Genomic DNA, 140,950 nt, shown 5'->3' on the forward strand with positions numbered 1-140,950 from the left:
TCATTGTCTTAAACTGTGCACCGTATTCCACTGCTGGCACGGCTGTCCCTCATCTACTGAACTAACCCTCTCTCAGTGGACAGCGAGGTTTCCAATTGTTTGCCGTCGTAAGCAGAGCTGTGATAAATATTCCTGTACATGTATCTTTGCATACTTGAAGGAGAAATTTCTGGAAATGGAATTGTTGAATCAAATGATGCTCTCTCTAAAGGCTTTTGATGCAGGAACTAAAGAGCTCTTTTGTCAGCCAGGTAGGGGAGGGAGCATTTCCCACTCCCCTAGATAATGTTGGGTAATAATTTTTCTTCATATTTGCTCATCGGATTGGTGAAAAATACCTTATTATTTCTATTTTTATTTCTTTGGTCATAAGTAAGGCTGTGCTTTTGTCATATGTCAGATGGCTATTTGTGTTTCTTGCTTAATAAGTTGTCTACTTAGCCATTTTTTATTTAAGGTGATCATGTTTTTGCTTCTATAAGCTCTTTATATATTATAAATGGTTTATTTTATTTTTGCTATTATTTTTAAATCAATTTTGGCATGTCATTTATATGGTAAATAATTTTCCAAGTTTATTGTTTATGGTGTATCCTATTATGCAATTTAAAAATATTGATTTGAGGGGAGAGAGAGAGAGAGAGAGAAGAGAGAAACATTAATAATTTGCCTCTGGTACGTGCCCTGACCAGGGATCAAACTGGAAACCTAGGTATATACCCTGACTGGAATCAAACCCGCAACCTTTGGGTGTATGAGACAGTGTTCCAACCAACTGAGCCCCCCACCAGGGCTATTATACAATGCTTAAACACATTATGTTGCCATGTTTCCATTCTATTCTCTTAGATCTCTGACTTGTGCAGGGGTGGGAGGGGGGTCATATTTATGGTGCATAAGTGGCTTCCACAAGTAAATGTTTTGGTAGCTGTTATCTGTGAGTGTTGACTCAGAAATCTGTAAACCTCTTCCTCAGCTCCTGACTTGTATGTTCAACTGCCAATTCAATATTCTTACTTGGAAGCTGGATCTATATTTCATACTTACTATGTTCCCTCAAAACCTTGATTTCTGTTTCCCCCTCCAGATCCCCATCTCCCTCAATAGTCCTGACTCGGGAAGTGACCCATCTTCATTCAGTTGCTCAGACCAAAAGCTTGAGTCATCCTTTTTTGTCCTGTTTTTCACACTTTATAACTAACCTATCAACAATTGTGGCGATTCTGCCTTCAAAATATGTCATGAATCTGACCACTTCTCACCACCTTCACCCCCACCCCCACTGCCCTTCAGGTACCTCCATGGCTGCTGGCCTGGACTTCTGCAGGGGCTTGGTCTCTCTGCTCTTCTTGACCCTCTGCAGTCTGTTCCCTGTACAGCAGCCACAGTGAGCTTTTAACAACAAATCGGATCATGTTACTCCCTATTCAAGACCCTCCAGGAGCTTCCATCACACTCAGGATAGAATTTAAACTCCTTACAATGGGCCATGAGCCCTCCGTGATCTGGCCCCTTTCTCTCCCTCCAGCCTCTCTCCTCCACTAGCTCCCGCCTTCTCTCTGCTCCAGTCCCGCCCGCCCCCCCCCCCCGCCCCCGTTTTCTTGCTGTTCCACACTCATACCTAGCTGTTCATGCAAGCCCTTTCCTGACCATATATCCTAAAATAATCTTTTCTTTTTCTTTTTAATCCTCACTTGAGGATATGTTTATTAATTTTAGAGAGAGGAAGGGAGAGAGAGAGGGAAACATCAATGTGAGAGAGAAATATCGATTGGCTGCCTCTCTCACACACCCTGACTGGGTACCAATCCCGCAACCTAGGTATGTGCCCTGACCGGGAATAGAACGCACAGCCATTTTGGTGTATGGGGACGATGCACCAACCCACTGAGCCACCTGCCTGGGGCTTGCCTTTTCTTTTTGTTATTCTCCTCCTCTGCCTTATTTTTCTTCACAGCACTATTCCAGGCTGACATTACCACACATATTTATTTGTTTTTATATAGCCCCCCCTCCCTTGGAATGTAAATTCCACAAAGGCAGGGGCTTTGGTACTTATTAGATGGCTGCTTAATAACTATTTGTTGAAGGAACATGTGTAATATGTGAATGTGTGTACGTGTGTGATGTTTGTGCGTAGATATATCTGCTGCACGGATAGATGTCTCTGAGAATGTCTGTGTGCGGCACTGTGGGAATAATGACATTGAATGTGTGACTTGCTGAGTTTGTGTGTGAATGTTTCTGTGACTGCCTTTCGAAGAATATCTGTGTATGTGTGTTTGCCCATGAAACGTGTGTGTGCTTGTCTGTGTGTGTTTGTGCATGCATGCTGCAGATGCTTGGTTCTGGATAGCCTGTGTCTATTTCAGTGAGGGTGGGGAGCTGGGACACCTGGCTTCATTCTTCCTCTTATCAAATGGACCTTCCATTGCCTCAACCTTTCCTTCTTCCACCACGCGCTCCAGAAACAGGAAGCATCTTTGTGCCTTTGGGAGTCTACAAACATTGGGCCCTATTCCAAAGATGACATTTTACTATTAGACCAATGCAGGGTGGGTGCTCAGATGAGGACTGTGAGGGTCTGGAGGAGACCAGGGCTGATGGGACCTTGGCAGCCTCATGTTGATCTGAACCATCTCGGTAGGAGGCATGTGTTCTCTGATGAACTGGCCACTAAAGAATGAGGTTGAAGCAATGGGGGTGGGGCAGGCCCCGAATTGACTGTGTGATCTTGACGTGTCACTGCTCATTCTTTAAGCCTCTGTAGATTCATCTGTAAATGGGGTTCATTGTTCTTGGTTTGCTTGCTTCTTGGGACTATGGTGAGAACGGAGGGAGGTAATGGTAGTGAATGTATAATATATAACAGTCATAACAATAGTGTTCTTATGTAACACATTAGGGTTACATCAGAGCAAATGCCTTAGGGTCCCCAATTCAGCTCTGGACTTGGCCCCATGTAGGCCTCAGTGAATGTTTGTTGAATGAATCGATGAATGTTCAAATGAGTAAGTGTCTAGATGGGTAAGGGGGGAAGTGACTGCATAAAACAGCAAATGGGTTGACAAATCACAATGAGTCCCATTTCTGAGCACATCCTGCATGCCAGGCCCTATTGTAAAAGCTTCTCTTAACCTTTGTAACAACCCCATGAGATAAATATGTTATTAGCCCCATTTTGCAGATGGAGGAACTGAGGGTCAGAGAAGTTAAGTGACTTAAATGAGATTCCAGGCCATGGAGTCTGACTCCAGAGCCTAGAGCATTAAACCCAGCACAAGCCCTGCTGAGTAAATCAATGAATGAATGGGCCAGTGAAGAAATAAGTACAGGAACTCTCACACTCTTAGTGGTGGGCAAGATGGGCTACTTCCTGATGGGTGGCAGAACCTCTTGGGGGCGATGTGGGCGTCCAAGGTCTGGGCTGGGGGTTGTGTCTCTCCCAGAGAAGTATGTGACACCCTGCCTCATGTCACCTCTCCCTCTTCCCTGTCTGCAGGCATATGCCGCGATGCAGCACTACGGGGTGAATGGCTACTCACTGCATGCCATGAACTCACTCAGTGCCATGTACAACCTGCACCAGCAGGCGGCCCAGCAGGCCCAGCACGCCCCGGACTACCGGCCATCAGTGCATGCACTTACACTGGCTGAACGCCTGGCTGGTAAGAGCTGTGGGGATGGGACTAGGAAGGTTGGGAGTGGAGGAGACTCTGGAAGGCAGAGATAGGAGGGAGGGCGCACTGGGAAAGTTTCCTCTGGGAAGTTGAGAAGATCCAGGTCACTTAGCAACAGAGAGGGATGTCAATTCAAAATCTAGGTGAGGCTGCCCAGAGCACCCCTCGGTGTGGTTGCCAGCACTGTGCTGGGCGCTGGAGCGGCCCTATGCCTTCAAATTCCCTTAACAACCCTGAGAGGGATTCATTAGCCTATCTCACAGATGAAGAGACTTAGACAGGAGGGTAAGGGACTAGCCCAGAATTTTACAGCCAGGAAGTAGCTCGAGTGCCCAGGGGAGGGAGGAGATTTCAGGCGCACGAAGTCATATTCATGTTTCATATACCCATGTGCCAGGCACTGTGTGAGGCCTCCCCCCCTCCCCCGCCCCCTGCATCAAACTACCCAGTCCTAATAAGGAGAGGTTATTATATCCATTTTATGGACAAGGAAACTGTGGCTCATACAGGTTACATTTAGGCAGAGGTGGGGCAGAGGGTTGGAACATAGCATATGTTTAAAATTATGGGCTTTGAAGTCATAGGCTTGCAGTCATTGCAAGGTCTGCCCACTCACCTGTCTTTTCTGAGCCTCAGTTTCCCCTTTGTAAACAGGGGGCAATGGTAGTGATCACCCGTAGGATGTTTGGGAAGTTATTTGCGATAACTTATGCAAAATATTCAGTAAGTGCTCAGAGGTCATTATTACCCAAGTCCCAAGGTGAGTGCCCATGAAGGGCTACGGGTTGGCCCCCCAACCCCAGCCCCTGGTTAAATTGATCATTGCCCTGTCCTGACAGCCTCTCAGGGGGCATGGAAGGATTTGATGGCACAGGCAAGGAGTGTGATTTTCCAGGAGGTGATGTGACCCCCTTCCTGTCCTAGGTCAAACCTTAAGGAGCTGTTGACCACACATGGGCCCAACCCTGTGCCAGGCAATGCTCAGAGGGTTTATGGGCACCCCTAAGGAGACCAGGTGCCTATTGACCCGTGAGATGGCATGGCAGGCGGATGTGGCCAGGATCAAATGGTAGGGCTGCTCAGAGCAGGAAGACCAGCTGTGGTAGTCAGGGAAGGCTTCCTAGAGGTCATGGAGCAGGAGCCAGGCCTTAAAAGGTCAAGGAGCGGGGACTGGCCTGAGCATAGGCACAGAAGAGGGACGGGATATGAGGACCCTGCCTGCATAGAGGTGCGATCTTGGACCCTGTTAGGACCCAGAAAGGAGGAGTCAGGGATAGAGGCCCACCTCTTCTGGGGAAGAGGGCACCGAGGAACTGGAGGATTCAGCGCTCCCCCAATTCTTGAGCAAGAGGGACAAGAACTCCAGAGGGGCCTCTGTATGGAGGCCTGGGCTTCCAGCAGGAGGTTGCCTGGCCTCAAAGGCTGTGACCACCAGCCCCTTGTAGTCCCTGGAGCCAGAAACACGATACTGGGCTGTTGTTTCTCAAACAGGGCTTGGCTGACTGAGAGATCCCCACACAGTCCCTGCCCCTGTGACCAGCATGAGCTCAGGGCTCAGTCCAGGCTGGTATTAGTGTTGGTTTGGGGAGTTTCAGGGCTTCTTCTTTAAACTGAAGAAGGAGCAGCCCAAAGTCCGAGGCTTCCTGGACGCCCGGTTGCCTCCTTCTTCCCCGTCGAGAGTGTTGTGGGTGACTCCAGTTCCTGGAGCTCAGGGCTGGCAACTCGGGTTTCCTTTAGCGCAGGCAGGTAATGGGAGGCTGGGGAGAGAGGCTCCTGCCCATCCTCCCACGATGAGTCAAGCAGAAGGGCTGGAGACTGGACATCAGCCCCAGGCGGACATCTATCCTGGGTGGTTTCCTTAAATCAATAGTGCACCCTCCCCCGTCTCCCCTCCAAGCCTGCAGTGGTTAGAACCTGGTCTCTGTCCTTTCCTCCCCGGGGAAACAGCCAAAAGGGTCAACACTGTGCCCTCAGGGCCCTGCCAGGGGCCAGGCTTTCTCTGGCTGAGACATCAGACCCCACCTTCAGAGACTCATAGGCCAGCTGGAATGATGAGGTTCATACCAGCAGAGATGGAGTCCAGGGCCAGCGAATACTGTCTACCCAGCAGACCGCTCCCATTCAGACCTCACAGAAAAGGCCCAGCTCACAGCCTGACTTCTCCTGGTCAGGGGCCAGGGTTCTGTTGGTATTCAGACTCTAAGGGTCATAGGATACCATAGGACATTAGAAACTTGGTGACATGGACTCACAGATCATTAGCATCATGTAAATTCAGGATATTATACCCAAAGTATCCTGGGACTTAATGGATCTTAGGGCAATGCCCACCCACCACCTCAATCACATTCCTGAAGGCTATTCATGGAGATGAGTTAGACCTCGGTGGACCTGAATGATGGGTGGTACAACCTTGAAAACCCAGCCCTATGGAGAGGGGAGGGGTGATTTCCACGAGGAAAGGGCCAGGGTTCAGCTCTGGCAGGAGCCCGGGTGTCTGCAGTGGGTCAGAGCAGGGTAGGACTTAAACCTATTTCCCATAATTAAATGGGCCCCCTCTCCTTGTCCTCCAACGGCTGTACATTTCAAGACATCATCTTAGAGGCCCGTTATGGCTCCCAGCACCGCAAACAGCGTCGCAGTCGCACGGCATTCACTGCTCAGCAGCTCGAGGCCCTGGAGAAGACCTTCCAGAAGACTCACTACCCGGATGTGGTGATGCGTGAGAGGCTGGCCATGTGCACCAACCTGCCTGAGGCCCGGGTGCAGGTAGGGCCCCGCTCCTTTGACCAGACCTTGCAGACAAGCACCAGCCCATCAGCCTGGCTTCCCATTGCCTAGGAGCCAGCAGTTCAGCCCTCAGTGCCAAAGAGTACCTGCTGTCTCTGTGAACACCTTCGGTGACAGCGGGGAGTTTTAGAAGGGATCGAGGGTGTGTGTTTCCTAGTGGGGCAGGGGCAATATTGTCATGTACATCTCTGCCCAGGGCACCCACTCCACAACTCCCCTTCTTTCCTCCCCCTCCTCTGGCTCCTCTCCCTGTCCCCAGGTGTGGTTCAAGAACCGCAGGGCCAAGTTCCGGAAGAAGCAGCGCAGCTTGCAGAAAGAGCAGCTCCAGAAGCAGAAAGAGGCCGAGGGCTCCCATGGGGAAGGCAAGGCTGAGGCCCCAACCCCAGACAGCCAGCTGGAGACTGAGCAGCCCCCCAGCCTGCCCACCGGTGACCCCCCTACTGAGCTGCACCTGAGCCTGTCTGAGCAGTCGGCCAGTGAGTCAGCCCCTGAGGACCAGCCAGACCGGGAGGAGGACCCCCGGGCAGGGGTCGAGGATCCCAAAACTGAGAAGAGCTCTGGGGCTGACAGCAAGGCACTGGCCTGCAAGAGGGGCAGCCCCAAGGCAGGTGAGGCTGGAAGTGCTGTGCATGGGCAGGGCCCCCCAGGGAGAACTGCCTGGCCCAGCCAGACAGGGGCCTGGGTGTATGAGGTGGGTCGGAGCAGGGGGTAGGCAGCCTTTATCACAATGCACTTGGGCCTATGCCAGGGGTTACTCTTTAGTTGCTGAACCCTGGGAAGGTCTTGGAGATTCAGGGGAGGGGCTGGGTGGCAAGGGAGGGGTACTTGGGGGAACTCAGGGCAAAAGCTATTTGTCAACCATTCTGGAGACATTCCTGTATTTTAACAACCAGTATAGATGTACCTGTGCATATTGGGTGAGTGCCATATTGGTACCTGAGATTCCCACAGGCAGCAGAGAATCAGAGCCGTGGTTTTGAAGGAACAGAGCTCTGGCAGGAGGCGTATCTCAGGCACAGGCAGGGAGGGATGGGGCTGTGAGCTGAGAGCTAGAGGGAGCCACTGACAGGCGAGGGGAAGCGGATGATGAACCTTGAAAAGAAAAGGACTCTCCCCAAGAAACCACATGTGGGAGCCCTGGCAGGGTCCCTGGGGCTCCCTCAGGAAGCCTGGGCTCCCCCCTCTCAGGATTCTGTTTTGCCATCAGTGCCAAGGGGCTGGGAAAGCTAGGGAGCCCCTCCTGGAAGACCAGCACCCTTGTCCTGAGTCCTTGGTTCTCTACTTGCAGATTCCCCAGGCGGCCTGGCCCTGGCTCCGGCAGCTCCGGGGGGCAGCCTCCTGGGCCCCTCCCACTCTTACTCCTCATCCCCCCTGAGCCTCTTCCGTCTGCAGGAGCAATTCCGTCAGCACATGGCGGCCACCAACAACCTGGTACACTACTCATCCTTCGAAGTAGGGGGCCCGGCCCCTGCTGCTGCCGCAGCTGCTGCGGCCGCCGTGCCCTACCTGGGCGTCAACATGGCCCCCCTGGGCTCACTGCACTGCCAGTCATACTACCAGTCCCTGTCAGCAGCCGCTGCTGCCCATCAGGGCGTGTGGGGGTCCCCGCTGCTGCCCGCACCCCCAGCAGGCCTGGCACCTGCCTCAGCTGCCCTGAACAGTAAAACCACGAGCATCGAGAACCTGCGTCTTCGGGCCAAGCAGCATGCAGCCTCCCTGGGACTCGATACCCTGCCCAACTGACTGCTGGCCTCCAGCCCAGCCAGGGGTCTTGGGTCCCCCGCTCCCAGCCCCAGGGTTATCCCCAGATGGCTCTCAAGGAGTTAGTTCAATGAGCCCAGGGGTCCTGGCTCGGGAATCCTGCTCCCTGCTCCCCTCCCCCAGAGTCCTAGCCCCAGGTGAAGCCGCACCCACACACCCTCTGCATGGCCCTGCTTGGATCCCACCGAGGCTCCGTGGGAGGAGGTGAGAAGCTGGGGTGCCCCAGCTTTGCTGGGGGAGTGAGAGGCTCTCACTGGCTAGAGCCCCACCTTAGTGTTGCCTCCTCCCTTCCCTCCTTCCCATGCCTTCTGCCCCCTAGTAAGTTGATGTGTGGAATGTTGAGATATAAATATAAATATATAAAACTATATTTTCAGGCTCTTGCCTGCCCCAGGCCCCCCGCCCGCTCTTCTCAGCCGCCTTTGCCTCCACCTACAGCTCCTGTTCTCACTCCGGCTTTCCCTTCTCTCTGTCTCCTTCCCTGACCTCCTCTCCCTGCCTGTCCTGTTCCTGCGGCCTCTCCTCCCACCTCAGTCCTCCCCACTCTGCACCTTTCCCCCATGGCTCTTAGCCCCACCCCCTCTTTCTTTCCTTGGTGCTGGCTGTGCTGGTATCCTCAATTCCCAGGCTGTTTTGTTGGGGGTTGTGGCTTTTTAGTTGCAGTGATATTGCTTCTCCTCTGCTCCTTCCCTGCCTGCCTGTCTCCTCCCCCAGGGCACCCTCTCAAGGCAGCTGGAGGTGATCAGGCCCCAGCTAGAGACCCTGTAGCCACTCCCCTTCCCCCCAACACCCTGCCTGGCATCTAGAAGGGGTGGGGCGCCATGTTCTCCTTCCCCTCTTGTCTCAGCTTTGAGGCCCATTCCTAAGATTGAGGAAGAGGAGAGCAGAGGCAGGAATCAGGCTGGGGTGGGCAATCAAGCCCCCCCGGACAGGCCTGCTGCCCCTGCTCATCCAGGACTGCCCACGAGGCTCTAGACCTCTCTGGTGAGACTTCCCTGGTTGGAAGGAGGTGAGAGGGAAGGGATGCTCTCAGAGAGAGGAGGTGCCCCTCTGCACAGCCTCGCCTCCAGGCTCAGCAGTTAGTATCCATTGCAGGGGTGCGTCTGAGCCAGGAGGGGAGGTTGGACTCTAGCTCCTGATCACAGTGCGTGCAGACCACGCAGCATCAGGTCTCTGGCTTCTATGGCGTCCTGTCCCAGCGTGGATCGCTGAAGTAAGGGCTTCTTTCAGCTCGTCCTTGATGTGTTCCCAGTTATGACCGGGAACCCTGCTCAGCAAGCTCCCTTTCAAAGCAACATGACCTTGGGCCAGCCCATAGCCTCTCAGGCCCATGTCCTCATCTGGCTTCGATGGGCTGTGCTGTCTTGTCCAGCTCCACTAGTCTGCACATCTGTGTTCAGAAGTTTTTAGTGACACTCACAACCACCACAACACGGCTCTCAAAAGCACAATGTATGAATTCGAGAATTACAGTTGCCTTGCTGTGGAGCAATGGGTTTTGTACGCACAAGCCTCTCCAGTGGGCACAGCCACGGTCTCTGGGCCTCAGTTTCCCAATATGTATAATGGGTTCCTTCAAGTGGAGACAATCTGGATTTGATTCTGCTTTTCTTGAGTTCCAGTGCCGGCCTCTGTGGTCACCCCATCTCCATGCCAGGGTCTGGGGCTCAGGGCAGGGGGAGGGGCTGGCTTGCACAGATTCTCGGTCATGAAAGCAGCCAAAGAGCAAGAGGAGAGAGTGCCAAGGGTCTCCTATGGGATCGGAGGGTATGGGGTTGGGGTGGCCCACCGCCACTGGGGACTGAACCCCAACCCTCTACCCACTGAACCCTCCACCCCCTGCTTAGAAAAGTTGCATCTGAAATTCCTAAGGCTTGTCTCCTCTCCCAGTGGAAGAAGGCGGGGGTCTATTGGTGTTTTGGTAGGATTGGTCTGCAGAACAGTTGATGTCCATCATCCTTGGGGGTCTGGTTGAGGCAGATGGAAAAGTCTTTAAATGGAGCGAGGTAGGAGGGGAGTCAGGGGGATGGTAGCCTGGGCCAGGAAAGCTGTTTGAACAAAACAATGGAGTGAGACCAAGTAGACAACAGGGAAGGCGTGGCTGGCTTTAGTAGAGGTGGGGCTCAGGCCCTTGGATCCAGACTAGAGTCCTCACCTCCAAAGCAGGTGAGGATTTCTGAACAGGGATCAGATGAAGCAGGATCTGGGATCTGGAATTTGGAAGGTGAATCCAACAGGAGCACCAGAGCAGGAGACGGGGTCAGGAGGGTGGCAGAGACTCCAGGAGACAGGAGGAATTTTTGGTCCGTCCTCTGGAATCAGCTCCAGTAAGATCTGTTTCTGGACAGAACAAAATCTTATCTGGACCAGGCCTGGGGACTGAAGCTTTTTGCCTGTCCCTGGATGCAAATGACTGTCTGTCACTGGGCCTTGGAATCCAACAGCTCTAAGTATCACCTCCTCCAGGCAGCCTCCCCTGACCTCCAAGGGACAAGTCCACCGCAGAGTCATGTTCTGTCCTGGATGGAGCCAGGCCCACCTAAGGCTCAGCTCAGCTTCCCTCAGATTGTTGTCAACACTCCCTCATTCAACTGACCCAATTCTATCAGCCCAGAGAAGGCAGGGAAGTGTATGTGGTACCTGAGCCTGGGCAGATCGCTACCTAGTTTGGGGGCCAGCCTCAGTTACTGAAAGCAGCTGGAGAGCAAGAGGGGAGAGCACCAAGGGTCTCCTCCGGGATCAGAGGGTATGGGCTTGGCGTGGCCCACCACCACTGGGGCCTGACGCTGAATCGGCTGGGTCACCCTGATGCTGGAGCTCTGACCGTCCCTTCCAGGAAAGCCTCATTCCTCACCTCTCCCTTCTATTCGAGGTCTCCATTCCTCTGCTTCCTCACTTCCCCAGAGCATGGTCCAGAGGGGCCTGGACCCCCTCCCCCGACTCCACAGCCGGCAGGCTATACAGACTGCTTTCTAAACCAGCTGTTTTGTGACCATTTGTGCTTAGAGGTTGTGCCAGCCTGTGGCAAAAACACTGTGTACCGTATTTATTTATTCTGTTAGTTGACAAAACAAGACTCAGACCCCCCCCCCCTCCCGGCCCTGCCCCCTGCGTAGTGCAGCATGACACTCTACCCCGTGTATCGGTCTGTCTGTCTGACTTCCTGTGACGTTGTGACCTATTCTTTGTCCTACTTGGCTAATAAAAGAGAATCTGGCAGCACAGCCTTTGGTCCAGGTTCATTCCCAGAGGCGCCTGCAGTGGGCTACGCAGTTGCTGTCTCGAGGTCTGTCACTGCCTGTCCAGCGCTGTGGCCATGGGGGAGGGAGGCAGGCCTGCCTCACGGATTGGCCACTCCCGCATGGGCCTCAGAGCTCTCTCTTGGCCCTTCCCAACTGGCAGCTGCTGTGTCACTCTGGAGTGGTCACGGGAGCAGAGGGACAGGGTGGGAAGGGTTCCATCTGCTCTGGGCTGCATGGATCTCACTCACCCAAGCACACGTGGCAGGGTGGCCAGGGGCACGGGCACCTGGGGGCTTCAGGGCAGCCTGGGGTGGGTCTATAGCAGGGGTCCTCAAACTTTTTAAACAGGGGGCCAGTTCATTGTCCCTCAGACCGTTGGAGGGCCGGACTATAGTTTAAAAAAAAACTATGAACAAATCCCTATGCACACTGCACATATCTTATTTTGAAGTAAAAAAACAAAATGGGAACAAATACAATATTTGTATTTGCATGTGGCCCGCGGGCTGTAGTTTGAGGACCCCTGGTCTATAGGATGGAGAGGGCGGGGGGTTCTGTGGGAAACACAAGTAAGCCAGGGCCAAAAGGGCATGACAGGAAGGCACAACTGGATCTAAGGCAGAGCTGTTCTCCAGTGGGATGGGCGGCCCCTGGAGGGAGCGTTTTGACCTCAAGGAAGAGCAAGCAGAGGATGAAGGGGTTTCTGCTATGGGAGGCAGCATGGACTCCAGATTCATGAAGGACCCTCCAGGGCAGGGTGAGGGTCTGTTTGTGTGTGATTACAGCTTATACATCTATATGTACACGTGAGAGCCCGTGTCTGCTTGCATTTGTGTGTGTATGTGCTTATGCACGAGCAAGAGAGAGGGGGAGAGTGCGAGACTGTACAGATAGGCAGTAACTGCAGGAAAAGGTACAACCAAGAAATCCTTTTTGTGAAATCTCAGTCCCTTCTCATTTCAAGGAAGAGATGACAGGCGATCACTTCTGCTCGCCAGGTTCCAGCGTGTGCACAGGTCCTCTGTGCCAGCTCCAGGCTGGGGTTTGGGAGGGGTGGCTGTCACCTCTGGGGGTTTCCTGGTAGGAGAACCCGGCGGTCTGAATAGTGTGCAGGGCGCTTCCCAGGGGCGGTGGCAGACCCCAGGAGATGCATTCCTCTCTCCCCAGTGGGGTTGAAGATTAGGGCAGGGAGCAGCCCCCTTCACCTTGCCGCCCCACCTCCCTGTCAAGGGCTGGCAGATCAAATGTCTGCCAAGTCTCTCACCACTCCCACTCCCCCGCAGGGACCTGTGCCACTGCGTGCCTCCTACATTCCTCAGCACCACGGCACACACCTTTCCTGGCATAGAGGGAGCCAGGTAACCCTGCAGTTCCAATTACTTATACGTACTCAGCACTTGTGAGCACCTGCTGTATGCCTGGCCCTGTGCTGAGTACATGGAAACAAGTAGGAAGAAACATGGTCCCTGCTCTCCAGACAGTTACAACAACAGGGCAATTTGGGGTTCAAAAACAGAGAACTCTGGGATACAGAAGAGGGATCCCTAGCTCAGCCTGGGGAGGCCAGGAAGGCCCTTAAGGAGGGAGACTTTTGAGCTGAGTCCCACAGGTCCAGTGCTTGCCAGGAGGCAAGAGAGAAGGGTGTCCTGGGAGAGGCAATGCACATACAGCACTACCGCACCTGTGGGCTGAGTGAGTTCTGAACCCTGCAGGGGCCTGTCTGGGTGGCCTCCAGGACGGTGGGGGGTCGTGTCAGGCCGAGGATGGAAAGGGAAGCTGGGAGCTTGGACTTAGGCGTGAGGGCCTGGGGGAGCACATTGGAAGCTATTCCCAGGGGGGAATGGGGTGGTCAGACTTGCATCTTGGTAAAGCCCACCCCCGTCCCATACCTTTGGGGCGTGGTGGTTCATGAAGAGGCAGAGACCAGGGAGGAGGCCCCCGTCATGTCCTGGTGAGAGGAAGGTGGAGGAAGAGGGGTGAGGAGAAGGGCTCACACTGATGAGAGATTTAGGAAGTAGAAGGACTGTGGGGACTGTAGGCGACTGTAGGCGTGGGAGGGGTTGAGGGTGTCCCTGAGTCTCTGGCTTGGCAGCAGTGGACGGGACCGTGGGCTGGGGTGAGTGTGGGGGATGAGCCTGAGCGTAGGCTGGGCTTGTTTGTTGCATTTGAGGAGCCTTCAGTTTCTTGAAGGGAAGCTGTTGGGATGTCCTGGGTCAGCGCTGCTGACTTAGACTTGAACTTGCTTAACAAGTACTGACAGAACACTTCCTCTGTGCTTTGCACTTGACAGATATTGTCACTCTGTCCCCACACAACTATGTGGTAGGTCCTACTATTAACCCCATTTTATAGATGACGAAACTGAGGTACAGAGAAGTTTAATAATATGCCCAACACCACACAGCTAGCGGTGGGGGACCCACCGTATGAACTCAGCTCACCTAGAATCCATGCTCTTCACCTTGAGGGTGGTGAGCAGAGACGTGGCGAGGGAGCGCATCTGAATGAGATCACCGGGAAATGCTGAGGGCGGGACCGCAGGGAAAGAAGATTCTGTTGTGGAGTTGGGACACGTGACTTCGGGCAAATAACGGCCCCTCTCTGGCCCTCGGTTTCCTCTTCTGTTGAATGGGAATCACTAACCGCGTCCAGCCTTCCTGGGAGGCGCGGTGAGGCAGGGAGCAGGCCCTGGAGGCAGTGGAGGGGAGTGGCTGTGTGTCTGGCTTGCTGTGTGTGCTCAGACAGATGAGAAAGGCAGGGGGCTCTCTGGAACTTCTCCCCGAATCCTCCTGTTCTCGATGTGGGCCTCCGTGTTCTGCAGTCCAGGGCTCTGGCTCCTCAGGTGCCGAGGGGAAGGGGCACCTGTGAGAGGGTCCTTCAGGGCAGGGAGAGCTGGGCCCATCCCTCCCCCTTCTTTCCCACAGAGCGGCCAGGGCTGGAAGTCTCATTCTCATTCTGCTCTCCCTTCTGGGAAAGCCGATTAGGAGGCAGCTCCCAGCCCGCCCCCCTGACAAGTTTGTCTGAACTTCCAACAAAGGCCCTCAGAGGGCTGCAGAGGGCGGCCAGCCCTCGAGGGGAACCTGACACCGCTGGCCCAGGATCACCCCAACCGCCTAGGCCTGGGCAGCAGCTCTCAGGTCTGACCACCCTACATAGGCAGGAGTGTCTCTGAGGGGGACCTGACCCCACGAAGGCCTGGGCTGGGCCAGGGAGGGCTAGGGGACAGCGTCACCTGGGAGCACCTCACAACAGGGAAGGCAGCATAGGCCAGCACCCGTGTGTGTGTGTGTGTGTGTGTGTGTGAGTGTGTGCGTGTGTAGATATGCTTACAACCTCCCACATACTTCCACATACTCCCAATTACACACATATCCTTCCCCCCCTCACAACCACACACGCTCACACCCATATCTTCTCTCTCAGACACATGGGACATGCTGACTTCTGCATTGGACCACACAATCTCAGGATGTCTGTCTGTCTGTCTCTCCTACTCATATGTTACTCCCTCCCCCCGCCCCCCACATACAAGCCCTCACACACACAGACCGTGGTCTGACACCTGGATGCTCCACATACATTCGCCGCATCCCCAAGATGTGCATGTTCCCCGGCTTACACTCCAGACAGCACCACCCAACACTTAGTGGCCCCAACTCCCCTCCACATGGGCCTCTCCAGCCACACTGCCAGCTTGGTGCCCAGAGATGCCCGTGATTGCTCCCCTGTGCCTGCTGAACATACTCCCCAAATACCCACATGCGAATCAGACCCGGTCCCAGCTGCTACTGTAACAGCCATGTTCCTTGATCCACACATCCATCCCCACGCACATCCCCTCTGGGGCCACCTTCATGGGCATGTGACCTGTGCAGTTACATAGGACCCTCCTTGAAATCCTGAATTTCTTAACAAGCAGTCCTGCATTCTCACATTGCACTGGACTCCACAAATTGTGCAGCTGGTCTCATTTCTTCATCGCAATCTCCCTCAACTTGCCTGGCCCTTCTGTTGCTTCAGAGACTCGGAGTCTCCAGAAAACCCTCAGCTTCTCCCACCTGTCCAAATGCTTCCTTTTGCTCGTATAGTTGAGACTTCCCTGTCCGTACCCGTCCCTCACTAGGCAGCTGAGTGTGATGGGTGGAGGGAACTACATACCTCCTCCTAGTGTGACCTTGGGGCTCAGTATTCCCATCTGTAAAATGGGCACATAACAACATGTACTTCAGGGCTTTTTGTGAGGATTAAATGAGATAACATCTGGACAATACTGAGCACAAAGCCTGGCATTTAGTAAATGCTCAATAAATGCTTGTTATTAATGCTATAATTACACTATTATTAGTGTGGTAAATAACAATAGATTCAGGCCCTGGCCCTATAGAGAGAGATTATTGGAATAATCGCACATGCATAAATGTAAAGTAGCAGGGGTGAATGAGAAGTACAGGTCTCTGACCTCATGGGGCTTAAAGCTAACAGTGGAGGCAATCTGAGGCTAGGATCAGGGGTCAGTCTAGGGTAGCTTTGTTAGAGGTTCAGAATGGGGCCAGGATCAAAGGTTTGTATGTGACTGAGATCAGGGATCAGTTGGGGCCAGGGGTAGGGCAAGTTGTGGCTCAATCAGGGTCAGAGTTGGGGCTCAGGATGAGGCCAGGGCTGAGCTAAGTTTGTGACTGGTGCCAAGTCAGTTTCATTCCTAGCATTAACTCACTGTGGGGCTGTTCGATAAGCTGCGAGGCTTCTGTGAACCTGTTTATCGTCTGTGAAATGGGGAGATCTTTGTCTACCCCCAGGCTGTGGGAATTGAGTGAGTGATGATGAAAGTTTAGGATTAAACTGCTGCCACTGCTGCTAATGCTCCAAGCCTGGCCCCCTGGGGCTCCTCCCCCCTGCCAGGCCAAGGAGGCTGTGCCATCCTCTCCCACATCTCCAGCTGTGGGAACCACTACCTCAGACCGAGATCCTTTCCAAGAGGAGTCCTGGGATTTCGAAAGCCCTTCGAACAACAAAGGCCACAGGAGCGATATTTCCCCTGGGGGCTGACCGCCCAGTGGCTCCTTTATCTTGGCAGCCAGGCTTGAAGAGCCATTCTTGGAAAGAACTTCTGTGGGGCGTGTGCGGTGCGTGTGAGTGTGAGCATGTGCACACAAAGCCGCTCTTTGTTGCCATCTCCACCTGAGCAGCTGGCAGACCTGGAAGCCTGGCTCCTCATAGGTCACCCCACCCTCCTCTCACCTCCACACAGACATGCTGGGCGCCAGAGGGGAGGGGCCACTTTCCTCTCACACTGTTCTGGGGTGTCCAACCAAACCGGACCCCCACTGTGCCCTTCCCATCTGCCTTTGCTCTTGCTGATCCCTCCTTCTGAGAAAAGCCTAGTCATTCTTTGAGCCCACCCACCTGACACCCTCTCCAGGAAGCCTTGTTAGATTATCTAGGGGAGGGCAAGCCCCTCCCTCCCTCTCAAGCCCTCTAGGCACCACGTGGAGGTCTTATCCACACCCAGATGGAGCTCCCTGAGCAGGGCCTGGCATGGCCCAGAGCCTGGCTCAGAGTTGGTGTTGAATCGATACCACACTTGCTAAGTTGAACTGGAGGGGCAGTGTGAGGGCCAAGCTCTTGTCTAGAACCTCAGGAACTGGCTCCTGTCTGGCCCTGCTGTGAGGCCCTGGCTGCTGCTGGGCTGCTAACTGCTGTGCAGAGGTTGGAGTGTAGCCTATACCGGCCATCAGCCTGCCTTGATCCCTGGATTTCTGAATGTCCTCCTAGGGTTTTGATTCTCTGTGATATTTGCTCCCCAGTTTCATCAATTGTTCCATCTGAGACCCCTCCCCATGGTGGGTACATGCAGCTGTGGGTGCAGATGTGGCTTAGAGTCACTCGTGTGGCAAAGGCTCAGCAGGGGCCCAAGGAAGTGGGATGGAAGGGCCTCCAGGGATGGCACCCAAGGATGAGTGTGCACTGTCGTGGCCATGAAGGGCTTCTCCCTTTTCTGGTCTGTCACATTCCTGGCATCCTTTAGAGATGAGGTTGGATCTGAGGCATAGGCTGGGTCTGAGGCAGGGACCTCAGGACACGGCTCTGTCCTGGCATTAGCTCCCTCCTCTCAGTCTTGAGCACCAATGTCCAGAGTTTAAGGACAACACCCAGTCTTTGCGAGATGGGTGGGAGGGGGCCTCATCCACTAATGTTTATTGAGCACCAACTATCTGCCAGACACAGCCCGGACAATGGGGATGCAGTGCCTGTGCCCAAGGCACTTAGCAGAGACAGACAACGGATAGGTAAGCAAACACATTTGGGGTGCTGATTAAATGTTATAAAAAAAAAACAAAACTAAAGTAGGGACTGGAGTCAAGGGTCAGCCAAGGAGACAGATGGAATGACCAGACCAAGAGTTAGGACAGAGATGACCAGCTAGATCAACTGACAGGTGGACAGAAGGTGAGGAAGAGATTGGTTCAGGCCTGGAGGCAGGACTGAAGGCTCCCAAGGGAGAGGGGCTGGGAGGGGAGGCAGCTATTAAGCTGATGACTCCAGGCCCTAATCCTGTGCCAGGATGAGGCGAGGCGGGCAGTGTGTGTGGGGGGAGGAGAGCACCCCTGCTGGGGTGTAATTTCACGCTGAAGGGCCTGATGGGGCGTCCCAGGGACTGATCCTTTCTGGATCAGAAAACCCACTTCCCTTTGTCGCATGCAGGGCGATTAACGCCTTAACCCTTTGTGGGCTGGCCTAGGACCAGCCCCGCCCCATCGCACCTCTAGCTCCATGGGACCTGCCCAGAGCCCTTTGCCTCCAGCCCAGCCAACAAACGCTGGGACCATGTCTGCGGGGAGGCAGAAGCTGTAACTGAGGAAAGTGTGGGGATGGATTCTAAGACAACTTGTCCATGTCCCTGTTTCCAGCTCCCCCGAGCCTGTGCCCCCGGAGAATTGAGCTCCCCACTCCACCTGCAGGTTCTCTTATAGCTCAGTTCAAATCCAGTCTCCTTCGGGGAGCCCGGGGTAGAGTCTAATCCACCACCATAGCCCCATACATGTCCTGTGATGGGGTGCTCACTGCCTCCCGGGGGAGCCCCTTTGACTGACAGTAAGCAATTCTCCATGAGGAATGAACGTTGGCTGCCCCAGGAGGCCAGGTCCCCTACACACTCACAGCCATGCCTCCAGCAACACCCCAGAGACAGCCCTGGCCGTTTTGCTGGTGGCGGCATTGCAGGCCTGGGCAGCTCATCACAGTCAGCCCTGCCTCCATGTCCTCTCCCTCAGGTCCTCTGTCTTCTCCGTGTCTGTTCAAAGACACCCCAGGAAGTTGTCTTTTCTCTGGTCCCGCCCTCACTGCTCCCAGACTAACTTCAATGCATCCAGCATTGGCTCTCCCTGCCTCTTTCCTCCCCAGCTGCCCTGGGATGGGGGAGAGGGGCAGGGACTGGGCTGGACCTCCTCTAAGCTCCCTGGGTCCCTAAAACCCCAGCCCCATTAAACGAAATCCCCTAAATGTTATTTACACTTCGGAGTCTTAAAAACCATTAACAAAAGCCACTTAATTCAATTATCTTCCTGGCTGGCTCAGTTCTCAGCACTGAGCCCGGCCTCCCCCAGTTGCCCCCTCCCTCTACCTCCCAACCCCCGTCATTGTGTCGGGCTAATGAGGTAAACTGAAGCGAGCCCTGTCCCCCCTGACAGGTTTATGAGAATTTAATAAAGCGTGGCCGGGACCAAATGAGTTGCCTCAGCCTTGGAGAGCTCATTGTCTCTGGCGTCAGCGTTTTTTGACTCGAGCTGCCCCCTCCCCCGCCTGGCTCCTGCCTGGCTCAGTCCTCACCGCCACCCTGGGTATCTCCCAAGGTGAGCCCGAGGCCGGTGGGCCTGGCAGAGGCCAGCTTGGTCCTGCAGGCCCAAGGCACCCAGGCTGCACCCTGGGGAGGACAGAAACGGAACTGGTCGGTGAGCCCAGGGAGGGGCTGCACGGCCCCTTTTGTACCTCCCTCCTCGCACCTCTAGGACTTCTGCCTCCTTACCCACTCTGTGCTCCTGTCTCAAAGGACACAGCCAACCTGAGGCTGGAGCCCGCGGGGCCACCTTGTGCATGATTCATCTTTTCTTGCCTCTTTTGAGTGATGGCCAATAAATTCCCAGAGCAAGGGAATGTCTCCTTCCTGATGGGGCACTGGGCGGGGATGTGGACCAGTGATGGCTTGGTCCCACTCTCTTCACAGAAGTTCACCTCTTCCTCACATTTCCCCCAGAAGGCAACAAGGGGTGTAGCACAGCCCAGAGGGAAGGGGCTTGCCCAGGTTCCGCAGGAGCCAGAAGTGCAGATGGAAGAGGCTCCCAGCCTGGAGGCCCCCAGGCACCCTGGCAGCAGGAAGGCCCAGCGCAGAGCCCAGGGGCTCCTGGAGAAGACCCAGCCGTCCTCTCCCTCATATCCTGGACAGCCTACAACCAGCCTTTCCCTGCCTGGCTAATGTCCAGGAGTTTCTGGACCATTCAAAGACCCAGGACTCCTTCTCTCCCCCTCAAAAGTGGCTGCAGGAGTTACTTCCTTTGGGGGCTGAAGCCTGGCCTGACATGGAGACTCATCTGAAAGGCCCTTAAGTCAATGGGGTGTCGGGGAGCACGTCTTAGGTATCAAGGCTCAATCTGTGACCTTGATTAAAGCTCGGTCCTTGTCCAGGCTCAGGGATCGATGTATGGATCAGGGTTAAAGTTCAGGTTAGGACCAGGTTCAGGGCTCTTTGACTAGGGTCAGGCTCAGTCTGCTATCAGAATCAAGGTTCAGTGTATGGCTCAGGGTTAGAGTTCAGTTTGTGACCAGAATAAGGGCTAAATATGTGTCCAGGATAAAGGCTCAGTCTGTGTCCAGGTCAGGGTTCAATCTTGGATAAAGGTCGGGGTTCAGTCTGTGAACTGAGTCAGAACTCAGTCTAAGATCAGGATCAAGGTTCAATGTAGGGACCAGGCAGGGTCAGGGCTCAGAGTGTGACCAGGATCAAGCTCAGGCCAGGACTCACTATGGACTTGGGAGAGGGTTCAGTCTATGAATCCACTCAGGACTTACCTGTGACCTTGACAAAGGCTAAGTCTGTTTTGGGTCAGGGCTCCCTCTGTGATAAGGTCAGGTCCCAGGGTTGGAGGTGTCATTTAGTCAATAGGTTGGCTTAACCTCTCCGATCCCCTCAGCAAGTGCACCCAACTGTCCACTCCTCCCATTCCACAGGGCCTTGACCCTCAGAAGTGGAAAAGGCCAATGTGTGCAGGCTGCCTGGGCTGTAGTCTCTATCCCGTCATGTGCCCAGGCTGCCCTCTAGTGGCACTCTCCAGCAGTTTCTATTTCCTCAGGCTTGGCCCATCTCTATGGCCATTGCCTACTTTTGGGATCCTAGCCCTCAGGCATGTCTATCAATGTCCATCTAGCCATCTCTACATTCCCACGTCCTCCAACCTCTTCACAAAGAAGTAGAAAGCAGGAATTGGCCAGGAGAAGTCCCCCACAGAAAGGGAGCTTTTCACCTTTCCTGCCCAGACTTGGGCACCTTGATAATTTTCTCTAGAGTCTCAGCTGTGAGATAAGATTCACATATTTTACTAACTCAACAAATATTTGCTGAGCACCCACCTTGTGCCAGGTAGGCACTGAGTGCACAGCAGTGAACAAGACAGTAGTCCCAGCCTCTTAGAATTCACAGTCCACTCACTTCTCCCTAATCCCTGACTCCCCATCCATGGACCTTATCATCGAGGCACAGGCACCAGCAGAAGCGTAGGTGAGATTCAGAACTGGGCAATGTAAGGTACCTTCTCTCCCCAAGACTCAGAGTTTAGACTGGTTTAGATCCTGGTTCCGTCTTCATCTCTCCCCATGTGCCTCATCTGGACTCATGGCTTAGCCACCAGCCAAGGCCAATGGCTTCTAAATCTGCATCCTCTCTGCTCTCTTTCCAGAATTCAGGGTGTGGCTCCAGCTCCAGGGGAAGTCCCACTGAGCTAACAGACCTTTTATCTTACCAAAGCCCTTGCTTTTCCTCCAGATACGGCCAGCTGCTCCAAGCAAAATTCTAGAATTTTATTCCAGATTCTTCACTTTCACTCTCCTTACACTCCCGCAACAGGGAGACCTCAAAAAGATGTCAAATCTGTCCACTTCACAGCCACCGCTCCAGTCCCAGCCCCCAGCATGTCTCACCACAATAACCTCTTAACCCCATCTTCCTCTTGTCCCCAGCACTGTTTTCCCGACAGCAGGCAGGGCCCTCTTCATAAATCAGATCATGCTTAACACCCTCCAGTGGCTCCCATCTCGCCAAGAATAAATCCCAACTCTTCATCCTGACTTACTCAGCTTTCTATGAGCCGGGCAATAGTTCCTTCCCCACCCTCACCAAGTTCATCTCCCACCCCACAGCCCTTTTTTTCCTGGCCTGACACTGGAGGCCACATTCATTCTCACCTTAGGGCTTTTGCATGGGCTGAAATGCCCTAGAGAGGCCTAAAGAAGTGTGTGGGGAGGAGTCCCCTGGTAGGGCAGGCCTTGGGGGGGTGGGGGGATGTTGCTAGGGTGGCTGATTGGAAACTGGGCCCTGGGGTATAGAGAGTATCTTCTGTGTGCCTATGGAGAGGGAGCGACCACAGATGGGACAAATGACCTTCAGCTGGGCGTAGCAGTGGAAGAGACTCCAGGGAGACAATGTCCCCCCTGCTCCCGCCTCACTTCCATTCTATTCATTCACACCCTCTCTCTGTGGCCCACTGCCTTGAGCTCTTATCACCTGTTTCTTCTTCCTCCTCAGCAGCCAGGCTCCTAGATATGGAAGTCTTCTTGTGGGGGGAGAAGAGGAAGATAATGTGCACTTCCAGCAGGTGAAGAGGGGTTTGGGCTAAGCCTAGTATCCTAGGGCTAGAATCTGGGTGTCTCCTCCTAAGAAGGTGTAGGAGAAGGGTGAGCCAGATCACACCCCAAGGCAGCCTCATCAGTGGCCCCTCTCACCTCCTACTCTACCAGCAGCAGGTGGCGTCCGAGGCTGCAGACCAGTGAACCAGAAGAGGCAGGAATGGAGCCTGGGGTGGGGGCCTAACACACACACACACACACACACACACACACACACACACACACACACACAGTGGGGGTGGGGAAGCGCTCTGAGAAGAGGTCATCAGCTCCAGGGGCTGGATGCTTCAAAGGTTGGGGCCCATCGACCCATGTGAATTAATAGAGATGACCCGCTCAGCACCTATGGAAATAGATTCCCTCTTCTCCAGGTCAATGGGAGGGCAGACAGCAGGAGAGGCAGGGCAGAGAGGGGGCTCAGAGGAAGGAAGACAGAGCCACAGGGCTTGTGGGAAGAGCCTGGGCCCAAGCAGAAGAGCAGCAAAGACCACTCTGGAAAGAAAAAGGGCGGCTGAAGAAGCCAAGGGCGATGGGCAGGGAGTCACGGTCAGCAAGGGGTTGTGGTCCAGTGTGTGCCACCATCCCAGCCACTGCTGGCCTGGGTCCCCGCAATCTGAGGAGGGCCTGGCCCAGGGTTGCAGTATCTCCCCCCAGACTCCACGTGCTTTGTTTCTTCTTGCAAAGCAGCCTCTATCCCTCTAACAGATGCCCTCACCCACCCAAACAGAACACATGCTAAGCCCAGACTCTGCCAATCCCGCCAGACCAGCAGAAAGGACTAGGATTTGCATAGCCCTGGGGAGCCCTTCTTTCCTCACATCTCTGCTGGGTGACACCCTCAACCACCCCCACATGGGTGTGGTGTTAGCGTCGCCCACTCCCTATCTCATGCACACAGCCAGGCGATCTCACCCACAGGCACGGTCATATATGTTCATTCAGTCCCCCAGCCTTACACACCTGTTCCCCAGTTCACAGGCACCCCCGGTCTGTCTTTTGCTCACAGTCACACACTCCTTTCCCCTAGGTCTCCAAGGGGGTGAGAGGACCCCAGCCTAGAGCCCTGTAACCAGGCCCTCCCTCAGGGCTGCACAGCCACATCGGACTTGACTCCAAAGGTGCTTTATTGAGAAACGAGGTACAGAGGATGCGCAGGAGGACCCTCATCGGTTCACCCCTGTGGGGCCCTAGCCTCCGCTCCCCCTGCAGCCAAGTTGAGGGTGGGGTGTGTGCAATCCAGTTCTACCTTAGGGACTATCCTGGCTCAAATCAGAACCTCCACCCTCCCCAACTATTCCCAAAAGGTCATGGAGTGGAGATGAGGAGGGCGGGGAGGAGCAGAAGGGGGAGCTGGTGACCTTTCAGTGTGCAGGGGCAGGAGACAGCCCAGCCGGGCTGATTCTTCTCCCCCTCCCCCCTTCCTCCCACCCCTGGGGGGTATGGGCCTTGCTGGTAGTTAGTCCCTTTCAGAGTGTCTTTGCTCCCAGTGCCCAAATGCCCTGGGTAGTGGTGTTAGGGACTCAAGGTTTCATCAAGTCTGGGAGTGAAGTCATGTAGGGCCCAGCAGACTCCACCTAAAGGGCCAAGGAGCTGCCCCCTCCTGGGGTGAGGGGCCTCGACCCATTCTCCCCCTAACAGTCCCAGAGATGGGACACATGAGGCCACCTGTGCTCAGCACCCGACCCTTATGTAAATGTCCTTTTTCTTGTCTCCTGTTTTTTCTTACTTGGCACTGAACGGAGGGACCTGGGCCAGGAGAGTCCGAGAGGGCCCCTGTCGCTAGGGGGCGGCGCGCTCCCGGGGCAGGTCGAGCCGGTCCTCGTTGGTGCGCGGCGTGTAGGCGGCTGCAGGCGCGGAGGCGTCCAGGGCGAAGGGGCCGGGGCTGGGGCCTGGGCTGGAGCGGCCGGAGGACGCGGACGAGGCGGCGGGGCTGAGCTGAACGGCCGTGGTGTCCTGCGCCGTGCGCTCGCTGCTCTCCATCTCCAGCGCCACCGGCCCGGCGCCGCTGCCGCCCCGGCCCGGGCCCTTGGCGGCCGCCGAGTGCAGGCGGGACACGGGGCCCCGGCGGCTCCACGCGCAGCAGGCCGCGAAGAGGCCCAGCGCCAGCACCAGCAGTGCCGGCCCCACCACCAGCGGCGCGTAGTGCCTGGGCGGGAAGGAGGCGAAGGCGCCCACCAGGGTCACGTTCACGCCCACCAGCAGCACGCACAGCCCGCAGGCGCAGCACAGCGCGGGGGACCGCAGCTCCGGCAGCCAGCCCCGCGCGCCGGCGGGCGCCCCTGCCGCGGGCCCTCCACTCTTCTCTTTGGGCGGCATATGTCTGGGGATGCCGAGCACTCATCAGGCTCCTTCTCGCCGCCGGCCCGGACCAGCCCCCATGTCAGCGGCCAAGCGCCCTGTCATCCTGTGGGACAGAGCAAGAAGGAGGGGTCAGCAGCGTATCTCAGTTTCCAACCCCACGGTCAGTTCTGGGGCTACATCCAGTGACTGGGAGTGCAGAGGTCATCTCGGCCAGCCTCTGCCTCTGGGAAGCAAAAGCCCACCTGGAAAGAGCCTCCCTTTGCTTTCCTACCCAGTCCCTGGAGCCCTCTGGCTAATCTGCCATCCTCCTACCCTCTCTCCTCCAGACAGACACAGCCTCTCCACCTCCCCTCCTCCAGGAAGCCTTCTTGGGCTAATTAAATGGAGTGAATGGCTTCAAAGTGCTGGAATGAGAATCATTATCAATAGTCCCAGTTAGAGGGTAAGTGGCCACTCTTGGGATTTAGATACCCTCCCCCCACCCCCCCAGCGCCTTACAAATAATCGTATAGCCCCTCCTTGCCCAGAAGAGGTCTAGCAAGTTACCTCAGATCCAGGAGCAGGACCTAATGCCCTGCCTCCTGGCCTGCATGTCCCCACCTTAGGCTCTGGTAGGCATGGCAGTGACATCCTGAGCATCAGGTGAGGCCCTGGAGTGAGTGACTGCATGAGAGTGAGGAGCTTCTAACGTCTCAGATGGGCAGTGAGAAGGGACAGTCCCTACATAGGTTGGGTTTGGCTGGAGCAGACCCAAGGCCCCAGGTTCTTTCTAGACCAGGAATTCCATGAGATTCCAATCCTACCTCCATCCCACCTTCCCCAGCCCCCTCCCCCAGGATTCTACTGTTGAACCTGGACTCACAAGCATGATCACTGGATACTAGAATTCCTTTCTAGGATTCTCTAGTGGTATCTGGGATCTATCAGCGGATTCTAGAGTTCGGGGCATGTACAAGCAAGCGTAAGGTAATTGGAGTCTAAGGATTTAAGACCTCTATTGAGAATTCTGTTCTATAACGTGAAGTCACAGGTATGAAGGCCCTCAAAGGATGAGATCATAACTATGGAGTTGTGTTAAAATTGTGCAAAAAAATTCACAAAAGGGCTCTGAGTGGGGATGAGAGGCACATAATCAGATGGTCCCACACCTGGGAGCAGAGCATGCAGGATAAGTAAGGGAGCCTGACCTGGACAAGTGGCTTGTCCAGGCTTCATGTTAACACCCGTCATGTAGGGCTAATAAGAGAACCTACCTCATAGGGTGTAGTAATAATTAAGTGCTTAAAGCTAAATCAAATGCTTAGAACAGAGCCTGGAACATAGTGAGAATTCAATGAATATTGGCCATTTGTCAGCGCGGTAGTTGATAGACAAGGGGGCAATAAGCTCTCAGATCTGGGAGGCCGGCCTTGTTTAGTTTGCAGAGAGAACAGTGGTCTGTCCCTCTGGTGGAAGCGCCCAAGCAACAGGCTCTGCGTTGTCCTGTGGGTGTCCAAAGCCTGCACACGGTGGGACTGAGAGAGTTTGGTTACTTGTGAATGAAAATGAGGGCAGGTGCCAGACGGTAGCTCAGGGTGGACACAGGTTTGAAGCAGCCTGGCCCAGGCAGTCAGAGAGCCTGGCAGTCGCAGGGGGCACCTCCATTTCTGCCCAGATCTGATGACTCCAGGGCATCCTTCTCTGGCTCCATCGTGAGAGGTAGAGTTCTATTGGGACGCCAGCCAGAAGCACTTGGCTGACACACTAAGCTGGCAGGAATTCAGAAATTCCCAAATCCTGGCAAAAAAGGAAGACAAAACAAAACCAAAAAAAACAACACACCCCATGTTGACCCTGGAGGGCATTTACAGACCACAGGTTCCTCAAGAAGTTCCACGTTTGCCCTAACCCGTTTGGCTCAGTGGATAGAGTGTCGGCCTGCGGACTGAAGGGTCCCAGGTTTGATTCCAGCCAAAGGCATGTACCTTGGTTGCAGGCACATACACAGTAGGGAGTGTGCAGGAGGCAGCTGATCAATGTTTCTCTCCCATCGATGTTTCTAACTCTCTATCCCTCTCCCTTTCTCTCTGTAAAAAAATCAATAAAATATATTTTTTTAAAAAGAAGTTTCACGTTTGCATGAACCATTTGCTCTCTTTAACCTGCAGCTGTTGTCTTGCCGGCAGAATAGTAACCACTAACGGGTACAGCAATTTCCAGTTTGCAAAGCACTTCACATTCATGACATCACTGAACGGTACAACTGATTGATACTTATTAACAGCCACATTTCACAACCGAGGAAATGGAGGCTCAGAGCGGGAGGTGGAGCTGGCTCCCACGACTGCACTAGAAGATGATGCTCTGAGACCAGAGTCGGGGAACACATGACCTGGTGCAGTTGTGTGCAGCCTTGCTTCATCTTAAAGAGCAGAGTTTGATCCCCTGGGGGCTGATGTGGAGGCAAATCCTAACTTGCCTGCTGCCCTCAGGAGGGGCTGTGAGATTCCCTACTATAGCCCCCGTTTCTCAAGTTTTAATATTCAATGTGGGATATTCATGAGGTGGGCAGGAGCTTGAAAAGAGGGGCTATATGAATGTCCAGCATCATCTGACAAGGCAGGTCTTCCCTCCTACGGGGAGGCTCAGTCTGAGGCTGATGGAGGGAGCCCCTGGTGGAGGGGGTGGAGTCTGGCTCTTCACCTCAGCACACAACCACCTCCTGAAAGCTGACACTGGCCGCAGGTGGCTGGAGGGTCCAAGTTTCTTTTCCCTTGTGGGGAAGTCTCTTTGTCTTTGAGGTTCAGCAGTTTTACTAAGATGTGCCCAGGTGAGATGTCTTCATATTTATCCTTCTTGGGCTTCCTGGGGCTTCATACCATCTGTGGCTTGATTCCCCACTGCCACCCCAGTTTTGAAATATTTTCAGCCATTATCTTTTCCCCATTCTTTCCCCTCCTCTCCTTCTGAGACCCTAGTTGTGCTCATGTTCAACCATTTGACATTATCTTATGTCTCTTATACTCTATTCTGTATTTTCTAGCCTGTTTATCCTCTCTCTGTTTCCGTCTGGTTATTTTTCTTCTGATCTAGCATATGGTTTACCAACCCTCTCTTCATCTGTGTCTTCTTCATCTATTCAGTTCTTCATTCCAGTTCTAGAATTTTCAGTTCTAAAATTGCCACTTGATTATTTTCCAAAGATTCCAGGTGTGTTTTTTTGTTGTTGTTGATTCTCTCTTATCTGTTTTCTTGAACATATTAAACCCTTTAATGTCCATGTCTGAAAACTCCAACATCTGGATCTCTTGTTTCTATTATTTGTTTTATCGCTCTTGGTTTTTGGTCATTTAAGTCTTACCTCTTGGAATGCCAGTTAAGTTTTTATTAAGTGTTCAGCATTGTAGAGATAGCCTGAGGCTCTGAATGATGTCAACTTCCTCAAGAGATGTGCTTTTGCTTCTGACAGGCAGCTAAAGAAGGAACCAACCACTTTAACCTGCGCGGGGAAGGCAGGGACTGGGAGCTGTGCTTCAGTCTTTCTGAGCCTGGGTTATATGTGGTTAACGGTACTCTCACAGGATAGCCCTTTGAGCTCCCCAACTAGAAGCTGAAGTTTTGTTGTTGTTGTTTTTTTTTAAACAGGGTCTCTCTTCCTTTTAAGCCCTGAATTTCTATTTTGACTTGCCAACTCCGTGGCCACGGCACCCTACAAACTGCAAAATGCCTTAAGGGAAAAAGTGAAACCAAATATTCTTTTCTCTCCAAGATCATGGCCCCTCAAGTCCTTACAGCCTTGGTAGCTCTTCCATGTCCTTAAACAGAGTTCTTAACGGTCTACTGCAGCATTCTTAGTTATCCTCAGTGAGTGGGTTGGTCTGATGCAAGCTAGTCTATCTTCACCAGAAGCAAGTGTAGGTGAGAATCTGAAATTAGCACCTTCAGATTGCTAAATTAATTGTGCTAGGCTGAGCACTTTCAATAAACTATTACTGTGATAGCCCCATTTTATAGATGAGGTTATTAAGGCAAGAAAGATTAAACTCACAGGCGACCACTGAGTAGCGGTGGTGGTGCCAGGACACACAAACCTGGTGTCCTGATCTGGAAGCCTGAGGTCTCAGTTTAGCACAGCGCTAGGCTTGCTAAATGCTGTAGATAAGCTTCTGTAATTAGCACTTACACTGCTCAGCTGTCAACAGCACAGGAGAGGCCGGGTGTGTTTTGAGAGTCTCTCCAGAAGGTAGACTTGCTGCTCCTTGGCTTAGCTCAATAATCCCAACAAAAGAATGCCTGCCCAGGGGCTGAGCTTCCAAGTGCTAATTGTCAATGAATGATCTTATCTGCTCCTGGTTGGCAGAGCTGACTCTGGAAGACAAAACTACTTCCAGAGTTTCCGCCCAGGCAGAGAAAGGACCGAGGGCTCTTTCTGCCTTGACCCTGGTTAACTGGGATTTGGGGGTACACAGACGTGAGGTGTTGAGGTCTCTCAGCTGTTGCAATTCGATTCCACCTGTGGACTGTGGCCCTCCAGTTGGAGCTGTTGCACTCCTGGGCACTCTTTCGTTGAGGGAGCTCTGCCTAGCTCCGTAGTGTCGCAGGGGTTGTTCACTAAACCTTTCTGGTTCTTCCCACTTCTGAACACATATTAAGCTTGCACTTGCCGGCCAATGTGGGGTTAGGTGGGGCTGTGACTTGTTCTGGTTAATGAATTATGACTTGTGCCACTTTCAGGCTGGAGTATTTAATTTGGAAGCAGAATGCTCCCACTTGATGCTATTGTGATCCCAACGCCTTCAGCAAATCATCAATACATCCTCAGTAGGTGGAGGCAAGAACTCCTGAGGAGGGGTCTCTGTCTGAGCCCCTTGAGATCAGCCTGCCCCACGCCCTGGCCCAGTCCATGGGTCTGGATGTCTGTGTTGCACAAGAGCAGCTGCTTGACCAGGGCAGCTGCCAGGCCTCCTGGCCCCAGGTTCCTGCTCCAAGGGCCCAAGAGCCTCTGGGCAATATCAACCATCAGACATCAGACATGAGCCACTGGTCCCAGCCCCCGTACTCCAAGCGTGATTGAGGGACTCATTTGCTCAGTCTGAACTTTTTGTCCCTTACTGTGAACCCCTCTGTTTCCCTTGGTCTTAGTCCATTTGTCCCTCCCCCCTCTGAAAAGTCTGGGCCAGCCCCTTCCCCTGACCACTCCCAGCCCCAGTGCTCTCTCTATCCCAAGCCCCTCCTGTCCCCACTGCACCCCATCCTCAGGGAACCCCATCCTCATTGCTGGCTTATTCACCACCCTGGAAAGCTCCCAGCTTCTCCAGCTGAACTCTGCCTCCCAAAAGCCCCAAGAGCGGCCACCACCTCCACTCCAGCCAAATCCACAGGCCCCTCCCCACCCCAAGTGGCAGACACAGGGGTGTGCATGTGTGTGCATGCACACACACAAACACACACACACAACACCCATGGGCACTCAGTGACCAGACATGCCCAGAAATACGAACACAGATGCATTATACACTGAGAAATGCAGACACAGGCCAACAGGTAGACAGACACTCTCAGCTGCCTGCCTATTTGGTGGCAGTGAGTGCTGCCCAGCAGAGGTGCCTCTGGAGACTTCTGACTTCTCTTTTCCTGGGAGTGTGTGTGGGGGGGGGTAGGGGAGCTACCGGGTAATGAGGGGCGCAGGAGCCCTGGGAGAGGGGATGAGGGGCAGAGGCCATTCCAGCTGCCCTGAGGGGGCCTCCCCATTTGCTCGCAGTTTCTCTTACCCGGGCTCAGTTCTTGCTGAGTTTGGTCTAGATCAGTGATGGCGAACCTTTTGAGCTCGGCGTGTCAGCATTTTGAAAAACCCTAACTTAACTCTGGTGACGTGTCACATATAGAAATTTTTTGATATTTGCAACCATAGTAAAACAAATATTTATATCTTTGATATTTATTTTATATATTTACATGCCATTTAACAAAGAAAAATCAACCAAAAGAATGAGTTCACGTGTCACCTCTGACACGCGTGTCATAGGTTTGCCATCACTGGTCTAGATGGTCTCTGCTGGCCCTGCTTTGATCCAGCTGAGAGGCCCAGTGACACAGGACTCTCTCAGGCCTCTCAGCCCCCTCTCCTCAATCCAGAGTACCAGAGCATTTCCAGTCCATTCCCCAGCCCAATCTGCCACCAGCCCTGCAGATTCTCCCCTCCAGGTCTCTCTAGAATCCAGCCCTTCCTCTCTGGTCTCACTGCCACCCCCACTCTTCCTGTGGGTTAAAATCCCAGCCCTGGCTCCCTCCAGGTAGCCCTCGTGACTGTGCTGGAGTAGAGCTGAACTCACCAGGTGTGGTCCAGCGAGCATGCTGCTCCCTGGGCCTGCACCACACGCTGACTTGACCTTCACCTGGCTAACTCCAGCTCAGCCCCCAGAGTGCAGCTGGGATGCAACTCCCCTCAGGAAGCCTCCCTTAACTCCCCAAATCGGCAGGCAACCGGTGAGTCCTGGGTCCAGGTCTGCATCCCCCAGTGGCTCTCCCTGAGGACCAGGATTATATCCGCCTCGCAGCCACGCCCCGGAGCAGTGCCCGAGTCTCCGGAGGCCCAGGGAATATGGGTAAATAAATGGTGAAGGGAGGAGTTGGTCAGAGGGGCCTCTAACGTGTCTCCTGTCTTCCCGGCTCCATCTGCCTCTTGGCTTTGAAGGCACTCTGTGCCCACTTCTCTCTGACTTCCTCCTTCGCTTTGGGAGGTGTGGTGGGCAGCGGGGTGGGGCTGGAGGTGGATTCTAGTGCAGGTTCTCAATGAGTTAAAGGGGGAGATCAAAGACTAGCAGAGGGCCCAAAGCAGCCACTCTGTGCTGTCTCCCCTCGGTATCCCTCTCTGTTTTTCTCATCTCTTTTGGAAGAACCCTGTCGCAAGGCTACAGGTCCCTGACCTGTCTAGGCACAACCCAGTCCCCCTGGGGTTCAGGGTTGGATGGAGCATCTCCTCCATTCCTTACCGCAGCCCCTCCTCATGCCCTCTCCTTCCCCCACTCCTCTCATCTCCTGTCCTCCCTCCAGCTTCCTCCAGCTCCTCACTTGCCTGAGCCAGTCGGTGGCCCCCTGAGCACGCAGGGCCAGCAGGAGGAAGGGATTCCAAGAGATTCCTGAAGCAGGAGTGGGGTGGTGTGGTGTGGGGTGGGGTGGGGTGGAAGGGCGGGCTGGTCTCCCTGACTCACCGGCCTGGCTGCGGAGATCGGGACTCCGTGGCGGGTGGGCAGGGGCGCTGTGGGCCGGGAGCAGCCCCTGGGAGCGAGCGAGCGCGTGTGATGGGCGGCGGCCAGGCGCGCAGATTCCAGCGTGGTCGCGGCCCCTCGTTCCCTCTGACCCCAGGAAGAGCGATGATCTCACGAAGTGTCCTGCTCCCCGCTCCTCCTCGCCACGCGTCTCCCCTCCCCCTTCGGCGTCGCTGTGGGTCTCAAGCCCCCGGCCGAGACCTCAGCCGCCCACAGGCTCCGGTCTGGACTTTCTGAGTCCGCGGTGGACACAGCGCCGCTCACCCTCCAGCGAGGGGTGCGGGTCCCCCTGGGTCTGTCTGCAGCCTCAGACGGATTTCCTCGGAGGGGGTGGGGACGGAGCTGTGGGAGCGGGGAGATTCTTCCAGGGGTGGGATTGTTCTCAATCACCCTTCCCCAGCCACCCTCCACCAATCCTGCCCCTAGAAAGGGGTGTGGCCACAGCCTCTTTGGGGACTGTGTCTCCCCAGAACGATTGGGAAGGGCTCTTGGGGCGAAAGAATGAGGAGGGAGTGTGGGCTCAGGGCCACCAGCCTGGGCTGTGTTAGAGAGACCGGGTGGCATCTGAGGGGCGACTTTCTAGACTCGGGGTTCAGCCGGAAGAGCCCCTCTGCCTCCCCTTCATCCATCCTCCCATCCCTGCACAGCCCCCCCTATGTGAGCTGGTGCCAGACTCCCTCCACCCTGACAGTGGTCCTGTAAGGGTGCTGCTGTCCTGACCCTCCACCTGCAGATGAGGAAGCTGAGGCACGGGCCAGAACAAGGATGTGAGTCTTAAATCCAGGCTCCACCCCCCACGGTCAGTCCCCAGGTTGGCCTAGCGCACTGCCTGGACCAAGCACCCTCCCCGCCACCCAGCCAGGGGCCCTCCAGGCACAGCCACGGCCACCGCTATTGGACAGAACTGATTTCGTTTATTGAACAGAGCGCGGGCAGAGCAGGTCCAGTGACCTGGCCCTGTCCACACCCCTCCCGTACTTAAATATTGCAGGGTTCAGGAGCTGCTCCGAGGTGAGAGGGCACTTCCCCGTAACACTACCCACCACTCCACCCCTGCCCCCTTGGCCCAACCGCACCTTCTTCCAAAGCAGGGGTGGGGAGAAGGCCTGTGTCTCTACATGGACCATGCCTGTGACCAGGTTGAGGGCGTGGGGGTTCGGAGTGGAGGCCCGCTTGGGGAGGGAGTATCTGGACATTCACCTGCACTGGGGGGAGGAGTCTCAAGGAGCTTATATTGGGGGTGGGAGGTGGGGGTGGGGGAAAGAGGAGCCAGACGTGGCCTCAAGAACTCCCACCCAGTTTCAAGGGTCCTTTGAACCCCACCCAATTCGCCAGTGCCTTTGTTTCTTTCTTTCATCCTCAATGAGGACATTTTTCCATTGATTTTTAGAGAGAGTGGAAGAGAGGGAAAGACAGAGAGAAACATTGATGTGAGAGAAACCCATTGATTGGTTGCCTCCTGCACAAGCCCTGGGCCAGGGAGGAGCCTGCAATGGAGGTACAGAGGTGTGTGCCCTTGACCAGAATCAAATCCCCAATCCAATTCTTGGTCCCCAGGCCGGGACCCTTGGTCCACAGGCTGACACTCTATCCACTGAGCCAAACCAGCTAGGGCACCAGTGCCTTTCTATATGTTCATTCCTTAATTTATTCCACTCGGACCCCCACTGCTCTGTGCCTTGCCCTGTCAGCCTTTGGGGAGATCATGGTTGGGAAGGGTTGATGGTGGGCCCGGTTGGGAGAGCCCAGGCTCCCCTTGCCCCACTCCCACCCCCCTCCAGCCTTGGGCACTTTTGGGGGTGCTGCAGGTGAGAATTGAAGATAGGCAGGAGGAAGGGTTCCTTATTGATCAAGGAGGGGCCACCAAGCCTGACTACTATTGATGATAATGAGGTTTCGGGAGAGGAGAAAGGAAAGGGGAAGAGGCAGGAGCAGGAGCAGGAAGGAGGAGGGGACAAGGAAAAGGCAAGGAGGGGAGCTGACTCCCCCCAGGCTGGAAGAATGAAACACTCAACAATGGACCAGAGTATATGACATTGAGCCCCTTGATGGAGCCCTGTCCCTCCATGGTCAGGGAGCTGGTCCTTGTGGCCTGTGCAGAAAATAGCTCTTGGGCGGGGAGAGAGAGGAGACCTGGTGCAAGGCATGGCTCCACAATCTCCCACCTTGGGACTTGATGAGTCCTTTCCCTACAGAGTCTCAACTTTCCCATCTGTACAGTGAGATGGTCTCTCCCACTTTTGGTTGGGTTTTCCAACATCCACTGGGTATTTTTTGCCCAGCTCTCTGCCCCTTACCCTCAAGAGGAGAAATAGACAAGGGCCATTAAGAGTGATGAGGGCTATGATGGAGGGAGCCCTGGGGTGATGGGAGCACAGAGAAATCAGGGAGGCTTCCAAGAGGAGGCGCCACCTGCACGGATCCTTTCAGAATGAGATTCTTTCTAGCTTTGCCTTTTTGCTCACCAGACCAGGACAGAGGCCACAAACAGGTGTCTCTGAAGAGATCATGAAGGTGCATGTGTATGAAGAGTGGTGTGGAAGGAGGAATAATGTTTTCTGCAGAGCCACATGCACCTGGGCCAGGTCCTCCTCACCCCACGCCTGTGGGTGCATGGGGCCTTGAGGTGGATCTCTAGAGAAAGCCCGGGGAATGTTTTTTCCATTACAATTAAGCCATTAACATTTATTGAGCCCCTTGGGACTTGATGGTGACAGGAAAAGGGCAACATATAGTAGGCTTAAATAGGATTAATAATTATTTTATGAAAAAGAAGACTTCAACCTGCCTGAAGACTATCGAGAGAGGGAGACACAAGCTGGTGGGAGGACCAAGAGGGAGCTGTGGTTAAGGGATTCTTGGAACGAGGCCTTTAATGGTGGGGGTTTTGAAAGGCAGAGAGGAGCAGAGGCGCCTCCAGGAGAACATGAGCCAGGGTTTGGAGGCTGGATGTGTTCTGAGTGTTCAGGTGCAGTGAGAGTGTGGAGGGTGGGGAGGAGAAGGAGGCTGGATGTCTTGTCTGGAGTCAAATACCAAGAGTCTCAGGGGACGGCTCAGCTCAGAAGCCACCTCCTCCTGGAAGCCTCCAGTCATGACAGTGACCACTTGGCTTGTTTAGGATCCCTCTCCCCCTCTCGCCTCCCATTCCCCCTCAGGTTCACTGCTGCTAAGGTCCCTGAGGAGTTGCGCAGAGTTTTAATATCCCCGAAAGAATCAGATCCAGCCCCTCTATTCAGCCAGTGAGCTCTAGAGGCCCAGGGCCAGGCCTGGGGGCTAAAGGGCCCAGCCAGGACCCTGTCTGCGGTTCCTGTGGGCCTGTGGTTCACTTCTGTGACCAGGCTGAAGCAAGAGACTGGGGTATCCCTGGACCCTAAATTCCACAGAAACCAGTCAGTAGATAGAAAGTGGAAGGAAGCTGAGCTGAAGTCCAGAGAGAAAATCCAGTCAAGAGCCTAAAACAAAGACCCCCCTGTGGGGCTTCCAGCGACATCTTGTTTCAGACTTCCGGACCCCGACTCTGTGGATCCCGTTGCCAAGAGCCTTGGCCAGGTGAGTGCAGGTCTGACATCTCCAGGTGCTGGTTCATTTCTGGTTTGGACCCAGGAGGGCTCTGAAATCCGGGTGGCAGGCAGGAAGGGAGGGCCGGGCAGGGCAGGGGGCAGCCCCTCAGCCCACGGCTCAGCCCTCCCCAGTCCCCCGGCCCCCTGGCTTCAGCTTCTCCAAGGTTCTGCTCACAGTGGCCAGGCTGCTTCGGACTCCTGGGGGGAGAGACCAGGACAGGGCTGCCTGAGTAGACAGATCTCTGGGTCAGAGCTAACCAGAGGGACCTGGAGCAGAGCGGGATGGACTAGGGAGAAGGGGGAGGCCCAGGAGGCAGTTTCAGCCCCATTCATAGAGGCATGGATGGCCAGAACGGTCCTTCAAGAGGACTGCAGCCTGGTGTAGGGTTAGAGGCAGGAACTGGGGCCTGACTGCCTGGGCTCAGTTCTAGCCCCACTACTTCCAAGCTATGTCACTTCATTTCCCTGCGCCCCATATATAAAGTGGGGCTAATTACAGTACCTTCCTCATATGGTTGTTCTGAGACTGGGATGAATTAATATATGTAAAGTGCTTGGAACAGTGTCTGGCATGGGACCTATGCAGAGCTGAGGCATCCTCCCGCTGGTGGCAGGCACTGTGGGCTGGGCTGCCTGGAATTTTCCAGTGTGTGGAGATGGGGCAGGAAGAAGGTGCCAGTTTCAGGTACCAGCTCTGAGAGTTGGATTCTACAGTGGGAGAGGAGAGTGAGAAAATGAACTGGGGCATGGGATGGAGGTGGGGAGGGGCAGCGAGGTGCTGATGATCCCAGGCACTGAGGACAAACAAGAGGAGCTAAGCTCAGCTTGGAGCAAGAAGGGTTTTGACTAAACATATGGAAGAACTACCCAACTCTGCAGGCTCTCAGGGGCTGGGGAGATCCCTTCTGATTGCCCCTCAAGGTTTCTCATGGGTCCCACAGAGCTGCTCAGCCAGAGGGGAAAGGCGGAAGAAGGATTCTGGAATTTCTGGTACTTACCCTCTTTATTGCCATTGGCGTTGGATCTTCCCTCCCCTTGGTCTGGCGCTGGATGGGGGTGGACTCTCAGGTTCCCTGCAGGATGAGACCACCCCAAGCTCTCTGGTCACTAAGCCAGTTTTGGAAAGGGAAGTCCTTCCTGTTGTCTAATCTCCATTCCTGCGGCTGTCTTTGCTCCACTGTTCTTTTAGGTCTTCTACACTATCTGGGCTGGTGTGGGGTCGGGTGGAGATGGGGAAAGGGCCTTGAAGGAGAAGATGGTAGGGAGCTGGGGATATGTAAAGCCCCGTGGGATTGATGAGATGGGAGGGCGTATTTGGGGAGGTGGGAGCTATATAAGGGTGCTAGGGTCTTAAGGGAGAAAGAAGGTTTTATGGTGGCTCGGGGATGAAGTAGGGAGATCTGGAGATTTTGGAGGTTTGGGGGAGATGGAAAATCTATCAGGGGAGATGGGAATTTTAGGTGCTCTGAGCAGCTTTAGGCACTTTTGCAGCAGGCTGGAATGTGCTGTACTATAGTCATAGCAATGCCTGAACCACACACCCAAACACACACACACACACACACACACACACATACACACACACACACACACCACCCACCCACACACACACACACACCCCACACACACACAAGCAGGAGCAGTTGCACATGTGGGCTCTGTTCCCTGCACAGTGGGCCGCAGACTTACATACAAAGGGTCTCGCACAGACTTTGGCAGAGAATGCTGGGGACGGGGAGAGGACTCACCTATGTTAGGCAGGATGTGGTCTAGGTTGAACCGAGCCTTCAGGAAGGGGTAGGCCAACATGAGGAGTCCTGGGATGAGAGACAAGAGGGGTTCTATGATGGGGAGGCACCTGGGGGTGGGAGCTGCATGAAGCTGTGGGTGGCTGTGAGCCCAGGGGTGGTTTACAAGGGTGATATTGGACATGCATGGAGGAGTGTGCAGGTTGGGACTGTGGGTGGGTCAGGGTGAGCCTGTGAGTGTGTGCACGGGCCGCTCTCGAACAGCGGGTCCCAGGAGGGGCAGAGAGCAGTGCCTATCTGGGGAAGGGGCTACAGGCCCCACCAACCACTGGAAATAGGCTCAGCTGCCACCACCACCACCAACTCCTCCATGGTAGGGCTGGGGGGGCTCCTCAGCATGCTCTTTTCCACCCAGACCTGGAGAGGGGGTAGCAGAAGAGTGGGTCCTGCCCTGCCATTCCCGCTGTATCCCCAGACCAAGTGTCCGTGGCCCTTGGCTGGAGTTTGCAGGTACAGATGCCCAGAGCCCACAGCCTAGTGTTTCTGGTTCTGTTTGGCCCAGGGTGGTGGAGTGGGGGGTGGTGAGGGATGGTATTCAGCATCACTGTGGGCACATCAGTGGAACTGGCCCAGATACACAGATGGACAGATGCCTGGACAGACAGATCTGCTGCTGAGACATACTGAGGGAAAAAGGAAACCCTTTGTCTGAGCTACATCCTATCTTGGCTCAAGGAGGGTTCACCGGGAACTTGGTCCCCTTTTATCTGCTCCCATAGCCCCACCAGCAGGCTTATGAATCCTACCACAATCCCAAGAGCCCAGGCCTGAGACTGGAGAACCAGAGGGGGAGCAGCCAGAGAGGAATGGGGCACAGCTCCTTTCCCGGCAGTCCATGGAGGGAACCTCACCCCAACCTTCCTCTCCCTCCCTGTACCCCCCCCCAAAGCTGCCTTGCTCTAGCTTCCACCCTCTCTGACCAATTCCTGTTGTCCCAGCTCTTCCCTTCATTTCCTGTTCACTTGCCCCTGCCCCTGCCCCTGCCCCCTCTCCGAGCCCAGCACCTGCTCACCCAGACCAGCAGCGCCAATAAAGATACCACCCAGAGCGGCCACAGCTTTGGACACGGAGATGCCGATGATGATGCTGCCGGCCACCAGGCCCAGGGCCACGCACGCCAGCTGCAGGCAGCGGAAGTCTCTGCTGCTGATGGGGATGTCCATGCAGGCCTACCCAGGGCACCGTGGCCAGCCAGTGGGGCCGGTTCCCGAAAAGCCCTGGAGGTCTTGGTCCTCTTGGCTGTCCCTGGTTGGAGCTTCACCTTCAGGGTGGGAGTTTCTGGGCAGTAAGATTCTGGGCTTGTCACCCTTAGATTTATCTGCAACCCTATCCCACACTCTCCTCGGTATCCCCCACCTTGACCTAAGATCTCTTCCAGGTCACCCCAGCTTATTGTTCCTCCCCTATAGGCCTCTGAAGCTGGGGACCATTTTGAGGACTCCTGCCTGGCCACACCCAGTGCTGGAGAGCGGGGCCTGCCCCATGGGGTCCTCCACTGCCTGCCTTCTCCTGGGAGAGCTCAGCCCAAGCTCCCCTGCCCAGGACATCCTGCCCCAGCTCCCAGGAGTCTGCTCAGCTGCCACTGAGCCTTGGCTTATTAAAATTTAAAGAAGTGTGTGTGTGGAGGGGGGGGGGGTAGCGGGGCAGGGGGGTTGGTCCAGGGGCCAGGTTCCTCTGAGATGCAGGCAGCAGGGAGGTGCTGAGTTATTCATGAGGTTGCAATGTGAGCTGCTGCCTGGGTCCCAGCGGCCCCCTAGGGCAGTCAGCCCAGGTTCCACTGCTGGTCCCTGACAGGGCAGGATGAGCTACTGGCTTCATGTGGGGCTCAGTAGCCAGGGATGTGAGGAGGCTCCCTGGCCACATGCTCAGGGCTCACTCTGCTGTCCCTTTGGCTTGGAGGTGCACCTGGGGCTCTGCTTGGGGACTCAGAGACAGAGCGAGGGAAGGAGACCTGGAGGAGACTCAAGAGACAGGAACAGCAACTAGGACAGGAGGAGAAGGAGAGGTGTCTTTTCAAATCCACTCTGTATGCCTGCCCTCCCTCTCTCCCCCCACCCCATCCTGCAACCTCTGATTGCAGGCAGGACTGAGGAGTCCTAGCTTGAAACGCCCCCTCCCCCTTTCTCCTCAGTTAGGCTTGGTACTCACTCCTCTTTAGTTTTCAGTGGGCTGAGAGAGTGAGCCCTTCTAGCCTCCTGACAGGGAGCTGACAGGGAAGAGCTGTGGTGGGGGCCCCGGGGGCTAGGGCTGGGAGAGGAATTGGGATTGGAATCAGCCCAGGTGGTGGCTGGTGATCATGGCCTGGGTCAGGAGACTGGGACATGGCTGGTGCCTCCCGACCTCTGGCCTAAGCTCCTCTGCCCAGCCTATCTGACAAGCTGCTGGCAGGACCCACCAACTTGAGGTCGGGCAGCACTCATCCAGCCCAGGCAGCCCAGCCCTGTGCCTCCCCCCACCCCCCGCCCCCGCCCACTTCTGGCCCTCATCACTGATTGTATTCTGTGGCCCTATATGGACCAGAGGCTCCCCGGTCCCAGAATATGGCCCTAACCTTAGCCCTGGACCTACACACCTGGGCATAGTACCCAGGGTCCATCACCAGACCCCACTGGCTTCTCTTTGGATCCCCCATCTCTCCCACCACATCTGTAGTCTAGCACAGCTGGGCCCATGGTCTCTGCCTCCAAGGCTGCCCCCGGTCCTGGTCCCTCCCCTTCTCCTCGGCGGCCCTCCTGCTGAGTGTCTGCCTGGCCCCTGCAGTCTGGTTAATACCTCCTCATCCTTCGGGACCCTGCTCAGCCAGCCCCCACTCCGTGAAGCCATTTCGGATGGTGCCCGAGTGGGTGAGCTGCCCATCACTGCTGCCATGTCCCGAAGTGCCCACCATCAGTCCTCATTCTCTGTGTTCCTTCTAGCCTGTGAGCCCTGAGGGCAGTTGCAGGGAGTGAGCTCCACAGAATGCATGGCCAGAGGGGACCAGAGTTCAGGGAAGGCATGGACTCTCACAACCACCTCAGGTGGGCAACGAGGAGGGCCAAGGGCACCATAGGACCTCTGTCTCTAACACGGGCTCTCCTTGGTGGGGGAGGGGGGCCTAGGAAGGCCAGAGTCACCTGACTGAGCTTCAGCCAAGGGAAGGCATGCCCAGATGCTGGAGAGAGGCCTGGGCGGGGACAGGTGTGAACTCAAAGGTGTGTAGGGAGGTGGGGTGCCTGCAGAGCACCCATGGGCTCCTGGGCCATGATCCTGGCTCATAGGAGAAAGCCCCTGGGGATGGACATTCCTCAGCCTCAGCCACTGCTGCCAATATCCCCTGTGCCTCTCACCAGGATGAGGTCTGATTATTCCTCTAATTAGGCATCAAATGACAGACCATGTTTCTGTTACACGTAATTGATCCCCCACTGGCTAGTTTTAGAAGGAGCCGTCAAAATAATTGTCCATGAAAACAAGAGATGTCGAGCTTTGGGAATCTGAACATCCTCCACAGGCCCCCACCTCCATAATGTGTTTGCATAACCCTGATGAGCAGGGCCTGTGCTGGCTCCTCTCATGGTGTAAGGTTGAGGGGCGCTGCCCGGACCATCAGCAAGACAGGGGCTCTGGGGCCATGTCTCCCACCTGGAATTGTGGGACTTGGGCCAGCCACGCCTCTGCCGAAGTCTTGCTTTGCTCATGTTGTGAATGGGGAGGGGGATGGCAGAGGCTGAAGTCAGGGATGCTTGTGCATCATGAGTTTCCGACTCCAGAACATTCTGATCTCTAAAAACTGGAGACCAAATAGCAAATTAGAGTTTTTCTTTAACATTGCAAATCCCTCAGGGCACAGATCAGAGGAGGAAATATGGAGGAGAGACACACTGAGCCATTATCAATTCCAAAATCACAGAGAGCCCTGACCAGTAGCTCAGTTGGTTAGTGCTGTGGTTGGCAAACTGCAGCTCGCAAGCCACATGCGGCTCTTTGGCCCCTTGAGTGTGGCTCTTCCTAAGCCTTAGGAGTACCCTAATTAAGTTAATAACAATGTACCTACCTATGTAGTTTAAGTTTAAAAAATTTGGCTCTCAAAAGATTTTTCAATCGTTGTACTGTTGATATTTGGCTCTGTTGACTAATGAGTTTGCCAACCACTGGGTTAGTGCATCATCTTGATACACCAAGGTTGTGGGTTCGATTCCTAGTCAGGGCACATCCAAGAATTAACTAATGAATGCATGAATAAGTGGAACAACAAATTGATGTTTCCGTTTAGTAATACTCTGAGATCCAGACCCACCAAAAGATGCTGGCTGCTTTGAAGACAGTTTCTAGGTGTTTTTCATTGAGTTTTGTTACATGTCTGTCCCCACTCAAATCCCATTCCTCAAGGGTCAGCATTTCCCATAGAAAAACCATATACCTTTTCTCAGCATCCCTATTAGGCTGCAGAAAGAGGCACTGCAAGCTCTTTTAGGATTTGTGGGCTGAAACATCAGTCCAGCCTGCATCTTTTCCCTCATCACAGGAGAGCGCCATTAAGAGCTACACAGAACTTTTATGATGCCTGCTCCTCCATTGATTACACACATAGAGAGGAAGGATTGCCCGTTCTCATCTCCAAACAGGCTGTATCATCTCTGAAATACATATCTGTCCTTGGACAGTATGCTTACTACAACAGGTAAATGACATGGAAGTTCAAGGCACTAGAGCCGGACCACTCACCACGCCCTGCCCCACCCCACAAGCCTCAGAGCCCTCTTCCCTGAAGCCTGGGTCCTCCAGACTCAGACTCAGGGTGTGTCGAGGCCGTGGGTCACTGCTGAGTTCCATCACACAGTCTGTCTCCTGAGACCAGCTCTGGAGGGTGCCTGCTTGAACTTTCCTTCCAGATCCAAAGGTGGTGTAGGGGTGGGAAGAGTGGGCAAAAATGCCTGGGTTTGGTTTAGTTCTGTTTATTTTCCTTGAGGGGTGAGGACCCTGGAAAAGAGCATGATTAATTCACTGATCCCCTGGGGGACAGGCAGCTTTCCGGGCTGTTTGGAAGCTGAAGTCAGGAAGCAGCTTCCAAGGCAACGGCTACCATGGCAACAAGAGTGCCAGCCATGGGAGAACCTTGCTCCTCCATTCCTTCCAGACTAAGTAGCTGGAGCAGTTGGCACAGGACCCAGGCACTGCTATTGGAGCTAATTTGGTGAGGGGCAGTTAGGAGGGAGGAAGGAGGGCCCTAGAGCTCAGGCAGGTGGGGGGCCTGGCGAGAGAAACACCTGGTCCCTGTGCCCGGGCCCCAGATGGGGCTCATACAGGAGTCCTTGGGTTCTGCTTGAACCAACAGGGGCTGGGGCTGAGGCCCGAGGCCTGACACACACCACTGTCTGGGGACCAGCTCTCTCCTAAGGTCCAACCTAAGTGTGAATCCTAGAGCCTGGGAACCAGCTGCCACAGTTTCAGGCCCCAAAGCCTCCCCTAGTGTGCCTGCCACATCTGCCTCTGCCAGCAGAGCCAGGCACACGGCCTGGTCCTCAGAAAGAGTAAAGCCCTTCATACGGTGGCCTCGTGACCTTCCTACGGTTGCCTGGTGAACAGTGGCAGAGGAAGGACTAGGACTCAGGGCCCCAGCGCCCACTGCTGCTCCTTGGGAACAGGAACCTCACCCCAGAGGGGCAGAGCAGCCTGTCAGCAGAGGATCCCCTAAAGGGCAGAATACCGGGCCCATCTGGAAAGCCCAGACCCAGCTCCACCCACAGCCCAGGAAAGGATGAGTAATTCTGCAACAGGAGGTAATAATAAAAATAACAAAACGATCATAGCTAACAATTATCGAGTACTTACTGTGTGTGCCTGAAACTGCCCTAAATGCTCTACATTTGTTCATTTGTGACTCACAACAGCCTGCCCAATTTTTGGTTAAAGAAACTCTCAGAGATTAAATAACTTGCCCAAGGCCCAAAGCTAGTAAGTGGCAGAGCTGGGGTTGAACCTGGCAGCCCAGCTCTGGGACCCCAAGTCTCTCTGGAAAGAATTCCAGTTCCACCTTCTTAGCTGTACAGCCCTGGGCAAGCTATTTTTCCCCTTTTCCGCTTGGTTTTTCAGGCTAAGTAGGGTAAAATAATAGTACTTTCCGCACAGGACTACTGTGAGAATTAAATGTGATAATGCCTCGAGCTTCTCAGAAAGAACCGGTTACTAAGTGCACATTAAAGTTAGCAAACCAGAGCAGGCGCAGTAGCATTTACACAGAGGAGTGGAGGATGGGAGGGCCGGCAGGTGGTCTGGGGTGGGAGGTGGGTGGTGAGGGCACAGCCTGGGCTCAGGCACAGCGGCAGGAGGGACCAGCTAGAGCTGTGTGCAGGGCAGGATGGGGCTGGGGGCAGGGAGTGTGTGATCCAGGAAACTCCTGGAAGTCACCTCCCTGCTGGACCAACCTGAAGGTCTGACCAGGCTGGGGCTGGAGTCCAGAGACAAAACTCATACCCTGGTCCTGAGTCCTGGGGCACTGGGAGACTTGGGGCTAAAAGGCTCCGATGGTGCAGGCCTGATTTCCTGGCCCAACCCACTCCGGGCAGATGGAGACGGGATGTGAGGGTGGTGAAGGTCCTGCAGAGGGAAGACTACCAGCAGAAAGCGTGTCATCATCACACGGAGGCACTCACAGGACAGGACAGCTGTGGCTGGGCCCATCGCCACCCCCAGAGTGAGGAGCCCCTAGTCCCCACTCCCAGCTCTGCTCTGCCCATTCACTGCCCTGACACTCAGACCTCCCTCCTGCCACCTCCTTGGGAACTTATAAAGGCCCTACCTTCGTCCTTTCCAGCCTGGCTCTGAGATTACAGGGGACACGCACTCAAAAGCCCCCTGCGTGATGAACACGCAGGCTGTGGATGTGAGGTGCCATTTTGCTTTGTTGCCAACTCGGCACACAATGGATCCCAAGGGCTGCTTTAGACACAGGGGAACTTTGTTCCCACTTGGGTGGTGGGCCAGGCGGTGTGGAGGGCGTATCCGTTAAAGCCTGCTTTGAAGCCAGCCTGCTGACAGCACCTTTACCTGATGGGGAGACCCTGAAAGGCACAGGCTGTTTCTTACTCATCTCTGGGTCTTGGCACAGACTAGGACAGTGATGGCGAACCTCTGACACGCAAACTCATTTTTTTGGTTGATTTTTCTTTGTTAAATGGCATTTCAATATATAAAACAAATATCAAAAATATAAATCTTTGATTTACTATGGTTGCAAATATCAAAAAATTTCTATGTGACACGGCACCAGAGTTAAGTTAGGGTTTTTCAAAATGCTGACACACCGAGCTCAAAAGGTTCGCCATCACTGGACTAGGAGATGGACAAATGTTTGATGACCCTCATTTCCTTACCTGAAAAAGAAAAGCAATCATGTCTCCTTCACCTTGTTTGGTGAACCCGATGAGGTGCTATAGTTAGAGGTCCGGTCTCCTCTTCAGGTTTGCAGGTGAAGAAAGGACTACCAGGAAGGCCACAGCCACAATGTAAAAGCTTTATTCAAACAAGCACAATGTGTAACAGCAGCGTGGTGCTGTGTAAATGTCTGCCTGAGATATGCATATGGATTTTCTTTAGGTAACTCAGCAGCTCGGCTTATCTGATGCCAGGTTCGCCTTCATGCTCCCTGGCAGGCAGCAGCAGCACATCCTCAGACTGCGCAGCTGGGCTGCCTCAGGCCCGACCTGTGCTGCCTTCCACAACAGGCCTGAGAGGCAGCAGCAGACTCGGTCTCTAAGTCACTTAAAACCAATTAGAATAATAGGAAACAGCTGATTAAAACCTTTCGCACGCATGGGCATTCAGGAAAAGAAGAGCGAACCTCTGCGCGAACCTCTGCGCGCTCTAGTCAGTCCATGGGCTGGCAACGGGGAGTTTTAACTCCCATCTTTGCTGGAAGAGCGTGGTTAAAAAAAACTTTTAAAAACGAAATAATACTGACTTTAGCAGCAATCCCAAACAAGGAAGAGGATGATAAATGAGGGACACATTTCGGTCACGGCAAAGAAAGATTATGTGCTTCTCTGTGCTACAGACTGGAAGACTGATCTGGCTCCGGCATGCAAAGCCTCTCTGCCCTTCCCTGAATTGAGGGGACGCCTTTGCTCAGCCCAGGGGGAGGACATCCGGAGGACAGAGGAAGGTGGAAGGACAGACAGAGTGGGGAGGGGGGTGACCGTGCAAGGAGGGAAGGGCCTCTGTCAGCTGACGCTTCTTGAGGCTGGCTCCCTGAAGGCTGCAGCCCCAGCAGCCACCGCAGCCCATTCAGGAGAGCAGGCTGGCAGGCTGATCCAGGATCTGCAGGCGGGTGAGCAGGTGGGCTGGAGCCCGGCAGAGACGTCCCTGCCTCAGGCGATTATGCAAAGTGACAAGTGATTGCTTTCCTTTTCAAAGACAACCCCTTTGGAGAAAGCTTTTTCCTTGAGGTCCCTGGGGAAATGGGGGGCTGGGTGGGAACCTCAGGGCCTCGGTGGGTGAGAAAGCGACTCCAGCCCCACAGCAGGTCCCTTTGTGGGCTCTGTAGACTTTGGCCTCACAGGTTTCCAGGGGGCAATGCCTGGAGAGACCTAGGGCCTGAAAGATGTGACTGGAGTCGGTCAGAGAGCTGTGGGTGTGGGGCATGGCCCCTCTTCAGTACTGCGGCCTGCCTGGGTCAGGGCCCTCCGCCGGGCCAGGCGTGACTTGGAGGGTGGAGAAAGCCTCACAGAGCAGAAGCCCTCGGCCAGTGCCTTGGACTCCTCTGCCAGTTCATTCTCCTCGTGCTGAGACAGCTGGCGGTTAAGGGCGATGGCCTCCGCCGCAAAGAGTGTCAGGTCCATTGTGCTGCTATTTCTGCAGGGACAGAAGGAAAAGCAGAGAAACAAGGGAGGCAGGACTCAATGGCCTCAGCCAGGCCAGCTCCCTCACACCCCCACCGACTGCTGCAGTCCATACTTCCACCGGGTTTTCCTGAGCCGGCATAGGACTGCTTTCTGCAAAATCGCTCTTGCATGGGTCTGGAATCTGACTTCACTGAGGTCGGAATGGCTTTAAGCCTCTATTATGATCCTTGGACTTGAGGGACAAATGCCCCATTCATTCGGCGCACCCTCCTCCACGGCTGTGCACAGAGCTCTCTCAGAGGGAGGGCTGGGCACATGGAACCCACCCGTGTGTATCCTTCCCCGTCAGGGCGGGAAGCTCCAAGAGCAGGGGCTGGGCCTCTGTGTCCGTCCCCAGCAGCCAGCTCAGGGCAGGCACACACAGGCACTTCGGGTGCTGAATGAATCTGCTGAAGTGGATCTGAGGTTTGGAGCCTCAAAGCATCTGGATGCAGCTCTAGAGAATCAGGTAGGACGAGCCGGGCAGTACATTCTAGCTCAAGGGAACTGAGAACGTAAAGGTGTAAGACTTCCCTGTGGAACTCCCAGAAACTGGCCATGAGGTTGGTTCCTGGAGGGGTTCCCACAATGCTTTATCCCTGGCCCAAGGCAGTGCTCACGAAGAATGTGATTAGGTGTTAAAAGGCACTAACGTCAAACAGATCTGGGTTCAAAGTAGAACTCCCAAGGCCTTGAATAAGTTAACTTCACCTTTCTATGCCTTAGTTTTCTAAACTATAAAATGGGGTAATAGGAATACCTCTCTGAAATTTATCATGAAGCTTATGGATATAATCTGTGTATAGCCCTTCGTACCATATCTGGCATGTGGTATTTACTATACAGTGACCATTATTATTGTTTGTCTACTAGTATTTATATCACAATCGATGCTACTGCCTTACAGCACCCCCGATTCCTGCTTTCACCAAACCACCTGTGGCAGAAGGAAACCTTGTAATAACCCACAGATAAGATCGGTTTTAGGGGCTGCAGATGGTGATTTCCATTAGGATTCAAGTGTTTATGCAAAACAGGGTTTTCTCCTGCACACAGCACAGGGAGGAGCCGTGAAGGTGATGGAGGGCTGGGGAAGCCATCCAGGTGGAGGAAGAGAAGAGGGTGAGACATTTACTGCAGGGGGTAAAGAGAGGACGAGAAGTAGGGAGAAGGCAGGCCAGGGAGCCACTCAGGAAGATGCCTGAGCCTAGCAATGGGCTCCCCACCCCCACCTCCATCCCATGTGGCTGAGAGCTTGAGAAAGTCAAAGCCAAAGAAGGAAGGGTGTTGGGTGTGTGGGAGCATTTACCTCTGGAGGACTTGCGGCGTGGGGAGTCCCCTTTCTGGAGCTTGCTAGAACGGGAAGCATAGATTGTGGGTAAGTGCTGCGCCCTCCTTCAAGAGCTGCCCCCACCCATGCCAGCGCAGAGTGGGTAGGTTACTACAGGCTCTGGCCCAGGACAGGGACTTGGCCAGACCTGCCTGCAGGGTCGGATCTTCCAAGGAGAGAACAAGCAGGGAACAGCCCTCAGCTCAGTTGCCTCTGCATGGAGAGCCCTTTGTCTGGCAAAGTCCTAACCATTTTCCAAGGCCCAGCTTTAGGGCCCCTTCCCCTGTGAGACATTTCCCCTCCCCTGCCACCGCCCAACCCCTGCCTGTCCTAAGCAGAGGTGGGTCATTGTCCACTGGTGCTCAAGCGTCTGCCACGCTACCCTGTCACTTATTCCCTTGTTTCCCTCTCCCCATGAGAACATGAGACAGGGACTGGGTCTAACTCATTCCACTATTGTGAGTGTCTGACGTGTTGAGTACTCAAACACAGCAACTCCTGAGTGGCTGGGAATTAACCACTGAGAGACTCTTGGATTGGGGCTGTCGGGGCCACTGAGGCTGAGATATAATGACTCCCAGGAGGTCCGGCAGACCCCTTGGAGGACAGAAGTCAGGTCCCATCAATAACTAAGGAGGATGGTTAAAAACGATTTCTAGTGAAGACTTTAGGTAGTTTGGTGAAAAATCCACCATTTGCCTTTGGACAAGATGCACCCAGACCCAGGACCTCAAGGAGACCATATGTGCCCCTCATGCAGCCACGCAGCAAGCAGGCAGCAAAGCCTTGCTTCTGGGTGCTCTTAGCTAATGGTCTCCGTACAAGGGGATGGCAATGCAGGCCCCCATGACACCAGGCTGCTTCCTGGGCCGGATGCCTCTGCTGAACCCCCCAGAGGCCTCTGTTTGTTCCAGAGAAACATGGGCCAGCGACAGCCTTAGTCTGTGACCAAGGTTAGAGCCAAATGTACGACCAGTATGGGTGGGACTCAGTCTGGGGCTGGGTTAGGAGTCAGCTCACTCTGTGTGCACAGGAATTGAAACGGCTGTACAATCTCCCTCCAGCTGAGGTCTGAGGGCTTCCTCATGGCCACACTTCAGCCTGAGGAGGTGGCACGCCACCCCTCCCTGGACCACTCACCCCCTGCACCCACGGGTGCTGCAGAACTTGGGCGGCGCTCAGCCTCTGCTTTGCATCTCGAACCAGGAGCTTGGAGATGAGGTCTTTGGCGTCACTGGAGATGTGTGCCCAGTCCTTGTCAGGAAACTCATACTTGCCTTCCTGGATGCTCTCAAACAGCTTGTTCTAGGCAAAGAAGATTCCTCCTGAGGTGACACTGGCCAGGCCTGGTCATTCTGTGCCCAACTGACTGCAACTGAAGCTCAGCGTGTGGCTGGGGTACACCACAGACTCCCCATACTTTCTCCTAAATCATCAAATGACACAGAATGCCCTTGGCAGGCAAATGGCTATGCTACTTGGCAGGCTGGTGGGTGATGCGTGGGAAATATCAACCATAGAACAAAGCCTGGATCCCCTGGCCCTTGACACAGGGCCTCCAGGAATGGGCTCCTGGCAACCTCTAAGTTCTCATCTCTCACCACAATCAGCCTTACATGCTACCTTCTTCCCTCTACACACTCAAACCTCTGTGTCCTTGTAAACCCTGTGTCTTTGCTTGTGCCGTCCTACTTGTATTTCTTGCCCTTTTCCCCCGAGGCCACACTCATCCTTTCAGACTCAGCTCAGGTATGATCTTCCCTAACTGGCTGGGCTAACTGCCCAATTATCTCTATTTCACCTGCTGGATGCCCTTGGACAAAAGAAGGAAGGGGCACTAGGTACCCCTTTCCAGATCAGGAACAATCCCCAAACCCAGTCCCGCTTGGCATCCCGCAACCCTGCTGGCCCCCAGCCCCGCTCTGCAGGGGGTCCTGGGACTGCGCTCACCTGGCACACCCTGCAGACCTCTCCCCGGTCCCAGCCACAGTCGGCCCCACAGTGACCTACAAAGGGGGGGTAGCCACTCAGCATGATGTAGAGGACCACGCCCAGGCTCCACAGGTCGCAGCGCTTGTCGTAAAACGTGGCCTCGTCCGTGAAGACCTCCACCACCTCCGGGGCCATGTACTCTGCAGAGCCACACTGTGGGGGCCAGGGTTGGGGAGGGGGAATTGACAGAGAAGAGAGAGGCTTAGTCACAAGGAGAGGGATGGCAAAGAGCAGAATGTAATGGGACTTGAGCAAAAGGACAGAGCTGCAGAGCAAGAAGCTGTGAGGAAAGCCAGCCAGAGAGCTCGCCTGATGCCACCACGCACTTAGAAAAGCTGGGCCAACTGAGCATTGGGAAACTGAGTCCTACCACCCGTGATCCATGTGACCAGCTCCAGGTCACCTTCTCTTTTCGGGTCCTTCTCCAGTAAGCGGAGACCCTCGGTCAAGAAGCTCCAGGAATCGCTCCCTGCCTCAGCTCTCTATCCAGTCACTTAATGCGCAGGGACTTCAATGTATCAGAAGCACGGCTCTGGGGGAGATCTGTGGAGATCGATTCCATACAGCAAGGATTTCTTAAAGTGAAGTCCAGCCAAGCTTCCGTGCAAGCTTAGAGCAAGCACGCATAAAGATTTAGAATTAGGAGACCATCATAGCTAGGAGAACTCTTAGAACAAATCCAGTCTCCCTGCTTCTCCCATTTAGGGATGGGAAAAACCAAGCCCTAGAATGGGACAGGGCTTTGTTTAAGCACATCAGTGGCAAAGCCCGGATCCAGGATTCCTTCCTCGCATCCCTGCACAGAAACTGCTAATAAAAATAAATAATGCTTTTTGTTCCCCTCTTCATTATTTCAGGTTCACCAAGAGATACCCCCCTCCCCAACACACACACTAATTTGATGGAAAGATGGTAAGTGAAGAAAGGACGTTTTCTCTATTATTGGCAATTAGAGTTAATGAGTTAGAGAACAAGGTAGCTCAGTGTTGTAAAAGCTAATAAACAAACATTTCTAATAATGTTGCTCAGAATAAGACATGGGCATAGTCAAATGCATGTCTTTAATAAAGGTTATTAGGAAAATTCACTTACAAAGCAAGCAAATCTCAAAAAGGATCATAATTACAGAATATCGTGTATGTACAGAGATGTCTTAGGAAGAAGTAGCTCCCAGCAGCACCATCTGGGCATGAAGTGTGAAGTGAGAGAAGCAACACAACAACTTAGCCGTGTGAGCCTGCAGGCAGAGAGCCTGGAACCTCAGTTCTTGCCACAGGGAGGCCACACTCCGCATCCGCCATCCCTAGGTGATGCGCCACGACGTCGGCAGTGGGAATGGGACTCTCAGAGCTTTCACTGAGAGTGCCAAAGGGCTGGCCTGGGAGTGGTGTCTGTCTTTACCTGGGCTGGGATCCAGGGCTCAGCCTGTTCTTACAGATGTAATTTGTCTCATTACTGGCAGAGGACCCACCCCAAGCTAAAAGCTCTAATGTCAGTTTCATCAGCAGCTAAGCACTGGGGCAGGGAGGGCGGCATCAGGACAAGCAGTGAGCCAGGTGACAACTCAGGCAGCAGGAAGAGGTACAGATATGCTAGCTTTCCTTCCTTAGCCCTCTGTTCTGGACTCCAGAGCTCTGGGTCAGGGGCACTCCAAAGGTATAGAAGCTCAGAAGGAGGTGCCCAGTCATACATACCGGAGTGGTCAGCTCTGGTGTAGTTATGGGGGTGCAGGAGTTATTCAACTTCACCCCACTGCCCAAGTCAAAGTCACAGATTTTCACTGGAGACACCTAAAAAGGAAAGCAGAGCGTGAAGGTTACAAATACAAGAAACCAATGGCCATGAGGAGACCAAGGTGACTATGTGGGTGCAGGTATGTGGCTGCCACACTGCAGCCCAGCTTTACCTGTCAAGTCATGCTTGCTCTCCTCGGGTTAATTAGGCATCACCTGAGGATTCATCCTACGGTGTCCTCTTCCCCATGCCCTTGCCCATTTCCCGACTAAGAGAAAATGCCTGCACTACATGGTCAGGCTACTATGAATTGAGTATATGACAAGCAGCAAACCTATGGAACTCTTGATGATAAACAAAAGTTAGAGAAGTTAGTATGTATTCCTGACACACTCCTTGCAGACCATTCGGTGGAGGGCAATGGAGTTATGAGAAAAATAACCCTTGGCCATCTCAGGTGGCTTAGGTGGCCAACCTGTCTTTGCTTGCTTGGGACTTGGTCGGTTTAAGCACTGTAAGTCCTCCTTCAGGCCAGAGCAAACCGGGATGGCTGGCCTGAGACCGCACAAAGCGTGAGTCATCTCTGGAGCCACGCAGAAGGGTGGTTTGTGTGCACGCAGGAGAATGGCCTGTGTGGCGGAAGCAGCACAGAGTCAAATGTGCTGGTTCTGTGAGTCTCAGATCAGACATTTACCTCCTAGGGGAGCCTGGACAAGTTCAACTGCTCCTTTCCTTCTTTCCTCCCTCTCTTCATTTTCCCCTCCCTCCCTTTTCTTTCTCTTACATTCTTTCTTTTTTTCTTTTCCCTTCACTTAGCCTCTCTTTTTTATTGTGATGAAATATATATAACACAAAATATGCCATTTAAATCATTTTAAGTGTACAATTCAGTGGCATTAATTACACTCACACTGTTGTGCAACCATTACCAGTATGTGTTTGCAAAACTTTCCCATCATCCCAAACAGAAACTCTGTGCCCATTAAGCCATAACTCTCCATTCACCCCACTCCCCAGCCCCAATAACATCTAATCTACTTTCCATCCCTATGAATTTATCTATCTCAGATATTTCACATACATGGAATCACCCAACATTTGTTCTTTTAAATCTGGCTTATTTTGCTTATATAATGTTTTAAAGGTTTACCCATATGGTAGCATCTATCAGAACTTTATTCTGTTTCATGTCTGAGTAATATTCCATTGTACTGGTATGTATATACCCACATTTTGTTAATCCATTCATTTGTTGATGGACACTTGGGTTGTTTCCACGTTTTGGCTATTGTGAATAATGCCACAACAAACACTGGTGTTCAAGTTCAACTCTCTGTTTTCAATTCTTTTTTAAAAATATATTTTTATTGATTTCAGAGGGGAAGAGAGAGAGAGAGAGAGAGAGAAACATCAATGATGAGAGAGAATCATCGAACAGCTGCCTCCTGCAACCCCCCTACTTGGGATCAAGCCCACAACCCGGGCATGTGCTCTTACTGGGAATCAAACTGTGACCTCCTGGTTCATAGGTCAATGCTCAACCACTGACCCATGCTGGCCAGGCTGTTTTCAATTCTTTGGGGTATAAACATAGACGTAGAATTGCTGAGTGGTCATTTGTGGATTATAGAGAACAACATAGACTGATGAAAAGGGACAGACCCAAAGACTGAGAAACAGCAATCAGGCTATCAATCCCCAGAAGGAAAGTAGGGGAGGGCGGGGGTAAGGGGAAGAGATCAACCGAAGGACTTGTATACATGTATATAAGCCAAACCAATGGACATGGACAACAGGGGGATGGGAGCATGAGTGTGCGGGGCGCGGGGGGGGGGGGGGGTGAGGTTGGGGTTAATGGGGGGGATGAGGACATATTTATAATACCTTAACTAATAATAATAATAATAATAATAATAATAATAATAAAGTCTAGAGGGGGCGGGGGGGGGAGAGGTGCAGACGAATAAAAAAATAGCTACGCTCAAAAAATAAAAAAGAATTGCTGAGTGGTATGGTAATCCTATATTTAGCTTTTTAAGGAATTGCCAAACTGTTTTCCGCAGTGGCTGCACCACTTTACATTCCTACCAGCAATATACAAGGGTTCCAATTTCTCCACATCCTTATCAACACTTGTTATTTTCCATTTTTTTAATTATAACCATCCTGGTAGGTTGTGAGGTGGCATCTCATTGCATTTCCCTAATGACTAAGGATGTTGAGTATCTTTTCGTGTACTTATTTCCATTTGTATATCTTCTTTGGAAAAATGTCTATTCAGGTCTTTTGCCCATTTTTTAATTGGATTGTCTTCATGATGTTAGAAATTCTTTTTTAAAAAAAATATATTTCACCGGTTTTTTACAGAGAGGAAGGGAGAGGGATAGAGAGTTAGAAACATCGATGAGAGAGAAACATTGATCAGCTGCCTCCCGAACACCTTCCACTGGGGATGTGCCTGCAACCAAGGTATATGCCCTTGACCTGAATCGAACCTGGGACCTTTTGAGTCCGCAGGCTGATGCTCTGTCCATTGAGCCAAACTGGTCAGGGCTAGAAATTCTTTATATATTTTGGATATTAAACCCTTATCAGGTATATGACTTACAATTTTTTTCTCTCATTCTGTGGGTTATCCTTTTATTTTTATTTTTTAAAATTTTTATTGAATTTATGGGGGTAAGATTGGTTAATAAAACTATATAAGTTTCAAGTATACAACTCTATATATCATCTGTATGTTGTATTGTGTGTCCACTAATCAAGTCAAGCCTCCTTTTAATCCCCTCCTTTTTTTTTTGTTAATCCTCTCCCGAGAATATTTTTCCATTAATTTTTAGAGAGAGTGGAAGGGAGGGGGGGAAAGAGGGAAAGAAAAACATATTATTGGTTACCTCCTGCATGCGCCCCAATGGGGCCAGGTATTAAACCTGCAACCCAGGTACTATGTGCCCTTGACTGGGAATCAAAGCTGCAACTCTTTGATATGTGGGCCAATGCTCTAACCACTTAGCCACCAGCCAGGGCTCCTTTACCCTTTTTAAATTTTCTTCATAATGTCTCTCTTAATTTTAATTTTTCAACCATAATAAAAGGGCAAAAAATCCATGCCATGAAGATCAGATGAAACAAAGAGCATGAACAGAGTAGTTCAGAGCACTCATGGAGTCTGGGTCAGGCTACCTGAGTTTTAATCTATAGTCTACTACTCATCAGCTGAGTGACTTTGGGCAAGTTTCAGTTTCCTCATTCATAAAATGAAGATAATAATAGTATCTATCTCATGAGATTTTATAAATACTAAATAGTCATAAAATTTTAGTATATCCACACAGTGCTGGCATACTGTAAGCCCTACAAATGTTGACTATAATAATTATTAATAATCATAATGATAATAATGATAAATTATATAGTTTAATGCCAGAGTCATTGACAGGAAGGCACAAGATCATATTGGAGCTAAAACATTACTATTCCCCACAAGAGTTGTAAGTACTAAGTTGACTCACATATTCACTCACAGCCATTCCTCATGCATGAGCTATCCCTTAATTCAGACGAAGACACACATGTTCATGCATACACACATGTATACACACACAGAACTATGAATGTGAGCCATCAAAACCACCAGGGCCTAAACCCTTCCTACCAAACACAGAATCTGTCACATTCATATGTGCTGATGGAAATGCAAACACTTGTAGATTGAGTTGAGGGAAAGTTTAAAATAGATGGCATTTGTTCAACACCAAGTATAAATGTTTGCTTTTTAATGGGCAACAAAAAAAGAAACAGAAACTCATTTCAAGAACCTGCTTCCTAATTATCACCTCTAGTGACATATATACCATGATAGAAACATCATTTATAGGCAGAGATTTGCTTCATGTAAGATTAGGTTGTTGTTTATGACTCCCATCAACTGCTCGAAAGGTATGTGCACTGGACTAGAAAACATTCATTTTGTGTGGGTCTCCTATATTTTACAAACTCTCAGGATTAAGCCAATCACACTGCTGAAACAGCAAAGAAGGGACAAGGATTAACCCTGGAAACTGCTAACAACCTATATTGAAAGCAAGGTGGCTTCCCCGCATCAGTGCAAACACTGTAACATCCTAAGTACCTTTTCTGCAGATTCACACAATATATTTTCTGGCTTCAGATCTCGGTGAGCAATGCCTGAAATGACAAAGAGCAAGGAAATAGTTAACATATGCACATAATTATCAAACATTCCACACACAATTAATTTTTTCCAAATGCTGTTGTTCGCAGATTAATTCCCAATTATGGTACATTAAAAAGTCAACGAGCTGCAGGAGGCAGAAGTAACCAGAGACAAACCAAAAGCACCGTTGAATCTGCAAGTCGGTTTGAAGCAGAAGCTTTAGAAGTCTGGCAGGATGAGAAGGGCTAAATGAATCCCAGCCAGCCTACCTCTCAGCACTGTGGGGACAACCAAGAATAAGAAGCCTAACACGAAGCAGAGCAAAGAGCTCTGCAAACAGCCATGTTTGGAACAGCTATGCTGAAATAATGAGTGCCTTGTTTAAGAGCATCTCAGGGGGCTGGGAGTGCTCTACCTCATTTCTTCTTGTGTGGCCGATTAAAAAAAAAATCCCGTCAGTGGGACTTCCTTCATGTTCAGAGGATCGCGTGTTAGTGAACAATCTCCCAAAGCTTCCCCGATTCCCTTCTCTCCTGCTCCGCATATCCGAGACAGTCCTGCCAGAGCACAGCAGAGACTGCTTGGGCCCATGGGTGTTCTTCAGATAAGCCCTCTTCCCCCTGCGTTTTGGCCAGCCCTCCTGAAGGAGACTGCAGATAGTAGCTGAGCCCATGAGGGGTTAAAACCTATTGACTGGGCCATGAAGGCACCTGGGGGAAAACCACCTTCTAACCAAAGACAGGGACAAAGACCACTGGCAGGGCTGTGCAATTCTAGTGGTAGACCCAGAAACCTCCCTTCCTCTTTCCTCCTGCAGAATGTATGAGGCAGAGACAGAAGGGCTGCAAGGCTGAGCAAATGTCAAACAGCTACTGCTTGGAAGGACTGGAGAGCAGCAGAGGATTCTTGGGTAACAGGAAAAAGCAGAGACGGCTTTACTAAAACTCCCTGGATGATCCATCTCTCAGGCAGCCCTACGACTCCCTGGCAGGTGACAGAAGCCCAGCCCACCGGAGGCTCTTCTCTAAAGGAAAGACCTGAGCTCCAGCAGGCTCAATGACTTCATCAGTCACCTAATTGAATGAGAACCCAGAGCAACTCAGTCCAGGCTGCACAAATTGAGTCGGGCTGTAGCTCTCCGCACTAAAAGTGAAAGATATTTTCCATTACAGCAAGTGCTCCCACAGAAGGATCATGAGCCACACATGGAGCCTTGCTCCCCAAATAGGTGCTGATGGCCGAGGCGTTCCCCAGCCTGAGAACTGAGGGCCCTGTGTAATAATAGGCCTGCCTCTATGAGCGTACCAGCCATCCAGCTACTCCGGCTCATTTCCCAGAGGTTAAGCTGCAGTGTGTCCAGTATTTAAGAGTATGGAACTTGTTTCCGGGCTGACCCATTCTTGCTCAATTCATCTTCCCGGTGTGAAGTTATTTAGAAAACAGCCAAGTTCAGCTGGAAATCGTTTTTCATCCCCTCCAACTTCTAGGCACATGGGCAGCTGCCCAGCTAGATGCTAACAAGCATTTCAGAACTCCTCAGACACCACCAGCCTCTGTTCCCTTTAGTGCATTCTTGAAAAAAAATAAATAAATAAAAAATAAAACCCCCTTTACTCCCCTCTAAGGTATGGATCTTGTAAAAAGCGTGACCCAGTTTTGCAATCTATGGAGGCAGCTTGGGGAGCAGTTGTAAATCTTTGTCAGGCAGGTGTTACCTACATACATCCCAGCTTTCAGAAACAGAACCACTGCCATCCATCATGCTGCAGAAAGCACAGACCCCCCCACTTCTAGGAAATTTCATCCCATGTACAAGTCAGGCCCCCAACATGGTGTGGCCTGGGTGCAGATCTCTCTCCAGCCACTGGAAGAAGTGGGTTAGAATCAAGGAACCAGAACCTCCACACCAGGCCACACCAGCCTGCACTGTGCGTGAGCAGGATGCCTACAGTGGTCCTGTGTACTCACAACCAAGGGGCCCACATCCACAAAAGTGAAGGGAGCAGAGTGAAGTCACACATTATTCCCATCAGGTAGAATGCTTTAAGGGAATATTAGGAATAAAAATGCTTTATGCCAGGTGGGGGACAAGGATGGAGGAAATAACATTATTGAAGAACCATGTACTATGTGCCAGGTACTATGCTCCATATTGTATATGTCTACACACATAGGACACACTCAATTATGTAAGTACAGGTGAAGGATTAGAACAGTGCCCAGCACATAACAAGTGCTATCTATGTGTTAACTACTCTTGGTGATACAATTCTCTCCATAATTCTGTGGGGTAGGCATTATTCTAGCTGGTAAAAAGGTAAAGCCAGAATTCATTATTTCCATGGCACTGCTGTTGGGCAAATTAAAAAATGTATGCTATAATTAAACATATTTATGGAAATGGACAAAAACACCCAATTTTCCAAAACATTTAATTTACAAAAAAAAAAAATTCTTAAATAATCAGTCCTAAATAAGTATTGTAAACCAAAGTGTAATTCAAATACTAGCAACCCTGCCTTTTACCATTGTGAGGTTCGACAGATACCTTGAACTTACCATGTTAATAGAAAAACGCATTTTCCATTTATTGTGAACAAGATATAAAACTACATATATACTATCATGCCAATGTAGGTGGTGTATTTTAAAAGACTAGAAGGAATAACACCCACATATTCATACTAGAGAGGTTGTATGATGCATGGTTTGCCTTCTTCATTAGAAAAGGGAAAGACAATCATCCACATCCACACACCCACATATACCTTATTCAACATGGATTTTATTGTTCTCTTCCCTGCTCCTTCTTCCATAATCCTTACCATTCCAAACAGGTCCTCATCTATCCACCATCCACATCAGAAGTCTAGAGGCATCCTGGTTTCCCCCTCACCCTCATGGGTAGGCCTGCCAGCTGCACCAGCTCTTGGCCCAGCCCCTCTGCCTGGCCTGCCTTGCTCCCTTGGTCCCCAGAGACTGCCTAGCCCAACCCACCGCCAAGGCAAAGGCTCGGCTTACCTTTGGTGTGCAGGAAGTCAAGGGCAGCAGCCACATCCTGTACCACGCGGCTGGCCTCTCGCTCGTTGAAGTGCTTCCGCTTCTGGATGTGGGCCAGGATGGAGCCTGGGAAGCAGAGGAACATAGGGAAATGCTTTTTCAGGCTTTACTGAGTATAACTTTTCAGAGGCCAAGCGTCCACAGGTTTGGGTGGGGGACATGGGCTTATTCATTGCTGAATGTCCAGCACCAAGTGTGGTTCCTGGCACAGAGGAGGTACTAGCACAAAACTACTGAATAGAACGGAACTGCTAACCTCTGTGCTGTCTATGATGAGTAGAAGGGAGTGAGAACAACTATTTAAATGACCAAAATATGTAAATGCCATTTGGCTTCTGGAATAAAAAAGAACTACAAGTGAATCCACCTGGGATAGGGGGCCTCTCTGTAGGAAGTTTTCCTCCTTTGCCTCTGACTTTAGATCCAAATGAGAGCATAGCCTACAAACAGAAATGCCACACCCTCACCAGATATACAAAGATTTAAAAAAGAGAGAAAAAATTTCTTTCCCTTGAACTTTTATTATTATTATTATTATTATTATTATTATTATTTTGTTGGCAACTTGTTTGAGAAGTCTCTGAGTTTCCTGATGGATGATCATCACCTCGGGCCTTAATTAGAAGTCCAAACATATACTCAACAGTAAAGTACCTCCTTGCAGTTTCTCAAAGACCAAGTAAATTTTGTTGGCTAACATTTATTGAGTAGTTGCTATGTGCCAAGCACTGTGTAATGCTCTTTAAATAGATTATCTTAGCCTCACCACAACTGTACAAAATGTATAAAATACAGTTATCCCCATTTTATAGATAGGGAACCAAAAGACACGAATGGTTAAGCAATTTGTTCAAGGTCATACACCAGTAAGTGGTGGCATCAGGACTTAAGCCCAGTAAGTTGGGCCTCAGAACCTGTGCAGACTTCCCCTCAGGAAGACCTGTGGCCCAAATGCTGGGCAGATGAGTTGCCCTGAGCCAATCACACTCTTTACCCATGGGGTCTGGCTTCAGTAGAGTTGATCTCTGAATGATATGTACAGATGACCCAGCGGCATCGAGTATTAAAACATGTAATTCAAAGTCCTGGTGCTATTGGGCGGGGCAGGGCAGGCACAGGCACTAGCATATATATGGCTTGGCTCCAATGTGGTCTATGCTCACTACTGGAAGCCAGTATTTCTGGACTGAAGGTGTCATCCTAAAAGTGGTACATGTTTACTTATTCTGGCTTTGGCACGAACATGAGATTAAAGATCTTTCACTTGCCAGATGAAACAATCAAGGGATCTCAACATGTTAGGAAACATTCCAAGAAAACCAGCTCCAGGCTAGATCACAGGTTTGTCTTGCTGCAGTGAGTCTCGTTTCCAAACTTGTTAAAAAGGAAGGTGGAGTGTAACACACTTCTCAGCTAGTCCCCATCGTAGCCAATTGTTTTAATAATATTAACTGCTGATAATTATTAAACCCTTAGTGCCTACCAGGCACTGAGCTAAGCATTTCACATGAATTATCTCATTTAACCTTCCTAGCATCCCAAGGAGGTAGGTGCTGTCATTATCCCTATTTTATGGATGAAAGAATACTGTTTGGAAAGGTTAAGTGACTTGCCCAAGGTAAGTGATGTAGCTAGACTAAAACTTAGCTTTGCTGGTTTCTAAAGCATGGTCTTTTAACCATCATAGTCCTCCATTCAGACATCCTCCCTAACCTTTACCTTGCAAATGTGCTCTAGGGTTGGGTGAGTGATGGGGAGGACAAGTGCTTCTCTATCTCCTTCTCTTTGTCAGAAAAGCAACTTCAGCAAGCACCCCGGTGATTGTGTGTGTAGGTGATGGTAGTAGTGATGGTCAAGAATGGCATCATTCTAACTGAAGGTTGGCACGTTCTCTGGCCTCTTCTCTATCCTGGGTCTGTATCCTAAACAATGGGACCCTCCTCTCCCCTGGTGCGCCTTTCTGGACTTCACAATGTATGTAGGAGCTTCCGCCCACAATTAATTGTTAAGTAGTGAATGTGTCAAAACATGGATTGATAAATTGATGACTACATGTATCTATTTACGAGCCCCATTATAATGAGAAGGCATTTATAGAGTGCCCACACAGGTGAGCTGTGGGCACTGCAAAATGCTAAATTCTAAGCGCTGCAAAATGCTAATTATCATCCTTCCCTCCGGCCTCCCTTCTCCCAAATCAAGGGCAGTTTTAAGTCCTTCATCCTTTTTATTAGCTTGACTCGTTTTAGAAGTCTCTGGGATTCATGATGGATGATCACCACCCTGGGTCTTAATCAGAAGTCCAAACACATACTCAACAGTAAGTACCTCCTTGCAATTTCTCAAAGACCAAGTAAAACCTTGTGTCATCTTCAAAGAATTCAATCAGCTCCAAAATGTTCCTTAAATAGGGAAAAATAGGAGGAAAGGAAAAAAAGGAAAAATGGTATTATATATTAAAGCCCATTTTACAAATATACAATGAAAAAAAATACACAACGCCCTGTAACAGGGCAGAAATCAACTTGAAATCAGAATGCTTATTAAAGACCCATGTTTGAGAAGCAGCCAATGGTGTTAGCAAGACTCAGGTCACCTTATCTTTCCATAATGTTTAGTCTCTGGTGTTTTCACCAAGTCTGTGCTGTCAAACCCCAACCCTAAAACCCACTAGGTAGAGTTATAAAAAAGTCCTGGTCACATTAAACTGAATAAAATCTGCAGCCGACTGGAAGCAATTGCGGCTAATAACACTGAATAGTAGGTGTGTGTCCTGGAGGCAAGCAGCAAATAATTACTTGCCCTCCCTCTTGCCCATAAATCACGGGGCAGTATTTACATTGCCTGGAGAAAATGGAAACATCTGTCAAATAGACTTGGGGCCTAACGTAGGCACCGCTAGACCCTAACTGCTAAGCGCTGCTTAATGAAACACCGTGTTCCCGGCCACCGTAGCACTTGTGGCCTTCCCCGGTGAGCACTCCTGTCTGCCTGAGCATTACCGTGCTCCGCCAACAAGGTCGTCTTGTAACTCAGTAGGGAAGCCACCAGCCTGGATATCGAAGGTGTTGGGGCTTTTTTTCTTTTAAAGAACGAAATAAACCAAGTAGAGTCTCTAATGCTGAACTCAGAAGCTGCAGGCTGAAAATAAAAATCTGTCCCTCATAAAAAAATGCTGACCACTTTGGGAGACACCAGGCTTTTACTAGTGCGAAGGCGTCCAAATAAGATGGCCAAAATGGCCTAATTTGAAAGAAGATTGTGGAGGCAGTGCCTGGAGTTAAATCAACAGCAGCCCCCATCCTCCAAGCTTAATGACAAAGCCATCAATACCGGGCCACTGGCTCCCTGCTGACCCTACCATGGAGAGAAAGAAAGGGGAAAGCGAAGTCTTAGAGGTGACCCTGATTTAAAGCCACAGCGGGAGAGCCACTCATTTGGAGCTGGTGGTGAGCAGGCTCAGTCAGGGCTGGAGAGCACCTTGGCCCAGCTGTCAAGCACAGAGGTTAGACCAGGTCTCACGACCCTCAGTAGTAGCTACACATATGTAACTATCATAGGAACAGAAAACAGCAGCAAATATTCTTAATAGTTCTCATCATCCTCATCCATTAATCACAGCAGGTTCCTAAAAGTTTCCACTAGGCAACACTCAGGCAGTCTAGTTTCCACAGGCACTTGAAAGAAATAAAACTCGATTTTTGTCCCAGGCACTCATTCAGATTGCTCACTCATCTAATGGGCCTGAACTGCTGATATTCATAGTATTTCAGCCTAAATAGGAGATAGCTTCTTTGCTGCTGTTATTTCTCCTCTCTATTTTTTCTAAACATTGGAACACAAGGAGTTATATGCAGTTGTGGGGGAAGAAGTGAGAGTTCAGGTCAGGAGATGGTAAGAAAGAACCTTTTTCTGCAGCCACGCATCCCCCCAGAGAAGCAGCAACCAGCCCAACACTATACTCACTTGTTTCCTTGACACTGATATAGCGTCTCCACCTCTCGAAATACCCTACTCCGGCTGTGCCCTGCTTGTTTTTCGATGATCTATGAGAAGAACAACATCTGTCAAATATTCCCACCTAAACTCAAAACACCCCTCAGCAGGAGCCCTCTGGCAGAACGAACGGCCAAATTTAGCCCAAGTCAGTTACAAGCACAAGTCTGGAGTAGGACTTGGTGACATAGGCCCTGTGGCTCTGTCAGCAAAGCTGCAGACTGGCCCCAGGGCTTTCCAGCCTGGCTGGGCTGTTTGACTCTGGCCAAGCACAACTCCACGGAAGCCTCTGAGGGCTGTCCCCAGCTGCCCAGGGGAGACTGAGGCAGCCAGCAAGACAAAGAGCTATCTCTATTCAGTTCTTATTCCAAGGATATCTCTTTTTGCCTTTCGGGTAAGAATTTATAAGCTCTAATGAAGAATCTCCTAGTGCCGGAGGAAGAGCAAGGGGCAATGAAGGGCCCAGACCAATGCCACCTCTGCAATTCATGCGAGAATTTACCCTTTGGCAGGCACTGTATTAAGTCATTTAGGTACATAATCTCTTAACCCTTAAAACAAATCCCAAAAGATAGAATGAGGTAAAACATTTTGCCCACAGCTCTGATAGGTGGCAGGGCTGGAATTCAAGCCTAGAGCTGCCTCCGAAGCCCTTGCTATCCTATACTGGCCTGTATCCTACACTTCTCTCAAGAGAACCCGGAGGCCTTATCTCTCCTATGGTACTGTGGGATGCTCCCCCTCCCCACCTGTATTTGGAGATGCTTGGCAAGTACTGACTGAAGGAATGGGTGAGCCAACAGATGAGCAGGCAGTTTACACAGGGAGTGGCTGACTCTGAACATGTCTTCGGACCCACCCAGAGTCCCAAACTGCTGCTCTGCAGAGCTGGCTCTGCTTCACAGTCCCACGTGATGAGCAGGCAGCAGATGACGACATCCTGTTCCTTCACTCCAAGGATGCTGTGTAGAACACTGCAAACTTCTCCAATATGTTGTAGCACACACATCCATGACCAATGCAATTTTCTAAACAAGTCCATGTCTGTTAGTAAACCTCTGGGGTCGTTTTCTGCACAGAGAGGTGTACGTAGTGCTGGGGCACAGAAGCAACTCAGCTCGTTCTTTCACCAAATATTTCAGATCAAAGTCAGGAAGAACTTTTGAGCAGGCAAGCTATCTAGCAATGGCATAATTTTTTCTGAGGAGGTAATGCACTCCTAATGCTAGAGATGGGGGAGCAGAACATGGTACAACTATCTGAGGAGTTATAGAGGATATTCAGACTAGATTATCTTGAAATTTCATTCCCACCCTGAGACTCTAGTGTTTATCAGTTGGATGCTTATAGGGAAAGCACTAATAAAACCAAATATTGTGCAGCCATGTGAGGAGAAGCAGCCCATTTCTAGGGAGTTTTCAAGGAACACGAGAGACATGGGCAGAACTGCTGAAATCCAAGAATTGCCAAGCCAGGGTCCGTCTTTGCCCAAAGATGCCAGGGGACATGGAGGAAGGGCCTGGTTTTCCTCTTGTGAACCAACTTTGAAGAAATAGGTCTGTCATCCATAAATGTATTCAGACATTTGAAAATCAATTGACATTTGCAGTTTTTACCACACTTAAGGCATATTTTTTTTTAAAAATTACTTGTAATTTATACTGATCAGTTTTCAAAAAGGAATTGAGGCAGTACTTTTGTTACTATACGAAACAAAACTCCAGCAAAAAGGAACATGGCTCAGCAGAAGTTTTCCCCTTAATAAATCCACAGCTGGGACTATAGCAGATTGGTTAAAAAACACACTTCTTCCAGGAGTCAATTTGGCTGAGTCTGCCCATATGAGGCAGTGCTTAGACCTGGTGGCGCAGGTGAATGATTTGAAATAAGTCTGAATTGCCCCCTTAGAATCAATAAGACCTGTTTCTAGATCAGTGGTGCTCAAACTTTGGTGGATATTAGAATCACTTGGAAACATGGTAAAAATACAAAGACCCTGATGCAGGGTCTTTGAGAACCACTGCTCTCAATCCATCTCTTTTTCCGTACGAGGTCAGCACATGAAAGCACAGAGGGGTGAAGTGAGCCATTCCAAGATCACACAGCTAGAAGCCAGCTCTCCTGTCCCACAGCTCAGTGCTTGCTTCGTCCTCGTGAGCATGATACTCTACATCACTTGTAAGCATTCTGTCATTTGTAAAATGTTTCTACTGATACCAGTTCATTTTTATTTTCACCTTCATAACCAATCCATGAGACAGAAAGGTCTTAATATCTTCATTTTGGAGATGTGGGAGCTGAGGTTCAAGCTTTTTCAGTGACTTCACCAAAGTCAAATAGTAGTAGTTTGTCAAAAGAGATTCAGGTGGGTTGTCTCATTCCAAATCTGTTTGTTTACTCCCTGAAGCTAATTTCATTTGTCAGATTAATAAGCAGCATTAATACTATGAGCCAGGCATTGTTTCAAGCCCTTTGCACATATTAACTTCTTTAATCTTCACAAAAAATAATATATAGGTTCTATTATTACATCTATTTTACAGATGAGGAAACTGAAGGACAGACAGACTAAGTAACTTGCCTAATGGCACACAGCAAGTAGAGAAACCAACATTTGAATTCAGCAAATATAGCTTTGGAGCCCCAAATCTTACTGAGCCACCACAATGGGGAACATGAAATTTATTTGGTTTAGGACTATGTACAAAGTAAAGCCAGACATCCAGATGAGACACTCACTTTGACAGCATACTCTTGGCCATTCTGCAGGTTAACAGCTCCTTGAACTTTGGCATAGGCTCCCTCTCCAAGCAATTCAGAGGTCAGCTTGTACACATCTAGAGATGAAATGGATGAGAGAAATAACAGGATGAGTCACCCTTTGCAAGTTAAGATGGAAAGAAGAGCTTCTGTTACTCAGCTTCCTTGGTCTGACAACACAGGCACACGGTGACTCCCCAGTGCAGTGACGAGGAAGACCATTAGCTTTCCTGGCCATTTCAGGACTCAGTTTCTCAACAACTAGATCACATAGAAGGCATCCTGTTCCCCATTTTAGAGATGAGGTCAGTGGAAGGGTTTCTATTCACACACATACTTCCTGAGCACCTACTATGTATCAGACAGCATGTTAGATTCACAATAGGGACAAAGCAAGGAATAAAATATAGTCCCTGCTCTTTGAGAATCACAATTCAATGGGGAAGACAGACACGTACACAAATGACCCCAGAATAAACTAGACAGTGGGAAATACTATCAGAGAGAGGATAAGACACAGTAAAAAGGAGCCAGGAAAGGGGAAGGTTATATCTATCTGTTCAGAGAATCTGGAGGATCCTCATAGAAGGGGTGTAATTTGAATGGACACCATGCATTCACTTACTCATTTGCTGAGCATCTACTGTGTGCCCAGCTCTGTGCTAGGCATTGGTGATACAAAGGGGAATAAAACCCTGTTTTATTTTATACAACACACAGCGAAGTCCCCAGGATCCTCTCTGGAGGTTTTTGAGAAGTTTCCAGAAGTCACCCACAGGAAACAGGAGACAGACATAAATGTAAACGGAAGCCTCGAGGTTTTTAGGGTGCTGAGTCAGAGTGGTTCTCACAGAGTAATAGGCTTGGGTTGAAAGAACATTTAGGTGGCCTGCCCAAGCTCACAAATAGCACAAGCTCTTTGAGCTCTTCCAAAGGATGCTACAGCACCATCGGCGTCTCTGCTGAGCTGGCCTCCTTTTCCCCTGGCCTCCATTCTGCGGCTTCTTCCTCTTGAGGCAGCCTAGCACTTAAACCCACAGACTGAGCAGAATACTTTTTAACCATGAAATTAGGTTTTATTACTCTGAGTCACGAGAAGCCCTATAATTGCACAAGCCATCCTTGAATAACAGGAACTACTCTTAGATTCATGGAAAGAGCAAGACCTGTTGATTTGGAAATTATTCTAAAAATCATGGTACTTCTGTCCTTCTCTCTCCCCTTACCCCTCTACCCCAAACACACACATCTACTGGCTGGGTTAAAGAAAAACAGACTCAAAGATACAAAGAACAGACCGACAGCTATCAGAGGGGAGGGGAGTTGGGGGGCTGGGTGAAAAGGTGAAGGTATTAAGCAAAAAACAAACAAACTCATAGACACAGATAACACTATGGCGATTGTGAGAGAAAGGGGTGGGGGAAGCATAAGATGGTATAGGGGAGATAAATAGTGAAGGAAACAGACTTGACTTTGGATGGTAAACACAATACAATATACAGATGATATATTATAGAGTTATACACTTGAACCTATATAATTTTATTAAACAATGTCACTCCAATAAATGCAATAAATAATTAAAATAAAGAATACACACTGTTGTTTGTAAGTATTTTAAATAACATGCTTTACTCACAATGGACATTTGTTATTAGTCTTTTACACATGTCAGAATAGGTTAGTGGTTGGAAGTCCAATATTCCTGACTCATAAAGAACTAGTCACTAGAACTACTGTACAAAATTATCAATTCACTAGTGTATCTGCACTATTGGAAAGAGGGACCATGAGGGGAAGCTATTTCAGGTTTCACAAAAGAAAATAGATGAAGGGGCATGTCACTACTAGGAGTAGCTACTGATCCTTTCAATTCTTTGCAGAAGTGTCCAATGATTCACTTCAACCCATCACATGCCCAGTGGTAACAGGACGAGCATTGAGCCTGGTGCCTCACACAGGATTCAAAATGTTTGATGACCAACACTGTGTCCCTTGAACACAACATCCACTCTTAAAACGGTGTCAAACTCAGCACAAGTAGCTGCAATCTCTTGGAGTCAAGTTCTCTGCTTATAGAAGATTGAAGTTCCATTTGCAGCCATGGCCCTCTCTTCTTCCTCCTACAAGGTTGCTCTACCTCTCAGCAGCCCTTCTAGGAACAGCCAAGGGAAAGATCACATCTGGAAGGGGCAGAAACACACCAGCCAATCTCACTGCATGCACAGCTCTGACAGATTGGTCTTCCTGTCCCTTGACCGTTGGGAGGACGCCTGTGCATCATCCAGGGGCTTTTCTCATCTCTGCTCGCTCTCTTTCTGTCACTCCTTTGAGTAAGCTCTTGTACTCCTTCTTTCATCCCTATCACACACATAGCCATGAGCTGGCTCTATAATAACACAGATCCTGTGATCTAGACCCATGGGCTTTTGGGAAGCTCCTCCCATGCTTGGGGAGCCACAGGCCCTGGTCTAAGAGAGTTGTATGACCAACCTTCAAACTTTCCCAGCAAGGAGTCAGTGGCCCGGGCCTTCCGCTTCTTCTTCTTCCTCTTGTCACTTTCTGCAATAGGAAGGGGTTCACTGCTGCCCATCTCTGGGAGAAAAGTGGAGATGTAAGGGAAATATCACTGTACTGATCAAGCTGTAAGTTCACCCAGAAGCAAAAACAAAACAAAACAGTGGGAGGGGCGGCCCGAGACCCAGGAGCTTTACACTGATGGTTTTTAAATATCTGTGAGGACTATTGATTTGTTTTGACCCAGGAGGCAAAACTAAAGGCAAAACCATTATAGCAGATCGTTAACTGTGGAAAGAAACTCAGACAGACAGGCTAGATTAAAAGAGGATAGCAGAGGCCTGCTTTAACCAAGCTCATTAGCACATGGATTTAGATCTGCCACCAGTCAAACTATAGTCCCCAAACAGAACAATGAATCCATAAGCAGAATCCCACTTGTGACATCCTCTAGCTTCAGCACCAGAAAGACAAGAAGGAGGGTGTGGTTGGGAGGGAGTGCATGCAAATGAAATCATACGATTAATAACATCCCTATGTGGATGTGCACAGGGATTTCAACGGCCTTCAGTGGAGATTGCCTCTGTGAAGGTACAATAGGGCAGGAATGTCTATGAGCATAGACGAGTGCCTATGGAGCCAGAGCACACTCTTCCCTCTCTGCTCCTTATTTGAGGGGATACAGGTAGGGTCCATTCAGAAGTCTGCAGTTGACAGGTCTACACCAGGCTGCTGGATGAGGTCATTTATTGCAAAAGCATTATTATCTCTCCCTGGCAAGCACCTGGTGCCCCCTGTTAAAGGGAAAATTTGGGAGACAGACATTTGGACATTGGGCAGGAAAAAGAAGGGACAAAAAGAATAAGCAGGAGACTGAGAAGGGGAAAGAGAAAAGGAGGAATAATGAGCCAGTACCCAATCGTAGTACTATTTCTAAGACACTCTAGTAAGGGCCTTCCCCTGGTAAAGATAAATTACTTACAGAACATGTCATGCCCCTGATCCAGAGTGGAGCCTTAATACTCTTTGCCTGCAGTTAGAAATAATAAGATTTCTCTGAAGTCTCTGGGTCTAAATCCCCACCAGGGTGATTAAACCTTTACATCCTTCTAAAATAGAGGCACTCGAGTGCTGATGGGGCATATGGTGTGAGAGCCTTTTAGACCAACCTTCAATAAACACAGGCTCTGGGTTGTTGGATTTATTTTTTTTTTTTTGAGAGAGAGATTTTTTTTTTTTTTCAACTTTTGCCTCATTCTTTCTTTTTTTTTTTTTTAAATATATTTTATTGATTTTTTACAGAGAGGAAGGGAGAGAGATAGAGAGTTAGAAACATCGATGAGAGAGAAACATCGATCAGCTGCCTCCTGCACATCTCCCACTGGGGATGTGCCCGCAACCCAGGTACATGCCCTTGACCGGAATCGAACCTGGGACCTTTCAGTCCGCAAGCCGACGCTCTATCCACTGAGCCAAACCGGTTTCGGCAAGAGAGAGAGATTTTTGAAATGGAAGCTGGCTCTTTGCCCATTGAGGGAAAAGGCCCACTCTCTTCTCAGAGGACCCTCCTGAACATGATCAGAGAAATGGCTCAGGAAGATTGATTAGAGCTGATGCACGTCTTCTATGCACTGTTCTCAGAAGCGAATACATGACAGCCATGAGGAGAAAGCACACAGAACGACAGCCCTTTTCAACACCACAATCCAGAAAGCATGGTTAGGCAGCCAAGTGTCTGACAGCTCAATTTAGGTGCATTCTTCCTCCCACTTTTAGGATCTGATGACAGAAGATGACAGAAGATTTTCAATTATACTTTATAGAAGAGATATAGAGAATCTCAAAATATTACTCTAGGCAATAGCTTCAAGCACAAGATTCATCTTGTGTAACATGCTATGAATTAAAAAAATTAAACTTAAATATCAGCACCCAAATATCCACCCTGACCAAGGTATATTAAAAAGAAAAGAGCTGCTCAATATAGTGAGACATTCTACAGAAATAAAACACAGGATCACTCATCTTCAGGTGCTCGGGGAGGGGGCACTGACCACTGTGACAATAGGCTGAGGAGGGACCACTGTCCCTCTTACTCTTCCTCTGTGTGCAGTCCAATGTCAACCCTGGTCCCCATTTATTTTCTCACCAGCACTGCAAACCAAGTGCAGATGGGACAGATTTTAGATTCACTTCTCTTTCTCCTTCCCCCGCCCACACTCTGATGGAAGGCCCAAGGACAAGCAAAACAGCCGACAGGCAGGCAATGTAGAGGAGGAGCCAGAGGGCTGGTGGCATTATAATTCACAGGGGACGCTCAAACATTCTTACGACTCTAGCTAGAAAACCCTGTTAGCCGCAATTTATACTTGGTTTTTACCACAGCAGGGCTGAGGGAGCCTCTTGTGGAAGAAGCATACCTCTGAGCACGGCTGCACACTCAATATTAGATTTTATGGCTTCACACACAAAAAAGATAGAGTACCTGGTCTATTCTGCATGGATTTCATTGGAAGAGGGTCTGCCAGAAGGGACAAATGGTTAAGACTTTCCTTGGAAACAGACCTTGTTGAAGGAGAGTTGTTTTTAAAACTAGGAAGAAAAAAATGTAGGAAGACAGTGAAGTGAAAAAATATGCTTAACTTCCCTGTTTACACTGAAGGAACAGGGAAGGGAGAGGTGTCATAATCTTACCAAGGAGTTGATAGTTTCCTCTCTGGAGCCTGTGTATAGTCTATTTTATCACCGACAGTGAGGCCTTATTTAACATGCACGCAATCATTTGAAAAAGCTTCTTCAGAGGGCAAGATTCCACAACCAAGCAGGTCCTTGGCTCACCTCCTTCCCTTGGCCTAAGGCAGTGGTTGGCAAACTACGGCTCTTCCACAAAATACCACGTGCAGGCATGCATGTACAGTGCGATCGAAACTTCGTGGCCACACTCAAGGGGCCAAAGAGCCGCATGTGGCTGCGCGAGCCACAGTTTGCCGACCACTGGCCTAAGGATTCTTCTCAGCTATTAAAACCCATCTCAAAAGTCTCTATCCCTTTGAACAAGTTAAGGTCTGTGCAAACTCTGTTAGGCACTATGCAAATAGATGGGATTACTGTGCTGAACTAGAAGTTAAAGCTCCATTCTCTGCTCCCCAACCCTGCTGGAAACTATTAGAGCACTGATTTTATGTGACCTTGAGAGCTCCCCGAAGTTCCTAAAGGTCAGGACTGCCACTTGTTCGTTCACCTCTGCATCTCCTTAAGTCAGACATACTAGTACACCAGCCATCAGAGAACATGCACTGAAATGAAAATGATATAAAATGATGCACATATGAGGTGTTAGGTATAGTGCATGTTACCCAGGCCCTTTAAGTAGAAATGCACATACTGAAAGAAATTTGGGTACATGTTTGCCTTTCCAACAACACAGTTTTATGAATTCCCTGATAAACTTCCTCTCAAAAAGAGTGCTGTGAAACTCAAAAGGTTTTGAACTTTCTAGCCGTAGCTACAGGACTGGGCAATGTGCCTGGTACTTCAGAGAAGGAAGTGAGCACTTCTTTTGTTTTCAGACTGAACCAGCTGGTGTGGAGGCTCCCGGCACTTCCACCGCCTCCTGCCCTTGCCTTCATCTTGGGCAGGGCTCGGTGGCCCACACTTGTATATTGGTGGAAGTGGAGCTGGAAAGGAAGCACACTGCTGATAGGGAAGGCACATGGGCTTGGCCTCAGGAGAACAAACTGAGTCCTGATTCAGATGGTACCAGACATAGTACCAAAGCCAAGTTACTTCACCTCTTAGAGTCTCAGTTTCCTCATCTACAGGATAAGTTTAAAAATAATGTCCGCCTTTTCCAGCAACCCCGTGTGAGAATCCAGTGATATACTTACTATAAATGTGCTTCAAAAAACATGTGTATGCCCTAGCTTGTTTGTCTCAGTGGATAGAGCACCGGCCTGCAGACTGAAGGGTCCCGGGTTTGATTTGGTCAGGGCACATGCCCAGGTTGTGGGCTCAATCCCAGTAGGAGGCGTGCAGGAGGCAGCCAATCAATGATTTTCTTTCATCAATATTTCTTCTTTTTTTTTAAAAAAAAATATATTTTATTGATTTTTTTACAGAGAGGAAGGGAGAGAGATAGAGAGTGCCTCCTACACATCTCCCACTGGGGATGTGCCCGCAACCCAGGTACATGCCCTTGACCAGAATCGAACCTGGGACCCTTCAGTCCGCAGGCCGACGCTCTATCCACTGAGCCAAACCGGTTTTGGCTCATCAATATTTCTATCTCTCTCCCGCTCTCTTCCTCTCTGAAATCAATAAAAATATATTTAAAAACAAACAAGCATGTATATGCACACATAACAGAGTAGAAAGACTATACAGAACTACACAAAAATGTTAATACTACTACAATTTGAAAGAGTGTCTACTATGTGTCAGGCACAATGCCAGGCATTTATATATATTATTATCTTTAATTCTTATAATAACCCTAAAAGATAAATATTTCACCATATTTCAAGTGAAGAAACTGAGACTCAGAGGCTAAATTATCTACCAAATGCCAAACATGTAATTAGTGGTTTACCTGGGATTCAAATTCAATGCTGCCTTTTCAAGTTCAGTCCATTTCTAATTTACAGTCGTTTTCTCTGCATGCTGGGGTGATTTCTATTTTCTTCTTTATATTTTTCAGTATTCTCCAAATTGTATACAATGAAATTTATTACTTTTTATGCCATTATTATCCCAGTCACATTTTATTTTTCAATAAAAGACACAAATTTCCTCCAATGCATATTGAAATTTTGAAGCTGATTATACATTTTAAAAAATCATATCTAGATTTCTCTGTATTGAAATTCAACATTTGGTGAAGAAAAAACATTTCAGGAATATTGGTGCCAACCTGAAGATATTTTTATAATCTTGACAAACAACAAATGCTACTTCAATTCTTATCTTTTTAAGTGCTATTTTTTAAAAGAAAAAAATATTGTAAAAACAAAACAATGCACTGAAAATTCAAGCCTGAGAGACACCAGGTTAAATTCTAGCTCTCTGCATGAGCTTTGGCAAGTTGCTTAGCTTCTCTGACTACTAGCGTCTTCATTTTGCTGGCTAACAGTTCAGCTAACTCAGCCCATGCTCCTCTCCCAACCACTCTAGAGTTCTTTTCAAGATCTAGGATTCACTCCTCTTCACATTCTTTAAGATTTACTTCCTTCTCTAGAAAGTCACAGAGAATTCTAGAGAAGCAATAGCAGTGAGAGCAAGCTGATGAGTATAATGATCAATTCAGCAGTTTTCTCAGCCATCAGCTGGCTGAGGGCCCCCAAGCAAATGGAAACTGAGAGAATGAAACTGAGGCAATGAAAGTAAGGGGGATGGACACTCTTAAGGAGCAGCCCAAGACTAAGAAATGTGAGGCAGAGGAGGAGGCAATCAGGAGGAGCCTGGGGAGACTGAGCCCATAACATTTACTTCTCTGAAGCAGTAAAACAGCAATTAAAGTAAACACTACTACTACAAGTAGTTATAGGACACACACGCTTATATGGTGCTTACCATATATATGCTAGGTAATGCTCTAAGCAATTTACAAATACCACATTTTACATGTACTAACTTATGTAATTTTCACAACTCTATGAGGTAAGTATCATTATTTGCACATTTTACAGATGAAGAAACTGAAGTACAAGGGGATGAAGTAATTTGCCCAGGGTCACATAGCTAGTGGTGGCAGAGCTAGGATTTAAATCTAGATAGTCTGGCTTAGAATTCAAACTTTAAATTATTACACTATATTTAAACCTTAATGCTGAAAAGCAGAAGAGGGTAGCCAGTCAGAGTTAGCCAGACATCAACAAGAATGCTTTTATTTAGAAACTAACACAGATATTCCCTACTGGTATGCTATGAATGAGGTATGATACTTTCATCAGGCTAAACAATACAATTTTCTATGTGTGCTATGATGTCAAAAAGGTTGGTCATCACTGCTCTCACATAAAAGGAGTATATTATCGCCACTTTATCATTATTGTATTAATCTGAAACCTAATTTATCAGAAGTTTTTTCTTGCTCTGAGATAGCTTTGTATTTTGTGTTTTGGCATATTATGTAGGAAGAACTACAAACCAGTCCAACCACATTATTTTATGGCAGTTCTTGTATCAGGTACAAGGTTACATTCTTTTTCTGCCAGACCTAATAGTTGGCTTATTTGGTTTCTGATAATATCATTACTACATAGGGGACAAGATCAAGGAAGGGGTACATTCAAACAGAAGCTAGTCAAATTTAACACATGATGGATAAGAGGAGGTACCTGTGAAATCAGCTCGGTCAAAGGACAGTCTATAAGTGTGATTCCAGGGGCAAAGGCATTTCACAGGTTTTCCCCAAGAGTCCTGTGTGTAGTAAGGCTGGACAGCATTATGCAGATTGCAGTGTCCCACTCAACTACAGTAAAAGAAGTATGCAGCCTGCTAAGGTGCCAGCAAGGTGGTGATTCACAACAGGCCTTGAAATGGGCTGGGATAATAAGATTCTCAGAGGCAAAAGGTCTAGATTCAGGCCCATCTTCTTCCCCTGCTCTGATACTGGGATCACAAGCAGCCTTCAAGAACTGTCACTGCATCTCCTGGTGGAAGGAATGACAAGAGAAAGGGCAAGAGGGGTAAAGAAAGTGTGTGTTTAAGACGTGGCAAACAGGAAAATAGAATTACCATATGATCCAGCAACTCCACTTCTGGGTATTTATCCAAAGAAAACAAAACACTAACTTGAAAAGGTATATGCATCTCCGTGTTCAATGCAATATTTACATTATTTACCAGTATAATAGCCAAGATATGTAAACAACCTAAAGTCCATTGATGAATGATTAGCACACACACACAATGGAATATGATTCAGCCATAAAAAGAATGAAATCTTGCCATTTGCGACAACCTGGGGAAGGCAAGGAAGGCCTATAACTAAGGAAGGCGTAGAAAAGAAGAGAAAGAAGCAGAACTGGTCCTGCTGAACAACAGGAGATGGAGTCAAAGACTACTCTCCCTCCGTGTCTAATCTCTCTACCCCCACTGCCTAGTATGGAGCCAGGCACAGAGGAGGACTCAATATATGTTTATTAACCAAAGTCAGAGAACCCTAAGAGCAGTAGGACCTTCAAAGAAGGGGAGAATTCAGGAAGGGAAGCTTACTGGGGATGGGGAGCCATGGAAGACAGTGTACTACTGGGAAGCTTCATATGAAGGGTGACATAGCAGCAACGCATGAAAACTCACAGATCAGGCTAAGACCAGTCTCACCTAGATATCATCTGACCCAATCTACAAATGAGGCATTATTTATAACTTGCCAGGCATGATAGAAACTCAGGTTAGAATGTTATACAGAACACTTCAAAAGGTCATCATATATGTCACTTATAAGTTAAAAAAAGAACTGAAAAGATACATCTCGAGTTATTTTAACAATGGTTACTTTGGGAGAATGAAATTGAATGAGTACAAAATTTTATTTTTTATACTGCTGTTGTATTTTATTTGATTTGATATAGTTGTTTTATAATGAAAAGTAAAATAAATAAATTTTACTTACTGCATGGTTTTCCTTATGAGCCTCTCTGCTATTATATTCTGGTAGAAATGTGCTCCCCCGTTTAAGTAACTGTCTTAGGCATGCCAGGCGGTCCAGCTAATCCTGGCTGCCTAACTGAATACTGAAATCTCTGACTGACTCCTTCCTCTGGAAATAGAGAATGGCAATCTAAAGCAATCTAAAAGTCTAAGTAAAATGTATAGCCAATCTTACCTATAGGTTTGCTCAATTTTTAGAAAGCAAATCCTCTGTAAACTTGAAATTCCAGATAAAATAATGCTTCTGACAGGGGGTTGCTGTCTTCCAGCCGCAGGAAGTGTTTCAATGGTCTCTGCAGGTAGCACACATTCTTCAGTTCTCTGCTTCAGTTCAGCTTCTGCTTCATCAGGTCTGCCATGAAAATCTTTAAAAAGCAGAAATAGAAAGGATATCAAAATGCCGACTTTTTTGCCCTGGCCGGTTTTGCTCAGCGGGTAGAGCATCGGCTTGTGGACTGAAGGGTCCTGGGTTTGATTCTGGTCAAGGGCACATACCTGGGTTGCGGCTGGATCCCCAGTGCGGGGCATGCAGGAGGCAGCCGATCAATGATTCTCTCTCATCATTGATGCTTCTATCTCTCTCTCCCTTTCTCTTCCTCTCTGAATCAATAAAAATATATTTTTTAAAATGCTGACTTCTTTAAAAGAACCAGAGAAGATAACGATCAACCTAAGTTTTCCCCAAACCTATGCATTACATCAGCAAGTAGATATACATAAAGCAATCACAGACTTCTCCAGTCTTTAAAATCAGACATTTGAGCATTTGCAAATGTTGAGATTAAGCATTTGAAGATTTAACAAGTGTCTGAGTAAAAGTTTTCAGATTCTGTTTCCACTGTGGGATTCTAGAACCAAAAAGGCAAAACTAGACCTAGATGACAGACAGGGACACCTCTTCTTGCTGAGGAATCTCACGTGGAAGGTAAAAGCTGATATTTCTCTATTGTCCAAGTCTAGAGGTAGAAAGATAAACTAGATTCTGAGAGCAGCAGGTGGCATGAACAGGAACAAGGTTTTATGCCAAATGCATAATTATTGCTAGTTTTCTATGTGATGGCTTCATGGTCTGTCCACTGCTATTTTTAATCTCATGGCTCTAGCTATTATGTGCCAAAGTAGATTTGTGAATTTCTCGACAACTTGAATGTGTACTTCCCCCTTTTTCCAACGAAAAAGCTCTGGAAAAGCAATTTCAATCTGAATTCTGGGAATCTTCTGCCAAACTTTCTAAAAAGGTTTTCTAACTGGAAGCCAGATGTGTTTCACCATTTCCTCAAATCATGTGTCCCAAACTGAACTCACCCCAACCCCACCCACCGCCTCCTTCCTCCTTTCCCTTCTTCCCTATCAGATTATATCATCCTGCCAGTCACCCAGCAACAGAACCTTTAAATCATTTCTAATGTCTCTTTCTTTCGCAATCTTATAAGCTCCAAATACTCACACTGTCAGGCTTTCCCTCAGCCTGTTATGTAGCTCTTTGAAGAATAGCACCTATTCTTTCTTCAGGGCCCATCACAAATTACTTCATCCAGCATTTAATCAAACCCACAGTATACTATTAAAATACTTAGAGCTAGCTATACACATGCTTATGTGGCTCTCCCACTAGGCTATAAACTCCTCAAAGGCACAGACATATCTTTTTCATCTATGTATTTCCAGCATCTAACACAGTATCTGGCGCACACACACATGCACACACACACACACACACACACATACACACGACCAGTAAATATCTGAATGAATTACTTTATCCATGAAATATTTGTTTATTGTGCAACAGAGAATGTTAGCACATAGAATAACCCCTGCTATTTGTGCCTTTTATTCCTGAACAAATCTCTGTGACTCAATGAAACTATTTCCAGGGCCCAAAGAAGCTCTCTCCTTGTGGGCCACACACTTCCAGGGACAGCCTTGAACTTCAACTCTTTGCCTTTAGTCTTGTCACAATATTAAACCCCCGTGTTCCTTTCTTCTTGTTGCCTATAGTAGGGGTTGGCAAATTTGTTCTGTAAAGGAGTGGGTAGTAACTATTTTAGACTTTCTGTGTTAGATGGTCTCTGTCACAACTATTTAATTTTGCCTTTATAGAGAAAAAGCCACCATAGACAACAGGTAAATAAATGATTGTGCCTATATGTCAATAAATATTTATGGATACTGAAACTTGAATTTTTCTTTTTTAAAAGCTCTTTATTATTGAGATTACAAATGTCCCCTTCCTCTCCCCCCATTATTCCCCTCTACCTCATTCCCGCCCCACCCCAGGCCTTAGGTCTGTGTCCATAGGTAATGCATATACTAGTATACATATAAGATCTTTGGTTAATCTCTTCCCACACCCACTTCGCCCCTTCTCTCTGAGATTCATTAGTCTGTTCCATGTTTCCATTCCTCTGATTCTATTTTATTCATCGGTTTATTTTGTTCATTAGATTTCTTGCTTATTTTGATTTTTAGTTTCATTTGTTGATAGATATGTATTTATTGCCATTTTATTGTTCATATTTTTACCTTTTTCTTCCTCTTCTTAAAGAATACCCTTCAACATTTCATGTAATGTTGGTTTGGTGGTGATGAACTCCTTTAGCTTTTTCTTGTCTGTGAACCTCTGTATCTGACCTTCAATTCTAAATGATATCTTTGTTGGGTAGAGTAATCTTGGTTGTAGGTTCTTGCTATTCATCACTTTGAATATTTCTTGCCATTCCTTTCTGGCCTGCAAAGTTTCTATTGAGAAATCAGCTGATGGTCATATGGGCGCTCCCTTGTAGGTAACTAACTGCTTGAAACTTGAATTTTCATGTCACAAAATATTAATATTCTTTTGATTCCCCCTTCCCCCAACCATTTAAAAACATAAAACACATTCTTACCTATGGTCTATATGAAAACTGGTAGTGATCCAGAAATGGCCTATAGTCAAGTTTGCCAACCCAGCTTATTTCCCCTCCTTACAATTCTATTCCTCTACATACACACATATGCACACACACACACACACACACACACACACGCACACACGTAGGTCTACAGTAAAAACAACCCTTAGAATTCCTTTATAGATTTTGTGTTATTCTGCTGTTTAGAGCCACAGTAGGGCTGGGGAGGTAGGAAGCACATGGGTTTTCAATGGGCTTTCAAGCCATTAGGATCTAGATTCAGATTCTGGCCTTACCATATACTAATGAAGTAACCCTGGACATAATGCTCAACCCCTCTCATCATCTATAAAATAGGGATAATAACATCTATAACACAGAGTTTCTGTGAGAATTAAATGAGCTAATATATATCCAGTTCACGGCATAATGCCTGGCATAGAGTAGGTGCTCAATAAATAGTAACTATTATTCAAACTTGGGATATGGCTTGCCAGATTGTGGCCTTGGAAAGTCCTCTGTAAACCACAACTGGGCATCATGTAGGAATAAACTGTTAGCAAAGTACAAAGGCAAAGAGATAGAATTTGGAAGTTTTCAGATACATGATACGGGTTCCAAGTGCTTGGTTGGTCCTGATTCCTTCTGGCAACATTCCAAATTCCTTTGAGCCTCTCTTCCTCCCCAGCGAGAGAACATTGACTCTGACAATGCCTGCATTTTCTTAACATTTCTTACCAAATACCCAGATGAGCCCTGAAATCCTCTCCTCATTCTTGTATTCTTCTTGGCATAGGGCTGGGGAAGGGTGAATGTGGCCAGATCAAACCTACACAGATCGGCCTGCCACTGGGTCTTATATAGGTTGGACACCCAATTCTCTCTCAATTCTTCATAAGGTTTTTTCTGTATAGGGAATGAAATTTCTCCAGAGCTTAAGAACTAGTTTTTCTGTAGAAGTTTCAGAGCAAAACAACAACAAAAACACACCAAGTATATAAATAGGGGTTCAATCATATCACTTTCTTTTTTTCAAGGTGTAACCATTTTATTTTTTTTCTTTATTGATTAAGGATTACATATGTGTCCTTTTCCCCCCATTGCCCCCTATCCCCCCACTCATGCCCTCACCCGCCTGTTGTATGTGTCCATTGGTTAGCTTATATGCATGCATAGAAGTCCTTCGGTTGATCTCTCCCACTTACCCCCACCCTCCCCTACCTTCCCTCTGAGGTTTGACAGTCTGATCGATGCTTCTTTGTCTCTGGATCTGTTTTTTTTTTTTTTTTTTTTTTTTTTTTTAAATTAAATCTTTATTGTTCAGATTATTACATTTGTTCCTCTTTTTTTCCCCCCCATAACTCCCCTCCTCCCAGTTCCTGCCCCACCCTCCGCCCTCACTCCCCACCCACTGTCCTCATCCATAGGTGCACGATTTTTGTCCAGTCTCTTCCCGAATCTCCCACACCCCTTTCCCCCCCAGGAATAGTCAGTCCATTCCCTTTCTATGTCCCTGATTCTATTATAATCAACAGTTCATTCTGTTCATCAGATTATTTATTCACTTGATTCTTAGATTCACTTGTTGATAGATGCATATTTGTTGTTCATAATTTGTATCTTTACCTTTTTCTTCCTCTTCCTCTTCTTAAAGGATACCTTTCAGCATTTCATATAATCCTGGTTTGGTGGTGATGAACTCCTTTAGCTTTTTCTTATCTGTGAAGCTCTTTATCTGACCTTCAATTCTGAATGATAGCTTTGCTGGATAAAGTAATCTTGGTTGTAGGTTCTTGGTATTCATCACTTTGAATATTTCTTGCCACTCCCTTCTGGCCTGCAAAGTTTCTCTTGAGAAATCAGCTGACAGTCGTATGGGTATTCCCTTGTAGGTAACTGAGTTTCTTTCTCTTGCTGTTTTTAAGATTCTCTCTTTATCTTTTGCTCTTGGCATTTTAATGATGATGTGTCTTGGTGTGGTCCTCTTTGGATTCCTTTTGTTTGGGGTTCTCCGCGCTTCTTGGACCTGTAAGTCCATTTCTTTCACCAGGTGGGGGAAGTTTTCTGTCATTATTTCTTCAAATAGGTTTTCAATATCTTGCTCTCTCTCATCTTCTGGCACCCCTATAATTCTGATGTTGGTACGCTTGAAGCTGTCCCAGAGGCTCCTTACACTATCCTCGCATTTTTGGATTCTTTTTTCATTTTGCTTTTCCGGTTGGGTGTTTTTTGCTTCCTCGCATTTCAAATCATTGACTTGATTCTTGCGCTCCTCTGGTCTGGTGTCGGAAGTCTGTATAGTATTCGTTATTTCAGTCCGTGTATGCTTAATTTCTAGTTGGTTCCCCAATATAAGATCGAGGGTCTTATTAGTTTTCTTGTAGATCTCATTAAGTTTATCGGCGGCTTCTAAACAGTTCTTGAGAGACCTTAAAAGTGTGGTTCTGAACTCTATATCTTCCATTGACAATTTTGTCCTGTTTCTTTGTCTCCGCATTTTGTTATGCTTCCTTGGTGCACCCCCTAGTGGTCTTTGTTCGCAGTCTTATAGTTAAATCTCAATTGTTGTAGCTAATTCCAGGGAGGGTTTGACCTCCAGGCCAAGTGGCTATGAGAGTCAGCTGTGTCAGCAGTGAGAGAACTTCTGTCCTCTAGGGAGGTGCTAATCTAGCCTTTGCCTGAGGCTATCGGGCAAATGCCTGTGTGCAGGGCTTGGGCGGGGCGGGTCGCACAGGATCAACAGGGTGGGCCGGAGAGAGCAGTTATGGCGGCTCTCAGTCCTGTCCCCAGGGGCTCTGCCTCTCTGAGTCCCAGCACCCGCTGCAAAGCTCAGAGAGAAAGCTGCACTCGCTCTGACCGAAGCCAGACAGTCCCGCTTCTCCCGTTTGAGTCTGGGTCCCTAAAGACTCGCCCGGATCTGGAGCTCAGAGTCTGCGACTCCCTCCCGATTGAAAACGCCAACCGTGCCCTCCGCCGCCAGCCCGCTCCACGCACTCCGCACCTCAGAATTTGCCTTCAGCACTGCGCCTCCTCTGAGTGTCCGTATGCGTTTCTCTTTCCTCCTAGTTGTAGGACTTCCACTCAGCCAGCGTTCCTGTGGTTCTGGGTGATGTCCCTTCCGTTTTTTGGTTTCACTTTTGAAGTAGTTGTTCAAAGCAGCAAACTCCGGCGTTAACCTATGCCGCCATCTTGGTTCTCCCCTGGATCTGTTTTTGTTCATCAGTTTATGTTGTTCATTATATTCCATAATTGAGTGAGATCATGTGATATTTATCTTTCTCTGACTGGTTTATTTTGCTTAGCATAATGCTCTCCAGTTCCATCCATGCTGTTGCAAATGGTAAGAATTCCTTCTTTTTTACCACAGTGTAGTATTCCATTATGTAGATATACCACAGCTTTTTAATACACTCATCTGCTGATGGACACTTAAGCTGTTTCCAAATCTTAGCTATTGTAAATTGTGCTGCTATGAACATAGGGGTGCATATATCCTTTCTGATTGGTGTTTCTGGTTTCTTGGGATATATTCCTAGAAGTGAGATCACTGGGTCAAATGGCAGTTCCATTTTTCGTTTTTTGAGGAAATGCCATACTGTTCTCCACAGTGGATGCACCAGTCTGCATTCCCACCAGCAGTGCAGGAGGGTTACTTTTTCTCCACATCCTCGCCAGCACTTGCCGTTTGTTGATTTGTTGATGATAGCCATTTTGACAGGTGTGAGATGGTACTGCACTGTCGTTTTGATTTGCATCTCTCAGATGATTAGTGACTTTGAGCATGTTTTCATATATCTCTTGGCCTTCCTTATGTCTTCTTTCAAAAAGTATCAATGGAATAGAACAGAGAACCCAGAAATCGACCCAAACCACTATGCTCAATTAATATTTGATGAAGGCAGCAAGAACATACAATGGAGTCAAGACAGTCTCTTCAATAAATGGTGCAGGGAAAATTGGACAGATACATGCAAAAAAAATTAAACTAGACCACCAACTTACACCATCCACAAAAATAAACTCAAAATGGATAAAGGACTTAAACATAAGATGGGAAATCATAAAAATAATCCACAGGCAGCAAAATCTCAGACATATGCCGAAGCAATTTCTTCACCAATACAGCTCCTAGGGCAATGGAAACTAAAGAGAAAATAAATAAGTGGGACTACACCAAAATAAATAAATTTGCAATTAGGTTTGCTAATTTGTATGCTCCCTCTCCTTCAGACTTTTAGATTGCTTTAGGTTGCCATTATCTATTTCCAGAGCAAGGAGTCAGTCAGAGATTTCAGTATTCAGTTAGGCAGCCAGGATTAGCTGGACTGCCTGGCATGCCTAAGACAGTTACTTAAACGGGGGAGCACATTTCTACAGAATATAATAGTCGAGAGGCTCATAAGGAAAACCATGCAGTAAGTAAAATTTATTTATTTTGCACAGCAAAAGAAACCATCAACAAAACAACAAGAAAGCCCACTGCATGGGAGAACGTATTTGCCAATGTTATCACCGATAAGGGTTTAATCTCCAACATTTACAGCAGTGGTTCTCAACCTTCCTAATGCCGCAACCCTTTAATACAGTTCCTCATGTTGTGGTGACCCCTAATTTCATTATTACAAATTGAACATAATTAAAGCACAGTGATTAATCACAAAAACAATATGTAATTATATATGTTTTCTGATGGTCTTAGGCAACCCCTGTGAAAGGGTCGTTCGACTCCCAAAGGGGTTGCGACCCACAGGTTGAGAACCGCTTATTTACAGGGAACTCATACAACTTAACAAAAGGAAGATAAATAACTCAATCAAAAAATGGGCAATGGGCCGAAACCGGTTTGGCTCAGTGGATAGAGCGTTGGCCTGCGGACTGAGGGGTCCCAGGTTCGATTCCGGTCAAGGGCATGTACCTGGGTTGCGGGCACATCCCCAGTGGGAGATGTGCAGGAGGCGGCTGATCGATGTTTCTCTCCCATCGATGTTTCTAACTCTCTATCTCTCTCCCTTCCTCTCTGTAAAAAATCAATAAAATATATTTAAAAAAAAAAAATGGGCAATGGACCTACATCATATCACTTTCAAGACAGAAAACATCAAGGGTGAGCAGATAAAACTAAGGCTTGTGGTATCTCTGTCCTTGGTCCAAAAAGCCAGATTTGAGCCTTTCACTTCCTCGCTCCAACACCTCCAATGAGTGTCCACTGCTTCTGGGATCCTAAGCTCCTGTGCTGTCACTGAGGGCCTCCACAAACTTGCCCCAGGCCATCCATCCTGCATTATGTCTTACTACTCCTCTACTGAAGTCTTGACCGACAGTCCAGGCAAAATAGACTGTTTCTATGGAACTGCCCTCAACAATTTCCAGCTTCCCACACGTGTATATAATTCAATCACCTATAACATTTTACTGCACATCTCCCCCTAGACTGTGAGTTAGGGACAGGGCAGAGACTATTTCTGATTTCTTTCTGGTCCCCTATACCTAGCACAGGGCCTGGCACACGGCAAACACTTAATAAATGGGAATAAATGAATGGAAACACCTAAAGTTACTCTTTCCTTAAAGTGTTTTAGTTGGACTTTTATTAGCAGACTAAGTATAGTCTGGGTTATAGCCAAGAAGTAGAAAAACCGAAGAGAAAGAAAAGAAGCATGACCAATGAGATCCAAGCAACGGAAAATAGGTTTTAAGAGTAAGGTAAAAGAAACCAGGGCTGTTTAGCCTGGAGAAGAGAAGATGAGACCTAACTCGATTTTGGCTTTAAGTCCACAAAAGGTTCTCATGAGAAAATCTTGACCTCATCCTCCCTTTATAATCAGAAGAAACTATTCCATATTCATGGAAAATGGAACAAGAAGAAATGGCTTAAGTTAATGCCGGGGGGGGGGGTGGTGGTTTAAGGAGGAGAGAAAGAAAAACCAAATTAGGCACCACTTTTCCAGAGACACTGTTATTGTACTTTTTGGCAAGAGAATTGGAGTGTCTTACTTAGCACTTCTTTTGAAGGCTGTGCAAAAAGGAATAAATATGCTGCTCTGTTTCTGTTTACTATGGAGAGAGGTGGGAAAGACACAAGTCAGGTAAGATTTTCTAATGAGCCAAAGACTTTTTTTCCCAATATATTTTTATTGATTTCAGAGAAGAAGGGAGAGGGAGAGAGAGAAACATCAATGATGAGAGAGAATTATTGATTGGCTGCTTCCTGCAAGCCCCCAACTGGGGATCGAGCCCGCAACTCAGGCATATGCCCTTGACCGGAATCCAACCCATGACCTTTCAGTCCACAGGCTAATGCTCTATCCACTGAGCCAAGCTGGCTAGGGCAAGCCAAAGACCTTTTATTGACCCTTTTCCTACAGGCACTTTTTTTCATGTCATGCTTTGCAATCCTGTGATGGAACAATCTAGCATTTCAAAGTTTCCTGATGGGGCAATGGGAAGAAAGAGAAGGCAACAATATCACAGTAAGACAGGGATAATGCCCTATATATATATATATATATATATATATATATATATATATATATATATATATATACACTTTCTATAAAAACAATATCTAACTGGACATTAATAACGATTATTAATATTATTACTATTAAAGCTAATATTCATTGAACACCTACTATGTGCCAGACACTGTGCTAAGTGGTTAACATAACTTATCTGAATCCTCATAATAACCCCATGATATAGACAATATTTGTATCCCTATTCTACAAAGGAATAAACTAAGACCCAAGAAGGTTAAATAACTTGCCGAAGTCACATAGCTAGCAAGTGATAGAGCCTGGACTAAAACTCAGGCAATATGACTCTAGAGGCAATATAACTCTAGAGACAATATGACTTTAATAAACGAGGCATGCGGCCCTGCCAGCCACAAGTTTGATATGCTTGCTCTAGAGCAGCGGTTCTCAACCTGTGAGTCGCGACCTCTTTGGGGGTCAAACGACCCTTTCACAGGGGTCGCCTAAGACTATCGGAAAACACATATATAATTACATATAGTTTTTGTGATTAATCACTATGCTTTAATTATGTTCAATTTGTAACAATGAAATTGGGGGTCACCACAACATGAGGAACTGTATTAAAGGGTTGCGGCATTAGGAAGGTTGAGAACCACTGCTCTAGAGTCTATATACCTAACTACTATGTCTCTATATAAGAAGGATGAGAGGCTAGAATTTAAACGCTTGAGTCTCTGGATCCAGGTTCATATTCTCAGCTACTTACTTATACTGACCCAAGTCAGGAAGAACAATGTAACACATGAATGGCATTAGCAAGAGAAGAGATTTCAGAAGTGAACCAAAATACCCCCCTTATTACAGAGAAAGAAGCTGACATTGAGGACTCACAGGTTATAATGGGCAGAATCAGGGTTTGAATGCCAGCCTTTTGACTCCAAGTGTAGTCCTCTTTCCTCCATTATAGATTCTTGTCTAATTTGAGGGTGAGAAAATGAAGGAAAACTATGTGCCAAATCAGTCCCCCCCTAGGCACTTCTGTAATGAACTGTTAATCTCACATTAGAAACTATGTCTGAACTATAAGGGTGCCAGAAGTCTCTATAAATGGATTCTAAGATCCTACTAGCTAAGAATGGCAATACACTGATTTATGGTACTGCAGGAGCTGCCATAATGCTCACATATTAAGCCAATCAAGCAGCCCTAGACCAGGCATTTTCCATAGTAGGTCAGTGGTTAACAGTTTAAGCCTGAACTGAACTATGTCAACAGCCTCCTCATCAATGACCCCATTCTGGGACCTGCTTTGCTCTAGTCTGGCCTCCATTCTGCAGCCACAATAAACAGAGTCCTAGTCATGGCCTGCAGAGCCTTGCAGCACAATGGAAAAAAGGACATGGGTCTTTTAATCTAATACTCATAAGTGTAGACCAAGTTCTGCCACCTACTAGCCACCTGACCTTGGGCAAGTAACTTTAATCTTTCTGAGGTTTGGTTACTTCATCTTTAAATTGGAGATAAATATCCCCATATTACAGGGTTATGAGGATTAACTAAATTATAGTGTGTAAAGCATCTAACATATTGCAAGCCGTAAAACAGAGCAGACACTCGGTAAATGTTAGTGTTCGTCTCCCCACTCCCTTCTCTACATTTTGAGCACAAAGAACCATTTCAACTTATTTCCACTCCTCACCACCTCACCAACTCCATTCCTCCCCCCCAACACACACACACACACACACACACACACACACACACACACACACTCATTTCCACCTCTAGGCCACGATTCAAACTGCTCCTTCTCACAGGAATTAACTTCCTCCAAGGCCCACCATAAATTTTCAACCTTTAGGAATCCTTCTCTAGACCCCCTTTGTTCGTGTTGGGATTGATTATTCCTTCTTCCAAACTCCCACTTTGTTTACATTTTTTTACTACATTTACCATAGTCAGCCTGATTTTAGTTATTTATGTACTTATCTATCTTCCCAACTACACGAGGGAGAAGGCTCTAAGAAGAAAACTACTTATACAGGACAGGAAATATGAGGTTTTCCTGTGTATATTTCTCAATACCAGGGTCTTGTACATAGCAAGACCTCAATATTTATTTATTGAATTGAATCTTGACTGAGAATCTTTACAGAGAGGATCCTGGAGTGAGTTTACTCTAAAGTTCTACATTTACTGCCTGATTTGCTAGACATGCAATTTTTATATATATATATATATATATATATATATATATATATATATTTCTTTATTGATTTCAGAGAGGAAGGGAGAAGGAGAGAGAGATAGAAACATCAATGACAAGAGAGAATCATTGATCGGCTGCCTCCTGTACACCCCCCACTGGGGATTGAGCCCACAACCCAGGCATGTGCCCTTAACTGGAATCGAACCTGGGACCCTTCAGTCTGCAGGCCGACGCTTTATCCACTGAGCCAAGCCAGCTAGGGCAAGACATGCAATTTTTAAAAATATATATTTTATTGATTTTTTTACAGAGAGAAAGGGAGAGGGATAGAGAGTTAGAAACATCGATGAGAGAGAAACATCAATCAGCTGCCTCCTGCACACCTCCCACTGGGGGTATACCTGCAACCAAAGTACATCCCCTTGACCGGAATCAAACCCGGGACCCTTCAGTCCGCAGGCTGACACTCTATCCACTGAGCCAAACAGGTCAGGGCTAGACATGCAATTTTAATTCTAATGTTCCTAAACTAAGATCCACTAATACCCATGTCAGCACACTTTATTCCTTTAACCATTCTCTCAGCACACTCTGGACTCCTTTCAAGAATCCCTCCAGGGTATGGATAGACATTGCTGGGAGGACGGCACTCATTCACAGAGTAGGGTGATGTGGGAGCAAGCTCTTTGGTGAACTGTTGCCCCCAACTGGTTAGGACATGACTACCATTAAAACCATATTAAAAACCAGGGTTGTGGATCCTAAAGTAGATCTGGATTATTTCTACCTGCTTTAGTTTCCAAATCTATAAAACAGAGTTTTGAAATGTTACATATAAAGCACTTAAAACATCTGCCACATAGTAAGCGCTCAATAAATGTTAGATATATTAACAATGTAGCAGACTGGAAAAAACAAAGAGCCAGGACTTTTCACTTCCAGCACTATTCCCACCACTGACTGGTTCCCTGTGCAATCTTGATCAAGTCCTCTGCCCTCTAGGTCTTTCCCAATCTGTAAAAGTAAAGAGATAGAACCAGATGATTCCCATGCTCCTTCTACCTTCAACGATGTATAGTTCCCTGTGAACAACAAAGAGCCTTCTGTTCCATATGCTGAAGCTGTTTGCAAGGGAACATGTGAATGTGTAGCTGCTGGTTCCCAGATGGGAAGAGCCAAGGACAGGGCAACCGATTAGTAAACCACCTGTGCACTTTCCCCTTTGTGAGCTATATATATCATACGCAGTGCAGGTCCCTGGACAGAGCACCACCTCCTTTCCAACAAAACTTACTGGGAAGGCAAGACAAGAGCCTGAAAACAAGAGCAGCAATGAAGCGTCCTCTTTTGTGCAGAATACCTGCACCTTCTTGCCTTTGATGCCTGTAATTGGGGCATAATCAATCTACACCGGGCTCTCCTTGGGCACATCTTCTCTTGAAGGAAAAACACAAAGGCCCACTCTGAACCTGAAAGCTCATAAAACAAAAACCAAAGCAAGTAAATAAAAAATGTCACTGACTCATTCAGCCACACACACAGCAGAGGCCTACTCTGTACCAGGCAGAGGAGGGATGAAACAGACATGGTCCCCTGCCACCAATGTACTCAGAGTACATATGGGGTGACTGACAGACCTGAAGGCAGACAGCGAACAGAGTTATAGTCGAGCTGTGGCCTCTGCTACAGAAGACGGGAAGGGGACACCTAATCCAGCAGGGGCATCAGGGAAGCTTCACTGACAGGTCACATGGGCCTTGAAAGATGAGAGGGAAGAGGGGACTCCAGGAAGAGGGAATACAAGCAAAGGAACATTTAGGGAGGGTGTGGACAGCAAAAAGTAGTTTGTTTTGACGGGGTCACAGGGAGCAAGACAAGGGGAAACAGAAGAGAAGTTTTGGAACAGATTACAGAGGAACTTGTGTATGAGGCTGAGGAGTCCAAACTCTATACCAGCTGTTCTCAACCTGTGGGTGGCGACCCCTCTGGCGGTCGAACGACCCTTTCACCGGGGTCGCCTAAGACCATCCTGCATATCAGATATTTACATTACGATTCATAACAGTAGCAACATTACAGTTATGAAGTAGCAACGAAAATAATTTTATGGCTGGGTCACAACATGAGGAACTGTATTTAAAGGGCCAGAAGGTTGAGAACCACTGCTCTATACAGTAGGCAACGAAGCCCACCAAGGTTTCTGAGCAGAGATAAAAAATGAGAACAGTGTCGCAGGAAGATCATGCGGGCACCCATAAAGAGGATGCAAAAGGAATCAAGTTAGGAGACTACGATGAGACCACGTAGCAGGAGACCACACTGCAGAAGCAGGTGCAGGAACCCAACTGCTCCCGTCCACAGAGCGTCTCTCTGCCATGGTCCAGCTTCATGCAGTCTGACCTCGGGAGGTGCTCACTTGCCAGGCCCTCTGGCCCTCACAATCTTCTAGGGAACTAGAGTAACAGGCCTGCCAATCAAAGTCAAGAACCCAGCCAAACTTCTGGGTCACAGGAAGGGAAGAGCTGACGTGGGATAAGTTGGCCCCAATCTTCAGCTGGCCCGGCTCCATAGAAAAACCCAACCGCCGCTCTGCCCTTGACATCACTTCCAGCCTAGCTCTCTTGGGAGGGGCTGAAGCTAAGGGCAGTGGGGCTGAAAGCACCTGGCCAAGGGCTAAGGAGCCAGTGAGACAACTGCCCAGCGTGGCCCTTGGCACAAGGGCAATGGCTAGCAAGCATTCGCTCCTTTCCCATCCTACAAGGTCAGAGCCCAGAGCCACCTATAGACCCCACTGAGGTGTCAGGACCTAGGTCACCTCAACTCTCCCCCAGGGCCTCTCTAAAGTACCCCAGTCCAAAATGACCGAGCTCATAAATCACACTCATTTCATGACAGGTGCCATGCTAGGTGACACGCGGAATTCTATTCACCTTTCCCAATGACCCTACTTTGCCCTTTTTATGCAGGAGACAGTAAGGTGCTGCGAGGGGAAATGACTTGCCCGAGGACACACAGATAGAGTGCAGAGCTGAGGTCTGAACCCAGGACCGTCCGACCCAGCGCCACGCACTTCCAACGCTGCCCCCGTCCTGCTCCTGGCCACCTGAGGACAGGTAGCCTGGAAAGTCCCTCCCTCAGGGGAGAGATGGCACCGGCACTGTGCTCTCTCCTCCAGGCACAGCGACCGCGCATGTCAGGAGCTTTTCAATGAAAACAGTTAACTTTAAAATATGTAGGACCAAGATATTAGAAATTCCTCACACGAAAAATGACTCATGATGTGGGACCGCCTGAGCCTCGAACCCAGCCATATAGCTAGCAGGACTCCGTCTCCAATTGGCTCAGACTGAGCTCCGACCTCGGACACCTGCCACACCCCGGCCGCGACCCGAGGCACAGGCCAAGCCCGACCGGGACCCACGCCGCACCCCGAGCTCCTCACGGACGGAGCCCTGAGCGGACCCTAAAAAAGCGTCCCCTGCGCTGACACCCGCAGCACAATCGGGTCGTGACCTCGGGCCGTTCTGAAGGTCCTGATTTCTCCGTCCCAGGGCATGAACTCACGCACAGACACGCCCTCCCCAAACCTCATTTCACTCGCAGGGATACCTCGCTGTCTTGTCTTCCCCTCAGCGGACTCGCCGCGGAACCGGTCGCGCTCCCCCTCCAGCAGATCGCTCTGCTGAGGACGCGGAAGAGGCGGTGCTAGACCCGAGGGGGCGGGCCCGACCGCAGAGGAGCGCGGGGGGCGGACCTGCGCCTGCGCCCTGACGGCTACGCCCAGGGAGAGGGTGGGGCGAGCTTAGTAAACTGCGCAGGCGCGATTGAGAGGGGCGGGGAGGTTGCGGGGAAGTGGGTGGGGCTTAGCTCCTTTGATGCTCCAACTTTTCGAGTGAACTTTGAGAAGCCTGGGAAGCGCCAGGAGGGAGGAGGCCAGGAAGCATCAGGTGTCATTAACATTTACCGAGAGCTTCTGCATGCCAAGAAGGAATTTTTTAAATGTCTTTTACGTATGGGGATAGGCTGCCTGTCTTTTCTAAAATGAGAGCTAATTCTGTAAAATTCCTTAAAAGGTTTGGGTGCCTATACTTTCACGATGAGAGTTTCTCCTTTAGTAAAGCATTCCCCCGGTAGTTCAAAATAAAAAGACTTAAAAGCTCATTTCTTAGAGAAAACTAACTGCAAATATATTGATATTTCAGCCAACCCCAGGTCCTCTCCCAAGATACAAGTGTGATGAGATAATGAGAATGCTGAGTTGGGTTTGATTCAGGTCCTGACTCTGTGTTTCCTCTGTTGTGAAATAGAAGTAAATATCCCGTCTCTTCCTGACTCAGGATTGTTATGAGCCTCTTGGACTTTCTTCCCATCATCCATCTGAAAAACATGAATTCCCTTTCCCCTTCTCAGCCCAGTCTTCTCATCTGTATGATGGAAGGAGGTCTGGAACATTGGAGAGCATTCAGGGCTTTGCTAGATTTCCCCGTGTAAGTGAAGGCTGGAGAGGGATTCTTCTCCCACGCGTCTGCATTCAGTCACTTCCAGAATCTCTCAGTCCAACCTGGAGGCCCCTGTGGATCCTGATCTCTCCCATCATCACCTTCTGGGCCCATCAAGCTTCATGTGCTCAGAGGCCATGCTGGCCTGTTCCCCTCTGTTCCTTGAATGTCTCAATAACCAGCTGCCCCTGAGCCACTCAGGCCTATGTTCCAATCCAAGTGCTCAGAATTGCTATGTCCTCCATATGGCAACCAAGTTCATTAACACAGAGAGGAGGGCTCTAGGAAACTCACAGGAGGAAGGGCTCCCCCAAATCAGGTGGAGCTCCAGCCATGCTTGTGGCTCCCTTTACTACACTACATACAGCTCCCCGGGGAAGGGGAAGGGGAAGTGGCAGCAGGAAACCTCAAAGAAAAGGCTGCAGTATTCATGAGGGCCAGGGGTGGTGGGGCAGCCTTTACTCAATAGGTGGATGATCTGCTCCAAGGTGGGGAGAATGGCTCACTTTCTTTTTCACTGCTCCAAATAGCTTTATGAGTCCAGGAAAACAAAGGCTTCAACAGCCTGGCTGCCCAAACTGTCTCTCTGCCCCTAATACATTGCCTCTCCCAGCACTCTCTCATGCAAAGTTTTGCCCTATGGATTGGGAGAGGGGGCTTTTCTCTCTTCTGTCTCCTCCTTCTTCTCTATCTCTGTCTAGTCTTCTCTAAGCATCCCTCTCTGAATTTCTCAAAGCAGTTTTGTGATGGCTTGTAAGGAGCAGGCCTTGGTCACACGGTTCTGAGATTAATTTATCCTCACGGCCATGGTGTATTTCAAAACAACTATAATCTCAGAACCTGAACTTCCTAGGAGTCCGAGCTCTCCAGCAATTGAGGAGGTAGTGAGTGACCTTTCACAGGAGGTGTGCAAGCAGAGCCACCTTTTAGAATGCTGGACTTGGGCTTCCTCTGGTGAGCCAGAAGAAGGGGCAGTGGAGTGGAGGGCCTTACAGATTCTAGAGCAGTGAAAGGGGGGATACTGGGCACCAAGAAGGAAGCTAGGCAGCTACCCAAAGACAAACTGGATTCAACAAGCTATTGGATATCAAGCATTTAGAACTGTACCTGACACATAATATTAGCTATTATTGTTATCATTATGAATGATTCATAGACTGTGAATAATGAAGGAGCTTAGAATCAATAATTTCCTTGTATCCTCTCCTGGTCATGAAATACTAGTAGATGGGGGAAATAGAGGTCTGGAGGGGCCATACATAAGTCAGAGGCTTGGCTGGGACTAGAAGCCAGACCTCTGTCTCCCAGGGGAGCTGCTGCAGAGGCAGGCTCCTTCTTAGGCAGAGGGAGAGCTCTAGGCGGGCCTTTGCTGACTCTTAAGAACCAAGCTGTTTTCAATTCATCTGGGCAGTTGAGGGTAAGGGACAGTGGAATGAAAGCAAGACCTGAGCTTAGAGACTCAGGTGTCTCCTGGGGAATAAGCTCAGGAGTCAGCCCCACGTCCAGCTGCCCCAGCAGCATTTTCTTGAGAAGGGCTTCCTCTGCTGTGATTAGGGTTAGCATTGTTTCTGCCCCGTTCCTTATCCCATTCACTCCAATAAGCCACCACATTAAGGGGGTGAGAACAGCCAGTGCCAGATGTCCTAAGCTGAAACAAGTAAAGAATCTTCCAAGAAGAGACTGAACTCCCAAAGGCAAGGGCCAGTCCTCCCCACTCCCAGGATAATAGCCTTGCCCAGGAATTCTAGGTTCAGCATTCTCAGAGCCCTGGGAAAACCTTGGTGTCTCCACCCTGGAGAGCTGGGCCAGACATGACCATACCAGCCAGCACTCCTTATGGCCGGGGACAAAAATCCCTCCCCCCCCCATTCTGGCCCAGTTCCTTCCACAGTCTGCCCAAGAGCCATGTGGCACCCAGACCACAGCTTCCCACCAGCGCTGCTTTAGTTTGCCTCCTTTATTTTACCAAAAATAACAACAATAAAGTCTTCCCTCTGTTTCACAAAAATAGATTTCCCCCCTTCCCTCCCACCCACCTCACCCCCTTCTTCAATCAGCACCGGCCATAGCCACGGCCTAGAATCTATCTTACCATCCACTGTCCCTGGGAGAATCTTTGACACCTCCCTTCCCCTCTCACTCCAGAGCCTTTGGCAAAGCTGCAGGGCCAGTGTTGCTTCCCTTGGGAACTTCTCTGGAGGCAGCAGCCCCAGTCCAGTGGGCTGACTCCAGGAGCCCCATCTGCTTCCCCAGAGATCAGGCAGATGCTGGGTCATGGAGAGGGGCATGAGTTTGGAGGTTTGGCTCAGCAGATAGCCCTGGCAGGCCTGAGGGAAGGTGGGGCACACTGACATCAGGCTAGAAATCCTTGCTCAAAGCAGGAACAGTTGTGTCCTGGAGAGGGGCTGGCAAACCCTCATTCCATGTGCTTCTCCTTCAGCTCCACAAAGCTTTGCCGTGAGGTCTGACAGCTTCTCCTCCTGGCTTCAGGTTCCTCTTATGTACATGGAGGATTCTGTGAGTGAGACTAGATGCTCCTCAGGTCTTTTCTGGCTCTCCTTCTGGCCTCCCAGTGTGGAGGCTCTGGAAAGGGAGGGCCCTGTCCCTGCCCCAATTTCCTCACCTGTGGGTCTGCACACATGGCTGGGCATGGGAGTGCTGAGTAATGGAGTCCTGAATGAACATCCCAGTTTCTCTGGGAACAGCTGTGCTCTGAGAGCCAACCAGCTGGAATGTCTCAGGATGGTTGAAAGGAGGCAAGTGCTTGAAGGATGGGGTTTCTCCAAGCCTGGAAGAGTGCATTCACTAGCCCCGTGGTTCTTAATGTCCTAGGATGGGAGACAAGACTCCAGAATTTCTCAATTCAAGTTCTACTAGATCCTTGGGTTGGATTATTATCCTGTGCTGGGCTTCAGATGCTGGGAGTCAAGTGTAGATTCTAGAAGCTAGATTGGAGTATGTGATTACCAATTTAAGCACCAGAGGACCATTGTGGCCAGAGGGATCACCCCTTACCCCCAGGAGGCTGTCTATAATCAGGCCTTTCTGGAGGCAGAGGGCTGAGTGAAATGCTAGTTGTTGGGCATCCCTGGCTGAGCAATCAGAACCTGTGTCTGTGGTGGGCCAGGGATTTAGGTACCCAGGGCAATGCTCCCCTTTCTACCTCCCCACAGTTCCCCAGAATTCATGCTGATGGAAAAAGATAGCCTAGAAGTTTCAAAAATAGAGCTATACCCACCTACAACCACATATTGTACTTACACATCATCAGACACACCGAGAAGGGACAGTGAATTGTCATCACTCCTACAGTGATCATGGTCTGATGGTCCCAATCTCTCCTCCCCTTCCTCCCTCATTCCTTTGTTCCTTCCATCCATCCATCTGCCTAACATTTATGAGGTCCCACTATGTGCCAGGGAGGGTAGGGTCGAAGGTGGCTGGCTCTCACAGACGCTCTCCACAGTCAAAATCACACACACACACACACACACACACACACACACACACAGTGCTCACTCACACATAGGCTGCTCACTCTTGTACCTTTCTTGCCAGCACCTCAACCACATCCACATTGCCCAGTTAGGCTTGGGAACCACCACGAAAAGGTCAAGTGTCAGAGTGGAAACCCTCTAGCCTACCCCATCCCTAGACTTCATGTCAGAGGTTAGGTCCTCCTTTCCTCCTGTCTGCCCACATTTAAATCCTCCCTTTCTCCACTCACAAGCAGTCAGGGGACATATGGGCAGACTCCTGAGAACCAGAAGTCCAGGGACTTTGGGTGTGTGGAGGGGTCCCAGGGCCTTCAGGTTCCTCTGCCACCAGACTCCTGAGGGTCCCTCTCCTCAGCCACTATATTTAGACGATCATCTGATGAGCAACAGTGTCCAGGTCTAGGCTCAGTGACAGATCCGCTCTGTCATCTCCCTCTGCAGAGACACAAGGTGGGGGTGAGAGTGGGGGTGGGGTGAGGAATGGGAGTCAGTCAGAGCTCAACCTGCCAGGCAGCCCCCATCCAAACCATAGGACCTGGCTGCTCTTCTGCCTAAACTTGGCCCCTTCCCTCCTCCCACCCCAACTCCAGGCTACAGATCTGAATTTGTAAACTGAAACTCGAACACATTCTCTATTAAAGTACAGAATCATTGTTAAATGGATTGTCTTCTCCTAATTTACCCACTTGGGTATTGGATTTTCTTAGTACAGGTAGACTTTGGATCTGAAAACTCAAAGGCTAGCGCTGGTAGGGGAGGGTTGTGGGGGCTTGGCCTCACCAGTGGCTCCAGCTCCCGCTGGTCCACCAGGCTGAACTCTCGGATGAAGTAGTAGAAGTGCTTGTAGCAGGTGTTGACGTGTGCCTCGGCCCCCATGCTGAGGATGCTGTCGAAGTGGTGGATGTAGACATGGACAAAGACTCGAAAGAGGCGGGTCAGGATCTTGGTGCAGACCTGCTGGAAGTTCTTGGGAAAGGGGACTCCTAGGGGGATGGGGAGGGGCAGAAGTGAGGGGGATCAGAATCCTGGTATGAAACCCTACCCAGCCCTGCCTGCCCTCCCACATACAGGCAGCTTTGGCCAGGATGGCCTCTTCCCTAGCACACTTCCCTGTGGGAGACAGAGAGAGATCATGATTTGCTTTCCCCCATACTTCCCTTTTTAAGAAGCACAACTCTGATTTGCTTCTGTTCTACTGAAATACAAATTATCTTCCGCCTTTTCCCTTGACTCTGAGAAGGACTCTGCCACCTGGTTGGAGGTCACTGAACAACCCTTCTTAGATGAAAGGTCACTGAACAACCCTTCTTAGATGAAAGGAAGTAATGCCTCAACGCTCCCCAGAAATATATGCATCTGTAGGTGCTCTCACAAGACACCTTTGGATAAAATTCCCAGGGAAGCTCATCAACATCTGGGGTCCATTTTTAAAAACATGGGCCTTCATAATTAAGTCCTAACTTCCCAGCATGGTCCCTGCTTAAGGCCTTTCAGGATTCTGGCCTCCCTCTCCAACCCCACCCTGGATCCTTCCTCTTTACAACATACACAGTGCAGTCCCCAGACTCCTAATCCTGAGAATTACTAAGGCTTCAAGAATTAGTTCAGCCGAACCGGTTTGGCTCAGTGGATAGAGCGTCGGCCTGCGGACTCAAGGGTCCCGGGTTCGATTCCGGTCAAGGGCATGTACCGTGGTTGCGGGCACGTCCCCACTGGGGGGCGTGCAGGAGGCAGCTGATCGATCTCTCTCATCGATGTTTCTGACTTTCTGTCCCTCTCCCTTCTTCTCTGTAAAAAATCAATAAAATATATTAAAAAAAAAAAAAAAAAAAAAAAGAATTAGTTCAGATATCTCTCATTCCTTCAAATTTTCAATAACACTCTTCCATCTGTGAGCCAGGCCATGTGCTGGGCCTTTTGCACCTTTTGCCTGGTATGATAGCCATCCTAGATGTGATAAAATGGAGGTGCATAAAGTTGGAGCCACTTGCCCGAGGCCACGTAACTATTAATTAGTACTGACTGGAGGCAGGATTCAAACCCTGTCTGCACTGCACTGTAGCATCCCTCTGAGATAAATGCCACAGACTCCGCTCAAGAAGAGCTCTAGGGTCCAGCAGTGTGGCCCAGTGGTTGAGTACTGAACTATGAACCCGGAGGTCAAGGTTTGATTTCTGGTCAGGGCACATATCCAGGTTGTGGGTTCAATTCCCAGTAGGAGACGTGCGGGAGGCAGCTGATCAATGATTCTCTCTCATCATTGATGTTACCATCTCTCTCTCCGTTCTTCTCTGAGATCAATAAAAATATATTTAAAAAAGAAGAGCTCTAGAGCCTGTGAAAAAGACACAGTTTCCTATAGTCCCCCATGCTCAGGGTGGAAATCTTGGTGGCCATGTGCGCTTCTCTGCCATCCCAGGGTTAAGGCACAGACATCTGGGGTCTCATAAGCCCGGGGGTTAAGGCTAGAAGGGAATAAGAACCCAGATACAGGCCCACACTGGCCCACCCCACTCCACAGATCCCTTCTCCTTCCTCACTTTCTCAGGAAGGGTTGAGCCCTGCCTCTCCATGAGCCCTTCTAGGCCCAGTCCAGGTTCCTCAGATTTGTCCTGCCTATCTAGACTTGGGGCCCAGGCCCCAAGAGACCCGAGCCGCAGTTCTGAATGCTCCTGACTCAGTGCACTATCCCTCTCTTGGCCTAGGTTTCCTCCTGTGTGATATGAAGATACCCACTGTTGGGCATGATAGTGCAGGAAATGACAGGCCACCAGCTGGGGAGGGGCCTAGGGCATTGAATTGTGACTCAGTGCTCAGCATTCAGACTTCTCTCCTCTGGGCTTGACCACCCTGCCTCACCCACCTCTGATTCCCAAAGCCTTGAGGCCAGGTGGGGGTGGGGCTGCTGTGATGAACACAGTGTCATGCCAACACCCCTTCTTGATGCCCTTGGGTGGGGAAGCAGGGCCAGGGCGACATCACTCTCTCCCTTACCCACCCTTATCCGCCCAGGCTGCCCAGCTGAGATAAGAAAAGTCTCCACAGCTTGGAGCTCTGCCTTTAGAGCTCCCTGAGGTGGAAATACTGTCAGCACATCCAATCTCCACCCCCTCCCCTTCTGGGGACCGGAGTCAGAGGGAACTCCCAGGAGGCTGCAAGTCAGATCAACCCAAGGAGGGTAACCTGTTAGGAGCACCTTGAGGCACCTCTTCTGGAAGGTTCTGAGGATCATAGTGGTCTCCCCAGGGTGGTCCCTGGAGGGGCACTCAAGCTTTAGACAAGAAGAACCCCAAACTGGGAGTCAGGCCGTCTGAAATTGAGATGCCTGATCTTAACAAGCAGACATTGAACCCCTCAGAGCCTGTTTCCTCTTTTACAAAATGGGGATGAAAATTACACAAACACACACACACACACACACACACACACACACATACACACACACTCCACAGAATTCCTATATCAAATTAAATGCCGCATCTGTGAAATGGGCTCCCGTGGCTCCCTCCCTCCCTGGCCAGGCCTGACCAGGTGGCACTCACCAACTCGAGTGGGAAAGACATCCTCATCGTTGATGAGGCCCTCAATCCAGTCCATGAGTAAGGCCATGTAACGTGGTGCCGAGAGCTTGGCTGGCCGCCGGTACTGCCGCTCGTCCTGCCAGCGGTACTCATAGCGGGGCCCTCCAGCCATCACCGGGCAGCTGGTCTCGCTGCAGCGCTCAGCCATGGTGCCATAGATGAGGTTGATGCGGTTAAAGAAGTCCACCACGTGCACGGCGATCCAGTCGTCAATATTCTCGCCCGGTGGCAGCCTCACCACACTGCGCAGGTCCAGGCCGGACTTAAGCGATGCCTGTGCCTTCTTGTACAGCTCAAAGCGCTGTGTGCCCGGCTCGAAGCGCTTCCGCGGCCGGAAAGTCTTGTCCTTGGCAAACACCTGCTTCAGGCACAGGGCCATGGCCAGGCTGGGCGAGGGACGGGTGTCCAGGGGAAGGACCTGCGGATGCCCTGCCAGAGCCAAGGGCATGGAAGAGCATGGTGGTCAGGTCCTTACCAAATGTGCTTTGACTTCCCAACACATCATTCCCTCTCACCTCTGAGTTTTTGGCCCATCTCAGCAGCCTCTTCGAATTCTAAATCTTCCTCATCCCCTCAGTCCAGCACCCTGCTCTGTTCCCAGGCTGTCCTATCTCCCCTGTCCAGTGCCACAGCCCTGCCTTCTTATTCTGTTTCCTCTCCATATTCATTGCATCTCACAGAGGGCTGGGCCTCGGATCCAAACAGGTGCTCCTTAGACTTGCTGTTGACCAGTAAAGAGGTGACAGAGGCTTCCTGCCGGCCCTGGACAAGATGACCTCTGGGGGCCCCACAGGCCACCTGGTGCAGCGTGGGAGAGCCTGGCGGCATTGTGCTGGGGGTAGGGGGAGCCCCCCCCTCCCCCACTTCAGCTTCCTCTGGGATATCTTATAGTTCATCCGGCCGGCTACCAGCCACCGGGGATTCCCAGAGAGCAGGAGGGACTTTTCTACCAAAAATGTCCTTTCCTGTTATTACCCTGAAAGAGGAAAAGCCCTTATATGGCCAGCTGGGTGGCCTGTGAGTGGCTGGAGGAGAGGGGGAGGTAGCAGGTCTAGAAGGGCACCACCTCCTCCAACAGCAGTTGGAGATCCTTCCCCCCAAGCCAGCCTCCTCTTGCGGAAATCCCAACAGGCCCCTCCCCCTGCACCTGCTATGCAGTAGACATTCCTAGAGCACCCACTATGTGCCTGGAACTGGAAGGTAGGAATGCAGTCAGATCTACCCAGCTGGGCCCATCTAGAATTCATATGAATTTGCTTTGCCTTTTAGAACTGAAGAATCCCAGACTCAGAACAGACCTTGGGGACAGCAATCAGAGCCCCAAGCTTGCAGGCGGAAGTCCTGGGTTATAGGCCCAGCACCACCATGACTGTAGTAGGTAGGCATGGACTTGGCCCATGCAACTTCCTGAGTCACTCCGATATAGTCCACGTTACTGTGACTCTCGAGGTAGGCTCTTTCTTCCTCTGTGAGTCTGTGAGCTCTTGAGAAATGCAGACCTAGGTTCCTACTGAGACAAATTTAGCCACAAACTGAGCACTGACCCTGACCCCAGACTGAGCACTAAGGCTGAGTATAGGCCAAGCACTGAGCTCTGGCTCCAGGTTGAACTCTGACCTGATCTTGACCCTGGTCAGTGGGGGTGCTGACTCCCGTCCTAGACTGAGGCTTGACTATAGCCACAAACAAAACCTCAGAGCTGACATTGGAGCATTTTTCCTTTCTCATGTCCCTAGTAATACTGGGACGGGACTGGGGAAGGAGGATGGGGAAAAGGTGACACTGGATGTGACCAAAGGCACTGTAAATATGGGTTGGGGGAGGTGTCATGTCAGGCAATAAGTCAAGCTAGTGGAGAAGTTCGGAACAGGGGTTCTTTGTTGTAACAACAACAGGCAGGCAAAGAAGGACAGTCAAATAAAACGAGAGGAACTTGGGGACTCCATCCCCTGCCCCCCACCTTCTCACCCAAAGAAGTCCCCAGCATGGGACCTGAGCTTCCTGATCCAAGAGCAGGTGCCTTCCATGCTTCACGTGTTACCTGCATTCTAAACTCTGCTTGGGCAGGTGCTTCCAAAATCTCTCACACTGCAATCAGGTGGGGTTCCTGGGCTCTTTACCTTCGCCCAATTCCCTTTACTGACTGTTAGCAACAGACCCTCACTCTGGCATTCAACACCTTACCCTACCTTTCCTTCCCCACTTCCCAACCAACCACGCTGGGCTTCTTGCTGATCCCTGAGCATGCCCCTCACTCCTGTCTCTGAATCTTCACACCCCTCCACCCCCACGCCCAGCCTAGGGCAGGGCCTGGCACATGGTCAATGCTCAGGCTTTAAGGAAAGTTTAAACTCAAGAATCTTAGGGTTCTTGGAGGGAAGGCAGGCGTGGATGGGTGGGAAGAGATTAACCAAAGAATATATATACATTTATGCATAACCCATGGACACAGACAATAATGTGGTGAAGACCTGGGGTTGGGGGAAAGGGTGGGCTAGAAGGGGTCCAAGGGGAAAAAAGGGTACATTTGTATAACTTCCAACATTAAAGGTAAGTTAAAAAAAAGAAAAAAAGAATCTTAGGGTTGAAATAGCCCTGAGAAATCAACTGACCCAACCCACTTCTTAAACAGATGGGAAGTATGAGGCCCAGAAAGGGGACTTGAGGGCCTTCATTCGCACAGCAAGTTACAGGCAGAGGATCTCCAAGGGCAGAACTGGGAACCGGGATAAGGTGGGGTGCGGCCCAAGACAAGAATAAAAGACCATTTTCCTACACTGGCTGCACTAGCTGGTCCCTGGTCTGGCAGAGAGAAGGGGAGAGGAGGGAAGTGGAGGGAGAGGGGAAGCATCTTCCCACCAATTAGACCACCTAATTCCTGTTCCAACACGCTGAGCCTCCCCACTGCCCCGCAGCAACTTGGGTGTCCTGACCAGTGGGTTAGAGTCCCACCTTACCTCCAGGCCTGGGTCTTTCCCAGGAAAAGGTAAGCCTGCCAGTGGGAGGATGGGCAGGTGCCCTCTCTCCATGCCACTTGATTCTCCTCACTTGCCACTCCAAAACCTTTCTGAGTTCCCATCCCTCCCAGAACCTTGGTTCCCTCCCTGAATCAAAACTATTGCCCCTCTTATCTCTATTTCCCAATGCTGTGTCCTTTTACTCCTGAGGTGGCCAGTGATGGCTCACAGCCTGGGTGGGCATCTGGGCTGCCCAAAGGAAGACCTATTTCCCAATGCTGTGTCCTTTTACTCCTGAGGTGGCCAGTGATGGCTCACAGCCTGGGTGGGCATCTGGGCTGCCCAAAGGAAGACCACAGAGGAACACTTCCTGTTTCTGACACAGCCCCCTGCCAGGGCCACACCTGCCATTCCTCAGGCTGAACCTAGAACCCAGCCTAGAGCTGTGGGAAAGGCGTGGGGGCGGAGGGGGCTCCCTGCAGGGCAGAGATCCAAGAGGAAAGTCGGGGTGGGGCTCCGTGCTCTGTGCAGAGTCTGCAGAGTCCCCGCAACGCTCGGCCACCCAAGCCCACCCTTTGGCCGTCGGTCTCCTCCACCTCTCTCCTGCCCAACTGCCAGGGGAGCCCGGTCGTAGGACCCAGAGGGGCAGGCCAGACATTTCCGCTCCCGAGGACACGCCCCCTCAAACACTGGCACCCCCAAGCCCCGACTTTCGACTTTCGCTGCTCGGACCCGGGCGGAGGACTGTGGCCAGCCTGCCTTCGGGCAGAGGTCGCCCCCGACGGCGCCACGCCCGGACGGCGGAAGAAATGAAAGTGGAAGCAAGGCTGAGTCGTGGCCCCGGCCGGGGCGTGCGGGCGCGGGGATCACTCACGGGTCCGCCTCGGTGGATGAGAGCGAGTCCTCGTCTGGCCGCGGGTCACAGCCCCAGCGCGCTGGCCGGTCCTCTCCCTCCGCGGGTCCCCTGGTCTGTCCACCGGCCTGCCCAGCCGGGCTGCGGTCGCTCTATCGCCCCGGAGGCAACGCCAGCTCCTCCCCGGGCCTCCGGCCGCCGCGCTGTGGCCAAGGGGCGGGGAAGGGGCGGGGAGTGGGGACCCTCCCCCTCAGTGCACGCGCGCACTGTCGCCTTTCCGGAAAGTCTGTATCGCGCTCCCAACTTCTCGTCGGGCAAACTGAGTGTCTGCTTACACTTCTGCCAAAGAGGCAGCCTCAGCATTCTCCGCTGTAAAATGGGGACAAGTTCAGCTTTCGTCTGGAGCAGAAACAAAGGCGCGCTGCTAGATAATGGTGGTTTTCTTGCTCTCCCCGAATCACGTGTGTTGCACTTGTGCCTGAACTCACTAAGGGATCAGTTCTGCCCTATCCACTTCCATACCCTCAGCTCTTGGCATATTGCCTGGCACACAGCAGGCACATAGTCCCATTTACTGAATGAATGAATGAATGAATGAATGAATGAATGAATGCCTCAGGACACATGAGTGAGTCCCTCACTGAAAGGACTGGCCCTGAAGATGCTCAGATCACAGATTTTCATCTTCCCCACCAGGGCTGGGGTTCTTGCTCAGACCTGGCTGGTTCTCCTCACTCCTTACCTGAAATCACTTCCCACCGCCAGACATTTGTTCTAGCCGTTCCATTTGAATGTCTTCTTTCCCTCCTTCCTTTCAACCAAATCCAAACCCTTCAGACTTGACTGTTCTTCCTACTTTTCTACCTGGGTCCCTTCCCTGAGGGCACACAGAGATCCCACACCAGCATCTAATCACAAGTGAGCCCCAGGAGGAGGGACCAGGTGGCTGCCTTGGGATGGCAGGGAAGGTTGGAGGCCTAGAGTGGGAGGGCCAAGGCAGACGCATAGGCTGCGGAAGGCATATACTGTGGCACAGAGGCTTCCTGGGCTCCCCTATGTCTGGATCTTCTGCTTGCTCCATGGATGGCATGAGAACACGCTGGATCATGAATCCCAGTTCATAGAACTGAAGGTTCTTTCTTTTGTTGAGCACCTATTTTTGTCCCCGTCTAAAGTCATTTGCTGTACCTCTTGCTGGGGTTTCCTGGGTCCTTAACTCTATCTCAAACCCCTACAAATATTTGCATGCTTTAGTATACGCAGAAGAGATTCAAATCTAGTCCTTTGTTTGATACCCTATTTAATCCCCTGTATTAAGCATGACTGTGCTGAGAGCAGGGCATCAGGTGAGGAAGCTGCTCCAGTTCCTGACCTCAGCTGACAACAGGCCAGCAAGGGGACAACACACAGAAATCACACAAGGTCAGAGCTCAGTCATCCAGAAGTGAGAGCATGGTTACAGACTGATGGGGAGCACTTTGTGAGAGTAGTTAACTGCAGGAAACACATGGAACACCCAAATTGGGCATTTTGAAGAGAGTTTAAAGAAGGCACTATTTAGAGGTATAGTCAGGGTACAAGGAAACCACACGGATAGAGTATCACCAAAGGGCTAGCAAGAGCAGCCTTTTGATGTCCACCCTAGGCTGAAGCTGCCACCCCTAGCTGAGAGGTGCTGGGAGGGAGTTGTCCAAGTGGGAGCTATGAGGAGGGAGCTGCTGACTGGAGCTGTGGCCTAAGCTCCAGGGGCATAACCCACTCACAGCAATCATACTGCAAAGGACTGGGGGTCTAAAGGGGCCTTCCCCACCTCCCTTCCTCTGACTTCTGGGCAGGTCTTCCCATTGGCCAATTCCTACTCTTGAAGCCAAGGGGCAGGGAACCTGTTGACCCACCTACAGAAGTCAGCCTCCTAGAGAGTGTGTGTGTGTGTGTGTGTTGGGGGGGCGGGGTTGGGAGGAGGCAATGGAAGGTACTTAGGATGTGGGTCAGGGACTTGGACTTACAGAGGAAACACAGACTGCTATGTGCTTTTCTTATCATTCAGTTCTAAATATTTCATAATTTCACTGTCATTTCCTCTTTAACCCATGGATGATTGAGAAGTGTGTTTTAGCTTCTCAGCCTATGGGAGGTTTATGTTTCTCATGTTGACTTCTAATTATGTTGCATTGTGGTTGGAGATCATGGTCTGTAAGATTCTTTGGAATGTGATGTGACTCCTTCTGTGGCTTTGCACATGGTCATTTGCTGTACCTCCAGCTGGGTTTTATAGGGTGGCAGGGGTTTGCCTGGTGAAGAGTGAAACGTAGAGAATCTTACATTGTGGGAAATATAGCTGATCCATTTAGAAGGAACTTCAGAAGTTGCCAGCTCACCCACAGATCCCCAGTGTCTGCCCAATACTAGCTGACAGGTTGCAGGACTGGGAGAAGACAGAGATAGCCCAGGTCTCTCAAATGCCTTTCCCCCCTTCCTGTGGCTCTCAGTCTGGGCTAGAGAGATTCTTCAGGAGGCTCTGCTGGGGCTGAGAAGATCCAGACCTTTGGGAACAAGGTCCCAGCTTCACAATGTATTTAGCTCTGTGACTGGGTTACTCCTGTACTCCCTGATGGCATGCTGTAACTCTACAGGCACTGCTCCCTGCCACTGTGTCCTGCATATGATAAGTGGCTCAAATAAGGCCCCTGTCTCTGAAGCATGGTGGGGACCACTGAGAACCTAGCTGAGGACATACTCTTCTCCACTGCAAGAACATGACTCCTTGTGGAGAGCTCCAGTGGCAGGGGGTGGTATCCAGACCTGGTCTCCTGCCCTGCCCTGTGTCTCTAGGAAAGCCCTGTCCTTCTTTGGGCCTCAGTTTTCCCCGTCTGCACCACAAAAGCATCTTCCATCCAGACCATTCCAAGTGCCTTATCAGGACAAGCTTCCTGCTCTTGCCCCTGTGAGCCTGTTACCTGTGACTCCACTGATACAGAGGAGTCTCTCCCTGGGGACTTCCCAGTCCCTCCTATGCCAGGAGTTCCCCCATATCCACACTCCTCTCAGAATGAGCTATAGCACCCCCAGAGCACCCCTCAGGCTTCTGGAAACTCCAATGAGGAAACCTGGCCAGAATCAGAGGAAGGGAGGTGGGGGAGGCCCCTTTAGACCCCCAGTCCTTTGCAGTATGATTGCTCCTGAAGCTTAGGCCACAGCTCCAGTGGAGGAGCCGGATGGGGCCCACCTTCTCCTCAATCTCCCAAGAAAATGTTTCTATTTCAGCTCTGCCTTTTCCTGCCCAGAAGGCAGTATCTTTCATCCTGGCACATTTAGGAAAAAGCAAAGAATAGCCTCATTGCAAAAAGAGGAATTGAAGTTGGACTTCCTTTAGTTTGAAAGACAATGTTGAAAAGAATGTACATTAAAATTCTGTGCGACCTTGGACAAGGCATTTGTCCTCTCTGAGCCCATTTCCCCCTCTGTAAAATGGAAACCACAACAATACGTGCCCCACAGAAGAGCTGTGAGGGTCAGCAGAAGGCTGTGGTCAGTCTTTTGGGGGTGCTGCCTTCAAGCCTCAGCAGGCTCTTGTGTAGAAGAGGGGTGACCCCGTTCCTGTGGTCCTGGAAGACAAGGGGCAGTGACCAGGACAATATGAGAGGACACTTGACACATCAGGGCTGGCCAACCATGTAGCCTGGATGGCTGTACTCACTTCTTGGGGTGGGGGTGGGGAAAATGAATGTGCAAGCAAAGGTGGCACAGCCCACTGTGACATGGGCCTTAGTCCCTCTGAAGAGCAGGAGGGCCCTCTTGAGCCTGAGAACCTCAGACTCAAGTGTTCTGTGCTCCCAGGTCCCTCTTCCCTCCCTGTTCCCTGCTCCCTGCTCCCTGCTCACCCCTTGAGTTGGAGGCATAGCCCTCACCTCTCCAGGTTTCAGGACTTCCATCTTGGATCTGTGGTGGAAGCCTGGTGTGCATAAGAGCCTTAGGATAATTTCTAACACCCTCCCCAACCTGACCTGACCTCCAACATAGCCGTGGTGGGCACTGTCCTCTACAGATGCATGCCCTCCAACCACTTGGGTTAGTTCTCAACTCAGGGCGGTCCCAGGAGTGGAGGTGATAGTTGGAGGGGAGGAGGGGAGGGGGGAGGAAGGGTCGGGGGTTAGAAGGTAGGCTGTGGTGACAGTTTGCCACTGTCCCAGGCTCAGCCTTCCATGGAACCCACCATAAAGCCTGCACAGGAAGTTCTGTCCAAGCCTACTTCCTCTGCCACTGTGGTGCCTCCCTTTCAGGCCTCTTGCCGGAAGCCGGTCCATCGTTGCTGCTTGACACAGTCGCTGCAGGATAGAAACATCTGCACAGCATATGTTTCAAGGGACCTGGCATATATAGCATACTGTTCTTAATATATTTGCTCCCCTTAGCGCTGTGTGTTTTAACCAAGGTCACCTCTCCGAGAAAGGTTGTTTCCCCAGGTAGGGATTTTTCCCTGAAGTTAGGGAGGGGATGAAACTCCTTAACTAAGTGCCAGGCGGGTAGTTAATCACTTTAACTACAAACAATCATGCTTAAGCTACATAATCTTTACTCCCTGGAATGGAGATAAGAAACGCCCTAACCTTTGTAATAGAAATTGACAGGATTAAAATCAACTGGTATAAATACGGATGTAACAAGACAATAAACAGCAGAACCTCTCTGGAGATCCAGACCAGAACTTGGCTGGAGATCCTGGCTAGGCTGCTGATCAACTGAACACTGTCTCCGTGTCCTTCCTTCTTCGCCAACTCCGTCCACACCTTTGGGGACCCCTGGACCTGCTGGGGTTGGACCCCGGCATCCTCTCTTATAACGACTCTCTTATAGGGCTGCCTGCCGAGAGCATGACCCCCAGTTCAAACCCTCCTCAGGCTACTGCAGTCTGTGAGGGTCAGCACTTTTTGTGTTGGGTAATAGAGACTTGGGGTTCATTATACTATTTGTTTTACTTTAGTATATGTTTGAAAATTTCAACAATAAAAAGTTTCTTCCCTCTTCTCAGCATCCTTTCTCCCAGTGTTTTCAGTAATACCTGCCTTAGCCTTGTCATTGGGGGTGGGGATTCCTTACAGAAGACCATCTGATTCTGACCAAGCCTGGAGGTCTCTCAGTTTTAGGAGGGACTAGAAATAGAGGAAATCAGCAAATCCAGAATGACAAAAATTCTATAGGATGGATTCTGAACACATAAATGTTAAGAAAACAAAAGAGGTGAGGGAAAACCTGTAAGTTAAGAGTGACTTAATATGGGATACTACTCAGCAATAAAACAAACTGACTATGGAGAGTTGTAGCAACTTGGATAATTGCAAAGGCATTGTGCTGAGTGACAAAATTTAATCTTAAAAGATTACATACTATATGATTTTATTATATACATTCTCAAAATGACAAAATTATAGTGATGGAGAGCAGATCAGTGGTTGCCAGGAGTTAGGACTGAGGAGGAAAGTTTGACTATAAAGGTGTACATAGCACGAGGGACTTTCTTCTCTTGGTGATAGTATCCTGATTGTGGTTCCACAAACTTAAAATTTCATAGGACTATAAACAAAAGGAAAAAATAAAGAATGAGTGCGTATAAAAGCTGGTGAAATCCAAAATAAAGTCTGTATTTATATTGTATGCATGTCAATTTCATGGTTTTGATAATTATGGCTATTGTATGTTACATTGGGGAAAGCTGAGTGAAGGGCACGTAGGAACTCTTATTTTTGCAACTTCTATGTGAGCCTAAAATTATTTAAAAATAAGTTTAAAAATGACTTAGACATATCTAGTTGCAAGATATGAATCTTGTTTGGATTCTGATTTGAGCAAAACTATAAAAAATTATGGGATAATTGGGGAAATTTGAATATGACTACACATTTGATAGTATTAAGGAATTACTGTTATTTAGGAATGTTTTGTGCTTTAAAAGTATTTAGCCTTTAGAAATATAAGCAGAGGTATGTATGGATTAAGCAATACAATACCTGGGATTTGGAGGGAAAGTGGGTGGGGATCTAAATGAAACTAGATTATCATGTGTTGAAAATTTTTTGTTGGGTAATAGGGACTTGCGGTTCATTATACTATTGGGGATCAACTCGGGCATGTGCCCTGACCAGGAATAAAACTGGCAACCTTTTGGTGTATGGGATGATGCCCAACCAACTGAACCACACTGGCCAGGGCTTCCCTAGTATTCTTTAACCCTCCTCGCCCCTCTTCTGAGAATGGCACTGTCAGTTTGCCTCATATTGTAATTATTCATGTTAGTGTCTCCCTTGCTGAACTGTGAGCTCCTCAAGGGCAAGGAGTGATCCTTTAAATCTGGGCCCCAAAACAAGCATGCTGAGCTTGGCCCTACTTTAAGGCCTCAGCACTGGCTCTTCTCTTTACCTGGTACTTTTCTTCAACTCCAGTATCAGCTGTCACCACTGCAGAGATGGCTCTCCTGACCACTGAGTTATTGCCTCCACTCCACATTCTATCACATTATTATTATTTTTTATTTCCATAGCACTACCAGTATTTGAAATAATGTTATTCATTTGTCTTCTTCACAAGCATATAAACTCCATGACAACAAGGGCCTTATTTGTCCTTCTCACTGCTTTATTCACCAGCTTCCTATATCTGTACTTAACATCTAATAAGTGCCCACTAAATATTAATGATTGCTGAATCATTGCTAAATCAAAGGACTGGGAAAGTGGGCATTTTTACTTCTTCTCCAAGGTTGAACAAAGGTCAGTATTATAGAGATTGCAAAAAAAAAGGATACATGTGACTACTGCTTCCAAACTGGTTGGAGAAGAAATAGCAGCATCAACCTCCTGAGAACAAGACAAGGGAAACTATGACCAGGTGCTAGATGTAGGGCACAGATTCAGAGGCCAGAGAGACACAGGCGGTGGCTGGAACAGAGCTTGAGAGCAGGGTTCCTACGCATCTTCCGTGTCTGCACCTAACATGACGCTGGCCGAGGAGGTGCTCTGTGAGGACTACTGAACTGCACTGAGCAGACTGCCCAGCAGATTGGTGATTTACAGAGACTTTGTATATAATCTGGTACCTTGGATTACAAATATTCCTACTCAGTAAGTTCTTAATCTAAATAATTCTCTTAAATTCAGAGTATTTAAATATAGGCATACACAAGATAATGTTTTGGCTAAAATCATGCCACTTATTTATTCAACAAACAACTGAGTATCTTATATGTTCCAGGCCATATCCTTGACACTAGAAATGGAGATTAAAGCCTGGCCCTCAAGGAGCTCACAGTCTAGTGCGGGCAAAAGATACATAAATACATAAATATAATATATGCAGAGAGGACCACTATAGGAGGCAAAGGACAGAGGAATCCAATTCTATGGTTAATGTCCATAGGAAAGGAAGACCTGGCATTTTTTTGTGAAGAACTCATAAGGCAATGGTTCTCAAAGTGTGGCTGGTGAATTACCGTCATCTGAATCATCTGGAGCACATATTAAAATGCAGATTCCCAGGACTTTCTAGAAAGATTATGATTCAGCAGGTTGAGGTTTGGGACTTGGGAATCTGCATTTTGAAGTGCTCAAGATAATTCTACTTCCACTCAAAGTTTGAGAACATGTGAGATAAGGTTTGCTTGTTAAACTGGAATGAAGAATGATCTGCACATCTGAAATGTTAATTTGCATTGGTCTTTAATGACAGGCAGGGAAGTGGAGAAGAGGAAGGGAGGTGACATTTATTAAGCTCTACTGTAGTGTATAAATTAATTCTGACAATAATCCTATGAGGTAGATATTATTATCCCCATTTTACAGATGAATAAACAGATTTAGAGAGTTTAAATAATTTGTTCAATATTGTAGAGCTAATGTATTGCAACACCAACAGCTGAACCCAAATTCATTTAACTCTAAAGCCTGTCCACTTTCTATAACACCATGTTGCACCAGCAGACAAATTTACTGACTAAAGTTACAATGTTCTTTTAGTTCTTTGCCAGATCTTTCTAGGTAAATATAAGGAACAGCCAGATGGTGCTTTGATCTTTCCAATGTAACTGCCCATGGATACAGTCTTCCCTTGATTTAGGGCAAAGCTGGGAGGAACAATAAAATGAGCAGCCAGTTTTTATTTCTTTTCCCATCATTTTCTCACCCTCTGATGGAGATGCTATGAAAATGTCCTATGGCTAGGAACTGGGTCCATCTGGATGGAAACGTAAACATAACCAGATACCCACAATAGTAACTGCCTGATGCTAAAGATTCCCAGGACTCAAAACATCCAGATTCAAGTTTCTCAAAAAATGAACTGTCAGGACCAGAGGTAAGTCCAGAATTTGCATCAGGAAATAGCCCTGTCTTTAGAGAAATTGTGAAAGGCTAGCTAGCAGCTTTTCCAGGTTAAACAAACACTATCTGTCTCTTTCTATATACAGACTCAGAGGTATAACAAAACAGACTCAGCTCAGAAAATAATGGGAAGTCCAAGCCCATTTAAAGAGCTTGGGGACAGGCCCAACCTGTAATGAAGAAAACAAACATACACAGGAACTGTAACTACTGGTTCCATTTTCACTCACCATGTTCAGTGTCATACAACCAGATCTCGGGCAGCAGCAGACAAAGTGAAGCATGTCAGAGCAAGAAAAGGAAAGGCGTAGTAAAGGCAGCTGACAACAATGGGGAGGGGGGGAACCTCAGGTTCAGAAGACTGGTGTGTAACTACCACCCTCCTCTATCACTGAGCTTTGAGCCACAGCAGTGACTCTATAAACCACATGGGAGTTTCCAGAGCTGGAGAGCTCCTTTTCTCATTTTTGATGTTTCAAGCAACTACTAAGCCCAAAGATGAATTTTGATCAAGTCAGCTCACAGCACTGACACTATGGACAGCACATAGCTTAGATTTCACTGCTGAATATAACAAATACTGTAAGCCAGAGTTTATTTTATTGCTATATTTTCTCCACACCCAACTTGAGAACATTTGCTTCCACCCACTTTTTCATATAATAGTAGTATGGCTTAGAGTCGTTAAAAAACAACAACACAAAAACATGCAAATCTGGATTGCTCCTTCCTTATAAAAAGTTGATTTATTTACACTGCATTGATTCACCCCCTCCAAATACACAGATTCTAAAAGACAGAGTTAGAAGAGGAGGTGCCACAAACCATGATTTACTAGTAAAAATATGCAGACACTGTACCTTTGTGTTTAAGTATACCTGACATCTACTGATGCTGCAAACCAGCTACACTAAAAGCAACTCTGGGAGCATCTAGATGAAGTCTTAATCCTGATTGCAATACCTGGTTGTTCTAGAGTCTAAACAGGATATTTGGGTTTTGCTTTTGGCAAGCTAACTGGCACATGGGAAGAGTATCTAAAGCCCACATCTAACTATAGCAGGTCTTCAAGCTATCTTGTCACAAGTTTAGAAAGATGAGGAACTATGCTCATTTGGGAGTTGTACCACCAAAATGTCCAGAATGCATGTGCACTTTTAACAGTGTGTAAAATCAAGTCAACCATCCTGCTGATCTTTGGCTGTCTCTGATAATGAACCAAAACGCTTAAAAAGGAAACCTCAAGTGTGCTGAGAGATAATTATCGGAATTTTGGCTAACTCTGTTCCTTACTATCAAGTAATAAGGCTCACCTCCATTAGTACTTCTTGCATAAGCACACAGGGCAACTCCTTAAGAGACTGCATTATAGATGCTGAGCTCCTGAGAATTCAAGGGGGTGGGTGGGCTGAGCAGACGCTGTAAAGGAGCCAACCCTTGCAGCTCTAAGTCTTATCCTGGTCCTGGGCACATTTCAGTTCCGCTCCAAGTCCACTTTGCTCCAATTCAGCGATGACAGACATATATTTGAAGTCATTTGGTCTGAAGTTAAAGGTCTCCACTAACCCGTAGGTCTCCTTCCGATCAGTGGCATAGAAGAGCTGAACTTGATTGGCAATGCACTGTGCCTCAGCAACATTCTGGAAGGTAAAAACAATAGTGAGCTTTCTCCCTGCCCAGGACCAAAAAGCTCTGTGTTTGAGTTCTGTGGCAAGTGGGCCCTCACTCAGGAGTCTCTGCTTCAGGAAGCTTCCCTGACTCCCTGATCTCCCAAGTCTTCGCTAGGTGCCTCCTCTCTATGTACCCAAATTACCCCATGTTTACTGCTATCGTAGTACTTATCATACTGTATTGTATTTGTCCTTTCTTTTCCTTTTTTGTCTATCTTGCCTAGTATTAATTCCTCAAAGTATGTGTGCTTGTTTTATACCCCTGCACATAGTGACATCCGGTGAATGTTTGAATAAATTAATGCATATGCTCAAAATTTCCCTCTTGGTTCAGTTCCTTTATAACTGTTAAGTGTATTTCGAGGGCGTAGGGGAGGGGAGGCAGGTGGAGAATAATAATAGTTACCCAGCTCCAAGCTCTAGTTGGTGAGTACTAAGTTCTTGACTAACCCTTTCTTTGAGTGTGGACTGTATTTACTGACTTGCTTCTAACAGGCTGAATACAGTGGGATGATGAAGAATGACTTCTGCTATTAAGTCACAAAAGACAGTCGTTTCTAACTTGCTCTCTCCTGAATCACTTGCTCTGGAAAAGCTAGTTGCCATGTGATGAAGACATTTAAGCCTCACAGAGAAGCCAACATGGCAAGGAAACGAGGCCTCCTACCAACAGCCAGGAGAGTGGGGTCAGAGGTAGATCCTCAAGCCCAACCAGCCTTCAGGTGGCTGTAGTGCTGGCCAACATCCTGACAGCAACTTCATGAGACTGAGCTGGACCCACCCAGCTATGCTGCTCTTGAATTCCTGACCCACAGAAACTATGAGGTAACCAATTTTTGTTTTAAGCCATAAGTTTGGGGTAATTTGCTATGTAGCCATTCCTAACTAATAACTAAGGCACCAGCAAAGCCCCAGGGAAGAAAAGGGGCCACCTTCTGGAAAGCTCAGAGGCAGGGAAATGGAGACCAGACCACGCTATGTAACAGAGGTAGGGTCAGGACATAGACTATACTTTTGAAACCTTACAAAAGAGTTACTTCAAACAACTCTTATTTTTTCTATCTAGTCATTCTCCAGTTCTAACTAGTCAGAGGCACTTATTCATTATCCTTGTGCTCCTACGGCCAAAACCAACCCCAAAGGATAATGGAAAATTCCCAGTAAAACCGACTGTCAGGAGTGTGCTACATCTAGCTATAGAATCATGAGGACGGGTTTATAAATACCCTAGGCCACTTTGTCTCCATTCCCTCCTGTGGGGTTTTCAGGTCATTTTCTCACAAGCAGGCACTAATCTCTGAGACTAGATCTTCAATCAAAAGCCTTTTTCCAAAATGCTGGCTATTTCAAATTAATGGAATTTCAGAGCTGGAAGGGGCCTCAGAGATCACCCAGTCCTCATTTAATAAGCCAGGAAACCAAAGCAGATGAAGTCTAGGGATAGGCTCAAGGTCATGTGGCTAGAGAGTGGCAGAGACAGGACCAGACCTCTGGACTCCCAGGCTGGTACTCCCTCCACTTCACCCTGACAATGTGGGGGAAGATAATTAAAATCAATCAAGGTTGTTAACTCTGCTTCATCCATTTTACCTTTTTTTTATACTAAAACATGCCTCAACAGCAAACCATTTCTAAAGCAAGTGCACGCCACAATCCGAGGCAGCTATCACTGTTCTCTGAGCTCCTGAACTGTAGGGCCTCTGAAAACCAATTTTTATTTGAGGCTGAGGATGGTGGAGGCGGGGGTTATCTCAGCTGTGTTCCCTCTAGAATAGTGCTGTCCGAACAGTAGAATCTTAGGGGCTCTGAAGAGGTGCCTCAGGTCCCTTCACCTCTGTTTCAGCTGTTTTATCATAGGGCAGGGGTCCTCAAACTACGGCCCGCGGGCCACATGCAAATACAAATATTGTATTTGTTCCCGTTTTGTTTTTTTACTTCAAAATAAGATATGTGCAGTGTGCATAGGAATTTGTTCATAGTTTTTTTTTTAAACTATAGTCCGGCCCTCCAACTGTCAGAGGGACAGTGAACTGGCCCCCTGTTTAAAAAGTTTGAGGACCCCTGTCCTAGGGTTTACATAGTAAGGTTTTGTTTGGATCAAGGATTCCTCCTACTAGCTTGAAGACCACGAGTGTGGTGGGTAGGGAGGTAAGATACAGGTAGCTATGTGCATCTGTCTCTCAAGCGTTATTCACCCCCTGCCTTTTGTTTTCTTAATTCTCAACATGAAGCAGTAGCCTCCTCTCTTTCCAAGATCCATGAAGATAAACATATTAACTCCTTGTGTTGCTCATTAAGGAGGTATATTAACAAACCTGATTCTCCTTCTCTTTTAATTTTCATAGCTATGATCAATTTACTTCCTATATATTTTTGGGGTCATTATCTCTCCTCCAGTGATTCTTTTGTGTCTTCAGGATAAAGCCAAACCTCTAAACATAACCCACCAAACCTTTTTTATATATCAGTGATACCAAATTCTTTGTTATACCGCAAGTCATTTTATGCCTCCTAGCATTTACTTATGCTATTAGCTCTGTCTGGAACACCTTTCTTTACCTGGCAAAACTCTGGCTCATCTTTGAAGGTTCAGCACAGGTGTCATTTCTAGGAAGTCACCTTCCTCCTTCTGGGTCAGGAAACCCCACCCCCCCAAGAATGCTCTGCATGTTTTTATCCTAGCACTTACTGCATTCCAATTAAAGCTTTTATTGATAGACATATGGAACCAGATAAGGTTTTCTAATATTCTACTAAATTTTCAGCATTAAAGTTAATTAGTTAAGAAGAAACCGTTAGTTTCCATGTATTTCTATTTATCTGCTTTACTGTACTTGGAAATACTATGCCTAAAATACAAACTCATGTGTGAGTATGCAGGTGATCATATATTTATACTAGAGGCCCAGTGCATGAAATTTGTGCACGGGGGTGGGAGTGGTATCTCAGCCCGGCCTGCACCCTCTCCAATCTGGAACCCCTCCGGGGATGTCGGACTGCAATTCGGGATTGCTGGCTCCTAACCACTTACCTGCCTCCTACCTGATCGCCCCTAACCTCTCTGCCTGCCTGATTGCCCCTGCCTTCCCCTGCCAGCCTGGTCACCCCTAACTGCCCTCCCCTGCCAGCCTGGTCACCCCTAACTGCCCTCCCCTGCCAGCCTGGTCACCCCTAACTGCCCTCCCCTGCCAGCCTGGTCACCCCTAACTGCCCTCCCCTGCCAGCCTGGTCACCCCTAACTGCCCTCCCCTGCCGGCTTGATCACCCCTAACCACCTCTGCTTCAGCCCCTGCCACTGTGGCTTTGCCTGGAAGGATGTCTGGAAGATATCCGGTCTAATTAGCATATTACCCTTTTATTAGTATAGATTACATTTCTCGTGCACCTCTATAATAATTCCTAACAAGTCTAGTTCTGTAAGGTAGCTCCTCAGATCACATCATTCATTCAATGTTGTTTTCCTATAACACTGATGAGATGCTATAGGAACTTAGTTGCTGTTTATATCAAGTTGCCTATGGTAAAATTGGTTTTGTTATGTCTTTTTGCCACAGTTCCAAGAACCTATCAATGACATAATGTGAAGACTTACTGTATAATACACTGGACAGTCAGTCAAGTTGACTTATGCAAGGCAAATACAGAGTGGAGTAAAAGTAGGTTTACAGTTGTGAGTACGTGAAACGTAATCTATTCTTGTATTATTATTTATTAATTATTGTATTATTTTCCATATGGACTGTAAACCTACTTTTGCCCTACCCTCTATTTATTGTCTGGTATGCTGTTGAATGTTATAAGGCCAGGAGGCAAATTTTAATGATGATGGGAACTGTATCAGTTTGAGACCACCAAGGTGAGGTGGTCAAAATGCCCAAGTAGAAGGGTCTCTCCTCTGACCTCTCAAGTGCACTTTTTTAAAAAAATATTTATAGATTTTATTGATTTTTTTTTTTTTTTTACAGAGAGGAAGGGAGAGGGATAGAGAGTTAGAAACATCGATGAGAGAGAAACATGAATCAGCTGCCTTCTGCACACCTCCTACTGGGGATGTGCCCACAACCAAGGTACATGCCCTTCGCCAGAATCGAACCTGGGACCTTTCAGTCCGCAGACCAACACTCTATCCACTGAACCAAACCAGTTAGGATCAAGTGCACTTTTAATATGATTAGAGGCTGTGCTTCGCTGAAGACCAGAAAATAAAGTGCAATCTCTATGTCCCTTACTCCTCTGGTCAAATCTTAAACCTTGTCATTATTGGTAACTATATCCCTCCAAATCTCAATTTGAAGCACCTAAACACACTTGGTCTACTATTTCCTATCATTTAAGCACACTCCCAACTTCAAAAAATCTTTTAACTCCACTAGGACTCACAATTCTGTCTCTAACCTCCCTTACGTTTTCGCTTCCCTCTTTATCCAGTTTATATTCCATGGTCAACAATTATAATCACTCCTTTGCCTTTACATTTAACTTCTGAGTTCCTATTTTACTTCATTATACCACTTGGCTAAACCATAACCCTAGTTAAATGAAACTCTCAGCCCTCTCTTTCTGTGCTTGTACCCACACAACTATTCTCTCTTCCATTTTCCTAGACCACAGATAGGCATACAGCTTCTGTAAAGGGACAGACAGTTAATATTTTAGGCTCTATGGGTTCTATAGTCTTTGTTGCAACTACTCAATTTTTGGTTGCAGAGCTACAACAGCCACAGATAATAGGTAAATGATAACCATGGCTACTTATTGTGTTCAAATAAAACTCTTTCACAGACACTAAAATTTGCATTTCATATACTTTTCACAGGTTCACAGGTCAGGAAATACTCATCTTCTTTAGGCTCCCTTACCCCCTCTCCAACCATTTAAAGATGTAGAACATTCTTCACTTATGGGCCTTCTAAAAACAGACAGTGGATTGGATTTGGCCCCGAGGCTACAGTGTGGTGACTCCTGTCCTAGACAATTTCAGACGTTCTGTTTTTCACTATAATGTCCAACACCTATTCTTCCATCCTCACTTCCAGCTAATGATGGGCCTTTCCTTTCACTAAACAAATTAGAGAGAATTTCTATAGGCTACTACCACCTCTATCCATTTAACTGTGTCCTTATATCCTGGCTTCTGTCCTGTTTTTTTATTTTCCTCATTCCCAGACTTACCCACTCAAAAATCTCACTTCAACATTTCTCTCCTCTTTCTCCACATTATCAATATTTCCTTCTCTACTGGATCTTTCCATCAGCATACAAATCTATTTCTCCCATATTTAAAACAAAACAAAAAAACACTCTCACTCCCACTTCTCCCCCCACCCCCCAGCTATTGCCCCATTCTCTCCTTCCCCTCACAGAAAACCCTTTCAAAGACTTGTTTATGCTTACTCTAATTTCTTTCTATACTCTCTTAATAGCACTCCAATTATGTGTTTATCCTACTGCTCTGTTTGAAATGTCCCTTATAAAGGTACCCCATGACTTCCATTTTGTGAAGTGTACTAAATTCTCAGTCCTCATCTCATTTCCTACCAGAAAGTGAGATTTGGCCAGTTGAGCACTCCCTGTTTCTTGAAACATGTTATCTCAGTTTCCAGGACATTCTACTATCTTAGTTTTCTGCCTACGTCACTGACTTGTTCCTTTTAATCTTTGTTGATGCTTCCTCATCTCCGCTGGGCTCTGCTCTGAACTCCAGGCTCATATATCTAACTGCCTACTACTTGGAAATCTAATAGGCATGTCAGATTTAACGTGCCCAGAACTGAGCTCCTGATCTCCCTTCCAAACATTTTGCTTCTCCGATCCTGTTTACCTCAGTTAATGGCAACTCCATTCTTCTGGATAGGGTTTTAGGTACCTTCCAGTTGAGTGTGGTGGGGGGGAATAAGAATAGGAGAAATGGGACTGAACAGTTTCAGGACTAATAGACAGGGAAGTAGAGTCCCAACTGTGTCCGAGACTTGGGACTAACTGCTATTGTAATAATGGCTGAAATACTAGCCGAGTGCCAATACTAGCCAAGGAACTTACACCACTTCCTTCCCTGTATGCGGCTGGTAAGAGAGAAGGGAAAAATAAGTGGGTGTTGCACTGAAAAATCTCAGGGAAAAGAGGCATGAAAGCGGCCAGTATCTTGAGGCCATCCTGAACTTAAATGCTGCCAGATAAATGAGATTAAAATGAGCAAAGGTTAGACAAACAGGCTGTACAGTAATCATAAAAGTGCTCCTGGCCCTAGCCACGTGGAGAGAACAAACATAATGGATATCATTACCTATGGGCATATGGCTGATGCTCTATCCAGGGAATGGGAAAAGGGGCAAGGGAAATCACCATGTATGAGGCATGTTGTGTATGTGAACAGTGTGGAAGATAAAAGATCGAGCACTATTCTAGACTTTGAACTCTTCCCTACTCTTAAGAAGCCATTTACTTGTCCAGTTTCTTATCTAAAACCCCTAGGGCCTGATGTGTTTTGAAGTCAGGGTTTTAGAAAGGTGCAGAATGTTTTCAGAGCGTTTGGACTTCAAAATTGTGAAGAAGTGCCAAAACCGGTTTGGCTCAGTGGATAGAGCGTCGGTCTGTGGACTGAAAGGTCCCAGGTTCGATTCCGGTCAAGGGCATGTACCTGGGTTGCGGGCACATCCCCAGTAGGAGATGTGCAGGAGGCAGCTGGTCGATGTTTCTCTTTCATCGATGTTTCTAACTCTCTATCTCTCTCCCTTCCTCTCTGTAAAAAATCAATAAAATATATTTAAAAAAAAAATTGTGAAGAAGTGATTGAGGATCTGTACTAACTTCAACTTGCAAGAGCTTGAGCAAGACCTTGTTATTGTCAACTTTAAGTAAGAAACAAATACGTGTAGATATCTCAAATTTTACTTCTCCTGAATTTTGCTGAAGAATATTACTTTCAGGGCTACCAGGTAAATCCACAGAGGTACAATTGATTCTTACCAGAAATGTAGAATCCATTTCTGCTGTCATCAGTACTATGCCCTTTTCTTCCTTAAGTTCAGGGTAGTGATATAAAATCAGCTGGCTGGCCGCAGCTTCCCCTCGGGTCTGTAAGGAAGAACACTTATCAAGGCGCAATAACGTACCACCACAACAAAACTGCAATTTCGGAGCAAGAGGGAGTCTGGAGGAAATTCTGGCTCTTACCAGCCCCTTGAGTGTCTAGTGAGTCTGAGGACTGGGGATGGTTGGGCCTGCCAAGGCACGGTGAAGTGACAGTTTGCACAGCATTATTTGTATCTTCAATTGAAAAAGGTTTGGCTCTTTTCCCAGAAAATGTTTACAGTAGGCAGTGAATCCTTCATCATGGCCATATATTTAAAAACAAAATGGCACAAGCAGCTACCAAATAAAGTTCTAAAGAAAGCAATATGCCTGTGTAATTGCCACTTTTATGGACTAGTGCATTTCACAGCTGAAATCTACTCCCCTTGGCTGGCTCTGAAGACTGAGCTCTTTTAAGCTGTAGCAAACAGCTGGAGAGTTTGCACATGGGCCAGATTTGCAATGTGCAGTTTTAAAATAAAAGCTGGGTGGGAGGTAGGGAGAAAAGCATGAGAATACCATAATTTCATGAAGAATGAACAGGATAGTAACCAGACCTTAATCCAGACTAGGAAGAGAAGCTGGGTTCAAAGCTAAAGCCCCCATATAGTGTTGAAGGACTATACATTCAAAAAAAATCTCTGGGTTTCCTCTCTAAAATTCCAGCAAGAGTCCTTTTAATTATCAATATCTAAGTATTGCTAGGGTACTTTTAATAATTTAGCCTCTCAGTGCTTTTGAACATACTTCTACTATATTGGTCATTTTGATTATAATTCTATTTCTGGATTTTTTTCTTATACTTGAATATGAGCTTCATGAGGGCAGGAACCTTGGCTCATAGGTATCTAGGTTCTAGCATAGTTTCCAACACAACAGCATAATGGATAAGTTCAAAGACTATGGAGTCAATTACCTGGAGTCAGTCAAACCCAGGTCTACCACTTACTAGCAGTGAGTAAATGAAATAATATCTCATGGGATAATTGTGAGGATTAAATAATAATGGCACATAGTAAGTATATTAAATGTTGGTTATTATAGTATGTGCCCAATAAATGATTGTTAGAATTGAAAAATAACAAAGTGAAAGCTGCCCAGATTCTAATTTGCGCTCCCTTTACCCCAACTTCAAAATCATACATGCTTGTTTTTGTCAGATTTGGCCTCTAAATATAGAATGTCAATCTTAGTTATGATCTAATATGAAATACTGACTTATTTTAAAAGCTTCAGCCCAGCTAATATAGCTCAGGGGTTGAGCATCGACCTATGAACCAGGAGGTCATGGTTCAATTCCTGGTAGGGGCACATGCCCAGGTTGTGGGCTCGATCCCCAGTGGGGGTGTGCAGGAGGCAGGCAATCAATGATTCTCATCATTGATGTTTCTATCTCTCTCTCCCTTCCTCTCTGAAATCAATAAAAATATATTTTAAAAAAGAGCTTCAAATGCTTTGGATCAAACTAAATCTAATATTTTGGAATTTAAAAAAAAAGGAGGAGGGAAGCAAACCAAAATGGAATGGAAACTATTACATAGCACCATGGGAAGTGCTGACTTGATTAATAAAACTCAAATAAGACATGGAGCCTACCTTAAGACCACCATTATAACTTACCCATGTTTGTTAAGTGAGGCACATACAGTAAATGTTTTAGAGATCTAGGGAAGAGACAGGAGAGAGCTCGAAGTAGTCAGAGAACATGTTTTGGGTCTTTGCCAATTTCTAGGTATTGAATAGGGCCTGGAAAGCTGGTCCAACATATCAAGTATGACAATTCGTCAATGCCACAGCAAATACTGCTGGGGGTCTGTAGATATTGTGTTCTCAAGCCTCAGCAAGGGCTCAGGATCCCACAAAGGCGTAGGCCTCTTTCTTCTAGTGCAGCGGTTCTCAACCTGTGGGTCGCGACCCCTTTGGGGGTCGAACAACCCTTTCACAGGGGTCGCCTAAGACCATCGGAAAACACATATATAAATACATATTGTTTTTGTGATTAATCACTATGCTTTAATTATGTTCAATTTGTAACAATGAAAATACATCCTGCATATCAGATATTTACATGACGATTCATAACAGTAGCAAAATTACAGTTATGAAGTGGCAACGAAAATAATTTTATGGTTGGGGGTCACCACAACGTGAGGAACTGTATAAAAGGGTCGCGGCACTAGGAAGGTTGAGGACCACTGCTCTAGTGGATGAGCAGAAGCCACCTACCTGAATATTTATAAGTGCAGTGAAGTGGAGTTCAGTGCCTGACCACTGTCCTACAAAGAACTCATAGCCTTCCCTTCTTGGTAGTGCACACAGAAACTGTGGGAAACAAATACACAAGGAGGTAGATGAGTAAATAAAATCATTCCCTCTATGTCCAACCACCTGTATCATTCACTCCATTTCTTCCATGTTTGGTTGAAAACATTTTTTAAAATTATGAAATTCATACATAATAATAATATAACATATGTATATACACTTCCCAACCCACCTAAGAAAGAAGCATTAGATATCCAACTGAAGCTCCCTGTAATTCATTCCAACCTCACTGCTGAGTAACTTCTATCCTGTATTTGCTGACTGCCATTCCCTTTCAATAGACAGTGAATCCTTCATCATGACATATATTTAAAAACAAAATTGCACAAGCAGCTACCAAATAAAGTTTTAATACTTTTAATGTGTATGTGCATATCCATAAACAAGAACAGTACCATTTGCATGTTTTGAACATAAATCATATCAAATTATGTGTATACTTTTGCAACTTGCTTTTTTCATTTCACATTATACTTCTAAGATTTATCCAAGTTGATAACTATAACTCTAATTTATTAATTTTCACTGGTGTATGGAATTCTACTATAGAAATTTACCACAATTTATCTATTCTTCCATTGATGAATATTTGGATCTTTTTCACTTTCTAAACTTCCTAATGCTGCTGAATTAATTTTTGTTCCATTTACTATAATCACTTCATCCTTTTATCATCTGAGGCTAATACTGCAGTTCTAAATGCCAAGAGATGATTAGTTTTATGCTCGAGATGTTTAGAAATGGGGATGAGTGGTGGAGGAGAGATTGATGCCAGAACATAAAGCATAATCAATCCAACAAGCATCAGTCACGGAATTGTCTCAGTATTGCCAACCACTCAGGGTGTTTCTTTATTATTAGACTAGAGGCCTAGTGCATAAAATTCGTGCATGGGTACAGTTCCTAGGCCTGGCCTGCGATTAGGGCCATCTTCCCCAGCTGCCCACAGACGACCCTGTTCCCTGCTGCCACCCATCCCCGGTTCCCGTTTGCCATTGGGTGATTGGTGCCTGATGGCCAGGGGAAGGGACTGAGAGGGGGTCAGTGTGTCTCATAGTGACTGGTCCAGTGGTCATTCTGGTCATTTTGCCGTTAGGGTCAATTTGCATATTACCCTTTTATTATATAGGATGAGATAACCTCAGTGCCTATCTAATAGCTGGTCCCTTGTTAGGACAAAAGTTATCATTTTAACTATTTTTTCCATTTTAACTATTTTTAAGTGTACAATTCAGTGTCATTAAGTACATTCATAATGTTGTGCAACCATTACTATCATTCATCTCCAGAACTTCCTTAATCTTCTCAAGCTGAAACCTATATTCATTAAACAATAATTACCTATCTCTTTTCCCATTAGTCCCTGGCAACCACCATTCTACTTTCTGTCTATAAATTTGACTACACTAAGTATCTCATACAAATGTGGAATCATACAGTATTTGTCCTTTTGTGACTGGCTTATTTCACTTAGCATAATATCTTCAAGGTTCATCCATGTTATAGCATGTGTCAGAATATCCTTCCTTTTTAAAGCTGAATAATATTCTATTCTATACACACACACAGATCACATTTTATTTATCCACTCATCTATCAATGGACACTTGGGCTACTTCTACCTTTTGGCTCTTACAACTAATGCTGCTATGAACATGGGTATAAAATTGAAAATTTTAATGAAATGCAATTTATCGATTTTTAAAATAGTTTATGCTTTTTATGATATACTTAAGAAATCTTTGCTAAACCCAAGATCACTAAGTTCTATGATCTATTTTGAGTTAATTGTTGAATATGGGGTGAGGTAAGAATAAGAGTATCCTTTCCCCCATTTAATTACTGTGGTCCCTTTGCTGAAAAACAAATGACCACATATATGTTGGTCTATTTGTGGATTCTCTACTCTGTTCCATTAATCTATAGGTCTATTTTTATGCCAATATCATACTGTCTTCATTACTAAAGCTTATAATAAGTCTTAATAAGATAATGTAAGTCCTCTAACTTTGTTCTATTTCAAAATTGTTTTGTTCTTCTAGGTCCTTTGGATATCCAAATAAATTTTTAAAATCAGCTTGTCAACTTCTTTAAAAGAAAGGCCTATTGGGATTTTGATTGGGATTACATTTTACAGATCAATTTGTGGAGAAATGACAATAATATGGAGTCATCCTGTCCATGAACATGATATATCTCTCCATTTACTTCGAGGTTGTTTTTTTTAAATTTTCTCTTGGCAATGTTTGGAAAAATTTTTTTAGAATTCTAGAAATGATTCTCAACACGCCCACCTCACCTATTCCCTTCCCTTAGGTCTTCTGGTAGCTCAGCAACCATTTCATAATTCCTTTTAGGTACATCTAATCAGATAGCATGGCCAAAACTAAAAAGAAAATTCATAATAAAACAGACACTTAAGGGAAGTTGAAATTATTATGGTCTCAGGTTCTATATCCAACATTTACTTATACTGTTGATTAAGATCCAGATCAGAAAGGGCTCAGAAAAAGCCAGAGACTTATTGTGCCAAACTCACATTATTTCATAAGGCTAAACAGTACAATCTACCTATAAGCATCTTTGTTAAGTAAACAGAACTATAACGTGAAATAGCATGGAGCATGAAGAGATCAGTTAGAAAACATCCTTATTTGCAGCATTGATAAGCAATCCAGAAACTTACTGTTGGACAGGACTGAGCCCGGTTCCAGATCAAATCAAACTTCTTTTCCTGTAGGTTAGAAAGGAATTAAAGTCACAAACAAAAACCCCATAAAAAGCTACAATGACACTTAAATTCACCAAGACTGAACTCCAGAACTAAAATACAACTAAAACAATCTAAGTTTCATCATTTACAAATGCCTCTTATGACAGAGAGGAAAAATCAGATGTATTCTTTGCTGTTCAGTGTCAGAATCTGCTGTGAACAGTGTACACTCTAAATGCTCCAAACTCTCCAGGGGACTCTGCCAAGTGTCTGAGACATCAGGTCACTAAGTCTGTCTGAGGGAAGGCTTAAAAAGTCCCATTCAAACAGTGAGCCATTATCAGAGATCTAAAATAACAAGAAGTACAGATCCCTTGGCTTTTGAACTTTTGAAGGGGAAGGGTATACATGTATAAGAGGTAGAAAAAAAATAACAATACTCTTACAACAACCAAAAGGCCTGGCTTTATTTTTCCATCTATACGTTTTTCTCCTTAATCTTACAATTACGCATGTAAGTTTGGTGTACACTGCTTGATATAAACTTATCCTAGGCTATTTCCTCTTCCGGGAAGAACAATTAAAGAACTAGCTGATACACCAGTACATCAAATGTTGCTTCATGGTCAAGCAGTGACCAGAGAGAATCTATCTCCATAACAGCAATTTTAAGAAGGAAAAAAACAAAACAGCCCACAAGAAAATGCCACTTGGTAAGGGGAAATGTCAGAAAAAGATTAGGAAGAGGCTCCAAGACAGCTCATGTATAGGTCACTTATAAACAAGAAAGGAAGAACCCTATGCTAGAGGCCCTGTGTTAAATTCCAATAGCTTGGGAAACACTAGAAAGAAATAAAAGACTTGGAAATTGCTCAGCAACATGAACTTACACCACGCTCCCTTGTCAGAGACTTGACTCAAAGAGACATTTTTCAACCAGAATAAGGGAAAACAAGAGCTATAAATATACCATCTGGAGCTTCCAATCTTTGGTACTCAGGGCATAATAAAAACCCTCAGAGCTATAAGCGTAAGTTCTCAAGAGGCAATAAACATAGGAAAAGTAAAGCCAACTGCCTGCTAAGGTTAGAGACCTGACCTTCATGCTATAACACTTTCATTTTCCCTCCAAACTACTTACTGGAATAACTGCGTAGACTGTATCTTTTGCTGCAAAATACTGCTGCCAAATCTGTACAAAAAAGAGAATATGTCTGTGACATGTGGGTAATCTTTTCAACCTGCACCAAGAAATGATGACAGCTTTCATTACTCACAGTAACATACAATTTGATAACAGAGAGGAAAACCCAGAATAATTCTTTTATTACTAGTACATGATTACAAAAAGATTTAATACCATCTACTCTTCTAGATAATTAAACTGTAACTCTTAATAACAAATTCCTGTCAGAGAAATGAAGTCTATGACCTTGTTAATCATTTCTCTCAAGACATGCCTTATATATAATAGACAAGCTCTTTTTTTTCTTTTTCTTTTCATATCTTCTCTTTTCCTTCCCGAAACCCCAAATCCCTAGCCAATTGTGGGCCTTCTCAGAGAGTAGGACATCAGTCACTCAGAAGCCAGAGTCTGGAGTCAGGCAGGTCTGGATACAAATCCCAGCTCCAATCATTTTCTAGCTATGCTACTTTAGGCAAGTTACTGAAAAATAACTAATATAACCATCAGTAAAACAGCAATAGTATCACCCTCACAGGATTATTGTGAAGATGAGCTGAAATGATTTAGGTTTGTGCTTAGCACAACAGAATTACAATGCAAACCAGAGCCAAAGTGCTCTGAGGGCAACAAAGAGCCCTTAACCCAAGTTAGGGAATGAGTGCTAGAGGAGAGGACACTTGAGATGTATCTTGAAAAATGATCAGGAGTTAGCTAGGTGAACAGGGAGTCTGGGAAGACAAAGAGGTAGGGAAGAAGATAAGAGAACATTCCAAGCAGAGAATGACAACATTAGCAAAGGCAGAGAAGCAGGGGAAGACATCATAGCCAAAGTGACATCTGAACTGGTGTTGAAGAATGGACCAGCCTCCTTTAAAGCTGCTCTGCTTTGTTAACATTCCCATTAAAATGTGATCTAGCCAACACAGAGCACAGAAGGACTGCTAATTCCTAGGACTTGGGTAAATCACTCTATCAGTACAGCCTAAGGTTGCTTTGTTTTTATTTTTCATGTCAGAACACTGTCTTCTCATTTTAAGGATAGCATATCCTACTTATTTTTATTTAATTTATATTAGTAGGTAGTTTATGAATCAACGCTGAAATACATGAGATTGGTAGATACTTCCTAACATAGTTGACCTTGGTCACTCAAAATTATTTTAACAAACACAAAGTTGTATCTAAGATTATAGGTCTAAATGATATTTGTCATATGATCAGGAGTCTCTGGCCTGGCTTTTTTCCCCACTAAAGGACATGCTTGGTGTCTACTTTCCATTGGCACTTCTTCCCAAAGGCAGTTTGAGGTCTCCTTGAGACTTTGCATAAGCCTCTATTAACAGAGGTTAAAATCCTGTGCTGTCCTTCCACCAGGTTAAAGCTCTTTGAGAGTAGGGGATTCTCTCATTTATTTCTATGTCTGGCACAGAGACTGACATTTAATAGGTATTCAATAAATCTTTGCTGAAAATGAATGATGCAGCACCCAAAAGAAGCCATGGCAATTGGCACAACTTCCCATAAAAGAATATGATGCAGAGTGAAATGGACATGGGTTTGAGTCTCATGTTTAATTCCCCAAATAACTCTAGCTCTACCACTTACTAAGTTACTTAATCTCTCTAAGCTATAGTTTCCTCAGTGGTAAATTTGGAATAATAGCACCTACTTTACAAGGTAGTTATTAGAATTTAATGAAATAGTGCATATGAAGCACGAACAATATCTGACACATATACTGGTTTTATTATTTTGATTTTCTCAATATATCTAAAACACAACTCATGGAACTACAGAAATACCAATAAATAGCATATTATAATCTAACTAGAAGCCCGGTGCCCGAAATTTGTGCATGGGGGGGGGGGGTGGTGGTTTGTGTTTCTCAGCCCAGCCTGCACCCTCTCCAATCTGGGATCCCTCACACAATCAAGGACTGCTGGCTCCCAACCGCTCGCCTGCCTGCCTGCCTGATTGCCCCTAACTGCTTCTGCCTGCCAGCCTGACCACCCCTTAACCGCTCCCCTGCCAGCCTGATCGATGCCTAACTGCTCCCCTGCTGGCCTGATTGCCCCTAACTGCCCTCACCTGCAGGCCTGGTTCCCCCCAACTGCCTTCCCCTGCAGGCCTGGTTGCCCCCAACTTCCCTCCCCTGCAGGCCTGGTTGCCTCCAACTGCCCTCCTCTGCCAGCCGGGTCACCCCTAACTGCCCTCCCCTGCAGGCCTGATCGCCCCCACCTGCCCTCCCTTTCAGGCCTAGTCCCTCCCAACTGTCCTCCCCTGCAGGCCTGATTGCCCACAACTGCCCTCCCCTGCCGGCCATCTTGTGTCCACATGGGGGCGGCCATCTTGTATGTTGGAGTGATGGTCAATTTGCATATTACCTCTTTATTAGCTAGAATTAGAGAAAAGAATCATAGACATGAGCATTTAAATAGTAGTGAAATGACCAAAGAGGCAGGACAGATCAAGAGTGCTTTGAAGGCCCAGCTGGTGTGGTTCAGTGGTCAAGCGTAGAGCTCTGAACCAGAAGGTCACGGTTCAATTCCTGGTCAGGGCACATGCCTGGGTTGGAGGCATGATGCCAGTGTGGGGTGTGTAGGAGGCAGCCAATCAGTAATTCTTTTTTTTTTTTTTTTAAACTTTTTTTTTTTAATATATTTTATTGATTTTTTACAGAGAGGAAGGGAGACAGAGAGTCAGAAACATCGATGAGAGAGAAACATCGATCAGCTGCCTCCTGCACACCTCCCACTGGGGATGTGCCCACAACCCAGGCACATGCCCTTGACCGGAATCGAACCCGGGACCCTTCAGTCCGCAGGCCGACGCTCCATCCACTAAGCCAAACCGGTTTCGGCAAATCAGTAATTCTTTACCATCACTGATGTTTCTATCACTCTCTCCCTCTCCCTTCCTCTCTGAAATCAATGAAAATATATTACAAAATAAATTAAAAAAAATAAAAACACAAATATAGCATTTACTCTGTGCCAGGAACTGTTTAAAGTGCTTTACAAATATTATCTCATTTAATTTCCCAAGTAACTCTATAAGGTAAGTACTATTATCATCTCCACTTTACAGATAGAGAAAGTAAGGCTCTAAGGGGTTAACTATCAAAGTCATTCAGCTAGTAAGTGGGCAGAGCTAGGATTTAAAATAGGCAGCTTGGTTCTAGAGTCTTTGTTCTTAACCAATACACTATGCTTCTCCAGAGCACAACTTTAAGAGGAATCAACTGGTGAGGATATGATAAGGGGAGTGGGAGAAATAGGAGCAGGAAAACCTATTTGGAAAGGTAGTACAGTAAGCCAGGTATAGAGCAGCAATGATTTTAAATAAGATGTGGACAATAGGAATGAAGACGAAAGGGGAAATGTGAGTTGATTAGATATGCAGAAGTGAGACCAAGAAAGATAAGTTTTCTTATGCCACTATTTTTCATGTAATTCATCACTTTTCTATCCATGGCCACTTTTCATTTTGGCTAGAAAGAGGTGTCAGGAAATCTATGGTCCTTTCTACTTTCAGATTTGGTACACAGAGCACACATTTTCATAAAGTACATCCACCCATTTTCACTCAATACCTGCTTTATTTCTTCTGCAGTTTTGTCTTTCACCATCTCAATGTTAAAGATTGAACTGAGAGTCTGAAAGGGAAAATAAAAGGAAATTAACACCACAATTTAAAAAAACAAAGCAGCTTAACTATCTGTAAGCTTTGTGGGAAGCAACATGTGTATCAGATCCTCAATAAGCAGAGAACAAGTGTAAGAAAACTCCTATGTGCAAAGAAGTGAGCCCCCCCAGCCTGGGCAGGCTTTTGCAGTTCTATTCTTGGGGGGGTACAGGTACTTCCTAAATCCTTCACCCTCACAATGAGCACTGCAGCAGTTTGCAACTGGTAAGAGGAGAAAGTTTGGTTATCTTTAATTTAACTGCCCTTCTGCCAGGAGTTGCTCCTTAACTGCAAGTTAAATGACAGAGTAAACGTGTTTTTATTTGATTTTTTAAAACAAATTCCTATAGGACAAAAAGGTATCACTATAGTTCCTCTAATATCCCCAGGATCCACACTATGTTAGGTGTCACACCAAGGACACAAAAATTCATAGAATATTTCTCATCACCACAGTTGGTAAATCACAAAATCACTGAACCACAGTACTCATGTTCACATTTGCAGTCTCTTATTATAGACTAGAGGCCCAATGCATGAAATTTGTGCAAGGGGCGTGGTCCTCACAGCTGCGGCGGCTTGCTTCGGCCTTCGCAGCCCTGGCTTCCTCCGGAAGATTGTTCAGCTGTCCGGTCTAATTAGCATATTATGCTTTTATTATTACAGACTAGTGGCCTGGTGCACGAAATTCATGCACATTAAAAGGGAATTAGTTAGAGGAAATACTTTAATATTGCTATTTGCCCTTTCTCTATAATAGAAGTGTGAGAGATGAAAGGAAATTAGTAAAATGTATATGAAAATAATATATAAATTTATTAATAAACAGTAACAAAAGGATATAACAACAGAGGCATGATATAAAAACAAAAACATGATATGAAAACAACAAAAACATGATATAAAAATAACAGTGATGCAAACAATGACTGATAAAGTGATTAAACTTATTCTAATATCTCCCTGTACACCACATGAAGAGTGAAAACACTTTCAGAGTGCTTGACTAATTTCCCTTGTGATGAAGTATTTAAAACTTTAACTGTAATGTCACATGCTCTTCAAACTCGAGAGAAAGCAACATATAACTGACCATGTGCGAAAATGGGTTCAGATAGGAATATCCCTACTCAGTCTAGAGTTTGTCCTTGTGATTTATTAATAGTCATCACAAATGCTGGCATCACAGGAAACTGTCATTGAATCAATTTAAATGGGAGGCCAGTGTCAGATGGGGACAAATTAATTCTTGGAATCAGAACAACCTCTCCCTCTGTAGATCCTGTTAATACTTCAGCTTCGATAATGTTCAGTCATAATCTTTTGATAATAAATCTGTACCATTACGAAGACCCCATTTACTATTAATATTTCAATTTTAATATTTCAATTTTAATTTATGACACAGCATTCCAGGAGTAATATTATTAAGAAATTTGATGGCAAAACTTTCCTTTTCAGCATCATCTGCTGAATCAATGGAATCATCACTCAAATACGTGTGAAAATCTCCATCGAGTATATCCAAAATTTCTTCATTTAATTTTTGAACATGCTCATTTTTTGGACAAAGAATTGCATGTTTAGATATATTTTTAATATTATCTATAGATATAGTATTTCCAAAGGTAGCTTCAATAATAGATCCATTACAAATCATTTCACAGGAGATTTCAATAATATCCATTCCTAAATGAAAACTGCTATCAAGTTTGCCATCTCCATTCACTATAAGCAGAATCCTTTGATCTCATATTTGTTGTAAGAGACAACTTTTTGAAACATCCCCAAACATTACAGTGCTTTAAACTCGTTTGTACTATGGCCAATCGCATAGCATGTGGTACAATACTGAGACATTGTCGAAAATCCCCTCCAAGGAGAACTTTCCCACCAAATACAACATTCAAATTCATAATTTCTCTTAGTAATCTGTCTATGGCATTTATAGCATGACTGGATGCAATGGTGCATTCATCAATAATGAGAAGTTGGGCCTTTTTAATAGTTTTAGCAACTTCACTGTTTATATCGAATCTAGAAATTGAAGTTTCATTTAATGGAATGGGTAATTTATATCTGGAATTAAAGGTGCTTCCACCGAGAAGTAAATTTGCAGCAATTCCTGTAGACGCTGTGGGTAAAACAGTACCACCACGACCTCTAATATAATGTACTAAAACTTTATAAAGATATGCCTCCACGCTCTGAGGGCCGTTTCCTACCTCAAACCTCGCCTCGCGGGAAATAGCTCAGGGAGGGCGCAGCCCTTGGCAAGGCGATCCAGGACTCAGTGCGTCCACGCTCCAAGGGCCGGTTCCTGCCTAAACCTCGCCCTTACGGGAAACAGCTCGGGGAGGGTGCAGCTGTTGCTAAGAGGACCCAGGACTCAGTGCGTCCATGCTCCGAGGGCCGGCCGGTTCCTGCCTCAAACCTCACCCTTGCAGGAAACAGCTGGGGAAACAGCTCAGGGAGGGCACAGCTGTTGCCAAAACGACCCCTGCAGGACTGACTTCCTTCACGTTGGTTGAGCCTCGGCTGTGATGCATTACACCCAGAGTTTTTATATAAGTAGATGTTACATGTGGTTTTAAACCTGGGTATTTAATTAGAAACCTACCTTGTCCTTAGTGAATCCTCTGCTCATAGGCTGTTTCCCCAAAGTGTTTGCCTGAAATATATGATAGACAAGACATGAATCTATACTTCACTCAGAAGATAAAGACCACTGAGATAGTGAAGTGCCCAATATCTCATTTAGTAATTCTGTACCTAAGAACTCATCTCTCTCCACTCCATATAGTAACTGTACATACTGTTCATAAGAGTTGTTGGTTGTGAAACAACTTTTTTTTTTTTTTGACATAGCTTCTGAGATACAGATGAGAAAGTATTCCTTTGTTAATAACCAGCATTTACTAGTACTGAGAGAGCATTCTATGCCTGTTATTATGGGTATACTTGTAAGGGGCTCCTTCCCAAATTGAGGCTGCTTGGGTTTTCTGTGTTCCACTCTCTGATCTGCTCCACAGTGAGCCTCAGAGGAGGTAAGGAATGGAAAGATCTGTTTTCCAAGGCTGTATCTTATCTGTGACAGCACTTCTGATGGCAGATATCCTCAGCAGACTGTAGAGTTTTTTAGTATTCAGTCTTAATATTTCTTCCATCAAATTAGACGTCCCCTAAAAAAGGCCAAAAACAACTGAAGGTGATTATTTTCTCTCTTAATCCACTATCTCTGATAAAGGCCACAGTCAGGAAATCCTATTTTGAATTGTTTCTGATAGTGGGCATGGGTTGTTCTGAGTGAGTCTTCCACTCAGTTTCTCAGTTCAAGATCATGCCTTTCAGAGGGAAGGAGTACAAGCTACACCTGGGATTTGAAGGTGAAAAACAATTTCTGCATAAAACCCTGCCTTTCATTACTCTGTGCTTTAATATATCCAAACCTTTCATAAATTATGCCCATAGAACTCATACCCACAAATTAGACAAAAGACTGGTATAGGCAAACCTATTTGGGTACACCCTGGTCTTTTTGGTCAGACCTTTACACTGACAACGTTCTAATGCAGTCTTTCCTTCGTATGTAAACATACAAAAGAGAATTGATTTCATTTTCTTACCACTCACCTTTAGGTGTATTGTGAAAACAAAAGAAACAAAACCCTCCATTTGCACACCTGCCTTCACTTTTCAATGACTAAGTCTGGTGTATTCTTTTTACACAATGTCCCTCCAGTTCATTCATTTCCATTTTTACTTACAGAAATAAAAAATTTAAACTTATTGCATTTTATCTAATCAAAGACACCACAGATTTGAAGAAGCACCATTGTTTTATGTATTAGAAAATAATGCCAATTAAACAATAACACTATACCTATATTTCACTAGAGGCCCGGTGCATGAAATTAGTGCAGTGCGGGGGAGGAGGGGTCCCCTCAGCCCAGCCTGCCCCCTTTCCCAGTCCAGGAACTCTCAGGAGTTGTCCTACTGATGGCTTATGAACAGGAGTCTCTAGTAACAGAGGTTAAAATCCTATGCTATCCTTCCACGGCTTAGGCCCGCTCTCGGGAGGCAACTGGGCTGATCTGGGGAAGGCGCCATCCCCATCACCCCGCTGCTGCTGCCACTGCCAGCTGCCACAGCCGCCAAGGTGTTTTCATCAACACAGACTCCAGTCCCTTCACCACGAAAAAATGACAACTTTCTTTAGGCATTTTCAAGATGTGTCTTTCATAGGATATGACATTTCTTTCTTGTTTTTTTTTTTTTATCCTCACCTGAGGATATGTTTCCATTGATTTTTAGAGAGCGGGGAAGAGAGGGAAAGACAGAGAGAAACATCAATGTGAGAGGCACACTTTGATTGTTGCTCCTGCATGAGCCCTGACCTGGGCCCTGGTCAGGGAGGAGCCTGCAACCTAGGTACATGCCCTTGATCAGAATTGAACCCGGAACCTGTGGTCGGCAGGCCGAGGCTCTATCCACTGAGCCAAACTGGTTAGGGCAGGATATGACATTTCTTAGCCCTCCAGCAGCAAACCTTCCTTTTTTCCTCCAGGAGTGAGGTGGAAAAACCCTAGATCACCTTCTTGGATTCTTATTACCCAAGCGAGTGGCGTACTGCAAGCTTAGCCAATGAGTGGTCAGAAAAGGTGTTTCCTCTGCAGCTCCCGCACAGAGGCACGACTGCTGGCACACCGCGGCCATGGGGCTGCTGGGGGGTGGACCCCTGTGCGGGTTTGTGTCTCTGGCCCCAAAAGCCCAGCGCCGCGGCCCGCGGGTTTGTGTCTCTGCTCTGGCCCCCCTGTGTGTTGTTCTCTCAGGCACTGGGCCCATGCCCGGCCCCTCCTCCTGAGCTGGTCGTGACCGTTATGGCATCCCGGCCTAATTTGCATATTACATGTGTGTGTGTGTGTGTGTGTGTGTGTGTGTGTATATATCTGTATATATATATATGATCAATTTTTTTTTTAATATATTTTATTGATTTTTTACAGAGAGGAAGGGAGAGAGATAGAGAGTTAGAAACATCGATGGGAGAGAAACATCGATCAGCCGCCTCCTGCACATCTCCCACTGGGGATGTGCTCGCAGCCCAGGTACATGCCCTTGACCGGAATCGAACCTGGGACCCCTCAGTCCGCAGGCCGACGCTCTATCCACTGAGCCAAACCGGTTTCGGCTATATGATCAATTTTAAGGCAATTTTGAAGATGTTAAAATGTGAAAAAAATGTGAACTTGAGAACCAGTGAAATAAGGTAATTAAAATTATAATTGAAACTATGTGCCCAAGTCTTAAGAGTACTTAGTAAGAAATTTAAATGAGTACATTACTACTCCCCTGCAGATGCTTTTGAAATCTGTGGAGACAACTTTTTTATCACAATAATTGACTGGATGGTGACACCTGCATTTATGAAGAGACAGGGATGCTAAATGAGCTGCAATTTACAGATGAGTTCTACATAATGAAGAACCTTCCCTCATCCTGGACAACTTCTCAGTGTAGCCAGACATCCTTGTAAGTGAAACACCTTTTTATAATGGCCTGGGCCTGAAATTTAACTCTGTTTCCTCCCTTCCTCCTTCCTTTCCTCCCCCGCTCCTTTTCACCTTCCTTCTTTTCCTTCCTTCCTTCTATTACCTGGGCCTGAAATCTAACTCTGTTTCCTTTCCTATTTTTTTTTTAAACACGACTTTAATAAACACTAAATTTTTCAGAAACGCAATAACTATGTAACTTGAGAGAAGACTATATTGTGGAATCCCATGAGGGTCACTGATTACAACACTGCTCATGGTTTGGGAGTTCTTATAATTACCAACACAATACCCCTGCACCAGCCAGCTTTTGCTGCTTATGTCATTCACAGTGATTTCACATACAGGTAAAAGCCTCTGATGACTGCATTAGGTCATAGTTGTGCCCAAGAACTGACACATTAAAATATGAATTTTATTTAAAAATACTTTCCTTTATTTGATAGTTAGGGCACTATATTGATATTTTCCCCTCTGAAACTATGTGTGTAGGTGGGTTATATTGTCTACATTTTATTTCAGGGTAGAAAAGGGAAATTTTTTAATAAAAAATTATTGCAAAAGAGGATGTTGGGTCTCATGTGACAGAAACCAATGACTCAAAGTAAAGACGAGGCTTTGGAAATGGAGTGATTAGCCTTCCTCTGAGTAACTAGATAAGAAAGACTGTAAGTAAATATTTACCTAAGAGTTGCCATAATATAATGAAATCTTATTCTGCATCTTATCATAAAGTTGAATTTCTAACTCTGTCTACAAAAAGGGGCAAAGAGCTTTCCCATATAATATTGAGAGCTGGTAATACAGTAAAGAACTATTGTTAGCACTATAAGTTTATTATGGTAAATTATATTTGTTAAAATATTTGTAGTAGAGTTGTTTGTTCACATAAAGCTGTAAAGTATATTTGTCATAGAAGGTTGAATTTGCTCCCCAACCTTACAATGATTAACCCACTAATTACTGCTCTGATTCTTATTAATCACTTATTAAAACACTGGGTGGATTCTCTTAAAACTTAGGATACCCAAAGCAAAAAAAGTTATTCTCCAAGTAAAAGAAACATCTCTCATTTTAAAATACAATGTCAAATCCCAAATTCTCACTGTAACTACCTTATTTCAGACCACACAGCCCACACCTAGACTACTATACATTCTTCATGGTTTTGGCTTCTCCCACTCCAACTAGTTTTGTGCATCATCCTAGATAAGTATTTTTCAAATCATAGGTTGAAGTCCTATTTAGTGGCCAAAGTTTTAAAAAGATAAAATAAGTAATAAGAGTACACTGCATGTAGCAAAGGAATTGTTTTATAAAAATTTTGTTTCGATTACAATCATATTCTTATCTGTGTACTGAATTACAGTGTAAAATATATTTCTTTCTGCGGGTCACGGTCAAAAAGTTGAAAAAGCACTGCATTAGGCTTTCCTATACACAGCTTTCAACATGCTTTCCCCAAGCTTTGATTCTTATTTAGGGATAACAATAGCTAGTAAACACTTTTTTGCTGCCCGCTCTCTACAGCCCACTGCCATGTGCGCCTTACTTTGATCACTCGACTTCATCCCTGGGAGCAGAGACTACCGTTCCCATCCTTCTATATCTCCATGACCACAGTGATGTGCCAGAAAGAGTAGGGTACCATTTATGGATGGAGACTGAGCTGAGTAGAGAGGGGCTCCGTTCCATTCATCCAGCTAACCCATTAATGAGCCCAATTCCAAGACACAGGTTGGGGTTGAGGGTGGAGAGCACTGGTGAGCCAATAACACAAAAAGGGACAGGTCTTACCTTCTGTTCCACACATTTGATAAAGTCTCCTTGCCTGGAGTGCCCCACGGGCTGCTTCCGAAACTCATTGCGCTTCTCTAGTCGAGATTCAAACGCAGCTGGGTCAGACCTGATTAAAGGTAAACCAGTTAAACCACTGGAGCCTTTTCAGATTTGGAAAGAACAAGTAACATGTTGCATTTCTACAGAGAGGGGACACAGGTATTCAGAGGCTGAAGGATTTGCCTTCAGGTATTAGGCCTGAGCACACGCCTACAAATCAAAGTGGACAAAGTTGTCTGGTTTTTCAACTACTGTTAATCCTCAAAAGGCTGGTGTAACCTTTTTCTCCTGCAGAATATTTCCCAGGAAGACAGAGACCTTGGCCCCTCAGGTACTTACACTCTGGGTACTTGGAATTCAAATTCTCAAGATGGGAAGTGGACTTTAAGGTCATCTTGCTGGGCCACCTCCTCAGGCAGAAATCTAAAAACATTCCTACCAGGTGTCAGGCTTTTACTTGAACACATCTAGTTCTTGGACATCTTCTCCTCATGTTAAACATCTGTTTATTCAGATGTAGGTGATTCAGAGGCTTCGGCCAACCTATTTTGCAGATTTAGCACCTGAGTATCTCCCTGATCCTCTTTCCAAAAAAAAAAACACCCCGCTCCTGCAGATGGAACGTCAGACTTTTTCCTTTATGTCAAAATGGGGCTGGTCTTCAGGCCTGAAGTCCAGGTTGGGGCTGTCATCCTTGTTAATAATTCTTCAGGCTGTGTAGCCAATGATGGGATATTTGGCTCTGGACACTTTGGTGAATACTCCAGCTCCTCAGCCATGAGACCTGTAGTGTCATGGATGGTATCTATAAGATCCAAGCATGTCTTGCTCACCTCTCTGGTGGAAGCCTGGCTGGTCAAAGCACTGTAGGGGGGGGTCTCTTCCATAACACTCCTTTCCAGAGGTGATATTAACACCACTCCCCTCACTGCCATGTCCTGAGTGTACCTTTCCCTCTGTAGTTAGGCCAGCTCCTGGGTAGAGTGGCTCCAGTGGTCCCGCCCAGTGGGGTGTGGCAACTGCCCGGCGAGGGCCACAAGGACCAGAACCAGGGAGGCCACACCTGGGCCTCCCATGGTGAGTGGATAGACAGTGAGGGGTGGCTTAGGCAGTGAGTCTGTGTACTCCTGCCTTGGGCGTCATTTATTATTAAAATGTTCTGAGCCTAAATTTATCTCTGTATCTTTCATCCTCAGGAATAAGAGAAAATGTCTAATTCCTTTTATATGAGTGAAAATCACTATTATGTCATCCTTTATATTTATCTTTCCAGGTAAAATTTCTTCAGTTTTTTGAGACCCCTTTTCCTGTATGTGACTTGTGAATCTCTTCGCACTGTGGACCTGCTCTGTCCACACTCTAGATACAGTGGGCCTGGAGCCAGATCAAATCCTCCCAATTCACCCGCACAGAGTGTGATGTAAAACCCAGATTCTGGGCTGGAACAGAGTCAACAGGGCACACAGCCTTGTCCTGCTGCTGGCTCACATCACACCTGTGGCTAGTACTCTAACAGCCCAGGTTTTTGTGGGTATGACTCAGCACAAACCAATCAGGGCTGTAAGTCCCTTTAAAATATCTCATGATATCCTCCTACGTGTTTGGTCCTGGTCCTAAGGCCAGGCCCTATTTTGCCTCTTCCCTTAACTTGGCCCAGGTTCTACTGACTCTTTTTTGACCCTGCTTCCATCTCCCTTTTCATCGACCTCAACCTTGTGGTCTTTTCCTTTCTGTATCCACATAGCTTTCCCTCCCATCTCCCCGACTTGTCTCTCAGCTGCTTCTAGAACAGTGATGGCGAAACTATGACACGCGTGTCAGAGGTGACATGCGAACTCATTTTTTTGGTTGATTTTTCTTTGTTAAATGGCATTTAAATATATAAAATAAATATCAAAAATATAAGTCTTTGTTTTACCATGGTTGTAAAGATCAAAAAATTTCTATATGTGACACAGCACCAGAGTTAAGTTAGGGCTTTTCAAAATGCTGGCATGTCGAGCTCAAAAGGTTCGCCATCACTGTTCTAGAACTTACCCTTTCTCCTTTTCATTCATTTAGCAAACTTTGTTATCCCTTGCTTGCTGTTTACCTTTCTGGGCTCTATGGACACAAAAATAATTAAGACAGAGTCCCCACTTCAAGGAGCTTCTATCCAGACATATAACTAAGTATAGTAAAATGCTATGGATATATGATGAAATTTTACTCAAACATTCCCAAATGGTTTGAGGTGGTTTCACGCCCCTGTACCTTTGCTGCTCCCTTTAGCTGGAATACCCCCCAATCCCATTCCTGTATTCCTTTGTGGTAACCCACAGTGCTCAAAGAGCGTTTTGGTAATAAGGCTAGGGAGACGAGGCTCACAGCCTAAGAGCTCGAAGGAATATGGACATTACCCAGAGGTCAGTGGAAAGTTCCCATAGCAGTATGTGTAAATGCTGATGGGAGTGATCTAGTGGAGAAGGAGAGTAAAACCAGTCATTCATTTGTCCATGGGTAAGAACGAAGACTAGTTGTGGAATACTCAGAGTATGAGCAGGCAACTCTCCGGACATGCCTGTTTGTGAGAGAGATCAATGAGAAAAGGCTGAAGGGAAATGCAGGCCAAGAAAAGGTTTTAAAGAAGACAAATATGTGAGTATATCTGAATGATGTTTTAAGAAGAGCAAAAACAGTCATTCATTTATTCCATCATTCTTTCAGAAAGAGAAGAAAAGTCACCGTAGTAGCAATGAGACAGACTGGGATGGAGGGGTCCAAGACGCGGGGAAGACTAGGGAGAGGATGACAGCGAGAGTCCAGGTGAATACGACGGGGGATTAAATTAAGGTCGTGGAATGAGCGATGAGACCGAACTCTAAGGAGTTACAGTGTTTAGTCCTTGGTTTCCTCCCATAAGACAACTGTCTGCCCACCCTGCCAAATTCTCTCCTAGGCCCCTGTAATTTCCACCTCTGATCGCCTTTAGCTCTTCCACTTGACTCTTCAGACCCTACCATGGCCCCCAGACACCCGCCTGAACGTCCTCTAACCCCGGGTCCTTCCATCTGGAAGCCGAGGGGATGGTTAGGAACCCTGGATTCCGAGGCAGATGCAAGCCAACCAGCTGTGTGCTCTCGGGCCGGTCTCTTACTCTCTCTGATACTCAGCTTTCTCACCTTGGAGAGGGTTTACTCCCAGGCCTCAGCTGGGTCCGTGTGTGACCGCGAGCAAGTCAAGTCCTTCTCCGGACGGCTCCATTTTCCCATTTCTTTAAGGACGGGGTCTTGGAGCTGCCCGCTGGGGAAAGGCTGTTGGAGTCTGAGAACTAAGGCCCCCAGGCGGACCCCGGAGAAAAAGCCAGGGCGTTGCGAGACGCTCAGCGAGACGCTAGCTGTGGGGCACGAGGCAGTGATCTCCCGCTCTGAGCCTGGATGCGGCCTCTGCGTGCGGACGGTGGCAGTGCCCACCTCGCAGGGCCACGGGGAGCACTCCAGGCGCCAGGCTCACCGGAACCGCGGGCCCACGGCCGCCCCTCCTCCCCGCCCGCCGCCCGCCGAGGGAGCCCGCACCTGCGCAGCTGCTGGATCTTGTCGCGGTAGCGGTCGTAGAAAGGGTTGGCCTCGAGCTCGGCCCCGACCCTGCCGCCGCCGTCGCCCCCCGCGGGCTGGTGAGAGGCGCAGCGCACCGGGAACACGCGCAGCTGCGCGGGTGACACGAGCCCCAGGCCCAGGGCGCGGCTGCGCACCGCGCACAGGCCCCGATAGAGGCCCGCCACCTGCAGGACTGCCGGGCCCGCGCCTCCCGCCGCCGTCACCACGGCAGCCATCGCCGCCCCCACCTCCTCCACCTCCTCCTCGGTGTCCTCAGGCGCGTCGGCCTCGGCCCGCGGGCCGCGCGCCCGCTCCATCGCGCTCCGGGTCCGCTGCGCCGGCGCTCCGGACTCGAAGTTCCGCGCGCTCAAGGTTCCGGGAGCCGGGCCGGGCGAAGGGGGCGGGGTGGGAGTTAGGGTCTCAATGCCCCGCTGCGTCCGCCGGCTCCGCACGTCCTTCCACCGCCCCGCCTCCTCCTTGGAGCCCTCCTGGATTCACGCCCGCCGGCTGGGTACCAGCAGCCTCTGCTCTCCAAGTCTCCTCTGGAAAGTCGCTCGGATCTGCTAGTCCTCGTCGTGCTTGCTCCCTTTTAAATTCTCCTGGCACTTGCTGTAGTAGTTGTCCTTCTGCATCGAAGG

General features: G+C 47.9%; 6 protein-coding genes across 31 annotated transcripts; 1 reads left to right on the forward strand and 5 right to left on the reverse strand.

Moving 5' to 3' along the window:
* Positions 1-3,505: 3,505 nt before the first annotated feature.
* Positions 3,506-8,403, forward strand: DMBX1 (diencephalon/mesencephalon homeobox 1). 2 transcript variants are annotated; one of them, XM_036352799.1, is made up of 4 exons: positions 3,506-3,668; positions 6,271-6,449; positions 6,730-7,078; positions 7,759-8,403. In XM_036352799.1, the coding sequence occupies exons 1-4, from the start codon at positions 3,515-3,517 to the stop codon at positions 8,211-8,213; spliced, it is 1,137 nt and encodes a 378-aa protein (XP_036208692.1). In that variant the 5' UTR covers positions 3,506-3,514; the 3' UTR covers positions 8,214-8,403. The 2 variants fall into 2 exon arrangements, with proteins under 2 accessions (XP_036208692.1, XP_036208691.1); XM_036352798.1 differs by having other exon boundaries at positions 3,512-3,666; positions 6,254-6,449.
* A 15,086-nt stretch (positions 8,404-23,489) lies between these two features.
* On the reverse strand, positions 23,490-32,212 carry TMEM275 (transmembrane protein 275). Its single transcript, XM_036351850.1, has 2 exons — positions 31,858-32,212; positions 23,490-24,770 (listed from the first exon to the last, which is right to left on the reverse strand). The coding sequence occupies exon 2, from the start codon at positions 24,680-24,682 to the stop codon at positions 24,146-24,148; it is 537 nt and encodes a 178-aa protein (XP_036207743.1). The 5' UTR covers positions 24,683-24,770; positions 31,858-32,212; the 3' UTR covers positions 23,490-24,145.
* A 3,380-nt stretch (positions 32,213-35,592) lies between these two features.
* On the reverse strand, positions 35,593-38,635 carry KNCN (kinocilin). The gene is made up of 4 exons (XM_036348210.1): positions 38,295-38,635; positions 37,223-37,291; positions 36,473-36,547; positions 35,593-35,672 (listed from the first exon to the last, which is right to left on the reverse strand). The coding sequence occupies exons 1-4, from the start codon at positions 38,443-38,445 to the stop codon at positions 35,593-35,595; spliced, it is 375 nt and encodes a 124-aa protein (XP_036204103.1). The 5' UTR covers positions 38,446-38,635.
* Positions 38,636-44,760: 6,125 nt separating this feature from the next.
* MKNK1 (MAPK interacting serine/threonine kinase 1) lies at positions 44,761-95,325 on the reverse strand. 19 transcript variants are annotated; one of them, XM_036348432.1, is made up of 16 exons: positions 90,551-90,706; positions 75,535-75,724; positions 74,042-74,356; positions 72,295-72,406; positions 69,761-69,860; positions 67,683-67,784; positions 65,169-65,266; positions 62,400-62,479; positions 60,762-60,835; positions 58,395-58,499; positions 55,329-55,384; positions 51,157-51,252; positions 49,421-49,615; positions 48,611-48,775; positions 47,450-47,493; positions 44,761-46,111 (listed from the first exon to the last, which is right to left on the reverse strand). In XM_036348432.1, the coding sequence occupies exons 6-16, from the start codon at positions 67,780-67,782 to the stop codon at positions 45,877-45,879; spliced, it is 1,248 nt and encodes a 415-aa protein (XP_036204325.1). In that variant the 5' UTR covers positions 67,783-67,784; positions 69,761-69,860; positions 72,295-72,406; positions 74,042-74,356; positions 75,535-75,724; positions 90,551-90,706; the 3' UTR covers positions 44,761-45,876. The 19 variants fall into 19 exon arrangements, with proteins under 19 accessions (XP_036204325.1, XP_036204323.1, XP_036204322.1 ...); XM_036348430.1 differs by lacking the exon at positions 69,761-69,860 and adding an exon at positions 70,192-70,271; XM_036348429.1 differs by lacking the exon at positions 69,761-69,860 and adding an exon at positions 70,192-70,298.
* Positions 95,230-102,530, reverse strand: MOB3C (MOB kinase activator 3C). 2 transcript variants are annotated; one of them, XM_036348449.1, is made up of 4 exons: positions 102,350-102,530; positions 98,480-98,947; positions 95,718-95,920; positions 95,230-95,372 (listed from the first exon to the last, which is right to left on the reverse strand). In XM_036348449.1, the coding sequence occupies exons 2-4, from the start codon at positions 98,895-98,897 to the stop codon at positions 95,343-95,345; spliced, it is 651 nt and encodes a 216-aa protein (XP_036204342.1). In that variant the 5' UTR covers positions 98,898-98,947; positions 102,350-102,530; the 3' UTR covers positions 95,230-95,342. The 2 variants fall into 2 exon arrangements, with proteins under 2 accessions (XP_036204342.1, XP_036204341.1); XM_036348448.1 differs by lacking the exon at positions 95,230-95,372 and having other exon boundaries at positions 95,451-95,920; positions 102,350-102,479.
* A 6,976-nt stretch (positions 102,531-109,506) lies between these two features.
* Positions 109,507-140,814, reverse strand: ATPAF1 (ATP synthase mitochondrial F1 complex assembly factor 1). Of its 6 annotated transcripts, none has more exons than XM_036351554.1 (9): positions 140,292-140,775; positions 136,696-136,804; positions 131,967-132,017; positions 129,255-129,317; positions 125,618-125,668; positions 124,450-124,497; positions 121,665-121,760; positions 119,334-119,441; positions 109,507-112,337 (listed from the first exon to the last, which is right to left on the reverse strand). In XM_036351554.1, the coding sequence occupies exons 1-9, from the start codon at positions 140,627-140,629 to the stop codon at positions 112,143-112,145; spliced, it is 1,059 nt and encodes a 352-aa protein (XP_036207447.1). In that variant the 5' UTR covers positions 140,630-140,775; the 3' UTR covers positions 109,507-112,142. The 6 variants fall into 6 exon arrangements, with proteins under 6 accessions (XP_036207447.1, XP_036207451.1, XP_036207449.1 ...); XM_036351558.1 differs by lacking the exon at positions 140,292-140,775 and adding an exon at positions 139,899-140,231; XM_036351556.1 differs by lacking the exon at positions 125,618-125,668 and having other exon boundaries at positions 140,292-140,786.
* Between the last annotated feature and the right edge of the window lie 136 nt (positions 140,815-140,950).

This window comes from Myotis myotis, unplaced genomic scaffold, assembly GCF_014108235.1.
Source record: "Myotis myotis isolate mMyoMyo1 unplaced genomic scaffold, mMyoMyo1.p scaffold_m19_p_2, whole genome shotgun sequence".
Taxonomy (NCBI): domain Eukaryota; kingdom Metazoa; phylum Chordata; class Mammalia; order Chiroptera; family Vespertilionidae; genus Myotis; species Myotis myotis.

Bases quoted from the DNA above. Each gene is read 5' to 3' on its own strand.
- DMBX1 (XM_036352798.1), top strand. From the start codon at position 3,515: ATGCAGCACTACGGGGTGAATGGCTACTCACTGCATGCCATGAACTCA. The intron at 6,450-6,729 runs GTAGGGCCCCGC...CCCTGTCCCCAG, and splicing joins TGCCTGAGGCCCGGGTGCAG to GTGTGGTTCAAGAACCGCAG. The intron at 7,079-7,758 runs GTGAGGCTGGAA...CTCTACTTGCAG, and splicing joins GAGGGGCAGCCCCAAGGCAG to ATTCCCCAGGCGGCCTGGCC.
- TMEM275 (XM_036351850.1), bottom strand. From the start codon at position 24,682: ATGCCGCCCAAAGAGAAGAGTGGAGGGCCCGCGGCAGGGGCGCCCGCC.
- KNCN (XM_036348210.1), bottom strand. From the start codon at position 38,445: ATGGACATCCCCATCAGCAGCAGAGACTTCCGCTGCCTGCAGCTGGCG. The intron at 37,292-38,294 runs GTGAGCAGGTGC...CTCTCATCCCAG, and splicing joins TATTGGCGCTGCTGGTCTGG to GACTCCTCATGTTGGCCTAC. The intron at 36,548-37,222 runs GTGAGTCCTCTC...CTCATCCTGCAG, and splicing joins CCACATCCTGCCTAACATAG to GGAACCTGAGAGTCCACCCC.
- MKNK1 (XM_036348427.1), bottom strand. From the start codon at position 93,794: ATGTCAGTGTGCCCCACCTTCCCTCAGGCCTGCCAGGGCTATCTGCTG. The intron at 70,299-75,534 runs GTAAGATTGGCT...TTTTCTTCCTAG, and splicing joins AAAATTGAGCAAACCTATAG to TTTTAAAAACAACTCTCCTT. The intron at 62,480-65,168 runs GTGAGTGTCTCA...TTCTTCTCATAG, and splicing joins GCCAAGAGTATGCTGTCAAA to ATCATCGAAAAACAAGCAGG.
- MOB3C (XM_036348448.1), bottom strand. From the start codon at position 98,897: ATGGCCCTGTGCCTGAAGCAGGTGTTTGCCAAGGACAAGACTTTCCGG. The intron at 95,921-98,479 runs GTGAGTGCCACC...CCATCCCCCTAG, and splicing joins TGTCTTTCCCACTCGAGTTG to GAGTCCCCTTTCCCAAGAAC.
- ATPAF1 (XM_036351554.1), bottom strand. From the start codon at position 140,629: ATGGAGCGGGCGCGCGGCCCGCGGGCCGAGGCCGACGCGCCTGAGGAC. The intron at 129,318-131,966 runs GTAGGTTTCTAA...TTTCCCTTTCAG, and splicing joins GAGGATTCACTAAGGACAAG to ACTCTCAGTTCAATCTTTAA. The intron at 112,338-119,333 runs GTAAGAATCAAT...TTTACCTTCCAG, and splicing joins AAATGGATTCTACATTTCTG to AATGTTGCTGAGGCACAGTG.